Source organism: Colletotrichum chrysophilum (assembly GCF_026319265.1).
Source record: "Colletotrichum chrysophilum strain AFK26 chromosome Unknown scaffold_79, whole genome shotgun sequence".
Taxonomy (NCBI): Eukaryota; Fungi; Ascomycota; class Sordariomycetes; order Glomerellales; family Glomerellaceae; genus Colletotrichum; species Colletotrichum chrysophilum.
The window spans coordinates 1-136994 of record NW_026517366.1 but is presented as its reverse complement, the minus strand read 5'-3'; the positions used below and the strand labels follow the sequence as shown (position 1 = coordinate 136994).

The 136994-nt window shown below is 53.3% G+C and overlaps 35 protein-coding genes and 1 non-coding gene across 36 annotated transcripts; 19 read left to right on the top strand and 17 right to left on the bottom strand.

Annotated features, from left to right (window-relative positions):
* Positions 1-2402: 2402 nt before the first annotated feature.
* COL26b_008781 (uncharacterized protein) lies at positions 2403-2751 on the bottom strand (the record flags this gene model as incomplete). The annotated part of the gene is made up of 2 exons (XM_053181529.1): positions 2403-2422; positions 2508-2751. 2 exons carry the CDS (start codon positions 2749-2751, stop codon positions 2403-2405), a joined length of 264 nt encoding a protein of 87 aa, XP_053034540.1.
* Positions 2752-7287: 4536 nt separating this feature from the next.
* Positions 7288-8349, bottom strand: COL26b_008780 (uncharacterized protein; the record flags this gene model as incomplete). The annotated part of the gene is made up of 1 exon (XM_053181528.1): positions 7288-8349. One exon carries the CDS (start codon positions 8347-8349, stop codon positions 7288-7290), a length of 1062 nt encoding a protein of 353 aa, XP_053034539.1.
* A 1232-nt stretch (positions 8350-9581) lies between these two features.
* On the bottom strand, positions 9582-10685 carry COL26b_008779 (uncharacterized protein; the record flags this gene model as incomplete). The annotated part of the gene is made up of 3 exons (XM_053181527.1): positions 9582-10244; positions 10298-10364; positions 10414-10685. 3 exons carry the CDS (start codon positions 10683-10685, stop codon positions 9582-9584), a joined length of 1002 nt encoding a protein of 333 aa, XP_053034538.1.
* A 1104-nt stretch (positions 10686-11789) lies between these two features.
* Positions 11790-12913, bottom strand: COL26b_008778 (uncharacterized protein; the record flags this gene model as incomplete). Its single annotated transcript, XM_053181526.1, has 3 exons — positions 11790-12446; positions 12493-12559; positions 12639-12913. 3 exons carry the CDS (start codon positions 12911-12913, stop codon positions 11790-11792), a joined length of 999 nt encoding a protein of 332 aa, XP_053034537.1.
* A 1372-nt stretch (positions 12914-14285) lies between these two features.
* On the bottom strand, positions 14286-15251 carry COL26b_008777 (uncharacterized protein; the record flags this gene model as incomplete). Its single annotated transcript, XM_053181525.1, has 2 exons — positions 14286-14312; positions 14436-15251. The coding sequence occupies 2 exons, from the start codon at positions 15249-15251 to the stop codon at positions 14286-14288; spliced, it is 843 nt and encodes a 280-aa protein (XP_053034536.1).
* A 1211-nt stretch (positions 15252-16462) lies between these two features.
* Positions 16463-17602, top strand: COL26b_008776 (uncharacterized protein; the record flags this gene model as incomplete). The annotated part of the gene is made up of 1 exon (XM_053181524.1): positions 16463-17602. One exon carries the CDS (start codon positions 16463-16465, stop codon positions 17600-17602), a length of 1140 nt encoding a protein of 379 aa, XP_053034535.1.
* Positions 17603-22207: 4605 nt separating this feature from the next.
* On the top strand, positions 22208-23106 carry COL26b_008775 (uncharacterized protein; the record flags this gene model as incomplete). Its single annotated transcript, XM_053181523.1, has 2 exons — positions 22208-22930; positions 23053-23106. The coding sequence occupies 2 exons, from the start codon at positions 22208-22210 to the stop codon at positions 23104-23106; spliced, it is 777 nt and encodes a 258-aa protein (XP_053034534.1).
* A 2335-nt stretch (positions 23107-25441) lies between these two features.
* On the top strand, positions 25442-25523 carry COL26b_008774. The gene has a single exon. It is a non-coding gene; the product is annotated as a tRNA-Ser (tRNA).
* Positions 25524-31912: 6389 nt separating this feature from the next.
* Positions 31913-32889, bottom strand: COL26b_008773 (uncharacterized protein; the record flags this gene model as incomplete). The annotated part of the gene is made up of 2 exons (XM_053181522.1): positions 31913-32201; positions 32276-32889. The coding sequence occupies 2 exons, from the start codon at positions 32887-32889 to the stop codon at positions 31913-31915; spliced, it is 903 nt and encodes a 300-aa protein (XP_053034533.1).
* Positions 32890-33803: 914 nt separating this feature from the next.
* COL26b_008772 (uncharacterized protein) lies at positions 33804-35151 on the top strand (the record flags this gene model as incomplete). The annotated part of the gene is made up of 2 exons (XM_053181521.1): positions 33804-33992; positions 34051-35151. 2 exons carry the CDS (start codon positions 33804-33806, stop codon positions 35149-35151), a joined length of 1290 nt encoding a protein of 429 aa, XP_053034532.1.
* A 1226-nt stretch (positions 35152-36377) lies between these two features.
* COL26b_008771 (uncharacterized protein) lies at positions 36378-36953 on the top strand (the record flags this gene model as incomplete). The annotated part of the gene is made up of 1 exon (XM_053181520.1): positions 36378-36953. The coding sequence occupies one exon, from the start codon at positions 36378-36380 to the stop codon at positions 36951-36953; it is 576 nt and encodes a 191-aa protein (XP_053034531.1).
* Positions 36954-37212: 259 nt separating this feature from the next.
* On the bottom strand, positions 37213-38205 carry COL26b_008770 (uncharacterized protein; the record flags this gene model as incomplete). The annotated part of the gene is made up of 2 exons (XM_053181519.1): positions 37213-37624; positions 37739-38205. The coding sequence occupies 2 exons, from the start codon at positions 38203-38205 to the stop codon at positions 37213-37215; spliced, it is 879 nt and encodes a 292-aa protein (XP_053034530.1).
* A 3289-nt stretch (positions 38206-41494) lies between these two features.
* Positions 41495-43909, top strand: COL26b_008769 (uncharacterized protein; the record flags this gene model as incomplete). Its single annotated transcript, XM_053181518.1, has 1 exon — positions 41495-43909. One exon carries the CDS (start codon positions 41495-41497, stop codon positions 43907-43909), a length of 2415 nt encoding a protein of 804 aa, XP_053034529.1.
* A 946-nt stretch (positions 43910-44855) lies between these two features.
* COL26b_008768 (uncharacterized protein) lies at positions 44856-45528 on the bottom strand (the record flags this gene model as incomplete). The annotated part of the gene is made up of 2 exons (XM_053181517.1): positions 44856-45181; positions 45240-45528. 2 exons carry the CDS (start codon positions 45526-45528, stop codon positions 44856-44858), a joined length of 615 nt encoding a protein of 204 aa, XP_053034528.1.
* A 2492-nt stretch (positions 45529-48020) lies between these two features.
* Positions 48021-48716, bottom strand: COL26b_008767 (uncharacterized protein; the record flags this gene model as incomplete). The annotated part of the gene is made up of 4 exons (XM_053181516.1): positions 48021-48172; positions 48227-48427; positions 48480-48545; positions 48599-48716. The coding sequence occupies 4 exons, from the start codon at positions 48714-48716 to the stop codon at positions 48021-48023; spliced, it is 537 nt and encodes a 178-aa protein (XP_053034527.1).
* A 1283-nt stretch (positions 48717-49999) lies between these two features.
* Positions 50000-50401, top strand: COL26b_008766 (uncharacterized protein; the record flags this gene model as incomplete). The annotated part of the gene is made up of 3 exons (XM_053181515.1): positions 50000-50034; positions 50087-50222; positions 50279-50401. 3 exons carry the CDS (start codon positions 50000-50002, stop codon positions 50399-50401), a joined length of 294 nt encoding a protein of 97 aa, XP_053034526.1.
* Positions 50402-52289: 1888 nt separating this feature from the next.
* On the top strand, positions 52290-53291 carry COL26b_008765 (uncharacterized protein; the record flags this gene model as incomplete). The annotated part of the gene is made up of 1 exon (XM_053181514.1): positions 52290-53291. The coding sequence occupies one exon, from the start codon at positions 52290-52292 to the stop codon at positions 53289-53291; it is 1002 nt and encodes a 333-aa protein (XP_053034525.1).
* Positions 53292-56279: 2988 nt separating this feature from the next.
* COL26b_008764 (uncharacterized protein) lies at positions 56280-56845 on the top strand (the record flags this gene model as incomplete). The annotated part of the gene is made up of 2 exons (XM_053181513.1): positions 56280-56482; positions 56533-56845. 2 exons carry the CDS (start codon positions 56280-56282, stop codon positions 56843-56845), a joined length of 516 nt encoding a protein of 171 aa, XP_053034524.1.
* A 477-nt stretch (positions 56846-57322) lies between these two features.
* On the bottom strand, positions 57323-58588 carry COL26b_008763 (uncharacterized protein; the record flags this gene model as incomplete). The annotated part of the gene is made up of 1 exon (XM_053181512.1): positions 57323-58588. The coding sequence occupies one exon, from the start codon at positions 58586-58588 to the stop codon at positions 57323-57325; it is 1266 nt and encodes a 421-aa protein (XP_053034523.1).
* Positions 58589-59408: 820 nt separating this feature from the next.
* Positions 59409-61223, top strand: COL26b_008762 (uncharacterized protein; the record flags this gene model as incomplete). Its single annotated transcript, XM_053181511.1, has 4 exons — positions 59409-59773; positions 59834-59984; positions 60040-60937; positions 60994-61223. 4 exons carry the CDS (start codon positions 59409-59411, stop codon positions 61221-61223), a joined length of 1644 nt encoding a protein of 547 aa, XP_053034522.1.
* Positions 61224-61485: 262 nt separating this feature from the next.
* COL26b_008761 (uncharacterized protein) lies at positions 61486-63341 on the bottom strand (the record flags this gene model as incomplete). Its single annotated transcript, XM_053181510.1, has 6 exons — positions 61486-61781; positions 61835-61894; positions 61958-62318; positions 62375-62758; positions 62830-63099; positions 63186-63341. The coding sequence occupies 6 exons, from the start codon at positions 63339-63341 to the stop codon at positions 61486-61488; spliced, it is 1527 nt and encodes a 508-aa protein (XP_053034521.1).
* A 5363-nt stretch (positions 63342-68704) lies between these two features.
* Positions 68705-70497, bottom strand: COL26b_008760 (uncharacterized protein; the record flags this gene model as incomplete). Its single annotated transcript, XM_053181509.1, has 2 exons — positions 68705-68859; positions 68961-70497. 2 exons carry the CDS (start codon positions 70495-70497, stop codon positions 68705-68707), a joined length of 1692 nt encoding a protein of 563 aa, XP_053034520.1.
* Positions 70498-71377: 880 nt separating this feature from the next.
* On the bottom strand, positions 71378-76388 carry COL26b_008759 (uncharacterized protein; the record flags this gene model as incomplete). The annotated part of the gene is made up of 7 exons (XM_053181508.1): positions 71378-71828; positions 71854-71976; positions 72072-72142; positions 72190-72269; positions 72320-74813; positions 74867-76216; positions 76308-76388. 7 exons carry the CDS (start codon positions 76386-76388, stop codon positions 71378-71380), a joined length of 4650 nt encoding a protein of 1549 aa, XP_053034519.1.
* Positions 76389-80260: 3872 nt separating this feature from the next.
* On the top strand, positions 80261-82109 carry COL26b_008758 (uncharacterized protein; the record flags this gene model as incomplete). The annotated part of the gene is made up of 2 exons (XM_053181507.1): positions 80261-81676; positions 81879-82109. 2 exons carry the CDS (start codon positions 80261-80263, stop codon positions 82107-82109), a joined length of 1647 nt encoding a protein of 548 aa, XP_053034518.1.
* A 1798-nt stretch (positions 82110-83907) lies between these two features.
* On the top strand, positions 83908-85440 carry COL26b_008757 (uncharacterized protein; the record flags this gene model as incomplete). Its single annotated transcript, XM_053181506.1, has 3 exons — positions 83908-84157; positions 84258-84633; positions 84687-85440. 3 exons carry the CDS (start codon positions 83908-83910, stop codon positions 85438-85440), a joined length of 1380 nt encoding a protein of 459 aa, XP_053034517.1.
* Positions 85441-86524: 1084 nt separating this feature from the next.
* On the top strand, positions 86525-87572 carry COL26b_008756 (uncharacterized protein; the record flags this gene model as incomplete). The annotated part of the gene is made up of 3 exons (XM_053181505.1): positions 86525-86554; positions 86623-87051; positions 87120-87572. 3 exons carry the CDS (start codon positions 86525-86527, stop codon positions 87570-87572), a joined length of 912 nt encoding a protein of 303 aa, XP_053034516.1.
* A 528-nt stretch (positions 87573-88100) lies between these two features.
* Positions 88101-89548, top strand: COL26b_008755 (uncharacterized protein; the record flags this gene model as incomplete). The annotated part of the gene is made up of 4 exons (XM_053181504.1): positions 88101-88248; positions 88323-88525; positions 88598-88670; positions 88728-89548. The coding sequence occupies 4 exons, from the start codon at positions 88101-88103 to the stop codon at positions 89546-89548; spliced, it is 1245 nt and encodes a 414-aa protein (XP_053034515.1).
* A 2945-nt stretch (positions 89549-92493) lies between these two features.
* COL26b_008754 (uncharacterized protein) lies at positions 92494-93815 on the top strand (the record flags this gene model as incomplete). The annotated part of the gene is made up of 4 exons (XM_053181503.1): positions 92494-92743; positions 92805-93128; positions 93181-93396; positions 93457-93815. 4 exons carry the CDS (start codon positions 92494-92496, stop codon positions 93813-93815), a joined length of 1149 nt encoding a protein of 382 aa, XP_053034514.1.
* A 3254-nt stretch (positions 93816-97069) lies between these two features.
* Positions 97070-97679, bottom strand: COL26b_008753 (uncharacterized protein; the record flags this gene model as incomplete). Its single annotated transcript, XM_053181502.1, has 3 exons — positions 97070-97221; positions 97287-97349; positions 97565-97679. 3 exons carry the CDS (start codon positions 97677-97679, stop codon positions 97070-97072), a joined length of 330 nt encoding a protein of 109 aa, XP_053034513.1.
* Positions 97680-99209: 1530 nt separating this feature from the next.
* Positions 99210-101243, bottom strand: COL26b_008752 (uncharacterized protein; the record flags this gene model as incomplete). Its single annotated transcript, XM_053181501.1, has 2 exons — positions 99210-101108; positions 101172-101243. The coding sequence occupies 2 exons, from the start codon at positions 101241-101243 to the stop codon at positions 99210-99212; spliced, it is 1971 nt and encodes a 656-aa protein (XP_053034512.1).
* Positions 101244-108504: 7261 nt separating this feature from the next.
* On the bottom strand, positions 108505-109227 carry COL26b_008751 (uncharacterized protein; the record flags this gene model as incomplete). The annotated part of the gene is made up of 2 exons (XM_053181500.1): positions 108505-109045; positions 109097-109227. The coding sequence occupies 2 exons, from the start codon at positions 109225-109227 to the stop codon at positions 108505-108507; spliced, it is 672 nt and encodes a 223-aa protein (XP_053034511.1).
* Positions 109228-113704: 4477 nt separating this feature from the next.
* COL26b_008750 (uncharacterized protein) lies at positions 113705-115368 on the top strand (the record flags this gene model as incomplete). Its single annotated transcript, XM_053181499.1, has 2 exons — positions 113705-114394; positions 114451-115368. The coding sequence occupies 2 exons, from the start codon at positions 113705-113707 to the stop codon at positions 115366-115368; spliced, it is 1608 nt and encodes a 535-aa protein (XP_053034510.1).
* Positions 115369-120797: 5429 nt separating this feature from the next.
* COL26b_008749 (uncharacterized protein) lies at positions 120798-122804 on the bottom strand (the record flags this gene model as incomplete). The annotated part of the gene is made up of 2 exons (XM_053181498.1): positions 120798-121427; positions 121479-122804. The coding sequence occupies 2 exons, from the start codon at positions 122802-122804 to the stop codon at positions 120798-120800; spliced, it is 1956 nt and encodes a 651-aa protein (XP_053034509.1).
* A 6114-nt stretch (positions 122805-128918) lies between these two features.
* Positions 128919-130710, top strand: COL26b_008748 (uncharacterized protein; the record flags this gene model as incomplete). The annotated part of the gene is made up of 2 exons (XM_053181497.1): positions 128919-129336; positions 129455-130710. The coding sequence occupies 2 exons, from the start codon at positions 128919-128921 to the stop codon at positions 130708-130710; spliced, it is 1674 nt and encodes a 557-aa protein (XP_053034508.1).
* Positions 130711-132375: 1665 nt separating this feature from the next.
* COL26b_008747 (uncharacterized protein) lies at positions 132376-133236 on the top strand (the record flags this gene model as incomplete). The annotated part of the gene is made up of 2 exons (XM_053181496.1): positions 132376-132606; positions 132748-133236. 2 exons carry the CDS (start codon positions 132376-132378, stop codon positions 133234-133236), a joined length of 720 nt encoding a protein of 239 aa, XP_053034507.1.
* Positions 133237-134521: 1285 nt separating this feature from the next.
* On the top strand, positions 134522-134983 carry COL26b_008746 (uncharacterized protein; the record flags this gene model as incomplete). The annotated part of the gene is made up of 1 exon (XM_053181495.1): positions 134522-134983. The coding sequence occupies one exon, from the start codon at positions 134522-134524 to the stop codon at positions 134981-134983; it is 462 nt and encodes a 153-aa protein (XP_053034506.1).
* Between the last annotated feature and the right edge of the window lie 2011 nt (positions 134984-136994).

Here is a 136994-nt window from a genome sequence, read left to right as displayed (position 1 = left end):
AGAAAGCCCATCCTTCCTTTTTGACAAAAGCTTAGGTTTGTGGGACATTCGTTATGTAGGAGGAAAAAATACGTAAGTCGTTCGTGCAGTAGATTGTGGCTTTCATGTCTGACAGGCACAGCTTCGTCAGCAAAGTCTCACAGGCGGAAGTTGAAGAAAAACCCCCCATTTCTAAAGGGGGTGTGATTGCCGATCCTATGGGGTTCGGGAAAACACTCACTGTGATCTCGCTTGTTGCCGCAGCCTTGGAGCAGAGACTCGAAATTAGATCGGTGGCTGAATCTTCACCTACGAGACCAACGCTCGTTGTAGTACCATTGTCTTGTAAGTACTGCAGCATGTGGGCGTTCCTTTGCAGATGACACCACTAAACATGCTCACAGTGCTGGACGTTTGGGAAGATGAGTTGAAGAAGTGGGTCACGACTACGTGGTATTGCCTTTCAACCGGCTAAAGCTCTACAGACATGTCCGACCAGGATCAATCAAGTGGCTTCGCCACCATTCGAAAAGTTGTCTGAAAACGGTACATGATTTGGAAACCACGGATCTCATCTTGACTACTTATGATACTGTCACGTCCGAGTGGAGACAATCGATGTCGCAAGCGTCTCAGCAGTCAATCTTGCTATCCACCTTTTGGGAGAGATTGATTGTCGATGAAGGTGAAGCCCTTATCGCAGGTTCAATTACGTGACAAACCTGAGCGGTTCTCTGTACATTAAGAAGAGAATGCTAATCTGGGGACTTAGCACACATTATTCGCAATCCAACATCGCAGAGAACTAGAGCGGTATGCTCGTTGAACGCGAATTCCAGATGGGCCATGTCTGGAACTCCTATCCAGAATGGCTTGCAAGATCTTGCGACGGTCCTCAAGTTCCTGAGAGTATATCCATACTCAGACCCAGCAATTTTCAGGACTGATATAACGTCACTGTGGAAGTCTGGCAATGGTGAGGAGGCCATTCAAAGGCTGAAGCTTCTCATAAGATCATTGTTTTTACGTCGACCAAAATCAACCCTTCAACTCCCCGCGCGGCACGATCTCCGTTTCGAATTGGACTTTCGGCCAGAGGAGAGAGCTTACTACGACACTTGTAGAGAAAAAGCTCGCGAAGAGATTGAAACCGCGCTTGGAAGTGGTGATCCTACATCAAATGCAAGAGTAAACGCGCTGACAAGGATAGAGATGCTACGCGGGATTTGCAACCTAGGAGTCCTCTATGAAGAGACGTCTAGCAAAACTGAAAGTGAATGGGCTGTTATGTCTCAGGAGGTCTTTGATTTTCAAAGAGAATTGGGTGCGGTCATATGCATACACTGCGACACCCAAACACTTGAAAGCGAAGGAGCTTTTGGAGACATCCAATCTTCTTCCTATCTGTCAAAGTGTCTCCGCTTCGTTTGTTCCGATTGCTCAGAGAAGATTGCCGCACAGCGAGGCTGTGTTACCTGCGGATGTGAAGAAGATCATTCTTGCCCAGTGGAACCGGTCTACGTCGACATCAAAACAAAGCATTTGGCAACGACACGCTTCTCCCCAACCAAGTTCAACGGCAGGTTTCCTACCAAGATCCAAGCTTTAGTCTTAGACATCGAAAAGCTTGGCCCGGATTCTAAATGGTGGGCGCAAATTACGAGTCTTAGGCTATGTAACTAACATAACGAAAGTGTCATTTTTTCGACGTGGAGAAGTATCCTAGATCTAGTGCAAACGGCGCTTGAGCAACGCGGAGTTCGAAGCACTAGATACGATGGAAAAGTTCCAGTGGAAGAAAGATATATGGTGTTGGAGAGGTTCCGCAAGGATCCATCTGTGCGAGCCATAGTACTCACTCTTTCATGCGGTGCTGTTGGGTACGTTGAAGTTCATCTCGGTTCACAGAGGATACGGGGTGAGCCGACGACTGACAGTTGTTGACCTTGTTCAGCTTGAATTTGACGATAGCGAGCCGAGCTTATATTTTGGAGCCGCATTGGTATGCAGAGTTGTCTACGGGACGGCGCTTCTCAAACTGACACGTTGCAGGAACCCAACACTTGAAGACCAAGCTCTCGCCAGAATTCACCGCATGGGACAGCATCGTGAAGTAACTACCATTAGACTTTATGTAAAAAACACATACGAAGAAGTGGGTTTCTCCCAGTCCCCTATAACAATATAACATATCGCTGACAATTCTGGCGCTCTGCTCATAGAGTGTGATGAGACTTCAGAAGTCCAAACGACTCCTTGCGGACCTTCTTCTATCAAAAGAGACCGCTTCCACTAACCAAACTAGTCTGAAAAGCTTGGAGGTGAGTCCTCACTATCGCGGCACATGCAAGACAACCGATAATAATTGGCTTCGAGACTTTGCGCTCTCTCATATAGGGAAACGGATGTAGCGTAGGTGGCTTTCATCTGGCGGGCTTTGTATCTATTCACCGTAGTCAGCGTCGGCTTAGAGAAGCATCTGGCAAGTGCATTACCCTCGCTTCATTTCAAGTAGCACTGCAGGGCACATCTGTCGCTACCCCAGTAGTTGGCGACGTGAACAAACTTGCCGCCCTCGTTTCTTCCGGCTCTAGCGCAAGGCAAATCGCAGTCTGAGTCCTTGTACGGGTCCTTGCCGCCGTTGAAGTCGTTGCAGTTGTGCCATGCGGCGACGCTGAGCTTCTCGTACTTGCAAAGCGGGTTCTCGCTGATCAGCTCCAAGCCTTGGACGGCAGCGATGCCAGCGGCGAAAATGATAGTGGTGAACTTCATGGCGATTGCTGGTTGAAGGAGTTGTAGTCCGATGATAGGCGAATATTTCCATCTACGAAGAAGTCGGGGAATAAAAGTCGACTTTATAAAGCATTCAGCGGCGTCTCAGATCGACCTGGCTGGTACGCAGTATTGTGGGAGTTCACCGCTGGTAATAGACTACGAACGTTGATCAACACGCCTCTACCCGTCGATCAAACTCAAATAAAGTAAACCGGGATCCAATGACAAAGATGCTGGCATTTTGTCGCGAAGCCTCGTCCTGATAGGGACAAGACAGGGATCACACGAGTCGTTAATAATATCCCGAGTGGAACTCCATAGCGCATGGAGCCAATTGCCCCGTCGAGCACGATATACATCAGCTTGGCTCTCCCGCATGCCGATATAGAAAGCAGAAATAACGTGGTCCGACTAATAATAACATCAGGCGGTGGCAGACAGGAGGTTGTGTACATGTAGGATACGAAGGAGCACACGGGACCCGCTGTCGTTCAACTTTGGGTTTGCAATCGAAGAAAGCCCTTTAACGGAACCCGAAAGAAAAAGAAAAAGGGCCAAATCAGGACCCTACACATTACAAAAATTGGAAATGATTCGAAGCTCTGAGGGTTTGCTGTGCTGGACCAGCTCGTCAAATGGGTGGCCTTTTTTCTCAAACGATTGGATGGGTAGGGAAAAAGGCACATGAAATATATCAGAGGACTTCATCAACGTTTCAAGTTAGCAATCCAGGCCACCCTTCAGGACTTCTAGACACCAACATGAGTCGTTTGCGCGACTTGTGTTCACTGAATGAATGTCTCGAGGACATGGACCCATCATTGCGGGGCCGATCCGAAGCGGGCTGAACATAAGAGTGCCTCCCTCCCCCACCCCCATCCAGACCATAAACCAGACAAAAATCACCATTTTAGTGGGAATGTGCGGTGTCCGCCATTTCCCAAAGACTGACGCCGGGACTAAAAATCTCCTGCAGCTGAGCACCGTCGTCCAAGCCGCAATAGGATGACAGCCTGAGGTTGGGTTCTACCTGCAAGGTTTGATGATGGCTTTTCACCGTAGCTCCCGGTATGCTACACTTGACATTCAATTGCGAGAGTGTCTCAGAGGCAGAAAAAAGCCAATTGTCACTTTTATTGAGCGAGCGTATCAAGTTCAAGAATGTCCCCATGGTCCAAATCCACGCCTGATACTAGGCTTTGAAGACACTTACTACCAAACTCACAAATGGCGTGGTACCTGTTCACTGCTTGGTGAAACCACTCCAAATCTGTTGCTTCGACGTTTGCGATAGACTTCATATTGCTGACGCCGACAGCAAGTAAACAAATAAGTCCAACGTTAGGCCCGCAGATCTTTTGCAACTGACGTCCCAGTTTAACTTGTTGTCTCAACTCAGCGCGGGTGCGTTGGTTGGTTGGCAGGCCTTTGCACTGCAGAATTCGGTCATAGTCGGCGCTGTCGACTCTCTGTCTTGCGGTTTCCATTCTCCTACGCTCAAGCATCTCTGCTATCTTGAAAAGTCCATAGAATTTGCATATTTTTATGTATCCGGCACCATGCTCGCAGTTGTCAACGAAGGTGCTAATTGTAGAGACAGACCGGTAGACGTTGTCGCCCTCGGAGCTAAGATCGCAGAGCCCTGTCTGTAGACTGTCCAATTGGCCTCGTGAAGCAGCAACTTCCACCAATTTGCGTAACGTCTCCTTACTCGTAATCTTCTGTAGCAAAGACTCCGCGGCACTTTTAAATGTTTCCGGTCCGTTGCCACGACGGTCGCGATCGGCCACTGCCTTTGATTGACGTTGGCTGCACGTTATTGAATCCATTCGATCAGTCTCGACGGTCTTTCGGCTTTGTTTGGACCGATTAAATAGGTCTGACGAGCTAGAATCCTGTTGCCGGGACTTGGAAACTTGACTCGATTTCTCGGATGTCTCATGGAACGTAAATTGTTCCCTGTCTTCCTCATCCATGAAGGCCGGCTCCACTGACAATTGACTTTCGAGTTCGACTGCTTGTGTGATGCAGATCATGGCCCTGTCTAGAAGCTCTCTGGACCTCGGATGAAGACTTTCCAAAGTCTCGAGCTCCGTTCTGAGTGTCGATAGAACGTCTGGTGCAATCATTTGAAAGCCTCTCGGGTCAGTCGATTTAGTCGGAAGGGAATGTTCGTCTTGCACATGTTGCAGAAGGTCTGTCGTCCTTAACGAGCAGAATAGACAGAATAAAAGCCCGTGCTCGTGCTCCAAGTGATTGCGCAAGTCCTCCAATTTCATCTGTTGTTGGCGGCATATGTCGCATGCAGGATGGTCTTCTTCATGGTCTTCAAGAGCGTCTTCGTCAGGTTCTGAGGCACCACAAACAGTGCAAACGACCCAGTTGTGCGTGAATCGCAAATGTGGCTGCATTCGTTCGTCTGGTAGATGAATTCCACATTCTGGACATCGACTCATTTTGTGTTTGTCGAAGACGTGCCTCATGTCGAAGGATGTTTCGCACGGGCAAAATGAGCACGTACGTATCTCGTGAGTACCGGTAAGATGATCGTGAAGTAGCCCTTTCTCCAAGTAAATTGTTTCACAGAAGACGCATTGATCCCAGGCGTGGTAAGGAGAAGAGGTAATGTGCGACCATAATTCTTCGATGGGCGTTTCCGAACCCCATGTTTCGCATTCGAGACACCACGACAGACCATGTGAAGACCGAAGGTGATCTAACAGACCACAGTGAAAGATGATCTCATCACAGGCATGGCATACCGAGTGTGGATGAGTCGTGATGGTATGAAAGACAGGATTATCGCTGTGACAGTCATCACACCAGTGCAGATGATGCTTGGCCTCTATATGGCCTGTGATGGCATCCACCTGTAAGCCATGACAAAAAGGGCAGTTGTGGTACTTGCTCAGGTGATCCCCATCTTTCTGTGGGTTGAGGATCTTCTTGCAAAGCTGACAAGGTCGGAAGCCGTGGACTTGGACGCAATGGTTCTCAAGACTATCCAGCGCAAGTCTGCTACCACATACGTCGCACATTGTCTCCCCATGCTCTTTGAGATGATCATTCAAATCTCTGACAAGCATGACCATGTTGCAGATGTCGCATTGCTCAAAGTCCACTGGAAGGGGACGGACAATCGCAAAGAAGGGAGGTTTGCTAGGGAAGAATGTTCGCGGGAACTTGCTGAAGTGACTCTGCGCTGTGAGCTGAGACTCGCCATCCATCAGACATTCTTTGGCCTGCTCCAGGTGGTAAATTTGAGGCCAACGATTACGTGCGACCCCATTCTGCTGTCTTTTATCAGGGTGAACTGCCAGCGCGGACCTTCTATAAGCCAGTTGGATGTCTCGGCTCTCAAACGGACACTGATCTGGGTCAAGCCCAAGAGCGTCAAAGGGACTGAAAAGCATTTTCTGCTTGCTCGAGTTTTAGTTTCTCAACTTTGATACTCTTGGTGTCTTCTTACCTGGCTGATTGAATCTCAGTTGCGAACACTACAGTTAAGGTTACGACTGACTCGAGAACTTCTAGCCTTTGTTGCACTTCTAGGGAATGGAGCCTTGAGTAACTCAAGCAGCAAAGTTCTGCATGCCATTTCTGTGATTATAAGAGTTTCGAATTCTCCAAGAACTATGTAGGTCTAAGGGAAGCCAAAGAACATAAAAGTACTAGGTACTTGGAGTTATGCTTCTCAACTTCCTCAGTTCTCAACCCGGCCGGGCCCGGGCAGGAAACCGAGTCGGCAACTCAAGCACGGGCCACAACAGCTCTTTCAACCCTTGTGGCCCGTGCATATCTTGAATTGGTTCTTAGTTCCAGCCCGAGAATCAACATGACTGGATCCACGTCGTTTCCAAGAACTCGTGGTGTGGATCGGTACTTGAGTGATGATACCTGCATGGCATTTTAGAAATATGGTCCAAAAGTCCTTGGCTCAAGTGTGCGGGCGCAAGCGAACCATACATCAAGGAGCACGAAGGTCGGATTTGCCCCATTAACAACGTGGCCGACGCCGATTGAGGCGTAAATGCCTCTCTTGTTCGAAAGTGGTGTGAGTGCCGAGGTCTGTGTTCGAAGGTGTAAGCTTCACCGTTCTGGAGCAAATTCTCATTTTCGGCGGGGAATAGCGGCATACCACCAGCAGAACCGTCATTCGAACCCTGTAATGACGCCTTGCGTCTCGTGAAAGTACAGAAAGCATGTTTCGATTGTGGACTTGCCCAATGAAGGAAAGACTTGACGGAGGTCCGTCGGGTCCGAACAGGGTGCTGGGTAAGGGTGTAAGCTTCGGCGACGTCGCCGAGCAAGGAGATGGCTGTGCAGTCTTTACTTACACTTCTTTCATCACAATTTTCACACCTCGTGATATCGACGCTCAACAGGTTTTGGATGCGAGGTTCAAAATGCAGCATTTCAAATCAAAAGCCTTGTGTCGTAGAACGAGTTCCAAAGCATGAATATTGGTCTGGCGAACAGTTCGGAACTTTGGCCTGAGTCTCCATATGCTATGGGATTTACCATATTGTTCCCCTAAATCATGTTAGGAAAGGCTCCCAAAGCAGCTTGCCCACCCGTATGTACAAACAGCACATTTTCTCCTCCAGCAAACTCCCCCAATTTGGCCTTGTCAAGAATCGCACCCAAAGCGCGCCCAGAGTAGATTGGATCCGCGACAATTCCCTCCGTCCGACCCAACAGTCTAACAGCTTCAGCTGTCGACTCACTCCAGCCCGAATGAGTACCGGCGTTGTATCTAGTGTCCAGCACAACATCTTCAGGCTTCACAACTCCATCCGCAAGTCCAATGAGCCGAGCACTTCTCTGAGCAATTTCGAGGATTGAAGCTTCAAGTACGCCGGCCGGCTTGTTGTACGTGTCGATACCAATGACCTTGCGCTCGCGAGTCTTCTTGGCAGGTTCGTTGGAGGAGGAAGACTGCAGGCGATCCGCGAGCTTGAAACCGGCGAGCATACCACCGAGCGTCCCACCCGAAGCGACAGGAACGACCACAAAGTCAAAGAAGACGCCAAGGTTCTGCTCTTGCTCCACCACTTCGAAAGCCCAACGTGCAAAGCCCAAGCCACCGTATAGATGAGATGAGGCACCAGAAGAGATGATGTACGGTTTTTGACCATTGGAACGAAGGCTAGCGGCGGCCTCCTCGAGAGTGATGCCTGGCGCAGTGTACTCTGCTCCAAGGATTTTGTTCACCTGCACGTTGCCGCTCACATCGTATGCCTCAGGGTTGGGATTCGGTGGGTTCTGGGGCACCAACACTGTTTTGAGACCCAGGCGGTTCGCAACGGCAACCACTTGTCGCATGTGATTGCTCTGCACCCCGCCAGTGGTGACGATGGTGTCGCATCCGTCATTCAAAGCAGAAGGAAACACGTACTCCAGCTTTCGGACCTTGTTGCCTCCCAATCCAATCCCAGATGAGCAGTCTTCCCGCTTAATCCAGGTTTGAACTGGAGCGGGGCTGCGTTTTTCAACATGCTTGGACAGGCGCGGCAAGAGATGAAGAGGAGACGGGTGATCAAAGAGAAGAGGCACGCGCTCGAAAGACGCCAATGGCTCAGGCAAGTGGACCATGTTGAAGATTGCTATGAAGAAAACTTGGAATGAATTTTGAGGATTTGGCTAATAGTCAAGAGACATGCGAGGAGGAACCTGAATCCAGAAAACGAGAAATGGAAGTCCAAGATATTCCTTCGTTGTCCCATCAAATCACTCTCGGGTTACCAATTGCAGTATACGACGTACCCTTTCGTCGACGTTTCTTCGACGCCCTTCTTTTGTCATCTGCTCCATGTCAAATGCATCGTAGCATGCAGATGACGAGATTGCCTCAACCTATGGCGCTGCGGATGATATGATTCAGGTTTGTGAGCGATCTTTTCTGACCTAGGCTCAGGCCGGTTACATTCGGCCTTGTGAAGCATCTGCCGACTTCTCTCGCCGTCTTGGTACTGCTCGGCCATTGACTCTTATCCCACATGACTTGCATCAGGCGTGTCCGCAGTCGATCAAGGAGAGCTTCGGCTTTCGTCCCGGCTCCGACGGGCTGAAGTCGTCAAGGGTTCGTGTCAGATTCAACATAGGTAGGGCAAAGTGTGGTGCGGGAGATCCGGCTTACCACCCCCGGAGTCGCTTGTCTGCGATTCATGACACTGCGTTGTCTGTCACCCACGGGTTCTGGCCTGAAAGAGTAATAGTTTCGATGGGGATCACACGAATCTGGCATAATCAGCAAGGAGCTCAAGACACTAGCTCCATGCGAGCGCAAACCTTAATTTTTCTTCAGACTCTAGGCCGCTCCATGCACCGACGTGCAGATATCACATTTGATCGTGGGACGCTGAGGCTCCTCATCTGTCCTACCCTTGGACCCCAATGACCCCGGAACTAACGTGGTAACCGTAGTGGGAGCTTATTTCCACATGATGCCTTTGCTAGCCGAACTGCGTAACGGTTCGGGCCGTTGAAACTAGAATGTGAGGGCTTCCTGCACAACCCCCTCCTGCTCTTGGCGATTCAAATGGAGTCAGAGTGGGAAAATTACATGCAGTTTGTTTCAGCCAAGACGCAACTACTATGCTGGAACAACTGAGAACTCTTGTGAGACTACACACAGCCCCACCTTTTCTTCAACAGGATCAATGTTTTGCCCATTATTTGAAAGTGACTCCGAAGAATTTCCCGAATGATGTGAATTGATTACTCTCGCTCAAATTCGTGAGGATACACAAAGGGCATATTCAGTCAATGATGATACTTCCAACTAAGATAGTGACAAGGGAAGATTTGGCTTCTGCAAGGAGACATCAGATAGCCACTCCAAGATCCCTTTCCATTCCTCCAGTGGCAACAGAGTCCAAGCGCTGCTCCTGCAGAGTCTTGTTGAAGCTCTGGTACTTGCTGAGAAACCATTCCTCTGCCGTGACCGACTGCCCGTTTATGCCTTGAAAGACGACACTGTCGCCAGCCCGTAAGAAGTAGGCTGTAGAGTACCTATCCTGAGACATCTTGTTACCGTGGGGCAGCACACGATGCATCGCCGACCGGAATCGTCGCTTGGACATGAAACGAAGCGTGTCGGCCACGTTGATAATAGCATGTCCTGGCTTTGGGGCCACGTACTCCCAATCATTAGTCGTGGGCGAAACAACCTGGAGGCCAGGCTGTTCATTGAAGAGAAGGGTGAAAGACCCGACGTCAGTGTGGGCATTGTGGCCCCGAGCAGTCTTGTCCTGGAGCGCATCACTGACGGGATGATGCAAAAAGAAGAGCGTGCTCTTGGAAGGAATATCGTCCGGGTGATACTCCTCGAAACGCTCTTTTCCCTCTAGGCCCACTGCATCGGAGAGGCGCGTAAGCAACGTCTTCAACACGAAGTGGGCCGAGAGTTGGAACGTTTTGAACAGGTCAAAGTTTTCTGCCACCACGCCAGGGAGATGGCTATGGTTAAGCAGATGAACACGGCTGATCTGCTTCATAATTAGTGTCTGCTATTAGGACAAAGCTCTCATTTGGAACGTACCCTCAAAGCTTCAAAACCATCGCGTGTATTCTCGTTAACACCAGACTGCACGCCAGGTGGTTTGTAACTTGAATCGTCAACATTTATCAGATAACTCGCAAAAGAAGCGGCCATACCCATGAGCGTCAGAGATGGTCTCGGTTCTCAGCTTTTCCTCCAACGGCTGGTTAAACCATTGCTTCATGATCTGACCGGAAGACTCATAGTTCTTGAGCATGGAGCCAGATTCCCAGTCTCGGAGATCAAGGTAAAAGAAGCCATGATTCTCGCATGCGGACAGCAAGGTCGAAAGTGACTTTTCATCCTTGTTCACAAGAGAACGAAAGTTCAGCGTGTGGAGATTGGCTTGCTCCAGGCCGGAGTTGTTGTCGAGAGTTACAGCAGGCATGATGCTTGTTTGTAAGATACGGATAATTGGAATTGAATTGGTTGAACGTGCGATCAGAGGATTGTGTGAAGATGGCGTTATGTATGCGTGAGTCTATTTACCCTTCAAGAGTTTAAATATCAGGTCTAAACAAACGCCAACTTAGGTTAGATAATTAAAATTTGTGACAAAGCTGCACTATTTGGTTGGCGATTCGGCGATTTGGTCAGTGTGTATGAGTCTGAAGACGTCAAGAATTTCGCGAGTCATGATCGTCCTTCACGTCAAGGTGGGATGCAACCGCCAACCTCAACGTAACTCAAAGTGATTCTTACCATGAGTTGCTCAAGCAATGTAACACTTCGGTTTCTCGGCGTACGATGACAAATCCATGATCTTCTGAGTGTATGTTCGTTTCTTTTGTGATCTGTAGTTACGTACGTCTAATACTTGGCAACATGGGGTTGCTCCTACCCTGAAGTTGATCGAGCCCAACAAGGCGCGCAATTATGATCCCGCAACAAAACAAGATATTCAGCCGCCAAGTAGAAGGTTGTATCAGCGGCTATGCAACTAAATATCTCGGGGTACAATGTAACTATGCGCAACCTCGTCTGATCATTGCGTAATTAATGCTTGGCCTGTCCTTTCGGAGGTTGTATCGATCCCGGGATTCAAACTGCATCAACTCGATCGAGATTAGGCAAAAGTCTTGACAACCCATCGTAGGGTCGCATCAGTGTGGCGATCTCATATCCTTGACTATGGTATTTTCTTCTGCTGACTTCCATATTTCCATGGTGCCGCCATTGCCGCGTACAATGGCAACGCCAAATCGTCTCGTGAGACATTGAATCCCGCCTGCGGCAAAGAAACCTTATGCAGGCGAGAACACTTGCATAACACATTTCCAAACTCAATTATTCAAACTGCAATTCACCAATCCGAGTTAACCATTACTTGATGATGAAAATTGTGCCAGTGGCTTACGATTGTCATTACTAGCGAGGAATTGCAAGATGGGAGAAGGAGTGTGTTTATTTCTGCGCAGATAGGTAATGACTGACTATCAAATCAAATGTGCGTTGCAATGCCAGATCCCAAACAACCCAGCAGTGATGTAGTTTAGAACGATGCCCTAAGCTCCTGTGCCATTCCGCCAGACAGAACAGTCTGCTGTTTTTGGATAGCATGAGGCAACTCGTACATCTCATACTTCTTCAGATACCACTGCTTTGCATCTGACTCTTCTTCATTGCTGTCCTTGAACTCAGTCGAGTCCATGGCCCGCAAGAAGTAGGAAATAGAGTAGCGATCCTCGTTCTGCACCCCTCCCAATGGCAGTACACGGTGTAGGGCCGAACGAAACCGCTTTCTGGAAAGAAAGCGGAGTGTGTCCCCGACGTTGACAATAGCGTGTCCGGGTCGCGGCTCGACATACGTCCAGGCCTCATCAGACGGAGAAAACACCTGTAGGCCCCACTGCGGCGCAAACAAGAGAGTGAGAGTACCGATATCCGTGTGCATGTTCTGTCCAACGTTCTTGATGTCTTGACTTCCAGGGGGGTAGTGAAGGAAGTAAAGAGTGCTCTTGGATCGGCTGTCATCACGATGACTGGTGTCCAAACGAGCCTCACCCTTCAGCTCCAAGCCATCAGAGAGACAGTCAAGCAGGAGCTTGAGGATGAAATGACAAGAAGCAGTGAATTGATCGAAAAGCCTGAGGTTGTCTTGAACAACCGAAGCAAGGGCCCAGCGGCCAGTTAACTCGTGTCGTCCGATCTAACAAGTCAGTCACACGTTCCCCTTTTCTTCTGCGAATACGTACCTTAAGGGCCTCAAACCCATCATGGTGTCCCTCAACGGAACCTGACTGGTTGCCCAAGGCCTTGAATCTGATTTCAGTTAGTCGATGCTGTCCATGGTCTTCTATGGAGTCTCGTAGAGGCTTGTCTGGAATCGGGAACAACTCACCCATGGGCAAGAGACACTGTGGGAGTCTTGAGCTTGACCTCAGTTGACTGCGAGAACCAGCTCTTGGTGACTTCGTCTATCTCCTTCAAGTCTTTCCAGAACTTCTCAGAACCGGTTGCTTGAAGGTCTAGGTAGAAGAAACCGTCTGTTTCACAAGCTTTGATCAAAGCTTCCAGGGAGTCATGGTCCTTGTCGAAGAGGCTTTCGAACTTGATAGTGCGCAAGTCGGCCTTGGGGACATCCCTGTACAACTCTGAGATTGAGGAAGAGCTCATTTTGACGCAAATTGGGTAATTGATTTGAGAAAGATTTTGAATGGAGTTGGGTTTCTGTGACGGATATCCCTTACTCCGGAGGAATCCCTTCATATATGTGCCAGTCTGAGGCGCGTAACTTGGCCAAGATTTCTTGGGAGCATCAAGGGGCATTGACGACTCCTGTCAACTATGGCAGTCAATCACAAAGTCTTCCATTCAGGACTTCAGCACTTGTGAACTTGAGTTGCCGTGTTCTGAGAACGCACAATGTCTACCGAGGCAACTCGACCGATCCTAGTTGCATTGGCACTGGGAACGACCTTTGAATGACTCGATGTCTGTATGCAATACAACATCACTTTTGGCGACATTGCCCACCGGCATTCTTTGGCGGCGAGAATAAAATCTCCAGGGGTCGAATCTTGTACGCGTAACTCTCACGATTTTCAGAGGTCGTAATAACCCCTGCTCATACCGCCACAGGTGCATATGGGCCGGGCCGCCGAATGCAACCATAACTTCAGGGGTTTTGTCCGCCCACCACCTCCCCAGCCCTGCTCTTCAGCACCCGAAATTTGCCAAGGGCATTTGCCAAGGGTAATGTAAATCGAGGGTTTCAATGGGGATCTGCCCGGAAGCTCGGCGCCAATCTCGTCGCAACCCGAGCAACATATGGCTCAATCTTCGTTCTCCCTCTCCTGCGGATGAGACCTTACATCCGGAGGTATGATCCTTGCCAATGAGTAGCAGGTCCTACTGGTTGTATCAATGGCCTCATGCTCATAACCGCTTATGCGCTGATCTTCAGTGAGGTGCCCATGTTTGGACTGAGCTCGGCGGAGGAGTATCTCCTGGGCGCATTAGCCGCCGCAGGCAGAGAAAAGCGACATGGAAACACGGATCACGAGTAAGGACAACCTTTCGCAATGCAATGGCTAGATTATGTAGATTCAACTAGGTTTGATGCGTTTGTGCTTCTATTTGTGTAAGTGAGGCAAAGAGATGGCGCCATTCGAGATTGCAACTGCGAGCAGAACCAAGGTCCCTCCCATGAGAGCAGATCCCCCAAAGACTTGCGCGTACAGGAAGTCGCCATTGCCCCTCTCAATGAGTGCACCAGCCAGGGGAGGACCTGTCAGACAAGCAACGGAAACCACAGTAAACACCATTCCTGTTCTCATACCCATTTTCTTCAAGTCCGTTGTCAACCCGGAGCAGGCCGCTGGAAAAACGCTTTGAACACCTCCAGCGAAAGATCCATAGATGATGCAGAACGCAAATAGCCGGCCCTCTGAGTTGACTGAAACCCAGCAATAGAGTAGGAGCCCCGAGAAAAACGTGGTCAGAATTAACGTTCTCATTGGTCCAATAAACTTGTCCGACAGCACAGCTAGAAGTATGCGTGCTGGTATACCGACTGCATTCATAACAAGCAGAAGTGTTAACGAGGTCGTGGAGGAGACACCAATCACCGTTCGGCCGTACGTGGGGACCTGCAAGATGTTAGATTCCTGGTTAGATGCCGGGAGAGTGCACTTACGTAGTAGAACGCGAAGAAGATTGCCCAGAAGCTGAGAAACATTCCAACGCAGAACAACGCGTAAGGAAGTTCTTTGAAACTTGACCATTCAACAATTGGTCCCAGTTTTCTTGGTGGCAGTCTCGTTCGAGCCAAAGCGAGAATGATGACTGTGTTGAACAGCATCACGAATCCCATGACCCTGACCGTCCAGCCAAATCCAATCTTGGGCAGTAGTTGTTGGGCAATCAGTGGAAAGAATATTCCACCACTGCCAGCACCTGAAGCGTTTATGGCAATAGCCATCGATCGTCTCTTGACGAAGTACGTCGCCAGAAGCGCAATCGTTGGGCAGAACGTCATTCCATCGCCAAGCCCTGTGCAGATTCCTTGGGCGAGAAATAACTGCCAGTACTTTGTCGACAACGACGTCATGAATACTCCAAGAAGCTGAAGGAAGAGTCCGGCCACTATAACCTTTCGGTAGTGCCCAGCGTCGGTCGCGCGTCCTGAGAAGGTGCCGACGAAAAAGATGAGGAAGATTTGAACAGAGCCGACCCAGGAGATTGCGGACGGAGAAACTCCTAAAGCAGAGACGTAGTAAGACTGGAAGAATCCAAAGGAATTGATGTATCCCCAGGAGTTGAACATGACCAGATGAGCGACAACAGTTTGAGACCACGCCTGGAAGCCTCCGTCTGGAGGAGGCCCCGGGTCGGACGCGTCGTGCTGTGCCGCATCATCGTGGCTTTCGGTGCTGTTGCTGTCGGGAATCGAGCTTGACAGGCTGTTGTCCACTTGTTGGGGAGGCTTTTCGTTTGCGGTAGCGGCGGTCATCTTTACGGTTGTCCAAAGACTCAGATATTACAGAAAGAATCGATAACTATTGCTAGACACATTGTCTGGAGCCGAACATCCAGAGAGCCAAAGTCGTGAAATACAGAGGTTCCCCTGACGGGCGGCTCCGATCGAGGAAACTGCATTGGGAACTCAAAGGGCGCGATATTGACATGTTGCCACGGCCACTTCCAAGACCGCGTATACCCAAGTTTCCCCACCGGATGCAACTCAAGACATACAACGCACTGCCAACAAACAAAGCACCATTTGTAAGCTGGTCTCGCTTCGATTGCGACAACAAAAAATGTGATTGCGCCATAGCTGAATCCTAGACAGATCGGCCGGCAGAAGCAATTCGGGTCCGCGACAATTGGAGCGAGTCATGTCAATACGCAATGCAATGAAACTCTCCTTTTGTTCATCACGACCACCATCTACCAACCCCTGAACGGACATCGGACCTAGTACTGTCCATGGATGCACACGTTTCAATTAGGCCTTGTAACTCAATTGAGTCTTGCGTCTGAGTTGGGAATGTAGTAGAGAGTTCCGGCGTCCCGAGCATGTAGTGCATCGATGCAAGAGTTGTCACACTCTTAGAAGGGGCATGTTGCGAGTTGCGCTTACTGTACAGGACTAAGTCTTGGCTGCGCTGTAACCCTATTGGATCTCTGTTGTGACAAGAAGCGACGAAATATACTCTGTCGCTTGGCAATTCACTCCGTCGACGTTTCTGGATGATGCAACCGCTGCTGTATGAAATGGTTGGGTCCATGAATTCTGCTTCTCTATGACATTCTACTTGAGATCGAGTATATGTATTTGACTCCATCATCACCTGAAGGTCAACACCACAAAGCAGAACGTAGTTGTCATACGCATTCTTAATCATATATTTTTTTCCACTTGTCAAGCCTTCATATCAACTCCCCAGATTGAAGATGGCTGTCACATCTTCCAATGGTGCCTCAAGCTCAGATGCACAGCCCGTTCCATCTTGGATCTTGCTGAGCAACCTGGCGGTTGCATCTCTCGAAAAGTCACATCAGCATACCACTCATTCAGGCGTACGAGTCTACGGGCAGGGCACAGCTCTGACTTCCGGCGCATACACCTGGCTGGATGGCGATGCTTCCCCCAGACACTTTCACGAGTGGGCCACTTCCATAGAAGTCAAAGGCGATCTCGTTCGGTTTCAAACGGCAGCCATGAACAACCCACCTCTGTATGCCGTACAAAACACTACCACTCGGGCATGGGCTGTTGGCAGCAACCCGTTCATTTTGAATGTTGCGCGCTCGCAGTGGGGGATGCCTATTGGCTTTGTCAATCCCACTGTGATCAACCGCGACAGCACTACGAGTTTTCAAGGAGTATCTCAACTGCCTCCGCACACCTATTTCGAACTCAAGAGAGATGAAAATGGGTGGCTTTTGAGCACGCAAGAGCGCAGAGACCCTCTGTTCTCTGCCTTGAGCCCCAGAATCACGGACTACGACGAAGCAGGTTCCGCTTTTGTCTCCGCCGTGCAGAAGGCAGTCTCTGAGATCACCGAGTCCGACAAGGAGGTTGCCTCTCTCCTCTCGGGAGGTATCGACTCGGGCGCGGTCACTACATTTGCTGTTCGCGCCGGCCTCAAGGTGACGGCCTATAGTGCCGGATCGCCCTGGGGAAATGAGCATGAAGAAGCCCAAGAGCTGGCGGATTTTCTGGGCATCCCACTCGTCCGCCTTGAGCTATCAGCGAAAGATCTTCTCGATGCGGTTCCCGAGACCATGCGAGCCTTGGGTACCGCAGAGAGAGAGCGAGTGGATATCCAGATAACCTTGACGGCCTTGATGCGCAGCGGTCTCATCAAGGAGAAGCACATCCTCACTGGCTACGGCAACGATCTCATGCTGATTGGTTTGCCACCCGACTCTACCGACGCCGACGTGTTGATTCGAGACATCATCACCGAGGTTGACCTTGCGCGTCACAGCGGCGAGTTCCAGGACTTTGTCGCCGGAACGTGGGGAAAGAAGCTCTCTCATGTGTACTGGCATCAGGACGTGATTCAGACAGCTCTGGATATTCACCCGTCTTGTAAGGTTCATGGTGGCCGTGAGAAGGCGTTCTTCAGAGCTGCGATGGAACAGTTCATACCAAAGACTGCTGCTTGGCGCAAGAAGATCGGTATTCATGTCGGGGGTGGCATGCAGGGTGGCCTGGACGCTTTGTTTGGGGGGCTGGATGGGAAGGTTGAGGTGTATAACAGAATCTTCCGCGCACTTTCTGGTCAGACTCTGGCTGATCCGTTTGGTTCTATCGACCATCTGGCTCCTACATCGGAGGAATCCGGAAAATGAGTCTAGAGAGATCAAAGACTTGCATTCAGCTAAAGATAGTAAGATAGAAAATTAGAATATTGTGCAGTGGTCAAGATACTTGAAATTTCGAGCTTCCAAGTTTTGTGAGTCTGTTCCGTAGTGTCATTTCAGTAGGTTGCATAATTACTGCCCGTTGAAGCTTAAAGTTTCGGGGAAATAATAGAACGGCAAAAGCGCCAAGCCCGCTGCTTTTATGACTCACTGATCTATCCAGAAAATAAGCATTTGGCCTCTTCATATTCGAATAATTCTTTTACTTGGCGAATTCTGCCCTTTGTGAACAACACCCTCTTGAGTTGAAAACACGCCAGCCTGGTTGAGATTGGGTATCATCAACTTATGTGTTGAACCTCAAGGTAGCGGCTCGGCGGCGCAAAGTAAAATAGATTTTGCAAACAGATCGACATATTCTCCGATCTGTTCTTAAGTCTAGGCAATATCTTAGAGTTTGGGCAGGGCTGGTAAAACATCCCACGCGGGCCGTCGTGATGGGGGCATCTGCCAAGACGGCTTGAGTGGGCAGTTCCGCAATGATGGAGTCACCCGCAGAAATCACGGATGACTCCGAAAGTTAGATCTAAGAGCCTTTCCACTCGAACATAGGAACTAGTTGGTAGTCAAGTTAAGGTTATCAAATTCCTCCGATATCATTACCAAGCGGCTAGTCTACTATGCAGTATGAGCGATAGTTTATCTCTTAGAGGAGTACTTTTACCTGGGATTGGAGCTATCAACAACGAAGCACGGCCGACGGATGCAGTGCAATATCTATTCGTAGGAAAAGACGATGAATCAGAAGTATGATGCTCTGATTCTAGTTAGCTTCGCTCATTTTTCATGTTAAACTCATGAATCCAGACGTTGCGATAAGACCAGAAATGAAATCCTTTGATGATTCTTCTAGCTAACCGGGTATAGAACTCCTGGCCTAAGGGTTAATACAATCTTCTGTTGATATTATGATTTCTTCCCCAATATCTATGGCGGAGGTAATTTGTACTGTTATCATCGCCGTCTTCGTCGTCCCCGTTAGTTTAGTCACCCCTCATATTAACCCCGTAACCCCATCATCATCCCATTTGTCGTCCATGCCTTTTACGAATACCAAAATTCTCCAGGAACGGGGTTGGTCTCTCCAAAAATGACTCCATGTACACGCATAGAATGCGCTGTACGTTTGTGTAAGGATATAAGCCTAACACGATCATTAAACACATAAGGTACTCCACCTCAATTCCAACTCAACACCGCGAAGTTCGCAACTAGGTAGGGAGGTGACTATGGAGATTCATGTTGAGAGATGTGCCTGAGACTAACAAAAACGGTCAATTTACACCCTTAAAATCATCTAGCAAAGTACTTTACCCTTTGAGAAGGTTGAGATAGCTTCAGTTAAATACCCCCTCCCTTGGCTCTCTGGATAAGTCGCCCGGCAATTAAGGTCTCCATATTCCTGGTCAGAACATCGATGTGAAAGCCCGTAACACGCACAGCAGTTGCCGCCGAAAGGATTGGCTTACGGCCGAAGCCACTCAGCCTTCCCCTTGGTGGGGTGGCAGCTGCAGAAGCGATGTCAGAGAGATGGTGTTTGGTTCGGGTGACGCGGCGGCTACAAGACGGGGCTGAACTTGCAGCCAGTGAGAAAGACACGGTCCCGAACCCCGCATGTCATTCGGTGTCTGCGGCGTTGAGCGGTTTGGATATAGTAGGGGCTGCAGATGAGACGATGGTCTGCGGCAGGGTGAATACGGATCCGCTAGGGCGTTGTGTGGCTGGTGTCCAGCAACATGTCGTGTCACCTGCTCAATGCCGGACACGAAAACTGAAATCTCAGAAATCTTTTTATCAGTTTGCAGGTTGAATTTCTCTTAAAAATATGAAGATGTGCAATGAGCGACACGATGGGCAGAAAAAGCTTCTTTGGAGCTAAGCTTTTGGCAGTCAGTGCTCTTCCTTGACAGTTAATAAAGATGGCTTGGCCTTGGCCGTCTTGGCGAGAGGATCTCAACAACGACAACTTCACCCGATGACTCTGATCCCGCCAGTGAATCTTATAAAAAAAAATGTATTGATGATAAGAAAAGGTGCCGATCTGAAGGAAAAAAGAAAGGCATTGTCTATTTCAAATGTTGGTCATGATTGGCCTAATTAGACGGCAAGCACTGGTTCATCTGCACACGCCCGCTATCAACTAAAACATCTCCATTTGGGTCAACATCGAATTCGACTTTGTTGTATTCTGAATGTTCTCATTTTTCCACGTCTTCCATTCTCTCGGCCTGCCCGAAGACCAAACTTTACATATCGCCGAATGTCTGCGGGCTGTATCTTCCGGCTACTCATTGCCGACCACCGAAAAATTATGGAAATCCTCATGGCGTCATTCACCCCTTAGTACTCGGCCGATATGATCGGCCGGCAGCCGATTTGCGCGGATCAGAAAATCTTTTACCGGGGGCGGCGAGCATTTCCATTTATTTGTTCAAGAAGGATCCATCTTCATCCCATGAATTTTAAAAGCCTTTCATCTCCCACACTCTCCGTCGCATAAACCGCTGGAGCCTGCCCTCCTCCCCATGATTCATCTCTTCCCCTCCTTCCTGATTTTCCTCGCTTCCCCCTTCTCACCTGAAGGTAAAAGATTAAAGAGGCCCAATCTTACGGCTCAGGAGGGAGGCTGACTAGGACCACTAGGGGGCCGCGCTACGGTCGCAGGGTTTAGCGCCCTTGACCCTGCCGAGGATCCACGTTGTGGGCATGGGGGTGAGTTTCAATGTGTTCAGTTGATGATCGGACGAAAAGGGGAACTTGGAAGAATGAACAAACGAGAATTTGAGAGGCTGCCTGCGCACTCACTCACTCACCTTGTCCAACCACCAGCCAGCGAGGAGCTCACCGACACGATCGGGCCTGGACCTGGAAGGCCATGTTCCCAACCTGCATGCCATAACTGGGACGAAAAAGTCGAGAACCGCTGGAGATGTGCGTTTTTATGACGCGCGGTATTCCTGGTCAACAGCCAACGAAACGGAAGCCAGCGGAGTCTGCCCCAGGCGAAGTCCGGTCTGGAATTGATGATTGATGGGGCGCTGAGCGTCGGCAGATTCGTCGAGAGGCTGAAGAGGCGCAATTGTGGGAGTCGATCACAGATGGAACGAGGTTGCAGCACGGAAGGATCTCGTTCTATCTGAGATGCCGTCCGGCTTGTACATGCGCGTCTTTGGAACCGGGTAGATTACTCATTCGGCAGTACGGGTGAATTTGTATCGCCGGTAACCAGGACGGCGCCCGGTCTGGAAGCCGCATACGATGTGGTCGCCCGTTGCAGTCGACTGGTCACAGCAAACGGTGCCTGGGCAAGCCAGCGGGTACGAATAAGCGACTCACGTCACTCCTGAATGTGCGTCCCAAGGGAGAAACTTCTTGAAACAGACGATTACGGCAACCCAAATTTCCAGATGATGAACGTGGATGCAACAAACATGATCTGTCACCCGCACTGGCAGCATCTTCCCTTCAACGTCCGACCGACCATTTACTTCCGTCAAGGAGTTCCCAGGCGTCAAATCTCCATCGCAAGGTCATCGAAGATGAGAAAGCCGAGGACCGACGATGGGATGGAGTAAGAAGTAGGCTCAGCCGGCACGATGGGGACTTGGAGACGGACGAGGCAGCGCGAAAAGGATGTGTTGGTGGGGGTCACTCGGCGGAGCCGCCTGAAAGATGCGTGATGGTACCGTTTCAGCGACCCCAGTCAGGAGCAGGACGGGCAGGGATCATATCATGACGGACGCCTCGTGGGCGTCTGCGCAGGGACACCGACCAAAGACGGGCAAGACTCGGTCCAACAGGAGCCCACCTAGCCTCACTCAAATTAAACAAATGGGCGACTACAGCCAAAGACGGGAGCCCTGTCCGCGCCTGGGCCAATCGCTGGTATTCCCTCGGTCGGATGGTGTCCGGGGTTGTTGGTCTGCCATGTCCAATGTTCCAGGACCACGGATGGATCGCATCTGCGCGAGTCTGGGAGCAATTGGGGTGTCTGAGTCTCCAGAACTTCTTGGAAGGCTGTTGGACCACGCGGTGAGCAGCCCCTCGAGGGTGTGTGCCTGTCTTTCTTCTTTCGTGCCTGGTCAAGCGCTGGCCTGGGCTTTCCGTCCCTCGTCCGCTCCTCTCTATGAGTTCCTATCCCCTGAAAGCTTTTATCGCTACAGGCCGTCACGAATAGATTGGATCCCGATCCCTGGCTGGGTCCGGACTGGGCCGCCCATGACACCAGCGCAGTGACGACGACCGCTCGCATAGGGGTGCGATGGGTTTGCTCACCATCCATCCGTATAAGATCCTACTCATGCCACACCGGTTTTCTGCTCGTCTTTCTATCTGAACTCTGCGTCTCATTCCATCCGGTCAAATTCCATTCACGTTCATTCTTTCACACTCTCTTTACAGCTGTGCTAGCCACAAGCCACTCTTTTTGAGCTTTTTACAACATCGCAAGACAAATCCCAGTCTCTCACTCCCTTTTTTGAAACAACAGCAACCTTCCTTTCGTCGAATTCATCAACACCGAAATCTTTCAAGATGCAGTCCAAGATCGTCACCGTTCTCTCTTTCGTCGCCGCCGTCTCGGCTCACGGCAAGGTCACCTCGCCCACTCCCCGTGTCGCTGGTGATGCCTTCAAGGAGGCTTGCGGCACCACCATGTGGAACACCGAGCAGTCCGACCCGTACGGCAACATCCAGGGCCTCGCCCAGCAGGCCGGCAGCAGCCTCGACGCCTCCAAGTGCGAGCTCGCCCTCTGCAAGGGTTACAAGTTCGCCGACAACACCAACGTCCAGAGCTACTCCCCTGGTGAGACCGTCGACTTCAAGGTTGAGATCCGCGCTCCCCACACCGGAGTTGCCAACGTCTCCGTCGTCGACACCACCTCCAACTCCGTCATTGGCGAGCCCCTGATCTCCTTCACCAACTACGCCTCCACCAAGACCGGTGTCGCTGCCAACAACACCGCCTTCTCCGTCACTCTCCCTGACTCCCTCCCCTCCAACTGCGGCACCGCCGGCAACTGCGTTCTCCAGTGGTGGTGGGACTCTGCTGAGGCCGGCCAGACCTACATGTCTTGCGTCGACTTCACCTCCGGCTCCGGCTCTTCTGGCTCTACCACCCCCGCTGCTTCCGCGGCTCCCACCACCCTCGCCACCGTTGCTACTCCCAGCGCCACCCCCTCCACCCCGGCCTCTGGCAACTCTGGTGCCTCTGACGAGTCCGCTGCCACCCCCAGCGCCACTCCTTCCGCCCCTGCCGTAAGTCATTCCAATCCTTTAACGTCCCATATGTGCGAGGCTCTGCTCTTAGAGTTCGGATTGAAACCGTTAAGAAAGTTCAAAAGAGTTCGTTGTGCTGACCACGAAACCTTGACAAACAGTCCTCCTGCAACAAGCGCCGCAGCTCGAAGCGGGCTCTTCGCAAGCGCTTCTAAACAGGAAAATAGAGTTTAGAGAGACGTCGGAGTCGCATCTGATACCCGGTCAGCCTTGAGACGAGATGACTTGGAAACCAGACCTGAAAGTTTCAAAAAGGGCTTGACCCCGCAATCTGGGATTTGCAATGTTCTTGTACAAAGTTCATACCATTCAATGTTCAATACTTATTCTTCGCCCAATACTTGACTGCCACCTTCTGTCTACACACCGTAACGATGTGAGGCGTGACGTGAAACGTGATGTTCCGGTACATGAAGATCTTGGCTTATGCGGGGAATTTTGGACGAAAGGCACTCTCCGAGCAGCCCAACGGCCTCGCGAATGCTCGTATCCTTCGTCTGAAGGCAAGGCCTTAGAAGGCGGTCCTATTGCGCAATTTGTCAGCTGAACATAATCATCACGCAATGTGCCTCGTCGAGAATAACATCCCATCTTCCATCCCACCACCATTGTTCACTACACGTGTAGGAACTGAACCTTAGCAACTCATCAGATTGTCCAATGCACGACACCAAGTCCGAACTACTCTAGTCGTCGTCTCTTTTCTCAACGACGTCGTTAACGGCAGCTAAGCCAGAAGAGTCCGTCTCTTATGTTGTTCAGCTAACATCCTAGGATCGGCTCATCCACCCGTGAAGCGAACGATCATTTATCCACAAAGGCTGCAAATGTCTTCGCCAGTTGTAACCTCAGAGCCCAAGCAGACCCCTCCACCCCTGTAGCGATCCGTCAGCGCCCGGTGCTACGCTCACCAACTGCGTCGCATTCGTCAATCCGAGTCCTCCACCAAAAGTTCATAGCGATTGATGGCGGCTCATAGCGGTGGCGGCGGATACGGCGGGAACGGAAGCAATTGCTGTCTCCGGTGCGCGCACCTTGAGCCCGTCACTGCGTCGTCCGAAACGAAACAACATCGGAGACTGCGGCGACGCAACCTTCCAAAGACCGGACGGCAGGCATCCCCTCGCTCCACATCCAGGCACAGCAGCGGCCGCCGATGCCGCAGGATAATCAGGACAGCCAACAGCGGCGTCCTTTGCAAACGCCGCGGGATCTGAATGGACTCGCTCATCGGCGTCCGGTCGTCGTCCCTTCATCTGCCCGTCGCGCCGAGTCAGCTGGCCCAGCCCTACAACATGGACTTTGGGCTGACGGACGTTTTTTTGCAACCGGATCACCCGACACCCGCCTGGGCGGCGCACACGGGCGAGCTTACTTCGTCTGGAGGCAACGCCGCGATAACATCGGACGGTAGATCGGAAGCTGCGGACGACGGATTAAGATCGCAGTTATTCGCCATCCATTTCAGCCGGGAGGCTGTTGAGACCTGGCAACTCCATTTGAACCAGAAGTCGGCGCCTTTCTCAAGAAACGAAACGGAAACATCTTCTTAAGACGCCCTGGCTCATATCGCCGGCGGGATAGAGCATGAGTCAATATCACCGAACAGCGATGACAAAGTTTGCCACAAGAAACACCAGCTTGACGCTGTGAGCGCCAACGTTGCCCCTTCTGAACTTAACGTCGAGCAACTCGCCCGCCTAACCGTCGGCACCAAATCTCTAGCGACAGGGTCAAACTTCCCAGCCTGGAAGAACGAATACGCGGTTGTCGGCAGAGTCTGCCTGCCTCTTCATTATGACGATCTTGAATAAGTTGTATTCACGGTACCTGAAAAGAGTGTGTCGCGGGTCTGAACCATGGATCGGATCAAAAACCCGAGAGTCTGGACAAGAAACCCGGACGTCGATCAATCACGACATGGATCAACCGGCATTACTGCTTGTACTCCCGTGTCAACGACGACATTCTGTGACCTATGCGGACAAGTCATCTTTAGAAACATGCAGACGCACCCCGGCCGCTCGTTAGTCACCAGCAGGAAAGGAGTACATGCAGGTGCGTGAGCCCTCGACGCTACGAATTGCGTTCATCCTTCATCTGCCGCAGAAGTTGTTGCAGCATACGAGAGCATTAATGACGGCCGTTGACGTGCTATACCAAGATTGATTTGGTACATCTTACTCTCAAGCCCATCTCTGCGAAAGGTAACTTGGTGAAGCCCAGGACAAGGAACGTGTTCAATTCCCTTCCTATTCTCTAACATCTCAAGACCCTTTGACCGGCCTGGATTACCAATTATGCACAGGAAAACGAATTCCGGCTGTGTGTCTCACAGGTTTGCCTCATCGTTCGCCGGTTTCCGTCGGGCAGAATGGCGAAAACTGGTAGCGGCGAGTCGGAGGGCCCCCGCTCTATGGATCTTGACGGCAATCTGGCCAACTGTTTACCATCTCCACCCCTGGATGCATTAAGCAACAGGGATCTTCTGGCGTTGTGGCAGAGTGGTCTAATGCGCAAGACTAGAAATCTTGTTCCTTCGGGAGCGTCTGTTCGAATCAGGCCAACGTCGAATTCCTTTTGTAGCTTCGTCGAAGAGCAATCGAATTTGTGGCAAGGATACTTTTTGTAATGATCTTTTGCACCCCAATCGTCCCTCAAGTTTCAAGATTCTAGACAGATTGAAAAGCCGAACGTAGGTGCCTGTCTCTATGTATGAAAATCTGAGTTCCTCTAAGGAAGGAATTCTTCAGTGACGGCCGGCACCTTCGCCGTAAGCCCGCATTTCGTCGTGACTTTGGAAAACTTGGCCAGTTAACTTACCGAATATTCATTCCTTCGGTGAGACATGTTTTCTGGAGACGCTGTACTTCTGATGGTATTTACTGGTTGTTAGTACAATTGACTAAGACATGGCTTGTCTTCAAGTCAGAAGGGTGATTGTAAATTCCTGAGCCTGCCACAACATGGCAACCTGCCAACACAATGTCTCTCAAATACGGACAAACGAAGATTTAAGCTCGTAGTATACCCACTAGCTTGGTTCGCGAATCTGGGTTCAAGATCAAAGTTTTCTTAGCGCATGCTTCAGCTCGTTGCATTACAAGCGATGGTATCAGCCGTGGCTTTTGCAGCATGCATTCTAAGCCTTCCGTTCGCGCATGCCACCGACGACGGTGTATATCAAGGTACGTTCAGTCCGGGTTTTGAGGGAGTGTGTACTAGTAAACTTGAATTATTGATCCTGTTTCCGAAAAGACAATGGGCTCAAGCGGCACTCCGGTAATGCCTTCCACTCAAGCCATGTGCCGATGTTCAAGCGTCAAGCTACGGCCGGTGTCGAGTCTCCTGTGCCCGTCTTGCAATTCGTCTTGACCATCATGGACTTCACTAGCTCCGTTCCTCCAGCCACTATTTCGGAAACATTTCCATCGGTGTCTTCGCGCAACACGATTATCTCTTCGCCAAACTCCTTCCCATCAGTGGCTTCTCCGACCACCAGTTCGGGGATACCTACACCGATGGTTTGGAGCAGCAATGCTGTCACTCCATCAATATCTTCAGCGGCTACTAGTCGTCCATCTCAGCTGAGTCCGGAAACTGGTGTAGCCACTGCATCTCCTCAAACCCCCAGTTCTACAACGAGCAACCCAGGACAGCCATCATTCCAGACATCCAACGCCAACTCACAGACCCCTGTGGCATCGATATCTTCGACGCAGCCCTCATCTGATCCAAGCACACCATCCTCAGTCGTAACGAGCTCCAGATCATCAAGTCCATTGTTTTCGAACACCTCGACGGTTGCTTCTACAAGAATTGTAGACTCACAAACAAGTGCTCAGCCTCAAAGCTTCACATCAACCTCCACGTTGGGCATTGGATCCCTGAGCTTGAGCACAACCCCGACTACGCAGAACTCGGTGAATACATTCACAATCACCAGTTCTACTGCGCCATCGTCTGCTAAAACACCGACCACCAGCTCGACGGCATTTCCTTCTGAATCTTCCGGTACTTCATTTACTACAAGAACTTCACAAATCACAAATACAGGCAGTGAAACAGGAAGTAACACAGGCATTACTACAGAGTCCACCAGTTTGAATATCGCTACGAGAACATCGTCAACACAGACATCCATGACTAGTCCAACATCACTTCCCACAGCAAATCCATCAACATCTTCCACGATAGGATCCTCCCTGGCCGCTTCGTCAGCTGATAGCTCCACAAGTGAGCCTAGTACGGTCACTAGTAGTAGTGCGAGCGGCTCTTCTTCAACTTCCACCAGAACCAACAGTGGTCTGTCCTCAACCAGTACCAGTACTGCCTCGCACACCACGGCTACCAGCGTTGTCTCGTCCACATCAAGCACCCAGAGCAAACCATCCTCCAGCACTAGCGGCATGTCAACGAGCACCAGCAGCATATCAAGCAGCTCTGGAACCAGTACCACATCGACACAGTCAAGTACTACAACCTCTAGTTCGACCACGGGTATGTCCTTCTCCAAAGCACGCCTTTCAGGTTGAAGACAAGCTAACACGCGCAGCTCCTACTTCCACTATAATACCCGCCCAAAACGTATGCCTCAAAGTGACGAGCCCAGCGTCTCTACAGGGTTACAAAGTGACTCTTGGCACGAATCGCTTTGTTCTGAAAGCCGGGAATGACGCCACACCAGCTGCATTGTTCGACATAAACCTCACCACTGGCCAGGTCTTTGAGAGTACCGGCCAAACAGTTGCTCTAGCTGCGCCTTTCGCCATGGATACGAGGCCCCTGAATGGGTTTTCACCAGCTCAGGTCGCTGCACTTACGTTGGCTCCTCTAACTTGCCAAACGAGCTCTTCCGGCCTTGTTTCTGGTGCAACGCTTGCCTGCTCAGCAACCGGCAATGATGGGCAGAATGCCGCAACATACACCAGGTTCTTCTATATCACAACGGATGCCAATGGTACGATTCGAATGGCCATCGCTAGCCGAGTCTTCACCGCCACGCAAGTGGAGTTTACACTAGCGCCATATTCTGGGGTTGATTGTACTTGATTTCCGAGCAGGGGAGGCTTTCGGGACACAACAGTGACCACCGAAGGATCGGGGCGTCCATGGCCAGCCATATAACTGCAACAGGGCTGTAATAGCGTTCATTTATCCTCGTTCTCTGTTGTTTGGAAACCACATATAACATATGCTACTGTGTCACTGGATTCAAGTTGCTCCCTTGATAAACGAGTCTCATAAAACAAGTGTCAAACACAGAGAGCTATGTGGATCAGGAGGCCAAAAAGTCCGACATGGGACAGAATTCTAAAGAAAAGCGCTGAAAGAAAAAAGGCTGGCACTTGCTCCTATCCGGTATCTTCGAAAGAATAAATTGTAGGGGCTTTGCACGTTTACTTTGTGAAGTTATTTAGCTTCCCTTCTTTCGTATCTGTGATTGAAAATAGAATGGGAGAATGCAAGTTCTTAGGTAAAAGAGCCCCTCTGAATCTTTTTGACCATGTCTTTGCGACTTCCAAGCTAGACTTATGTAGTCCCTACTGAATACACTTGATACATTGTTCTGTCAGACTTGCATGAGATGCGGGTGCGCTCAACCATCTCTACGCGCTTGCAATGCCCAGATGTCGTTGAGAACACAGCCGACGTTATATTCTTACCCCATACTCCCATGATAGTCTTCACGAGGGTATCAAGCAGTCGTGTCAGTGCTCTGGGAGTTTCTCTTGCCTTCTGAGCAGACTGAGCCCTCGCCCTAAGTCTTTATCCCACGCTTGAAGGATCTTTTGTGTCCCTGAACATTTATACCAAGGCCCAACTACATCCTTTTCTTCCACTTCCACTTTATTGCAATTACAAATCTCCCTCTCCCCCTCACCTCCATATTCCATCTTCCACTAAACTTTGCATCACCAGCCTTCGGCTCATCAGACATATGCAGCGTCAACAACGGAATCACGTCGTCATCAACTTCGTAAGTAGCCCGGCTATTTTCCTTCCCGAATCTTCCCTCGCGCGATGATGATACTTTCTCATTCCAAATCCGAGGCTGCGTTAGCGGTCGGTGCGGACCTTCCATCATACGACTGACCTTCCGCTTTCTCTCCCACGATCTGATTTTCACCCCAAAAGAGTTCTTTCCACTGACGATCTTGAGGTTTTAGGATCGATCTCGTCCTCGCTCACGTCGACCGAGTGCTCTTGCTTCTTCGACCAACCTTTCGACAACCGCGCCCTCAAAACCAGATTTGTTGACCGCCACCTATCACATCATCGTAGCGTTGCAAAACGGCTCGGCTTAGATGCCAGCACGATCGCCATGGTATGTACCTTCTCCTGCTCAACACTGGGATCGCCGATTGCTGTAGTGATGACATCGTCGAGTACTGGTGGTCTGATCTATGCTTGGGAGGGCAGGATGATTGATCCCCCTCGTGTCTGAACAGCGCTTTCCTCTTTCATACAATTCCCATGGACATTTCTCTCGAACTCTGGCTAACCAGGAAGTGCCATGTCACAGATTCTTACCATCATCTACCGCCTGTGGCAGGTCCTTTGGTCGCTCCTGCCAACCAGTACCACCCCGGCTCAAATGCGAGAAATGCTACCTCCCGACAGCTATTTGCACCGTAAGCACGCTTGTTCTTCTTGAGCTTTTACCATGACGATTCTGTCATGATGACAACCCGGCAGTGGTGCCCTGAAACCTGCTTGGAAAGCAGGATGATTACAATTTCCGGTGTCTGAACAGTCACGCTTGCCCCGACCAACAGTCCTACCATCTAGATCTCTGCATCGTCTGACCATTTTAACAGAGAAAGTCTTCTGGATGCCATCGGGGCTGATCCTCATCGTCGAAGGCTGCCGTTTCGCCGATGAGCCCTTGATACCGCGACGTCTCAGGCGAGTTCGAGGGCTCCATCCCATCACGCGTCGCGCCGTAAGCCAGCTGCCATGGTGAGGTTGACTCCAGAAGCGTAATGTTGCACTCAAAAAGGCACAGGTTGCCGGATTTGCAACAGGCAAGTTCCCATTTCTCATTGTTCCCATTCCTGCCAAGCCTCTGTTGTGATGACAAACTTCTCGCGATGCTGATCGCTGGTGCGAAGCGACCATGATTTCTTTTTAAATTGTTCTGAAACCCTCCATCTCCCCTTCAGTTTGCCAATTGAAACTTCTAAGAATGCTGGACTAACATTCATCTTTACAGGTCACAATGCCATGTTCGTCTGCAAACTCCGCCTTCCGGTGTAAGGAGTACCTTTTACAACACTCTACCGCTTAGACAGTTGAGAGGTCGCGATGTGGGGCCCTGGATAAAAGAATATCATGGGTGGCTTGGGGGCTTGGCCAATCGTGCCCTCAGCACGTGCGCGGTATATAACACGCGCCTAGCCGGATTGAGTCTCGAAAAATTTCGGCAACCTCCCTTCTGCATCACCACCAAAATTTGGTCGCAAGAGCTGTCATGAGGCTCTCTCAGCGAAAGACCTGAGGAGCGGCCGGCAAGCTTGGTTTTCGCATGGAAGCGATGCATCTACTCGTTCGACACGAGCTGTCATACTAATTGCAGCATCTCTGGCACCAACCATGTGGAAGGAACAGAGAACGCGTCGAGCCTCGGCCGTTTCACGCGATGGCATCGCGGACCAGGTAAGCCAACTTCCCTTCCCGTTTCTCACTTCACCTTCCTGCCTCGCGTGATGTTTTCTCAAATTTAATTAGACGTCGAGATCCAGCCTACATCTGGATCTTTGAGATCAAAACCTAGAGCCTGACACCTGGCCTCAACTCTCATTTGAATGAATTGTCGCACTCGTGTCGAATATAAACTGACATGACCATTCACAGGACCGTTGTCTTTATGAGCAGCCAGGCAGAGTACAGCCAGACTGCGGGTGCGGAGGATATTTCGAAGCAGAACAGATCAATTGACTTCAATTATCAACCCGATTTTGTTCGCTTGTGCTCCATGGTGTTGCGAAATGAGTGTTACCCACGAGAGACGGTCATCACTGTGCCAATCTCATTCATGCTCCCGTTGCACAGATGTGAACCACGCCGTCAACGATCGAAGCACACGCATCTTAGAAATGCTTGCCACTTCACTGCAACGTCGAAAAAGTCTGGATCCTGTAGGAGTCGAAGTTCCACATGAAGAGGACGATCCTTTGTCGAGGTGTCCCTGCAGAGGCTGTTGAGGGACCCATGATGCATCTTGAGCTTTGGCTTCTGGCATGAGCCCTGTGCGTTCTCGGCTTGAGCGATGGACCCTTGGTTTCGCCTTGATAGCCGTTTGCTGGATTATTCGAATTCATCATCTGCTGTTCTACGTCCCCGCCTCCCCGGTATCACAGACGAAGCTAACAACATCTTCGAACAGGTCCTCTGTCCACCCCATCTCTCCGCCAGGGACTACCCCGCGATCCATTTCCCCGAACGGAGCACCGCGCCATCCGCGACTGGGCCATCTTACCTTCAACATCAGATGACGGCGTGCACTGATGCATCGCCAAGTCGAGACCTGCGGTGACGGCGCGGGGTCGAGTCTTGTTCGTCAGCATCCACATGGGACCACATTCTTGCCGTCATCAACCCCACGGTCCCCACCTCCGCTGAACCATCCCCCGCGGGGTAGGCGATCGCGAGCGACGCAGTCGAGACCGAAACGCCGGCGTGAGCTGTGGATAGTCTCTCCGTTCTAGACAGGTCTGCGTGACGCAGCAGTATCTGGTGCCCAGGAGCCGTTCTTGTCATGATCCAGTCATGAACACAGTGCTGTTAGATCGCTCCGCAATGCACAGCCAACACAGATGGACAATATCCTGGCAAGCACGCCGTGATCAAATGTTCTAGACCTGTGTTTACAAGCTACGTCCTACTTGTCAGCGTCTCCTCTCCGACTCGTCTCGAGCAAGGCTCGACATGCACCAGCATCTCTGTCCATCGTCTAGTTCAGGGATGCCGCGCCCAGACCCAACTGTAGTAAAACCCAAACTTGACCCCATTCTCCTCAACATCACGACGGATCTCCTCTTGCAGCCTGTCAATGTCCTTCTCAGACTGCATCGTCTCCAGCCCGCCGTCCTCGAGCACGCAGAGCATCACCGGCCGGACCAGCTCTTTGGAGATCTTGAGCATCGGCTCGCGCAGCATGTCCCTGGTGCCGAAGGAGTTGAAAATCTTCTCGTCCACGTCCACAAACCCTGCGTCTTGGACGACGAGCGGCAGACGGGCGGGCATGCTGCATGATAGTTAGTCAAACCGACAGAATTATGGCATCCCAGAACCGAGGGAGATGTTCAGAGGACAACTTACAAAGGATCTCGTCCGACCTTCATGGACCACAACGTCCCAATCCTCATCCACTCGTCAAAAGCCTTGCTGGGCGGAATAACCCTCCACACAGAATCCCCCACCTCCTCCCAGTGCAAATAGCCACCCGGCCTCAGTAACGCATACAAATGCTTCGCCACAACTGCCCAGTCATCCTTCTTCATCCCCAACGATATTAGTCTCACGTGCACCATGTCAAACGTCCCGTGCATCTCCTTCGGAAACGGTTTCAGCGCGTTGTGCTGCATCATCGTCATGTTCTTCGGCAGCTCCGACGCGGGCGGGAACTTGGTCGTGTCCATATCGATGCCGCGCAGCTCCGCCGTCGAGGGCAGCTGCGCCGCCATGTCGCGCAGCCAGATGCCCGTGCCGGTCGCGAGCTCGGCGACCCGCGGCGCCGGGAGCTGGCGCAGGTGCGCGAGGATCTGCGGCGGGCAGAGGCCGCCGCAGAGAGGCAGCCAGATCTTGTGGTGGTTGTACTCGAGGCGCGCGCGCTCTTTGGCGACGTCGCCGCGGTTGAGGACGTAGATGCTGTCGTCGTCGGGGTTCCAGCGTTTAAGGCCGGAGTCGAAGTGCGGGCGGGAAACGGCGGCCATGTTTGCTTTGGTTTGGTTTCTATGTAGTTGCCAGTGTTACGTTTGCGCACCTTCGCCCGGGGAGTAAGCCTGCCTCTAGACTGAACTTATAATCGCTCACTCTGCCGGGCTCGCCCCGAAGCTGTCACCTCTCGGCGAGATTGAGTTGGAAGCTGATGAAGTCTCGCCCAATCCCACCCAGGATCACTTATCAATTCCGGGCTTCAACAGCTCCTTTGCCTTTCGGCATTCTCTCCCCAAGCTCACTATTGGCGGGAGCTGTCCGCCAAGATGGGATCTAGATTTAGGAGAGTTCAGCTCAAACCCGCTTCATATGGCTCGTGAGCCCGACGGATCCGACAGTCTGGCGGGCTGGGAACTCTGATTCTGATTGAGTTTTGAGACGCGGGAAACGTCCGGAGCTAAGGTGGGGGTTCCGGAGCGTGGGCGCCCGGTCGGGGCGGTCTAAAGCGGCCTGGTGGGGTCCGGAAGACGACCGGAGCTTGATGGCCTCGGAAGTCAGCCGCAGCTTGACGTGCCTTGGAGTCCTTCACGTGGATGGCTTTTGGGTGCCCGTGAAAACGGCGGGATTGGCATCGTCTGCCAAGGACCTAAGTCAGTTGATATTTGAAATGGACGAATCATGGGGCCCGATATTTGGGAAGCTGTTTCTTTGTGTCGTCAAGCTCGTAATGAGGTTGGCGGTGGCTTGGGCAAAACATTCCGAAGCCGGCTCCATGCCAGATTGGGCTCCCGATCAAGTTCTTTGGGATAGGTCTCTGGGTCCAGACCAGCTTATCTAGCCATGATGACCTGCTTCAATAAATACAGAACCCCTCGTCTCATACAAATGTTTCCATGCTGACCACCAGCTTTCCACCGAGTGTTTGCAAGAAACGAATAGTTCGGTGTCAAGGAGTCGGATAGAAATCACCATGCCCATTGTTGGAGAACATGCATTCTCGCGGGCCAAGAATTACGCCTACCCCGAGGCCTTGATCGACTGCATCAACCAGGGAGACAATGTGACCTACAACATCGACGCCAATGACTTCGACTGCAGCTACTTTGGCTTCTGCAGTTGTCCGCGGATGACGGCTGAGCCAGACATCGCCGGCCGGGGGGTAAGTCCTCAAATCCCTTGCACGCATCTCTTCTCCACTGACCCCCATCGCGCACCAGGTCATCTTCGCTTTCGTTTTCACAGCCTTCGTGACCCTCTTAACAACAATATTCTGCCTCGTAATCGGCCGCACGAACGAGGAGCGCCAGACAATGAACCCGCTCGACCGCTTCTTCCGAAAACACGTCTCTGCCCCCGCGCGCAACCTCATGCACCGGCTGCACATGAACCCAGACCTGCAGGCCCTCGTCGCCTACGACCTCGTCAACACGCTGAGCGACCTGCAGCTCGTCACCGGCATGGCCATCCTCGTGGCCGGGATGAAGCAGCTCTTCGAGGGGACGATATCCACGTACCACTTCATGATCGTCACCGACCTCGCGTGGTTCTGCTCGAACACGCACCTCTTCTCGCTGCTCGTCATCACGAGCATGCGCGACAGCGTCAAGCGCACGCATCCGGAGCGCTACAACGAGCAGAACATGGTCCTGCCGCGGCGGATGGCGAGGGCGTTGAGAATCTTCTTCATGGCCACCACGGTTGTGCTGCTGCTCTACGCTCTGTACGTTGGTGGTTACGCCGAAATATACGAGCCCGGCCAGTTCCGCTGTCCCATGAAGTGCTCGCTGGGGCTACCCAAGGGCGGCGACCCGGCGAACCTCATGATCGTCAACATGGTGATGATGGGATACTTCTACGGCGTCAGGATCTTCATGAGCTCGCGCACGGGGCGTATCTTCTGGATGGACCACGTGCGGAGCCGGCTCATCGACAACCAGACCCAGCAGTTCAACATACTGCAGCCCGAGGCGGTCTTCGTCGCGCGGTGGACGGAGAACACGGCGTGGCGGTGGTGCAAGGCGGCGTTCCGCGGGGTGTGGTACTTCTTCGCGTCCGAGGTCGAGACGATCGTCGGGCTGATGGCGTACTTCAGCTTCGGGATCCAGGCCGTGGTCGACGACCGGCGCATCGGGCACTCGGAGATGGAGCAGGACGAGAAGGACGAGGAGAACAGCCTGATGTTCAGCCAGCTGGTGCCCATCTTCCTGCTGATCATCCCCTTCATGGGGCTGTTTGAGTCGTACGCGCGACACTCGGTGGCAGACAGAGAACGGCGGTCGAAAGAGCTGGACGAGCTTGGTGCGTCGGACGGACTTTGACATGGGGGCACGGGTTGTTTGGATGGGGGGCAGCAAGAATGACGTATGAACAAAAGCAATTTCGGGTGCAGAAACTCTCAAGATACCAGCAAAGAAATGGAAAGGGCATTACACATTTAAGCCGAACATCGGATGAGAAGACAGTTTTGAGTTGGGCGACATGGAAGCATGTGCTTCGCTCAATAATGCGAGTGCGGCGCAAGGCGCGGTTCGGTTCATCGCGAGTCCCCTTCTCGTGCAGGGATGATGACGAAGACGCAAACGAAGAAGAATGGGTTGCCTCTTCCCGAGGTGACGGTCCTGTCGAAACATTTGACACATCGACCGCCATCAAAGACCATCATGCATGCATCGTCAAAAGGAAAGGCCCGCGGCCACAGACATCCCCCAACGATGACCTGGATCTGCCAATGATCGGTAGCCCAACGCCAAGAGAAGGCCTGTCAAGCCGCTCCTACAGGGCTCGGATTGCTGCCATTTGAGCCCTCCTTGGCCCGTCGACATGCGGGAGTGTCTGAACCCCTTCCCCCCTAACGCAAGGCATTTGCGGGAGCCCAATGAACAGGCTCAGTCAATCAGTTTGCTCTCTTAGCCTATGCCGCTAGCACCCCCGTCATCACGCTCTCGGCATAGCGGTGGCTGAGCGAAGGGGGCGCTCTCCCGTGAGATTTCGACTAGCTCTGCGGGTGATTTGAGTGATGTGATTTTGAAACGATGCCAACGGGTGGTGAGCCACCGCCATGAACAATTCAAGAGGAATAGCAGGATGATTCTCTTCACCATCTGGAACAACATCATGCGGGCTTCTTAGGCAGCCACATTAAGCGAAGCCAGGGGGCGGCAAGCCGGGGGAAGACAAACGAGAAACATGGAGCTCGCCCCACGATGTAAGCCCACGAGCTTGTTTGGCACCCATGTTTCTCCCCTCGACATAGGATGGTGAGAAAACTCCCGAGGTCCCAACAACACGGGTGCATGCTGCATTCTACACTCTCAGACCTCGCCGCATTGAGGACGCATTCCTCCATCATCGAGCGACCCGTCGTCATCAACGCCTTCACCCGTGCTTGCACAGGACACCCGCCCGGGACATAATAAGCCAGGCTCAACCTGTCCCACTGCCCCTGTCACCATCTCCGCTCTCCATCAATACAAGAGATACCCATCTCACACAAGCCAAACTACACCACATCACACTCAACCTACCCCCTCTTCAACTACACACTATGCGTTACTCAATCCTCTTCGCCGCGGCCGGCGCCTCAGCTGCCTCGCTGGAGATTATGACGGCCCCTAACGCCGAGCACATCGGCTCCCCCGTCCGCCGCGACCTCGCCTCCTGCAACTCCGTTGCCACGGCCGTCCTCCCGCGCATCACCGACGCGGCCCCCACTCTCCCCGTCGACGTCGCCAACTACCTCGCCTTGTCGGCCTCCGTGACGGATCCGTGCTCCGACCCGACCATCACGGGCTCCATTGGCTCCGCCTACTCGACCTACGCCAAGTCCTTCACCTCGTGGAAGGACGCGCATATGAGCGACTTCCGCGCCGTCTGGCAGGCCTGCAGCGACGTCCAGGGCGTCGCGACCGTGTTGCCGCTTGGTACAGGCCAGTGCAGCTCGCTGGTTGCGGAGATTACCAGCGCTGGGCCGGTGAACCCTGGCGGCGGCAGTGGAGGTGGACTTGGCAATGGAAATGGAGATGGAGGTGGTAGGTCTGGCAACGCGGCTGGCCCGAGGGAGACGGGAGCTGTTATGGCTGCTGCGGCCGTGGCTGGCTTTGTCGTTGCTGCGATCAATTAAGCATATATGGTGGATTAGGTATGGATACATGATGGACATGGGCATGGACGACATTATACCAGCACAGGCGTTATGAATAATTATTATGGACTAATACGACTACTCGTTTCTGAATACATGTTGTCTCATCTACACTGCCTCAATGAAAGTTGTACGGTCATGGTCCCATGTTATGTTTAGAGATGGTATCAAAGTTAGCCTGACATGGCCAACACATTATCATTACTCCCAAATATCTACAAGAACACTTCCTTCACCCTCACTGCAAGATGGCAAAATTCCACCCCTCCTTCGCGCTATGCGAACTCTGCAAATTCCGCTTCAACCAACACCTCAGCTCCATCGTTCCCTCGCCCGTCGTCACATTCCCCCAGCCGGCGCCGGTGCACTGCGCCGTCTTGGAGCAGATGTCCATGCACTCGCCCATGCTGCTGGCCAGCATGTTGGACATGTCGATGGCCTCGTTGTCGCCCGAGTAGTCGACGCCGCAGACGCGCAGGAACCGCTTGTCCGAGCCGACGGGGCTGTAGAACGTGTTGGCGGCATCGGGGCACAAGGCGTTGGGGCCGGAGGTTGCGGTTGGTGATGACGATGAAGTAGAAGACGTCTTGGTTGAAGTGGCGGGCGTCGTTGATACGCTTGACGCCGCGGAGGGAGATGATGCTGTTGGGCTGGATAGAGGTGTGGTCGGGGACGCGGCGGCAACGCCAGTCGTTGGTGTAGGTGTCGCAGAACTAATACACAGTCAGTACATCCATCTTCATCATCCATCAAAAAGGTCATACCTTGTCCGCGCCGCGCTCTCATCCGACTGATTCGCCTTCGACGCACCCAACCCCACGCCAACACCGACTCCAACACCTACGCCGAGCACCACGAGGATGATCAGGCAAACAAGCAGCCAGAAAACCCACATCCTCAGCCCGCAGCACTTGCGGTTCCTCCTATCCTGCCCGCGCGCGGCCCGCCTCTCCTGGTCGTATAGGCTCAGCCCGCGCTGGCGGCCGCCGCCCTTCTCGCTCGGCGGCGGGGTGCCCTCGCGGTAAAAGGTGTACTCCTCGTTGCCTCCCGGCGTCGGGTCGTCGCCGGCCCAGTACACAGACGGGATCGAGGCCTTGCCGAAGATGGAGCCCTTGCCGCTCCGGACGGTGGGCGCTTTGCGGGGCGACGGGACGATGCGCTTGGCCTTGATGTCGCGGGGGACGACGGGGACGGGCTCGTCGGGCGGCGGAGGGAAATTGAACCCGTTCATCTTTTCTTTTGTTGGTTGATTCTGTTCCAGCACTTGGGCAGCAATCGAAATAATCCTTCAAACTCTCTTTTTGGGCGTGTGTTTTGCTGGCGTCCCAGCTGGCTGGGAAATCTTGGGTTTCTTCTTTCGCTATGCCAAACGTTCCAGCGCCACCATCATCTCGGTCCTCCCGGGATAACACGGAAAGCAATCCCTCCTTCCTTTCTTCGTTAAGCCTCTGTCTCTTCGTTGATGCCTAACCAGAGCGTGTAAGACAGTTGATTTTGTGAAAAATAAGCGAGCGTGTGTTGTGTGAGTGCGACGTGGTTGTTCGCGTTGCTACCAAGCGAGTGCCGATCGTATTTGCGAAATCGTAATTTGGGGGCGGGATACAGATGGACAGGTGTTTGGGGCCAGGCGCAGCAATGCGATTGCGCGCGTTCGCTGGGACTCTGCCGCGATACCTTTACAAACCAATAGTCTGCTGTCCCGTTCAACGTTCAGAAAACCAGTCCCCGGAGCGAAACGAGTGACGCCGGTGATGGGAAACGAACGACTGAATGAGTGAACGAATGGAAGGGGAATGAATGAATGGATGGGATTGCGGGGTGTGGGAGGCAGTAAAGCAAACGAAAAAGAGTGGACAGCGACTCGGACAGAGAGGGAGCACTGAGAGAGAGTTTCAACCGCAACCCATGATCCCTTCTCCGTTCGGAACTCTCTTCCTGGCGTGGCCGTCTCCCCCCTCGTCCCCTGGGGCCCTTCTTGTGTCATAACAGAGGGTTTTAAGACTCGTAGAGTGCTGAAAGTGGTGGTGCCCCTGTTGTGATAATTTCCCGCGCCTGGGGGATGATGTGACGGACTAAGCCGCTTTGGCACGTCCAAGCAATCGGCACCATGGAACGGCGTTGGGGGGTTCCGCAGGGATCATGTTAGCAATGCGACTCTCTGAAGCCTGAAGGGGAAACTCTGGGTGAAGGATCCTTTGGTTGGTTTTGCTGTGCTTGTGTTCAGGATGGAGCGGTTGGAGCAGAAAAAAGACAGTTGGTTGGATGTTTCTTTCTCCAATTGATGTTCAACGGGGATCGACACTGATGACCCAAGACATGGAAGATCTGATTGTCTGTTTGCCATATTTCTTCCCGCCCCCCTCAACTGACGAGACAGATCTGGGCTTAAACAAGCGTGGCTCACCTGAAGAGATGCGATGTCACTCGACCAAACAAAAACCACCCAACCAACCAATTCGCTACCGAAGAGGCAGACTCCCCCTGGAACGATACGTTCGGCGGGATTTTTTCCACGATAAGAAAGGTCCCATCTCCCGCTGACGAAAAAAAAGGGTCTTAGCGCAAGGGTTGAGAAACTAGAGCAGCAGCCCGTTGCAGTCAACACAACGACGGCGCATGTGCGGCAAGCCACCCAGCCATTGGATTTGGGGGGGACGCCTCCGAGATTGAGAAAGGTGACGCTGGAGCGCGACGCGAAGGAATCGCCCTTTCGCGCAGGCGAGGGTTTGGGGTCTGTTGGCGCCGGAGGTTTTGCCATCTGCTCCCCCTTCATCCTGGCCTTCTGTACGGAGAATCTTCTTACGGATCCAGGCCCCCGAACAATTGGCGAGTCCATTTCCCTTTCCCGTCGTCGCACGGGATGGGCCTTGCTGTGCATCCGGTCCAGACCCCAGTAGCGTTCTCCTTGGCCTTGCAACTGTGCGATTGCTGTGTCTGTGGGCATGTGAATGAGTGAGTGGAAGTGTGAGTGTGAGTGTTAATGATGCGCTTCGATCGCTTCCGCCTTCCCACCAACGGCTGCAGCGCTACACGTCGCACACAGATCCCGCGCCCGCCGCGCAACGCAACACAACGCAACGCAACGCACACTGGGCGGTGGAAAGGGTGGCGTTGCAAGCAAGAGCCTCACAGATATTGGTTGGCCGAGTCACTTGATCCAGGCTGCGGCAGGGTAAGGTGAGAAAGGAGCAGCGACCAAGGAACCAAACAATCGAGTCAGTATGGGAGGAGTAGGTTTTGGGGGAGCAAGTGCTTTTTAAGTGAGGGAGGTAGGGAATTACGCTGCGGCGTGGGTGTTTATGTTTGTGGCTAAGAAAAGATGGTCAAACCAGGCCAGCGCCTCGAGTTTACGACTCAGTGAGTGGGAACGTTCATCTCAACTTTTCGTCCCAACGGTGTCCCTGCGAACGAAGTGCGCGAAAGAGATGAGCAGCCCAACCTGCCACACGTTCCTGGAGCTGTCCTGAGTCCTGGCGGGATTCCCGCGTCCTCGGGGCTGTCTTGTCTGTGTGTGTTCGAGCTAAGAGAGGCAGAGAAATTTGAAAATTCTGACCCTGCTCAAGGCTAGAACACGGGAAGGAAAAAACAAGGAAAAACAACAACATCACCTTCCGTATTGGCGCCCGATAATCAAACTGTCAAAGCCCAAAGCAGCCATTCTCTCTCATTTGGCATTGCATTCCAAGGCCAGAGCCCTTGTCAATTGGGAGAGAAGAAAAAAAGCCCAGGCCAGCGGAGGGCAGAAAAGAATTCCCCGACGCAGGCCACGGCAGGCTGCAGGAAAGGAAGAAACATGCCAACGCGGGCGGCGCGCAAAACACGGTACAACCTTCCAGAAGGAAAACATCATCTGCCGGGCATAAACAAGAGAAACAAGCAGGTCTTTTTTCCCACGGGAAATGAGAGAAGCTGGACGGACGGGGGTGCATCGTTTACTCGTGTCGTCGCATCCAGGGAACATCTTTGCAAAAGGCCATCAAGTTCGTGCTGCCCATGCTTGCCCTCTTCCCTTCCCGCGGCCCGCCACCGGTTCCAGGCTGATCGCTGCGAGTCGGGCGTAAAGTGGTGTGGATCGTCTCCACGGATGACCCGGCATTCCGTCCATCGGGCACCAATTAAGCCAGCTCGAGGCCAGTCTGCTCGCCTTCCTGCGCATCCCTTGGGGATTGACGTCTTGCCTTTAAACATGACCGACGTCCCGGATGCGGATAGAGGTTGCATGCACTCCCGCAAGACCTTTCCTTGCTTTGTTGTTGTGGTTTGGCATTGGATTGCATTTTTCGGCGGTTTTCTTTTATTGTTGTGTTGATTGATTAAACGGCCTGTCCTTACCGTCTTCATTCACCTCGTCCCACACTGCACCACCCACCCACCCATCCAGAAAAAGAAGAAGTGTTTGAAGCCATCGTCACTTTGCAGCTCCCAAAGAAGAAGTCCGTTGTGGGGTTGCGAAGGGAATCAAAGTGTTACTCGACCTGAATCTGCGACTGCTGCGACTCTGAGCCGCGCTGCACTGCAACATGTCCTCCACCCGGAGCTTACGGCCCCACCCGCCGAAGGGCGCCGACAAAAAGGCCCCGCCCTTGGAGCCGACCTTCGCCGCGCCGAAGCCCGTCCGCCCTGCAAAGAGCCTGCTGCAGGCGCCGGTACCACAGTGGACCGACCGCCCGAGCCCGCCCGGCTACACCAGCTTTCCGCCACCACCAAGCCCGGCACCGGCCTCCGCTAAGGGAGGCTCACCAGCGCCGCGGGGATCGGCCACAGGGTCTTCTGCAGGAAACAACGGCACCCGCTCGAACCTCCGCAGTCCGGGGCCGAACGCGTTGACGAGCTTCCCTCCGCCGCCCCCGACACCGCCGCAGACCGATGAACCGAGCTACTTTCCTAAGGGCGCCGTTGCACCGGCCCCATCCAGCCAGCTGAAGAAGTCTACTTCCGCCTCTGCCACCTCGACTACATCAAAGACCAAGAGCCAGACCACCGTGTCCCAGACAGAGCTGCGTCCAGGCCACTTCGACATTGACAACCTCAAAGAAACCCTCCAAAACCTCCGCTTCGCACCCTCGCCCATGCTGTCTACCATCTACTCCGTCCCGTCCACCCCCCGAGAGGAGGTCTCCACCCCCGACTTCACCGCCAGCACCACGTCCTGCTTCACCCCTCCCTCAACCAACCCAACCCCGGAACCAGTCGTCCTCACTCCCCGCGCACTCCCTCCCCAGGAACCGCTCACCTCGCCAAGCCGTCCCCGCGCAAACTCCCGCAGAGCCACCCCTCCCAGCCGGAAGCGCGGCCGCGGCGTCGTCGCCTGCATCGACACCCCCGTTACCTTCCCCTCCACATGGTACACCCACCCGACCGCCCCCGACTTCCCCATCTGCTCCCGCTGCTACGAGGACCACCTCCTCGGCACCCGCTTCGAGAACGACTTCCGCGGCAAGCTCTGCGAGGACAAGAAGCCTCGCGCGTGCCGCTTCAGCAAGCCCCGCGTCAAGGACCACCTCCTCCAGCAGGCCCTCATCACCGGCCGCATCGACGACCTCACCGCCTACCTCCGCCTCCGCAGCGCCCTCCCCGACTGCCGCGGCACCGCCGGCGTCCCCGGCTCCGAGGGCACCAAGTGGCTCCGCCCCAAGAACAACGCCGTCCCTAACATGGTCGTCTGCCGCGCCTGCTACGAAGACCACATCCAGCCCTTCCGCTGCGCCGCCAACTTCGAACCCGCCTCGTCCCAGCCCGCCTCCGACGTCTGGGCCTGCGATCTCGCCATCCCCTACATCCGCAACATCTACAAGACCAAAGCCGCAGAGGCCCACGACTGGAAGGGCTTCACCGCCGCCGCATCCTCTCGCATGGCCATCACCCCCTGCGCCAAGCGCCAGAAGGTCGCCGTCGGCTCCCGCGAGTGGTTCACCCCCTCCACCGGCAGCATGAAGGGCGTCCTCATCTGCGCCGCCTGCTACCACGACCACGTCCTGCTCTCCGGCGAAGAACACCGCTGGCGGCCCGCCGGCGACAACCTCGCCTCCCGCTACGGCAGCATGGTCCACTGCACCCTCGGCCACTTCAACATCGGCATCGCCATGTCCCGCGCCCAGGAGACCCGCGACTTCGCCATCTTCTGGAAGGCCCTCGACACCGCCGTCCACGCCGACTTCTGCTCCCCGGCCGGCATCCGCGACGGGACCTGGTACACCTTCCCCTCGCACCCGCCGTCCTTCTCCATCTGCGCCGCCTGCGTGGCCACCGTCGCGGAGCCCCTCGGCCTCGCCGCCTCGCTCGTGCCCACGTGCGGCGTCGCCCCGGGCACGACGCACCTCTGCGCACTCAACCCGGCCGCCTCCCCGCGCTTCGCGGCCTACCTCGCCAAGCTCCTCGAGGGCTTCTTCATCGCCGACACGCGCCCGCTCGAGACGTATGCCCTCGAGTTCGCGAGCCTGCCGCTCTGCCCTCGCGACGAGGACGCCCAGAACCGGCGCTGGTACGGCTGGAAGGAGTGCACCATCTGCCCGGCGTGCTACCACGAGTTCGCGCGCGGGACCGCGCTTGCGCCGCGCATGCAGCTGAAGGGGGAGACCGCGCCCGTGAGTCTGATGTGCGAGATGTACTCGCCGCGCATGCGTGCGCTCTACGTGGACGCTTGCGCGAAGGGGGACCCGGCGGAGTTGCTGAAGGCGTCGAGGAAGAGGAGGGAGGTGTATGTCGAGACGGTGCCTGTGATTCGGGAGGCGATCGACGAGGCGCAGATGGCGCTGGGTAGACGGCGGTTGTCGAATGTTGCGGGCTCGCCGACGGGTATTGTACATGATATCTCGATCAAGGGTGCGTTTTCAGGTGCGAGTCAGCAGCCTGCATCACTTGCGGCTGGGTTGGTTTCTGGGTCGAAGGCGCTTATTATTGAAAAGCTGGAGAAGAGATGGAGGGAGGTTGAATGAGGCGTTAGTAGGACTGTTACTGTTTTTCATTTGTAGTTTGTGTTTGCAGAGATACCACTTTTCGAACATTATACCTTTAAATAGAACAAAACTTTACTTTGGCATTTGGCTTGTCTCATCTTGCGATATCATAGTTCAAGATTGTGAGGAATATGGGCTATGATCAACGCGTGTACGCTGCAGAAGTGTCTTTTTGACAACTACCGACTATCCTCGTCGCCGTCGTGGCCGTTATTTTTCAACCTTCGGCACCCCAGGCGGCGTCTTTCCATCGTCGTGGAACCCCCTGGCGCACCCATTGCATTTATCCTCGCCAAAGAAGACCTTGGCCGTGCACCCGCAGAAGCAGCCGCAGAGCTTTGGTGTGGTGCCTACTTGAGATTTCATGTCGTTCATTTCGCGGCCTGAGAGCGTTCGCGAGCGTAATAAGTTGGCGCTGGGGTTGGGGCGCATAAGAGAAAGTTGACGAGCTTTGTAGGTGATGAAGTGAAATTGGACGTTATCGATGATGTGCAAGAGTCGCTCGACTGCTAAACAACAACCTCTTTTATATAATTTTTGTTTTCTAGATCTATTTGCGATTCACTGCAGGAGGACCGAGACATCGATCATGAGGTTATCGCTCGGTGAATAGATGATGGATCAAATGTCGGCATTGACTCAGCCGAGAAGACAGCACCGAGACCTCGGGTGGTAAACCGCACGAGAGAGACATCGATTTACCCGAGACATACTCAAAAATTGATTCAAAAATTCGTTATTATTCCTCAGTGAACCGAGGAACAACCCCTGGTGAATCACCGAAACCATGTAAAATCATCAGAAGCGACAGTAAGTGCTAAGGTATCATCATAGCGCCACAACCCTAAAACCCCCCAGAAAAAGAAAGAATCTTTCAAATACATATCATCGTGAAGAACAAGTAACTCATGACAAAACCCCCCATTTACAAAAGCAGGGCACCAACGGCAGCGGCACCAATCAGACCAAGGCCCTTAGGAGAGACAACGCCCGCGGCGTTCGGGGTCTGCGTGGCGCTGCTGGAACCGCCGTTGGTGGTGGTGGGGCTGCTGTTGCTGTTGCCGCTGCCGCTGCCGGACGACGTCGGCGAGGATCCACTGCCACCGGCGGCGCCGGGCGTGATGGTGGTCGTCAGCTGCGAAGAAGCAGTGGGCCGGGTGGCCGTGACGGAGGGAGTGGTTGAGGCGTAGGACGCGGTGGAGGTGTACGTCGTGCTGGCGAAGCCGCAGGTCCTCAGAATGTCGTTGATGTCTATGATGTTCGTGTGAGGAGTCACTTTCTAAGGTTCAAAGACAGTGAAGTAATTTACCATCGAGATCGTCGCGGTCGGTGACGTTCTGGTCCATGCAGCTCGCGCAGAGGGCGGCGTAGGACGAGACGTTGATGCTGGAGTTGGTGCAGACGCACTGCGCCTCGAGGCGGTCCTCGGTCAGGTCGTCGGTGACCTGGTCGTCGTCGACCTCGCAGGTGCGGCCGAGCTCGTAGATGGGGTTGCAGACGGCGCGGCACTGGCTGGGAATGTCATCGCTGTCGAGCTGGAGGTCGGCCTGGACGAAGGCGGCGGCGACGAGGGAGAGGGCGACGTGGGAGAAGTGCATCTTGGCGGTGTTTGTTGGTGGTGCTGGGTGAGACCTTTGGTGTGTGGATGTGTGTAAGTGAGGCTTGCTTGAGACTATGAGACTGATGATGATGAGGGAAAACCAACCAGCAAGGGGCGGGATGATGCTTGATATATAACCTTATCCAAATTCTCCTATGAAGCCTTCTCGAAACACAAACACAGGGGGGAAAGAAGGAAATCAAACAACACAGGCGGCAGAGCAATGTCTCGGGCAGCGACCGCCGCGCATCGTCACTTGGAGGCTTGGGTCTTGGTTGGTTTCTTGGCGTCGACGGTCTCCATCTTGGCCCATCCAGCGCCCTCCCACTCAAAATTGCAGCTATTCAAAAGTGGAGTTCCGATGAGCAAAGCCAAGAAACGCTCACAGATGCCCCAGCCTCAATCGACGACTCAGCATCCCGGCTGTGGTATACTAGGTAATGATTCTGTTGTACCGGTAGTTCTCGCTGCGTGAAAGTGAAACCCACTGTAGAGAGTGTTGTTATTCAGTAGAGAGTGCAATTACCTAAGATAAACACTGCCTATGTGCTCCCGTCAACCTTGTTGGGCCATGTTGCGGATGCCCCGAATTTCGCGTTTCTTTTCAAGCTTGTTGCTGCCCACCCGAGAGCCCCGAATCCCCAGGAAAGCTTAATGCGATACACTGGACCCCCAGTTGTCCCCTTGCGGCAGCGATAGACATTACTGACACAGAGTGATCGGTATGTAGAGAACGGATACTGTCTTTTACAGTGTAGCACCCGTCTTTACAGCGCAGCACTTTGCGGAGGACCAAAGAGGGAATGTGTCGCGTGCCACAGTCGGCAGCATTGTTTTCGCGGAGATGACCGGAACCTGAGCGCTCATGGCTGGGTAATGCCGGCTGGGTGCCGGACAGGACCCCGGAGGGCTGACAGGAGGCGCCAAGACATTTTACATACTCTCTATTACAACGATACAAGATGGTCGGAAAATAGAATCGTTCCTTGCTGTCACCTGGTAGACGGCAAATGCCCAGATGCAGGAACACGCGTCCGCGACAATCGCGTCGCCGTAAACGAACGGAAGACAGCAGAGCAGCTCCAGCAATCCATCATGAAGAAACATGTTTTGCGCCTGTCATCCAACCCAAAAAAACTTAGGTTCAGCCCATCACTTGAGACGACAACCACTCGCCGCCGGCATATCCCCGCCAAGACCAGCAGAGCCACGGCGAACACGCATCTCTCTCGCCGTGGCCCAATCTCACAGCGGCCTCAGTGTCCGCCACGCACCGCCCGGAAAAAAAGATCTGATTGTGAGCTGTCCATGTTTCACACTGTCCTCTTGGCGCATGGCCGCGGAGATGGAGCAAGCCCCAACATTCTCTCGACTCTCGTTCGCTGTGCTGCGGAAAGCTTGGGTAGGGTGCTTCCCTGGGCGAGGGGTTTGTACCCTGTGCCACCGGATGACGCCGGCCTACGGATGATCGACACCGCGTCCTGTCCCCGGGGGCTTTTGGCAAATCAACGCAGCGGCTTGTTGCAGCGGATAGAGAATGTTCTTTCCAGGCGTTGCAATTGACTGGATTCTCCCGTTGCCCCTCCCCAAAATCACCCACAGCCTAGGGAGGCTGGAGAACAGCGTCGCAGCGGGGCGGGCAGGCGGACCTTTTTGTTGTGCCTCTTCTCCTCAGCTGGACCGGGTATGTGAAGCTTGACAGGAGGTGCGGATGCTAAATTTAGGACCTTCAACATGCACTTTATGTCTTGGCACGCTGAAATTTGCACCAACATGTGGATGACACTGCAAATAACACTCAACGAGTTGACTTTCGGCAGGCAATGAAGAAGCTGCGACATTTCTTTTGTTTTTATCTTGTCATCTAGTGGAGATTGAAAGAGGCGTGGAAACTTCTCCAAGTTCCAAAGAGCCTCGTGAGATTCGTCGATCGTGGTGCTGCAGGTCTGCTGATCTTCCCCGCCAGTCCACGCAACGCGCCAAGATGCTAGTCATCGCCTCGCCAGAAGCATTTTCGTTGTACGCGCAATGTGACCTGCGTTCAGATTTTGAGTGAACTATTCTTGGCAAATTGACCACTGTTTGGCTGTTTGACATTACTTTCAGCCTCGCGAACGTGGCTGTGATATCTTTCCCCTCGATAAATGGATCTTTAGAGCTTTTAATGATGGAAGATTCATTGCCTATGAAAAAGAGAAAGCCAGAACTAAGAGTTTGCTTTGACCTTTGACTCATGCACTTGTGGAGGTCACCTGTACTGCTCCCATATGTGAAGTACCATCCAATAACTACTATTGGCGCAAACGACTTCCTTGAATCAACTTGAACTACCAAGAGCCCTCGTTTACATGTACCAACTCAAATGAGTGACTTCAAAGCAGTGTATCTTATGCTGAGGTACGTCGGACCGAGCGTGTGAGTTGCTATGGATACAAAAAGATGTTGAGCTACTGTCTCCAGGCACCCACGAACCCAGCAGGTACGACCAGTTTAAGGGTACCAGAAGAAAGCCCAGGCATCACCGGGCTCGAACTCGCCGCCGGTATCCTGGGCAAAGTAGGTAGTTCCAAGCGTCCACAAATGAGGAAGGACCGCAAAGGCCGCGTGCTTGTTGGAAACTCCAGCAGTGGGCGCAGGAACACCTAATATATTGTTAGTCAAGTAGTTATAATCGAGCCATTAGAACGGGGACATACCGGGGAAAGCGGCATCGACCATGATGTTGATGCGATTCTGGAGGTCAACCCAGGCCTGCATGATGTAGGCGTGCCCAGCGATGGTGATGGCCTGCGCAAAGGGGCGCGCGGCGGTGTGGAACTTGGGGTAGAAGTTGGCGCTGAAGCGCGCGTTGGGGGTCAGGCCGCGGGTCTCAAGCTCAGAGTCGCGCTTGTCAACGGCTTTCAGATGTGTTAGCGATATTGCTGTGTGGAAGGAGAGGGCTGAGCTTACCGGCGTTGTCATCGAAGTGAATGGTAGTGCCAACAGACTCCTCGACGGCGTACTCGCGGGCAGGAACTACTGATTCTCAGCTCTGTTCATGTCTACAGGATATTGCAGATCCAACTTACGGGACTGGACATCGGTGATCTCTCTGGCGTTATTCTGGCTGCTGGGCTCCGTTGGGAGAGCAGCGGCGTGGCCTCCGAGGAGAGCCACAATAGTGACGAGGGCTGAAGTAGGCTTCATGGTGACAGGAAAGAGTGAATTTGGGTAGGAAAAGATTGACTCAAGCTGTTGGTCTGTTGGTATGCTGTGGATGAAGAAAGAAATGCTCAGTGTCGTGGGTTCCTCGCAGCTTTATAGTTCCAAGTCTTCAACCATTCTAACCATACTTTTCGCAATATTGAGCGAAGTTCTTCCGCATCTCCAACAGCTAGATTCGAAATTCTGCCTTTGGGCTTCATGAAGATGAAGGCAATATCCCCAAAATCTCGTGTTGGCATTCTGCCTCATTTCTCCAGGCGACAGTTTCCAACTTGGGCCGTTAGGTTGAAGTTTGCGATGCTATTCAGAACGGCCATTCTCCGCGTGATACGGAGATGTCGTTCGAGACTCTGCGGAAGTGACGGACGTAGTCTTGCGCAGTGCCAGAAGGTGGCCGGTGAGTTTTTCGGCTAACTAGTTGAAGGATAGGATAACACTTCAAGCTTTGCAATAGTTCGAGATTTGAACTCAGCGAGATTTTGAACTAATGAGATTTTCGCAGTATCGGTGAAGAAATATCCTTTGGCAAAGGGACCGTCAGTGCTGGAGAGTCCACTTAGTTCATCCTAATGTTATGCCGCAAGGCGGGCGCTCACAATCTGATACCAAACTCAATCGTATTTCATCATTCTGCCCACAAGAGTCAGAAATCCCATATTTCTGAGGCATGTAAGTGAGTCGATTGGGCGGAATATGAGTTCCGCAACTGGCGGAGGCAATCAGCCCGACGAAAAGTAGCACATGGGCACCTTGACCACCGGCTCGATCGGCCGGCGAACACCTGAGTCGCTAGTCGCAAAGTCAAGCTTTCTGTCATCATTTATCTTGCTTTAGGCAACCCGATTTTAAGCTTTCCTGAGTTCCACCAATCTTTCTGGAACGTCTGTGTGAAGTTCGTCCAGACTAGGAAACTTCCTATTTTGACGACGTAGAATCAGCTTCAATCATCGCGGGTATCTCATCTCGGCCTCGTTACTAGTGGAAAGTATCAACTATTTACTGCTCAATAGCAATATCAAGACGGATGTGACGGATGTGAAAGAAGGACTTGTCCGAAGATGTTGGTTTCGAGATGAAGGCCAGTGGTATGATTGATGAAATAGGAAAGTCATCAATTTTCATCAATCATGATGAACAGACCTGGGTTCTCTATAAAGCCACGAGGGCCATCGAGCCTTCTTGTTATGAACCGCTGAATACAGAGCACTTCAGATTCTTCTTCTCGCCACTGAATAACCATCGTTCATCAGTTTGCAATCTCAACCATGAAGCTCATTACATCAATCACTCTCGCCATCTTGTAAGACCACATCACCGCAATGAAGACTACACACTCGCTAACCATTTAAAAGGGCTCCAAGCGCTGTCTCGGCTTACATGTGCAACTGCTTCAACAGAGAGAGACCCAACATTCAGGTCGCTCTGCAGTTCTGCGAGCCGGGCTCTGGCACGACTCGCTGCTGGGACAAGGCTACCAATAGCCAAGCGGTTGGTGACAACCATGCAGGCACCTTGACCTGACCAGACTCTGACGCCTTTAACAGTGTATCTTGAACAAGCCCATCACCCAGGCGGACTGCGACGCCCATTACTCTCCCAAAGGAGATTGGATTGCCAGCTGCCAGCACTGGACTGGTGGCTGCCCTAAGGGTATGACCCAGATGTGAGATGCCTCATTGATGACTTTCAACATCTCTGAACAAGCATCATAGGAGGTGAGGAGTTAGAGATTGAGTTGCTAGGGACTGTGCTCATTATCTGTTTGAACATTGACAAATAACGATTGATACTTATCCGTCGACTGCGGACTTCAGTCTGTAGAAGTGTGACTACCATTATGATCGCCGATCACCGTGGATGAGATGAAGTAGTCTTCCACGAGTATAGACAAAGAGTAGACTTTTGATACTACACCGCCTCATGCATGCCAAAGATTGGACATGATCTCGACGACTATGTCTATGAAGGGAAACCCCCACGCATGTTCACGTGAGCAAACCTTCCTGCGGCCGAGGACCGTCTCGGCCACCGATGAACCCCGAGAACCGCTGCGCAGTGCCTTGTTCCTGACTGCCCAGACAGCAGCAAGGAAGATGGCTTGTCTGACTAGGAGGGCCGCCTACATATTCTAAAGGTCAATCAGAAGACGGGGCAAAGGTCATGTGGTGGGAGGAGGGGTGTTTGCGTCGGCCGGTGGCGACGGACACGCACAGGATGGCGCGGGATGCAGTGGCCGGGGGTGGAACGCCGAGCCCGGCCTTCTGGGCCGTGATTTGCGGGTTTCGGCACCTTCAACAGCCAATGTGTACCCCTGTTCGGTGCCTGTACTACGGCAGATCGCGAGAACCCGCTCCTTGAGCTTATGTATTGCTTCTCAGACTTGGAGAGAGCAAAGACGTACGGAGGAACAGATGACAACCCAAATTCAATGATTCGCTGGCTGATCTTGTGGAGTGGTAAATCAAAATCTCCCTTGGAGCCCGGGCGCTGGAAAAAGCGTGGGGGTCGCAGTCCGGGGAAGTTAGGCTACTGTGGGCCGTTCACCGCATTGAACAAAGCACAGTCGTGCTAGGCTCAAGACTACTGAAACTAAAATCAACCAAATAATGTCGGAGTGGCATTGTTTGTGCCAATCATTTGGTCCAACCAAGCTTCGTTTGGTGGCTTGTCTTGTCTTGCTGACGGGCCTGAGCGTTGGATGAATCCCGCGGCTCCGAAATGTCTTCCCCGACCGGCGGTCAAGCCGGTCATCTATTCATTTCCTCAGCTACCAGAGTTTGGAAAGGATTGATCATCTCGGGCGCTGACATTGAAAGCCCAGCTGGCAGCAAGTTGTCCTATGTCTCTTGGAGAAGCCATTTGGATAGATTGGCGCTCGACAAGCACCACTTACATCGGACTAGTTTGCTTGACGCCCGGGACAAGTATCCCCGAAGGTACCACAAGCCAGTTCTCTCACAGACGATCTCTCCCCCTCGTGATGTCGTACCATGCGCAAATCGCCATGCAATCAACTCACCGCACACCTGGTACCCTTCCACACCATCCCGCTTGTGCATCCACGATCCACGCATCCAACCACTTGGTCGAATGCGGCAGGACAAGGCGTGGATGAGTAGCCACCCCCACGCCGCGGCGCTGCCGCCCAGCCGTGCGTTGCGCCAAGTTTGGCAAAGCCGCATGTCGAACATCATGGGATCCCTGGCCATAGCTTGCACCATTGTGTTTATTCCTTAAACAGGATTCTTGTGACCCCGGCTCTGAGTCTTGATTCGTCGCTGGCAGTCCCTAGGTGCTGGTTGAAGACGTACCTCAACTAACGACACGCTTCACTTGCCGTACATCACCTTATGTCCGCTTGCTGTCCCCCTGAAGACTCATCTTGTACAGATTTCTCGACCATAAAGGCCGAATCCCCCAGACTTGTGTCTGCCTGGTTGGGCTGTGGTCAGCAACCTCAAAGTCTTGCCCGCCCACGAAGCTCGTCCACATAGAGAGATACTGTCTCATCATCAAGCTCACATCATACTTATCACGAGAATGTCAACAGAAACAATGGCCACGCCCCCAACTACAACATCATCCTACGGGGCGCCCAAGGCGCTGAGCGCCAGGCTTCCCGACGGCGTCTACGTGCCAACCCTGGCATTCTTCACTGACACCGAGGAGGTCGACACCAACACCCTCGAGCGTCACCTCGTCCGGCTCATCAACGCCGGTGTGGCAGGCATCGTGGTCCACGGCTCCAACGGCGAAGCCGTCCACCTCACACGCGAGGAGCGCAGCTCCATGATCCGCTGCGCCGCCGACACCATCCACCAAGAAGGCCACGACGTCAAGATCCCGCTCGTCGCCGGCTGCGGCGCCCAATCTACCCGCGAGACCCTCCAGCTCTGCAAAGACGCACACAAAAGCGGCGCAACCCATGCGCTCGCGCTGCCGCCCAGCTACTACGGCACCCTCCTCGACGACGACAAGATCGTCCAGCACTTCTACGACGTCGCAGACGCGTCGCCGATCCCGCTGCTCATCTACAACTTCCCCGCCGCCGCCTCCGGCCGCGACCTGTCTTCAGACGTCATCGTCCGCATCGCGCAGCACCCCAACGTGGTCGGCGTCAAGCTCACCTGCGGAAACACGGGCAAGCTCGCGCGCGTGGCGGACGACGCGCCGGAAGGGTTCTTCGTTGCGGGCGGCAGCGCGGACTTCATCCTGCAGGGCCAGGTCGTGGGCGCCAACGGGACGATCGCGGGGCTGGCCAACATCGCGCCGCGGGCGTGCGCGCGCGTCATGGAGCTCGCGGCGGCCGGCCGGCTCGCCGAGGCGCGGCGGCTGCAGGCAGTCGTGGCGAAGGGGGACTGGGTGGCCATCCAGACGGGGTTTGTGGGTGTCAAGGCGGCGATCGGGCACTTTGAGCAGTATGGGGGCGCGCCGCGGAAGCCCTGCGTCAGGCCCTCAGATCAGGAGGTGAAGGGGATTGCGGAGGGGCTGAGCGAGCTGCGAAGAGTTGAGGCGGAACTGGAGGAGGAGGCGGCGAGGGCGGATGCCGCGCGGTGATTGATGGGTTGGGTTTCTACGGCTGACGTATCTCATAGCGTCGGGTTTAGAGATTGCCGCGCGCGGGATGGCATGATGAGCGAGGGCTGTGAGAGGAAGGGAGGCGAAAAGTGACAGCTGAGATGTGGTAGATGAAAGGTTGTCTTGCATGGAAATGGTTGCATGGCGTGGAGATGGGTTCATGGATTTGATGGGCCATTGGAGAGAGTGGAGGGGGAATCCGGATTGAAGGGAGAACTGCTTGATTGCGACATGAAGGAGGGGTGCTTGGGCATCGGGCAACGATGTGGCCAAGGTCGTCATACCGGACGTGACAGCAAGGAAAAATGGAGGGATTGTTGAAAGGACGGATTCTATGCATCGTATTCACGGAAAAAACCCCAAGACCAGCTGGACTGGCTTGCGGTTTCTACGATTGGCTAAGGTATGAGTTTTCATGATGGGTACAGAGCTGGGCCCGACCATCAGCTTCATATTCAGGCTGGCTGAAGGTTGTGAAAGTGGAGTGGGAAATGCATCTATCTTCTCATTACATAGGACCAACGCCAAGCATACCTTCAAACCTATGAATGGATGACCGCCGTCCGCCGGCCATGTCTACCCAAGCACCCGTGGATGGCTCGGTAGCCTTGTTGAAGCTCTTGAGTGCGAATGGAAGATCTTGAGAAAACAGCCACCAAGCCCCCCACGTCGCCGGTCTCCTCGACGAACTGATGCGGCATCAGTGTTGCCGTGTACTCCCATATGTGATCATCAGGTAGTCTGTAATACCATAATCGCCAGTTGTAGTGTGCTGCCTCCGAGGTCAAAGTACATCCCGCGCAGACTCGTTGAATGTTGGCTGCCTGGGCCGATCAGCGGCCAAAAGAGTAAAGCTGGACAGATTTGGTCGCTGTGAATACATCTCTACATGCATTGGGGTTGAATCGCCACTTTGTCTAGATGAAATACCACGTCAGGATCCGAGGAGGGGTGATCACTTGTGGGATCTTTCTAGAAGATGACAGACATAGATAGGCTCAACAGGGCACGTTTATCCACAGAAGATCAGCAGCAATGGGCGTCGTGGCACACTGTCAAACCCCGGACCCCAGATGACGATCACTAAAGTCAAACCCCGGCGGCCGGAGGCCTGAAATATGGCATACTGGATGCAGGGCTCGCTCATGCAGTGAGGAAAGTGTAGGAGACTATTCGTACCAATCTCAGGCTTTGCTTTACGTGATGGAGGCCACACCACTACAAGCTGATCCGTTGACGTGGTATGGGCTTTGCGGTAGCCGCACCTATGAGCCCTGCAGCTTGGGGATCAAGACGTAAAGATCAACGGCTGTGGGGGATTGTGATCCCCCAAATGCACCCCGCATTCACTGCCCGGAGGATTTTGCCGTTTTCCAACAGGGCTCTAGAATAATGTAGTTCTTGGTCGGAAGCGACAGCATGTGAAAGTCCTGCACGAAAAGTCATTGAAATGACTATTGGATTCATGATCTTGCCAGCGGCCAATCAGGAGAATGTGAAGCCTTCATAGTAGTCGAACAATTTGCGCAGTCTAGCGAACAGCATTGTGCGCTGTTCACCGAGCTGTCTACAGTTCAGATAGTTTTCTTACAGACTCAAAACCATGCTGCACGAAACTCGGACATTAGAGCATTAAAAAGTCGGATTCACCGAATGTAACCAATTCTTACCCAAATAAAAGCTAAGACCAGTTTGTTGTTATCTTGCCCGGGTAAAGCAGATGTTGAAGGGTAGAGCATACACGAGCGTTCGCCTATTAGTAGCGCTCTTTTGCGATTTCTGCTATGAAAACTTCCAGCGCCTAACAAGGGTGACTAAGCGCTGTGAATGAGTCCCTAACAAGTTCATGCCGACAAACTCCTCACCTACAGACTACCTGTTTCCACGCACACGATGTCAGCCGTGTCGAGATGCCATCCGAGCCCGCAAAGAGAATATCGTGGGTTGGACTCCCGCTAAGGTCGCCTGAGACAAATCGCTGACACAGTTTCAGTTGCAAGAGATGCCAGTACCGAAAGGTGCCTGATGATCCTGGGATTGCTTTCAGGGGCCGATCTCGCTGACTTCGGCTAGTTGAAATGCTCCCGCACTGAGCCATGCCAGAATTGCGCCACCGCAAAGCAGACATGCGAATACCGCGAGATCGACCGTAAAAGACGGCCCGCTACGCATGAGTACGTTGTCAGTTTGGAGAACCGAGTGGCTTCACTCGAATCATTCATCCGCAGCTTGCAGACAGCACCGGAGAAGGAGCGAGACGAGATGTTGCGGACAGTATCGTTCGGGGATCACCTGCAGGCTGGCGGCTCTCGTACAGTTGAAAACCCTCAGGTGACTCAACGCACATCAGAAGATGAAGGTCGGCGCAGTACCGCACACCTCCAGGTCGACCTCGAGGGCTCGCTGATCTATCACGGGGCGACAAGCATCTATCGAGCCAACGCGTATCGCCCAACGACCAGCAATACACTCGGTGCTTTCTCATCACATTCGTCACCGAACCTTGTATCCGAATCGACTTTCGAACATGTCGCAGAGCACTTCGGCATCAGCCTTCAAGACGAGCTAGTTTCAGACGCATTGCTCCAGTTCTTCAAGTGGCAGTACCCTCATTTCATGTTCATCTACCGCGAGGCATTCCTCAGGGATCATTTCGGCGAGAGATCCAACTGCAAATACTGGTCCTCGGCACTGCTTTTGTCTATATGTGCGCTGGGAACGTTGATGTCACCAGATAAACGACACCGTCAAGCAAGCGAGCAGTTCTTTTCCGCGGCCGAGAGCATCCTCATCGTTTCCGGCTTCACTAAGCCATCAATCGTCACGGTACAAGGCTTTCTATGTCTAGCGTTTTATGAGATAGGAAGAGGGAACCTCTCCAAAGGGTGGGGTTTCTCAGGTGAGCCCAGGTATGCCGCATCAGCCCGACCACTGGTGAGTTGACGTCATGTAGGAATTGCTTTCCGGATGGCGCAAGACCTCGGCTTCCAGAGAGACCCAAAGCACTGGATCTCTCATGATTCTTCACTAGTTACGGAGGAAGACATGGAGATTCGCAGACGCATATTCTGGGGATGTTACACGTCCGACAAACTCATCAGCTTGATTCTCGGGAGGCCGGTGTACCTCTTCTACGACGATGCTGAGGTCGAAACGACCGAGAGACTTCCGTAAGACATAACAATGGAGGGGTGAATACTGAAATACTAACATCGTTTAGAGACTTTCCAGAAATGGCGCCGTGGCTTCCCGCCGGCGTTGCCGCCTACGACGGCCGCTTCGCTGATATCAACCCACTACCGCTTGTGCCCTGCTTCAAGGAACAAATCCGCCTTTCCAAGATCATTGAGAAGATGTTGTCGAAGCTCTTCTCAACGAGATCAAACTTGGAAGGTCTTGGGAGGCAGGCATGTCTCGACAGCCTCAACTTTGAGCTGTGCAGCTGGTATGAAGCCTTGCCAGAGTGCGCGAAATGGAACAAGTGGGAACCTCCAAGCACTCCTTTGATTCCGAGTGTAGCTGCACTCCAGTGAGTTCCCCTGCTTTCCAATAGCTATCCAATTGTATCGATCACTCACGAAATCCGCTTCAGTTTGCTGTTTCACAGTGTGCGGATTGCTCTCAACTTTGATCACGCGGCGTCGGGTCACAGCGGAGCCATGATCGACAACGCACGCAAAGACTGCGTCTCTTCCGCGCAGGATATTACACATATTTCACGGAAATATCGGAGCCAATACGGACTGCTACACAGCCCGCTGATCATGATCTATGCGGTCATGCAAGCGGCTAGAACTCTGACATTGTTTGGCACGGCTGAGGAGGCACAGTACCTGGTTCATTCCTTGGATGAATGTTGTGCTGCTTGGGACTTGGCCGAGCAGGCTAGGAATAAGTTGACACAGATATAAGACTGATAGGTTGCCATTGGCTCACCAACACAGAGAACTTTGTTATCGTGAAAGAAGGATATTGCAATCCAAATCAATCCCAATCTGTCTAGACGTTTCTTACATAGGAAGGCTTGACTCGACGCCAGTCTTTAGTACGCTAATAAGCTTCTTGACATCTGACGAATTATTGTAGAAGCCAAATGACACTCTAATACCCAGACGGTACGGTGTGACAAGTACTCCATGATCCTTCAGCAGCTCCATCCACCGCGGGTCATGCAGATCGAGAATGTAGAGGTGAGGCGCGTGCTCCTTCCGGCTGGTAGGCCCGACAACCTTGATGCCAATATCCTTGCATCCTTCACGCAAAACATCTCCGAGGCTGTAGAGATGTTCTTGAACGCGCCCGGGGCCCATGGAATCGAGGTAAAACGTCAAGAACGCCTTGGCAGATGCCGCGGCAACCAAACTCAAGTTCAAGTGCTCGTACCGGCGGGCCGTGGGGTGGTACACCAGAGACTCGCTGGGAACCAGCAAGTCAGCGCGGACGTTGCTCACAGCTCCATATCCGACAATCGGCGGCGTCGGATCCATCCCTGTGATTACCGCTGGATCAACGTAGAACGCGGCGAAGCCAGTGGGGTTGTTGAGGCCCTTGTGCAGACTAAACGCCGCTGCGGAAACGCCCAAAACGTTGACGTCGACTTCAGCGAAGCCAACCTGCTGCGTCAGGTCGGCGAGGACGTGAATGCCGCGAGGCCTGTAGGCCTTGCAGATGTCGGCGACGTCGTTCCACTGGCCGCTGTGGAACATGATGGAGCTGATGCCAATAGCGCGGGTGCGCTCGTCCACGTACGGAGCGAAAGTCGCCGCATTCGCCGCAGTGACCTTACCGCTCCTCTCTGCCTCGGGTATCGTGGGCACCTGTCTGATTTCGAGGCCGGCGGTGCGCAGGGCCATCCAGCCGTACACATGGTTCGGGTGCTCCGAGTCGAGCACGACGACATTGTCGCCCGAGGTGAACTTGAGACTGCGGGCGAAGGAGTTCAGGCCCTCGGTGGTGTCGCGGGTGAAGGCGATGGAGGAGGGGTCGGCGTTGATGTAGCGGCCGACCAATTCGCGGGTCTCCTCGACGGCAGATTGCCATTGGGGCTTGGGGTGGGCGGAGTAGAGGCCCTCAGAAGAGAATTTGGTGATGGCGCCGTGGATGATGAGGTTTGAGGGGGGTTGATAGGAGGCGTTGAGGTATGTGATCTTGTCGTCTGCTACCAAGGGCACCAGGGACCGGAAGGTAGAGAAGTCGGCCTCCGTTGAGGGGGTTTGGAGGGACTTGGCCAACACCGGAACATCATCCGTGTGGTTGTCAACTGCACTTGGAGACATGTTGAGGAAAATAGAAGAGGGGTGAAGGGGGTTCTCTGCGATGTTTCGGGATCTGGTGTCTTCTGCTCAGTTGGTCTCCTACCCTGGGCTTCAATGTCGGCTTCATCTCTCCTTTATCAGTTTCGTGTCCTCCTATATCGGCGAAACTACACGCACTACTTCGGAAAACACGAAGCATCATCATGCAGATACCCCGCGCGTGATGTTTCGCCGTTCTGGCTTACGCAGGAAATGGAGGCTCAAGTCCGTTGTTGGTGATGTTGTATCATCCAGGGCGCGCCCAAGTCAGAAGTAGGTCGTGCCTGGACTGATAGACGCTGATTTAGACACTTTTATCTAAGAGAGATGACTTGATACGCGCAGGATGATCAGACTAGCTTTGAATATTTCCCGGCTGCCACTGCATTCAACTAAATGCATCTGATGTTGTGACAGGGATATCCAGATCAACTGCGATACTGGAGACGGACTTTGACCTCCATTTGCGGGTCCGGGGTTGATAAGAACTCGCTGCCCCGCATGTTGGCGCGCAGCTCGTCCCATCATGGCTGAGTCTTAGTCTCGTGGCCTATCTTCACGGTGGAGACCGAGACTTCCCCGGATTTTGTCTCCGACGCGTTGGGCCATTGATCATTCCCTAGCTATCAACGTCTTTGGACCTCAGAACGAGATAAGCCAGATAGTATGAAAGTTCGCATCGACTCGACTCTGCATGGATTGTGTATAAGAACCACGGCCAGGGCATGACAGCGTCCAAGTCTTCAGACACTGTCTTTTCCATGTCACGTTCTTTTTCCATCTTCTTTTTGGCATCTTCATCATGAGCTCAGACAACGTCGCCAAGTTTGGCAAGAGCGCCAATGATGCTGAGCAAGACCCGTCGAACCTGAAGACTTCAATGTCCAATGCGGAAGGCTCCTCTGCGGAGACGGGCCAACTGAAAAGGGAGTTCAAAGAGCGGCATGTCTCCATGATTGCGGTCGCTGGCGCCATCGGCACCGGCCTCATCATTGGCTCTGGAACCGGTCTCGTCAGGGGCGGGCCCGCAAGTCTGCTGATTGCGTATACCATCATTGGAGCCGTGGTCTTCTTCATCATGACGGCCGTTGGCGAAATGGCGACGATGCTGCCCTCTGACAAGGGATTTGCTGGGTACGCTACCCGATTTGTTGATCCAGCTCTTGGGTAAGTCATCTCTGGTATAGTATCTACATGCGTTATGAACGGACTTTGATGCGTGGCTAGGTACGCAACGGGATGGAACTACTTTTTGAAATACGCCATAGTTCTACCGAACAACCTCACAGCGGCTGGCATCATCATTCAATACTGGCGACCCGATCTCAACGTTGCAATCTTCGTGACGACTTTTACTGTCGCAATCATTGCGGTCAATGTGGGTTCTTCTTGATTTTGATCTTTCTTCAAAGCCAATCTGACATGAGCTCTAGGTCCTCCATGTGTCCTTCTTTGGCGAAGCGGAATTCTGGATGTCAACAGTCAAACTACTGGTCATAATCATGCTCGTCCTCACCTGCTTCATCATCTCAATGGGCGGCCAACCTTCCGGCGAAGTAATCGGCTTTAAATACTGGCACAACCCGGGCGCCTTCGGATCCTACCTCGTCGAAGGTCCCACAGGTCGCTTCCTCGGCTTCTGGGCGGCCATGGTCCAGGCCTGCTTCGCGTACACTGGCACCGAAGTAGTCGGCGTCGCTTTCGGCGAGGCTCCTAACCCGCGAAAGACCATCCGCAAAGCCGTTCGCCAAACACTCTGGCGCATCGTCTTCTTCTACATCATTGGCGCCCTCGTGTTGGGCATGTCTGTCCCGTATACCAACGACCTGCTCATCGGCGGCACGAAGAAGAGCACCGGCGCGGCTGCGAGTCCTTTCGTGATCGCGGTGCAGCTCGCCAACATCCCCGTTTTTCCTCACGTCGTCAACGGGTGTCTGCTCATCTTCGTCATTAGTGCGGCCAATTCGGATATCTACATCGGATCCCGCACCCTGTATGGACTTGCTCGCGACGGTCAGGCGCCTAGGATCTTCACCAAGACGACAGGAGCTGGAGTTCCCATCATTGGTGTTGCGGCCACGAGCGTCTTTGCCGCGCTTGCGTACATGAACGCGGCCAAGAGCTCGTCCCAAGTATTCGGATATCTCGTCAGCTTGGTGACTGTCTTCGGCACTTTGAACTGGGTCAGCGTTCTTGTAAGCTACATCCAGTTTACGAGGGGCATGCAGGCCCAGGGCATTCCCCGAAGCATCATGCCTTACCGAGGACCGCTGCAGCCCTATGGTTCTTATGCTGCTCTCCTCATAACGGTCCTCGTTGTCTTCTTCAATGGTAAGTGAGCTCTCTCGACCTGTGAAATGTGTATCAAGCTGACGCGAATCTGCCAGGATACAATGCCTTCATCCCGAAGTTTACTGTGTCAACCTTCATGACGTCTTACATCGGAATCGCCATATACGTTGTGAACATCATCAGCTACAAGCTGTACGCGAAGACCCAAAGGGTCAGTCTCGGCACAATGGACCTGCACAGCAACAGGCTTGAGGATGACGGGGCCAAGTATCCGAGCACATTAGAAAAGGCTGCTTCGTGGGTGATGCAAGTCACAAAGCGGTAACGAAACATGAAGGACCTATATGTAAATATTGTGATATTAAAGGACTTTTCTGTCAATTACACCGGGAATCATCGCATGGAGTGGTATCATTATGCGCTTCTGAATACACGCTTCCCTTAACCAAAAATGACGATTCAAGCCTGACACCAAGGCGCTCGGGTATCCATAACGCGGACATGTGTCTCGGCTCAATAATCGAGTTGATGTCCGGCTCTTTTGCTTGCATCCATCCCCAGTCTCCAAACTTTGCGTAGGTTCATGTCTAGGCGACCGTCTTCTCGCCCTTCACGGCAACACCCTCAGACGGGATATCGCTGTCGTGGGCATTTTCAACACTCTCGCCCTTCTTGAGGCCGAGCTGGCGTGTGTCGTAGCCGTTCGCCTCCAGGTAGGCGCGGAAGCGGGCGTCCTCGAGGGCAATGGTGTCTTGGCCGATGTGGGGCAAGCAGAAGAGGGCGAGGGCAGCAGACAGGACGCAGAGAGACGAGGAGACCCAGAAGGGGTACTGCGCAGTAGCGACCGCATTGTCGCCGGCAGCGGCCTGGATGTATGGAAAGACTGTTGCCCATGTCAGTACAAATATGAATGGTCATTTTCTTCAAATGACTCACCCCAAGTGCCCACGAAGGCGCCGATCTTGCCAATAGCAGCGGCAATGCCATAGTACTTGCCTATTCAGCTGTCAGTATGTCTTGATCAAGTATTTGCGCCGCCTTTGCTTCGGGATGTCTTACCGCGAATGCCAGTCGCACAGGTCTTGGCCGCCAGGAGACCAATGTTGTTACCGGGGCCGAACTCTCCAAGAGCCAGGAATACACCATACACGACAACGAATCCGCCGACCATGCCGGGCTGGGACAGGTTGAAGTAGTCACCAGCCATGATGAAACCGACGATAGCCTGGAGGAAGACGCCCAAAGCGAGGGCGTATCGGGGGCCGAGCCAGTCTGAGGCAGGGGCACCGAGCATCGTGCCGGGGATATAGAACAGGTTGATCACAGTGTTCCAGCCGAAGACGGTCGTGAGCGGGGCCGTGTCGCCGTAGATATTGCTCAGGATGGTGGATGAGTAGATGCCGAAAGAGTAGGCGGAGAACTACATTGCGTCACGTCAGCTTCAGCCTATCTCCTCATGCTCATTTGTGCACTCACATCGTAGATGAACCAGATCAAGCTAACAACAAACAGGCGCCAGCCGTAGAAGCGGAGGGAGAGGAGGTACGGCGTCTTGGCGTGACGCATCGAGTTCTTCTGGAATTCTTCGTTCTCCTTGACGAAAATACGGAGGACGAACAGGAAGATGGGGAAAACTACACCGATGCCCAAGCTGGTGCGCCAGATGGTGCTGTAGTGGCCGTTGTGGCACGCAGCTGCGACGACGTACGGAACGAATGCGCCGATGACGAAGCCCCAGTCAATCATCGAGTTTGTGAAGAGAATGAAGAACATGTTGCGCTTGCCGGACTTGAGCTCTCCAGTCGACTCAGCGGCACCGACACTGCCAGCCGGGTACTCGCCTCCGATACCGATTCCGACCTACCAAGCGCACGTTAGACGGGGTTTGCGAAAGACGGCGGGGGTCGCAGTTGCGATGCGCGAGAACTTACGAAGAATCGCCACGCTGCCAGGATGTTGAACATGCCTATGTCGTCGCCCTTGTAGTAGGATCCGGCAGCGAGCGCAGTAAAAACGACGAGGATGATGGTAGACACGAGCAGCGAGTTCGTGCGCGACCAGTGGTCCGCTAGCCAGCCGAATGCGAGCTGTCCGACGACTGTGCCGGCGAAAGCAATGTCGCCGACGTACTTCTTCGCGTTCGAGTTCTTGTACAGGTCGCCATACTGGAGCGCGAGAACCGTCGTCACGGAGCCAATAACCTGTCGCATCCAAACGACGTCAATTACGTTGTTCCAATTACTCACGAACTGTGCGCGACACATATGCGACGGGGTGGAGTGCTCACGTTGTTAATGTAGCCGTCGGAAAACAGACCGGCGCCGCATGCGATGACGGGCACGATCGCCTCGCGGAATGGCTTGCGCGGGGTGGTGTCCTGGGCGACAACCTCCTGCGCCCTGAGCTCGGACTCGGAGGGCTCCTTCTTCAGGAAACCCAGCATTGTGTCGACAGGACAATTCTCGTCGCGATTGGCGTTTCGAGGAAGGTCGGCAGCGAAGCAGGTCTCTGTTCGTCGCTGGCGAGATCACCGGTGATCAAGGCAAGACAAGCACCAGTTTGGGGCAGAGACAGGATGACGAAGTCGCCTGGGGCGAGGCAGAAGGGGAGAGGAAGAGGCGCCAGACACGAAGCGGGACTCCCAAATACCTTATATATCGGACGATCACAAGCCCATTGGAAGAAACACAGCCAAAAAGTTCGATCTACGCAGCTGTCGGGTGCGACGCTAGAGCCAACGTGCATGCTGCATGCCTCCCTCCACCAACGAACCATCCAAAAGAGCTCCATCCCGAAAGGCGAAGGGCGTTTCCCCCGACGAGACGGGGCCGCTCGCGGCCGGCGGCCCTATGAGAAGCGGGAAAGCCGCGCGTGGCCCTTGTTCCCCCGCTGCAACATTATCGATGGGGTCACCGAACGGGTGGCTTACACCGATACCACGGGGCCTTACGAGTGGTTCGCTTTGCGAAATGGGGACTCCACAGCTGGGTTCTGTTCGAGTCGTGTTGGTGCTTCTGCGCCGGTTGGTGATAAGCCCGGAAATGCGGCATGAGGGGGGTGGTGTTCCGGTCTTGGTCGACTCTTGGGCAGACAGAAAGACGGGGGCAGGATGTGATAGGATCAGGTTTGGTGCGGGTACACGTGTAGAACGTTAGTCCTTCTCTGTCATGCGACCTGATTGTGCAGTAGTTCAATGGTCTCTCTCATTTGGAGCTGGCTTTGGATACTTGCTCTGAGTGGTGTCCAATGGAAAATGTTTCGCCAATAGAGACAGCTCTTCTGAAAACAAATGACGTTCGAAGCATCCCTGAGAACCAGGCTAAGCTTTTTAGTATTTCTGGGCAGGGCGCGCCGCGCCGGGAGCCTTTGCTCGGCGCGGGCTTCGAGTCGTGCAGGGCTGGTGTACAAGGTACAAACACCACCACTCAACCGAGGATAAGTCGAGTGCGGGGGCCTGAAGCTCATGGAAGATTCTCTTCACATCGAACTTTCTTGGCGATTGCTCAAGTGTTATCTGACCTCGGCGATTTGGACAGAAGGATTGTGTCGAGTTCTGTTCGGTCGTAATGTTAGGAGAGAGAAACAATATTTTGACCCCAACTGCTCGTTTCTACAGGGTGCCACAAACAATAACAAGTACCTGGATGAACCATCATGCGCAAGTCACGCATTCCCTTGCCTAACCCAGCGACCGCAACAGACGCAAGGCAGCGGCTGAAGTGTAACCTACCCTGCAGGATCGGCAGGGACGGCATTCTGAGTTTTTCAAGTCGCAACCTCTGTGAAATGATAGGACCAATGAAAGTTTTTGAAAACATCACAATGCCAGACAATCCCATCATCCATGTTGATGTCGTCCGATGACCTGGTTCACCCACGTCGACCTGTGGAGCAGCCGAGGGAGCTAGATCGCCGGGGAGGCGCACCCGGGCGGGTGTCATCAGCTCTTGCGGCTCAAAATCCTGCATGAGAGCACGTGGGAATGAATTGGAATGTGCCGTATTGAGTAGAATGGATTGCGCGAACTGAGTGTTCGTTCCGTGATTTTGCATCACCGGGCCGGGGTTGTCGGGGCCAATGAGCGGCCGTCCGCAGCCCACGTGGGCGCCGGAGTGGACTTGTTGGCCCGAAAAGTTCGGCCTTCAGTTCCGGCCCGCAGCTTGCTACAATACATACGAGCTCGCTGAAACGTGCTGCTGGATATCAAGCTTTTCTGTTTATGAAGACAAAATCATTCTCTAGCTTGAATGATTAGCGGTAAGCTTCTAATTGTACAGGTATCTTCGATGGAATGTGTATTACAGCTAGTACATGTGCCCTTCTAGTACCTCGTCCACGTCCAAGTCCTCAACACTAGGCACCTCTCTCTCCCGATATCGACTATACCACTCTAGCAACTCCGGGATCGTTACAGTCGTCCGGGCCATAAGCCATGTACCGCCAAGCCCATGGCTTAACTTCCCCATCGGGCCGGTTTCTTCGGCAGTAAACTATGTAGAAGAAGCTCTCAACACCGTGCCCAGATTCCCATCCAGCAGCAACTGCCCAACAGCCGTCAACTGTCAGCTCGTGAGGTGTCTTGACGGTGGTATCGATCGATTCATCCGTCTCAGGGCCCGCACCGGTCCAGAACATGGCCTGATACGTCCACTTGGTCTCTCCCATCCCGGGGCCAGTCAATGCACCCACGTACTCCGCAAGAATGCGAAGCTTCGGAGGAGCGCTGATGCTCTCGCGAACTTCCTCAAGACACTTTGTTTTCAGAGCGTGCTCCAGACGGGAGAAATACAAATCTCGCTCATCGCTGGTCGGAAGAGACCACCCGCAACCGTCAAGATCGCAAAGCGGTGCGAGTTCATCGAACTTCGTGAGTATATCTTCTGGACTCGATATCAAAGTCCGGGCATCGGTCCGACCCAGGACGCTCGCAAAACAGTCTATTCTCATGTCTTCAGCTACAACTCCCCAATCTTCCAGATCCAGCTCAGCCTGCGTGGCAACTTGAACTAGATACTTGGGTCAGTCTGACTTCACGAAGACTGTTCTTGATGTCCACACACCGTAGACTTCAAGGGCGCGGCGATTGCGTTCGGCTATGTATGTACGATACGCATCAACTGCAGCCTTGACCTCATCACGCGTTGAGTACATTTTCGGGACGACGTAGTGAAAACAATTTTACCCTGACGAAGAGGCACGAAGGTTTCCCCAAACGCATAGAATAATAGGATGATAATTGATTGGTATTGACGCAGCGGATTCAGGTGCGATCAGGCGCGCTTGGCAATGATGGGTTGCTTTGGTGAGGGGAACGTGATGAGTTGAGATTGAATCTCCTAGATTTTAAATGGGTCTCTTTCCGGTTTCTTGCATAAAGGGGCTACTGTAACTGCAATAGAGGGAGAAAACCAACTGACTACAATGTCCTGTTGGTCGTGGTTCCGTGGTTCAAGGTCAGGCAGTTAAGTTAGTACCTAATTTTGTTAAATTGTTTCTATTGACACCGCCTACTGAGAGGCATTTCAGGTTTCTCTACATCGTACGAGAGAAAAACAAGGCGATTTTATCGCTCGTGGGTAGCACCTCGCAGTTTCACCGCCAACATTGGTAACTTGATGCCAAAATTGACTATACTGGGGGAAGACTCATTTGACGCTTGATCCGAGATGAAGCACTCCACCTCACGATGATTTGGACCTAGGCTCACGCATGCACGTTTGACGAGATGGGCGTTGAGAGAAGACCCGAAGTGGGTGTAGAGGTGTGGGATCACCACCTGACTTATGCTTTTCAGTGCTCTGATGCATATAGCTAATGCAGAAACTTGGGATAACTGTAGAGATGGGGTCAGATTCACTGCAGTTTTAACCCTCCTGGAGCTCCCAGAAATACCCCATAATGATTGTATCCTATTGGTTAAATCAGAGCTGCCTTATCCTTTTTAGAGCTCTGATGCAGATAGCTAATGCAGAGACTGGGATTAGGTCGGAAGGGGGGTAGGTTCACTGCAATCTTAACCTCCCAAGAGGGGACTGATATGTTTCCGTACACCATTGTACCCTATGTAACCTGGAAATATGCGGTAAGTATCTTGCTGGCAACGAAGCCATCGTCAACGAGGCTGACAACAACAAGAGTATGGCGAGTTGGCGTCGGCGCGGGCATTTATTCCGGACCCTTGGGCACGTATACTGCGAAGCTACTGGACCGGGCACTGACTGAGTTGCTACTGTGAAAGCTCCTACTGGCTGGGCTCAAAACTTCCTCAACATACGCGGTAAATATAACGAAAACATCCTATGGATGATGTCTCGGATATATGACCAGATCGTGACACATGTCCAAGATTCCCTCGACTCAGGGTCAGCCACCGCAATTTTGAAATACTCAGAAAGTGTCAACATATGTTTTGATTTGGCACTCCTAGAGCGCTTAGATATACGGTATGGGTGCACATAATAGCTAGGTTTTCAATGTCTTTGGCTTGTGCTGAACTTGACGGCTTGGAGCCTGAAAAGCCCTGCGCGTATTTCTAGTATGCATACACCCTGGGAAGGAGGCTTCCGTGATAATCACCAAGTGCTTCACATTCAAACATGGTGTGATAATATTGTCGAGACGACTAAGGTCCAACGCGTGGGGGACCAAGGTTTTCTCCACAAGGAGCCTCGGTAATAAATGAGTAAGATCAGTTCAAAACCAGTCAACTATTACATTCTAGGGAAGCCCACAATGGGTTGGATACACGCATTCTCAGGAGGCCTGGCAGATCCCCGCCATGCATCAGTTGGCTTTCGTTTCTCAAAAGGAGACATGCATGCTCCAGTGGCTGGGCGGTTGAACTGCGGGCAAACGGTTCTTGGTCGACTTCACTGCAATTTTAAGCCCTCCAGAGGGAGTCAATACATACTCCATTTGACACCATGCAGGAGTACGCCAAGATATCTGCCAGCACAGCGATGGTATCCATCCTATTGGCTTCAACGACCCTTTGGTTTTGTTACCCAGTTCTTTTAGTGGAGTTTTGCTGTCTGGGCGGATACTTCTGGCTAACCGGGCGGGCGTACGACGACGACAACAACGACGACGACGATAATAATAGGGACAGAGAGAGGGATAGGAATAGCGACGAAAATAATAAAAGTTAATCGAGATAAAATCAACTATAAGAGCTAATATAGGTAGTTATCCGCCCGGTTAGCTAGAAGTATCCGCCCGGATAGCAAGACTCTTTTAGTGTTCTAGAAAGATCAACGACCCGATAGCATCCGCCTGTTTTTCCGAGATGGAGACCTTCACAGCAATTTTAACCCACTCCAAGGGGACCAATAGCTACGTTCAATACCACCACCGCCAAGACAAGAGTTGTGCCGCGGGCGCGAAGGCCTCCTGACGCTTTTCTGGTATCCCAAATGCCTATGTGGGTAATGCATCTCTTAACATGATTCAAGTTAGAATACGGTGCGGTTAGGATAAGTATTAAGTTCGAATTCAAAAGCCTAAGCATCATTAATGAAGACCTAAGGCATGTAAGACCAATAGTCCTCCCTTGCGCAAAACTACCAGGAGTAGGCTTTTTTACTCACTTGAAACTAAGCCATTGGTGTTAATGTATGTTGCCATTGTTACTTGACTTAAACAGATATTCGCTTCATCATCATCTCTATTCACCCTACCCTTCTGGGGATCAATCATAGACAACCGCCCTCAAGACGGTATCGCATTCACCCTCAGATTGAAAAAGCCTTAGATGCCTCCCTAGATGTCTGAACCAGATTCAACCACAACTATCCTCCTACAGGCGGTTTAAACCTCTGCAGCATCAAAGTTGCGGATCAAATCATAATAAAACCTCAAAATCTCCATGTGCGCAGAAATCTGGATCCTCTCATCAATCGTATGCGCATTCACCGTAGCCCCGTTGCGAATGGGCACGAAGCGGTACACATTAGGCGTCAGGTCTACACAAGTACCGCATGTCAGCAAAGTCTTCTCGCAGCTCAAAACCTCGGAGGCCCTCCAAACCAAGATTAGAAGGAAGAAGGCAAGAAATCAGACTTACTCAGATAATGTCTCGTATCAGTGTTACCAGTCATCAGCTCCCCTACCGGCACAACCTTGCCCCCATCAAACGCAAACGAGCTCTGCAGCGTTCCCGAGAACAAATCCCAAATCGGGCCCTTGGTTGGCGACACCGGCGCCACGAGCGTCTTCTGCGAGGAGCTCAGGACCAAGGTGCCGTTGTAGTCGACCTCGTACTTAACCTCCACACCACCATTCTCCATACCAACGGAGCCCGCAAGATCTCTCTTCTGTGCAGCAGCGTACTTCTCGTACCCCTCGTCGCCCTCGAACGCCACAATCTTGACGCCGTACTTCTCCGCAATCCCGGAAATGTACGAGACGACGTTGTGCTGGATCTCAGGGATGCTGTTCTGCGGCGCGACGCGGTAGTTCACGCCAACCTTGACAACCTCCGGCATGGCGTTGATCTTCTGCCCGGCCTGGAAGTAGTCCACGCTCTGCGAGGTCTGCAGGCGGTAGTGCGTCGGGCGGTCGATCTCAACCAACGTCTCCGCAAGCGCCTGCAGATCACCCTCTTGGAGGAGCTTCGTGATCTCGGGCTGCGCGTCGGGGGAGTACCGCGCCTGGCAGACCATGTGCTCGTACAGCGGCGACTTTGTCGTCAGCTCGGGAGAGTACGGGTGCGCCTCGAGCGCGACGACCATCTCCGAGACGATGCCGATGCCTGTGTGCGGGAAGGGAACCGAGGAGTGGCCGCCGGTGACGTGCAGCTCGAGCCAGATGTCGACGTGGCCCTTTTCCATGACGGCGGGGAGGGCGTAGAGCGTCTTGGAGTCGAGCTGCTGCAGGCCCATGCCGCCCTCGTCGAGGATCAGCGCCATGCTGTTGTTGCCCCATTTCTGCTCGAGGTGCTTGGCAATGTGGCCTGCACCGCGCTGGCCGGAGCACTCCTCGTCGAAGCCCGAGGCGAGGATGATTGTGCGCTTAGGGACCCAGTCCGGGTTCGCAAGGAGGGTTTCGAGCGCCGAGAGGAGGGCTGTGAAGGAGTTCTTGTCGTCTGAGACGCCGCGGCCCCACATCCACTCGCCGTCAAAGTGCGCGGCGAACGGGGGATAGGTCCATGTCGAGGCGTCGGCGACGGGGACGACGTCCTGGTGGGCGGCGAGGAGGAGAGGCTTGAGGTCAGGAGAGGAGCCCGGGATGGTATAGACGAGGCCGAAAGTGTTTACTTTGACGAGTTCGGAGCGCGCGTGGACCGCTGGGTAGGTCTTGCGCATGACATCGTGGAGTTCGTAGAACACTTTCCAGCGCGGGTCGGTGTCAAAGTCGCCGAGATCGTCGTAGCAGATTGACGGGACGCGGACGAGAGCTGCATGGCGGGAGACTTGCTTGAGGATGGCGGCTTCGGAGGTGAAGAGCTCCTTTGCGGAAGGAAGACCGTCGGAGGGTGAGATCGGGGGCGGGAGATCGCAAGTGAAGGAGGAAGCTGAGGGGCTGGTGAGAGGATGTTGGTCGGAGGAGGCGACGACGGCCGCTGCCGCGGATAAGATGCTGACGAGGGTGTTGGAACGCATCGTGAAGCTGTTGTGGTCAACCGAAGGTGCTCCAACTCAATGCACTCAACTCCGGCTTTAAAATTGTCACCTTTCTTCGGCCCAAATCACGGAATAGAAGAAAGAGAACACAACCCCTCGCGGGAAGAGGTGTAGGAACGTCATTTTGTAAGCAGTCACACACAGAGATCCCTGTGTTGCGTGATAGCCACCTCCATGCATCCTTCACCATTGACCAGTCAGTTTCTCAAGAGCTTCCCCATCCCCCGCTCGCCGAGATAGGAGCTCTTTCACCAGCGTGCAATCATTGTGGGGTTTCAACAGATAACGGCATAGAACCCCAGTATTTGCCGATATCCATGTTTCGGAGTCGGAGTCCACCCGACCGGTGCCGATACGGACATGTGGGCGAGTCAACGCCGCGGGCAACTTGCGACCTGCCTAATCAGAGAGCGGAGGCTGCCATTGGGTGTCGGGTATTTGAGGTGGGGGTTCACGAATCTATCGGCAATTCTGTCATCATGAATTCTGTAGGATCGAATGCTACACGCAGGTCAGTCGGTGAACTGCTGTGTTAACGCATGAGAAGATGTCGACGGTGTTTGGCTATTTTTCATTGACTCGCTTAGAGGTCTGGACAAAGTTAATTGACACCGGGGCCGTTCCGTGGACCGGATGCCGCAGGTACCGGAGTCAAGCCAAGACACGGGACCGGGGTATGGTTCACGCAGCATTTGAAAGGCAGACTGAATAAGAAATGAAGATGTAAATATGCAATGACTACATGGCACCCGCTTATCGGTATGCTCTGGGTATGTGCTAAGTGAGATTTTCTGAGATTATCCAAGGCGTTTCCATGCCACTATTACTCCATTAAGATTGAATGAGATTATGCCAACAATTAGGCAGTCTGCGTAACCACGGGGCCGCCGGTTGTCGGGAGTGCAACCGGCGTTGAAAGAGCGTACAAATCAAACATCTTGGCCCCACCGCAGTAGTTGGCGGTGTTTGTTGTGGTCGTGACGGTACCGTCGGTGGTGAAGGTACTAACACTGCCATAGCAGTAATTCTTGCAGGCCTTGGTCCCGACAAGGGAGGTGACAACGCCGCCCTGGAAGTCGAGACTCGAGCCGCCGTAGCACTCGTGGTGGTACTCCAAGAACAGGTACGGTAGCTTGGTTGTCGGTGTTGGGGCCTTACTATACACCGAGTTGGCGTGAGCGATGCAAAGCTCAGGCGTAACGCTCTGGTTGGCAAACAGCAGAGGAAGCGCGTGTCCGGTAGGCCGGTCCCTGAAGCAGCCAACATAGTAGTACCCGTCGGTTGCCGTGGCTGAGGCCGACGACGTCGAGCTACCACTTGACGAGGGGGAACTACTTGTGGTTGTTGATGCCGGCACAGATGGCACGAGGGAGCTGGATGGCGCTACAGACGATGATGAGATCGCCGAGCTGCTTGATGACGGGCTGGGACTCGCGGCGGACGATCGCGAGCTGAGAACTGCGGAGCTCGAAGAGGTGACAATTGAACTGGCGCCAACAGAGGCAGAGCTGGAACCGACTGAGGATGATTGAATAGTCGAGGCACTGGAGGACAAGGATGACTGCTCACCAGCAGCAGAAAGCTTGAAAAGACCAAGGCGGCTGGTTCCTCCGCAGTACTCAGACTATTCACCGTTAGAAGACATCTTGCGGCGGGGGAAAGTAGACTTACCTGGTTGCCGCGACAGAGCATATCGCACTCCTTCAGCGGAGCCGGGACCGATCCCGCGTTGGTTGCACTTCCGCACCAGCCTGATATCATTGTTAGAAAACGTCTAGTAAGCACGAGACACGAAACCTACACTCTTGGGCGTACTCAACACCCATGTACTGGAAGTTGCCCTTGGCGCAGAAGGCGGCGCAAGCCTTGGTTGTCATATCTGCCGAGCCGAAGGAAGCCCCTGACAAAGCGCGTCCGTTGACGCCTTCGGTCTGGCATCCCAGGAACTCGTAGTCGCCTGCTCGTGCAGCGTGCTGGGGTTGAGACGGTGCTTGGTTGGGGATTGTGTTGTTGTAAACCGAAAGGCGGAAGCCGGCACCACACAGACCGACGGAGGAACCCGCACAAGGCGAAGAACATTCGGCTTCTGAGGTTGACATCTTGGCAGCTTGCGCATCCCAGCCGCAGTAACATTCGCGGCCGTACTCGACACCAAAGTAGTTAAAAGCTCCACCACCTGGCGCACCAGTACTGCAGAATGCAGCGCACTTGGCCAAGCTCATATCGTCTGACGCAGAAGACGCCCCTTGGAAGAGTCTCTCGCCGTCAACAAGGTCTTTGAAGCACCCAGCGTATTGCCATTGTCCGCCGATGATAGCAGGCATCTGAGGATTGAGGGGTGACGCGACAAATGTTGCAGATGGGGTCGCACTGCTCGAAGTCGTGGAAGTGGGGGTGATTGTCGAGACGAAAGCCGTGCTGCTTGAGCTTGAGGCACCAGATGAAGCACTAGACGCCAAAGACGACGAAGTCGCAGTTGAGCTGGAAACACCGCTGCTCGCAGATGCTGCAGAGCTAGTGACAGCCGAGGAGGATGCCACAGAGGACGCCGGAGGGACGCTGCTAGCCGACGATGCTCTAGTGGAGGATCTCGTTGATGCTGGCAGAGATGAGCTAGAGCTGGGGTTCTTGAGGGACTGGTAGAAACCAGCTATGTCGAATGCTGTGATATCGGCGTACAAGCTCATGTGCCCGTTGTCGCCACCACATGCCTGAGTGTCATCTCCAGTGCAATCGAAAGTGCACAGATTGAGGGACTCGTCCTCGTACGTAGAGGGGTTCTTAATGCTGGAACCGCACCAACACTCTTGGTGGTACTGGACACCAGATAGGGCAAAACCTCTGTCGTTGCAGATCCCCTGGCACTGCTGCAGCGTGTTCGTTTTTTGCTGAGCAGCAGTGTTGACAGAGTTCTGAAGATTGCGGCCCAAATTGGTGGTATCCTTGAAGCATCCGACATATTGGTATTTGGCAGTGCCGTTGGAAAGAAGAGGCCCGACCTGCTTGCTGACAACTGTGCCTTCGAACACAATGTCGTGACGACCCGAAACTTCGCCGGTGGTTGAGTTAAGACCATCAGTGCTGAGTGTCCACGTGGCACGTAAAGCCTGGGCAGGGTGGTTCGGCTGAACAGGCGCGGCATGAATGCCAACGCTTCCAATGGAGCAGCTACCGCCGACAACTTGCGTTCCCTCAGTGAGCTCATTATTAGGGTTCAAGGCGAAGAGCTGCGAGGTGGCGGGAGGCTTGGAAATGGTGATCGTCAGAGGGGCATCGCCCTTGTTGCAGACCCTGATTTGCTTGTCGACAAGGCCTCCTGCAACCACGTTTCCGTATGAGACAGTGTAGTTTGACAGCACAGTCCAGCCACCGGAGCCATTAGAAACCTCGAACGAAACTGCAGGCGGGTCGTTGACGGAAGCACTCAAAGTGAGCACAGCAGTCCCTCCGTTAGACCAGATGGTGATCTTTGACAAGTATGATCCAGGCGTCTCCCTCAAGAAGCGCAAGGCGACAGTCAGGCTCTTTCCGGACTCAAGAGTGGAACCAACTGTCGGGAAGTTTGTAGATGAGAAACCAGAGCCAAGCCCGCCATCACTGGTAAAGTTGGCGTAGTCGCTAGTGTTCGTCTGCCAGGCGAAGCCGGTGAATGTCAAGGTGCCGTTACCAACATTTTGAATGAGAGCAGATCCCGTGAGGCCGTCTGGGGCGTCACGGAGGACCAATCTACCGAAAGCAACATCCGATGGTGTGGCACTCAGAAAGGCGCCCTGCTTGACAACAGTGCCTTGGACAGACACTAGCACACTAGTAGCGTACTCGGCAGGAGGGCTGATGGAGAGCGTGACGGCGCTAGAAAGCACTCCAGGCACAATCGGGACGGCCGGGTTGGAGAGGTCCCAAGTGACGTTCAAGGAGAAAGATGCTCCTGCAGCGACCGCACCCTGGGGTAGAGTTGAATTGGAGCAAGTGAAAGTCGGGTCCGCAGCGGTGCAACCATTGACCTTGGTAAGAGCGACGTTGGCTTTGCAGTTGACAGTCACGCTGGCAGTGGAACCAGCTTCGAGAGACCCAAAGTCCACTGGGCTGGTGCAGTTGACAGCAGGGTTGACGGGAGATCCCAGCGCCACAAGCCTGTTGTTGTTGACGTTCATGAACACACGACCATCACCAAAGACCGGACGCTGGAACTTGTTGCTACCTTGGGTGGAAGGCAGAGTGATGGGAACCATGATGCCGTCCTGAGGAACGGCACGGAAAGCTTGGAGACCGACGTTGACATCTGCAACCCAGACCTGCCAGGTGTTAATCAAAGTCAGTGGACGTGAGCGGGTGAGGGGGATCTTACAATGCCAGTGCCAGGCTTGCCGTTGTCTGATGTAATGGTCATTTGTCCGACACCAACGCGACCAGCTCCGACGAAGGAAGCTGATTTGCCGGCAAGGGTGAATTGAGGCGCACCCTTCGCGTCGAAGCCAAGCTTATACGCAACAAGCGGGCCACCGACAGTGGTCGCGTAGATGTAACCGCCTTCGCCAGGGTAGCTGCCGAATCCGCCGTACAATGAAAAGCCAAGCTCAATTGTCTGGATGATACCATCGCCGCCGTCAGCCGCCTGTCGAAAACCGCCGAGATTGTCGGCGTTCATGATGTAGGCTCTGCCCTTCTTTCCAGCCGTAACGCACATGCGGTTGACGCCGGTGCCCTTGAAAACGGTTGGATCCAGGACGGTAAGTCCCGAAGAGCCGACATCGCGGTCACCGGCATCGAGACCAACGTAGTCATATGGCTGAAAGTAGTCAATCAGACTCAGCTTTCCGGTCGAAGCTACCTCCATCTTTACCGTGCACTCGTCGAGGGTGGACATGTAGACTCTGCCACTGGCGGGAACATTTCCGTTGGCATGTCCCTGACCGTTGCCTGCCACGAAATAGACGTTGTTGCCGATGACGGGCAAACCCATGCCACTCTGCCAAATACCTGCCTTGCCTCCCGTTTCGTTTGCGAGATCAATTGGTTGCGGCTTCGGAGCTCCAGGAGCGGCTTCCGTGGCCCACATGCTTACCGGGCCCACGCCGGGTGTCTTGCTGACAGAGACGAGATAGCCAGTGTAGTTCCAGCGACCGCAGTGAGAGCCGAATGCGGCAACGATGTGGCCGTTGAGCTCGGCCAGAGAGGGACGCTGCAGGGCCACACCACCAACGAAGTACTTGGCTGGGTCGTTATCGGCATTGATACCGTCAATCAGGACGGGGAATCTGTCGACGTCTTCGAGCGAGGGAATACGAATCGCGTACATCTTGTAGACACCGTTGGCTGTGCCGGAAGTGGTCCCATCTCGATAGCCCTTGGAGAAGACGTACATGATGCTTGTCGCGGGATCGATGATGGGGGTACCGGTGATGCCAACCCAGTTCGGGATGTCGCCGCAGTTGCTGTCGGCAGCGGAGAAGGGGGCCTGGAGAGTCCTCTGCTTCAGAATGTTTCCGGTCTTGCTGTCGAAGATACGAATGATGTTCATCTCGGAGGCGGTGATGACGAGTTCGGTGCCCCCCTCGGGTGTGTAAACCAACGGCTTGGCCAACCAGAACTCCTTGCTGTCAGGAGAAGTGAAAGTCCATAAGTTTCTGAAGCTTGAAGAACCGGCAACGTTTGGGTCAAGGTTGTGGTTGGGGAGATAGCCCGATTGAGGCAAATCCTGCAATAGTATGTCGTCAGTCCACATCCCATCGTAGTCGGTACAACTCAAACACAGAACTTGTGACTTCGGAGGAGGGACCAGAACTTACAGCATCACGGTATGAATCGGTGGAGGCCAGCGAAGCAACCAGTGCTGGCAACGAAGCCAGCACTCCGATGGACAACCTCATCCTGGCAGACTGAGAAGGGAAAGAAAGAGGGACGAAATGTCTGCCTGGACACAGAAGAAAACCCAAGAGATGACTTGAGGAAGTAAAGAGAGTGTGGCACTTGAGAAGGACATGATGAGGATCTGGGATCGCGCGAGATAATAAACAAAACCCATGATGGCCAAGATTGTGAGCCAAGAGCATGGCACCCCTCAACACGCCAGATGGGGCACAGCCGCGGCCCTTCCGTCGCGGCCGACATCGACCTAGCCCATGGGTCGAACTAGAGCTTTTCCATCGAAGCTAGGCGTAGGCGCAGAACATGCGCTTCATGCACGACCAAAGTGTTTGCTCGCATGGTTTTGGCGAGCTGGCAGTCGTGCGTGTGGAGGAAGGTTGTGAAGGGATGGTGCGCACGCCCAGGCTTGTTTGATTAGGGCGAGATATTGAAGACGCCCGAGACAATCCAGGGAAGGCGGGAAAGGCATGCCGAGCGTGAAAGCAGGGGAGCTTCTTCTCTCAGCTCTGGCACAGTATGTAGACCACAGGTCAGGGTCGGAGAGAATCGTCCAAAACAGCAACGAGCACAGGCGTAAGCCCAAAGCCCAGCGGAGCGAAGTCAAGAACCGGGAGCCGAGTGTTGTGCACCCGTAGCAAGGGAGGGACTGTGCCCTTGGGAGTTGGCGAGACATGGGGCATCCAGGCTGGCGGATGGAAGCCATGCGACGAGCCAGGGATGATGCACTGGTGGTGTGCTTCAACAAGCAAGGCGAAGCTGGCAGGCTGCCCAATGATTAGCCCAATGGTCCATCACAAGGCGCATCTCATTCATGGAATGCCCGGAATGCGTGGCTGCACGGAGCCGGGGGCCGGAGGCCACGATAGATGTGATTCAATTGCTTTGTTGTCTTAGCCGGCCAAGTATCTCTCCGACGCCCGGCAACTAGTCGCCACGAGTAGATTGGGTTGACATTGTTTGCCAGGCATGTTGGATCTGGGCAGGACGAGATCTGCCGTGGGGTGGGCACGTCGAAGACATGCAGAAGAAACAAAGTCGATTGAAGGGGCTCCGAAAAACGAAGCCAACACTAAGGTACGGACGGGAGGGTGGAACAAGCTCCGATGCGCAGGGAATGCAGCTTGGGGAAGAGATTGGGGGCGTCGGGCGCTAGTCTTGATGGAGTCAGGTGTTTACTTAAGCGAGCAGCATCACCTGCAGGCAAGCCCGTCTTCACTCTGCACGGAAGGAGCGCTCCAGCACTCGGGTGCACCTTCCTGTACCTGCACCTGCACCTGCCTGCTGCACGATGCAAGGGCGGAAGGCACACGGAAGGTGGGCTCGACCGGAGGCAGCTCGCCGCTAAAGCACGCAAAAAATACGGTTGAAAATATGGTTGTGTTAGCGGTCGTTCGCTGCACCGGGCCCTCCTGGCATTAATCCAAATCAGAGAATGATGACGTTGGAAAGACAGGGGTGTAAGCTGTGGACTATCGATGCCATCGATGCTTGCAAACCCCACTATTGCATTCTGCGACCGAGGTCAGGTGCCATCGTGATCTGGCTAAGCAAGATGGCAGGAGGGCAAGCACCTTCAGCTCGCCACTGCCATGTTCGAGGTGTGCTCTTTCCATCCTCGTTGAGTCTGGGGCGTCCCTTCCGTCGTTCTGTAGGTAGCCCTTCCATACGCAGAAGGGGCGGGGTGGCGGCCGTACCTGCGTCGCGACTGCAGAGGCAAGTGCCTGTCGGTTTCCTCTTTCCCCTCCCTCTTGCTGAATTGAGTGATGACAGCCTCCCTCCGTCTCCTTCTCCTTTGGCATGCTTCTCCTCCATCATGCATCTCGCCGCAGTCGACGAGAACAAACCGCATCCTTCCGTCTCCAGATGATGATCATCCTCACCACCCCTACTTATATTCGATGCCGATATTACCGGTGCTCCCTCTGCTCGACGCCAAGCTGAGGGACGCTTGCTTTTGAACATGTTCCACCACGACACGAGGATCGCGATAGATCCCAAACATTGGACTCACCACGCCGCATGGCCGAATTGCGATAACCTGCTCTCGTACGACTGCTTACTTGGCTCTCGCGTCCTCCGCCTCAACGCACCACACCTCCCTGTCTCCAAAGTCGATTTGGGCATTTGGGCCCAAGGCACGGCACGGCCGATTCGCTCCCTGCGTCTGGTGCCTGAGCTGCTGCAGTGCAAGGACAACTTGCACCAGACACCGGTCATCCCATCACTTCGTCCAAACCAGCTCGTCGGGTCTCCTGTCATCCCATCTCTTCAGTCTTCCCTTGGCAATCGTCCACCACCATCACCGCCCGCGGTTTCCTCACACGTCTTCTTTGTTCGCCTTGCCCGAATTCATCTTCAAGAGCCTCGAGAACTACCAACTGTTGGTTGGCCCCCACGATGAAAAAACAGATCGGCAATCAAACTCAGGCCACGGACCAACGATGCAGCATGTTGGGCACGGCGCGCCTGGGTAGCCGCCACTCTCACACTTGATGGCGGTCGCGATGCCGATTCTAGACCATCTCTCTCTCTGGAGTCTGAGCACCATGGACAAAAACAAAGCTTCCCTCGTCATCGAGAGAGGGACTGCGTCATGATTAAACCTGGCCGAATTCTCTGTTTCCCTTGATTGCATCCCACGTGCACTCAACGAGGAAGACGTTGAGTGGCATGCTTTGCTTCAGCCCCCAAGATCCACAGCTCCGCCCTTGTCGGTCTCGAAGTCCGTTTTGGTAGGGATTGACCTGACCAACGTTCCTGTCCATTGGAGGCTTTTTGCATCGACAAACATCCGTCAGTAAGCTGCTGTTGGTTTGCGAAAGAAGGGAAAGTTTTCTATTCGGAAACGCTAGCTAAGCACCTAAAAATAGGAGATGACGGGAAACGTTCCATCTGCCGGTACCCTAAAAAACTCTTCCCGTCGGCCTTCAGGTCTACCAGTCTAGCGCAATGCGCCGGTTGCCATCGATTCAGCGGCGTCTCTGCCCTTTTCATCATTGTTTTGTCGGCTATGGTTCCATGACATACAACGTTAGCCCTTGTCCTCTATGGCTGCGCTTTTGCCAGTTCCGATTTGGTTCTTCGATGGCTAACACAGGATCAGCTTGTGCCCGCACCACATCCACCTGTCGAACCGCCGACGCGTCCATCGCCGAGAATCAGCTCCGTGTGAGACGCGGGGGCCATCGGGAATTATCAGGACCCTGGTTCGTCGCCGTCTTCACTCTTCAGGCGTTGCAGATTTCTCTAGGAGAGAGACAGTGGATCGAACCACCTGTGTGCTCTCTCAGCGCCAGTCAATAGAGCCTCGTGAGCATCTGCAACGCCAGCATATCCCCGCAAAAAGACGTTCGGCGGACCCGCGAGTCAGGGGGATCCGCATAGAAAAGACCCCTTTTTGCAGTAGAATACGAGCAGGCTGAGGACTAGCGTCCTCGGCAATGCAGTCAATGCCTTGGATCCACTGGTCATGTTCAGAAAAGGATGGAAGTTCTTCGTCTGCTGCATTGGTTACGATCAGTCTTGCCCCCATCATCTTCGACGACCACATTATTGAGGGGCTTGCAGCGACTGTCACTGATGCGCTGAAGAAGAAGCGCTGTCGCTCACCTTTGTTGCCTGTCTCGGGAATCGTAAACGAGGTCAGGAAGGTGCGGTGATGCTGGCACGCCTTGGCCTCGTAGGGCTGCTGGTCAGCTGCGCCTCTGGTGCCTATGTTCAATGGCAAACGTGCGACGAAGTCTCATCCAGAAACGATCCTTTCGCCCCTACGAGCCTCGATGCGAAGTTAAGACAACTAGATGACGGAGATGAGCGACTATCATTTCGGGTAGGGCGATGGATCGAAGAAGAAGAATACGAGGAAATCGCCCGAATGATGCCCACAGCGGCTCTAGAAATCCAGATGCTGGGACGATCATCAGCCTTCAGCGCAAAGACTAGTACGACATGCGCGAAGCTCAACTTTGCCAAAGGCTGGAAGTCGACCATGCGAAACCCGGCGAGTCTGTACGTCAACTTCGAAACCGATATTGGCCGTCTGCCTCCATTGTCGACATTCCATGCGACGCTGCATCTGCAGAGCAACGACTCCGAAGACATCAGCTGCCGACAAGCAAACATAACTCCTACGCTCGATCCGACCACGATATCTGCAATTGGCTACACGACATGGGGCGTTTTCCTCTTCGTGTTTCTTGTCGGTGTCTTGCGCTCCGTCTACAGTGCCCCAGTGACGCTCGACGAGGAACAGCGTTCCATACGGACGGTCCTTCCGAACGTCGGCGATTGCTTGCAGTACATCCAATTTGTCTTCCTGACTGGTGGGCTCAGCCTCCGGTATCCCGGCTTCTACCAGCCTGTGGTCAGCAACTTGAATTGGTTCTCGCTTTTCGTGGTTGGGCCTGTTACACACGGGGTGACTTATGACAAAGTCCAGGATGGAATCTACGTCATGAATGGCACGTATGGCGGTACATTTGGTCTGGAGTTGATGACCCAAATTGCAGGTGCTCCTATGACGATGGATACCTGGATCAATATGGTTGTTCTCATGGTGATTGTTGCTCTCGGCTGCGCCGTGGTGATCGAGGTCGTGTGGCTCGTGAACCGTCACCGAAATTCCGATGGCGAGGTTTCTGAATCAACTGTCGGCTTGCGACACACTTTCAGCCGTGTCCTTCGAATCATACTGTCCTACTTCATGTTGCCCTTGGCGGCCCTCTCCTTTTATCAGCTGGATCACGCTTCGTTCTTGCCAGCATACCATACGTCACTCGCAGTGGCGCTCATTGTTGCCATGATGGGCGCGTTTATTTGGCTTCTCCGTCAAATTCCTACGCACAGTCTTGGCGTCTTGATATTCGACAGCACGAAGCGGTATAGACGGATCGCGCCTACTGAGGACTTCCGACGACATGACGAGACCTTCATTCTCATCCTATTCGTTCTGGTTTTCGTCCGTGGCGCGGCCATCGGCGGGTTGCAGATCTCGGGCCCGGCGCAGCTGGCCGTCCTTGGCTCATGCGAACTTCTGCTCTTAGCGAGTATTGCTGGGTTCCAGGCCTATTCTACCTTTTCCATTGGCGCGATTGCGGCAACCATGCGCCTCTGCAGCTTAATATTCATGGTGTCGTTCCTGCCGGACCTTGCGGGACACGAGACGAAAAGCGCCATCGGCTACTTGCTTCTGGCACTGCATACCGGCATGCTTCTATTGGGCTTCTTTGTCCCGGCGGTCTGCGACCTTGTTGCGCTGTGCAAGACGTGGTGGAAGGCTCCAAGGCCTGATGTACGTTGTCTGTCTACTTTTGCAATCTATCATCTGACAATATATAGGTATATGGACTCCGACAGCTTAGACGTCGTCAGGTATCGAGAACAAACCTTTCTACAATGTACGACGCCGACAGCTCCTACGGGTTGCCCTCTGAGCACGACGCATTCGGGGAACCTGCTGCTGGCTACCTTCACCCAACGTACCGCCCTGATAGTCCCAGCACATTGCGTCTGAATTCATCAACTACATCAAGTCGATACTATCGCCCTCCTCGCTCACCATCGCGTGGGACGTCCATCTCTTCTTCCGATTACTATCGAAGATCCGAAAGCATTGCGTCGCCAGCTTCGTCTGCTTACCCACCATCGAGAAGCACATCCGCATCCGCCACCCTGGCAGAGAAGCGATCCATCCAGCGTTCCGAGTCCATCATGTCGCCGGGTAGGCTATCAGAGGAATCAACACAAGAAGAGGATTCGGCCATTGAGCCTCAGACATCATCGACTAAGGCCGATGGAAGGCCACTTGGTCCACGATGGAGCGACTACTCGTTCCGCGAAGCCGACCTATACTACGGCGCCCCTAGACCGGCGCCCGCCACACGAGCATCTGAAGAAATTCCCCGCCCTCCTGCTCCCAAGCCATCACTTCGATCTACTTCTGGTATTTGGGCCAAGTTCACTGGCCAGCCAAGTATAGAGCACGGATTTCAGGTCGTGAGACCGCCTCGACCTGAGCAGGGCTTTGTTGTTGTCAGACCTAACAGGCCAAGCAACCTCAGCAGTAGCTCAAGCTCGAGCGATGGAGAGACGAGATGATGTTAATCGTATGAGGCGGCACACGAGAATCGTTGTTTACACAGACGGTTGACGTGACGTCAGTTTCCTAATATCCTGGGACAATGCATCGGAAGGGGCGCAACAGAGCAGAATAGCTCCAGATGAAATTCAGTACATATTTATATTTCAGCCGATAACCATATTAATCAGGCGTCTGCATCAATTTACCTACTTGCGCATCAGTGAGGATCTGCACGTCTCAATCCAAGGTTATCTATGGCTGCTAGGCAGTGCTAAACTTGCTGGAAGCAAGATGCGAATTCAACAACATCACTACTGATGGATGAGCTGAACTTACATGCACGTCTTGTCAAACGAACTTCGTCCGATCACCTCAATCCTTCTAACCCAATTTGGGATAAAATATCCAGCTGGGGCCATGATGTCGTGTCAGCCCATTTTTGGCAGGTTGTCAAGCAGCTGTGGCCATGGCATCCTGGGGCTCCATCTCAGTGGCGACCGGCGCGCGCGCGGCAGATCAGCATGGATGTGGACTGCCTAAACAGGCGCGGTCCCCGGCGACGGGGGTCCCATTGTTTTTGATGATCCTTCCCGCGGCTGTCCTGAGATGGAGATGCAGTGCGGAATGATGCCGGAACGCATTTGCTGATGAGAGTGGGCGATTAAGATGAGTCTCTGAACATCTGTGGGCTGTGCTGAAAACGTTGACGTGCTGAACTTTGGATTCTTAATTTTTAGGATGACTTCGACCTCTCTCAACGAAGTGCAATGAACCCTTTGGACTCTTTTCATCGCTTCCAACATCGAGCCAACCCAGATCAGATCTGCCGCGGCTTGCGGATTCCATCGGGGGTCCCGATCTCAGCAATCAACATGGAAGGTTGCACTCGACGACCCTCCCGTCGACAGGGAATCGCCCATAAGAGAATCGGCTCACCCAATCCCCATCTCATCAGCCCATCCATCGACTGAAAAAAATTCACAGCAATACCAAGACTTGGCTGGGGCCCAATTCCGTTTCCCCACAACCCGTTGATGTTTTGTTGGTGTGAAAGGGGGCCAGGCCAGGGACCACTGGGAAATCTTTCGACAACGCCATTTCTGCTTAAGTGAGCGCAGAAAACCGAAGCAACAGCGATCGCTCTCGGAAGTATTTTGCCAATGCCGAACGCGTTTTCCGATCTCTCTTGTGTCTCTCTGTTCCACTCCATGCATGCCAATCCTACCTAATCCTCAACACTGGCTCCCCTTTCAATCACTTAAACTTTTTTCACCTTTCACTTTGATCCTTCGCGCGTCCCTTGTGTCTCAGCACCCTCTTTTTGGCGCTTTTATCGCGGCTATTGCGACTGCGACTCTTCGGAACCAGCAGCAGCATACACAAACAAGGTTTCGGCGCTTGTTGCTCTAAGTCAGACCCGGCTCGGATGACCTGGCCCGGCAATGTCTTCGGTGCCGAATGAGAGCCCGAACGGCCAGAATGAGAAGGACGCCGCCGCCGCCGCCGCCACGGCACAAGATGCCTCCGTTGTCGTCGCTGACAACGGCAGCACCAACGACAGCCCGCCGACGTCGTCTTCACAAACTTCACCACCAGCAGAAAAGCCCGCGGCCCCTGCTGGGCCGCCAAACGGTGGTCTGCAGGCATGGCTCCACATTCTCGGGTCGTTTCTGTTGTACTTCAACACATGGGGTAAGTCTGGGATGGACGGCCGCGATGCAACACCATCGTGAGCCGGCGGGCGCGTGTGCGCCTTCACAATGGATGAGCTCTGGCTAACACACCTGCCCAGGTCTGATATCCAGCTTCGGCGCCTTTCAGGCGTACTACGCGTCTGATATCTTGCGCGACAACACCGCGTTCCAGATCTCGACCATTGGCTCTCTACAGAACTTCCTGATGGTCTTTCTGGGCTTCATCATCGGACCCATCTTCGACCTCGGCTACTCGCGCTACCTGCTCATCATCGGCTCGCTGCTCGTCCTCGTCGGACTCATTCTGCAAGCCTTCTGCCAGAATCTGTGGCAGTTCCTTCTCTGCCAGGGCCTCATCATCGGCATCGGGACAGGCTGCCTCTCCACCCTCGGCGTCGCCCTTCCCTCGCAATGGTTCTCGACAAGACTGCCCCTCGCCAACGGCATCGCGGCCAACGGTAGCGGCGTAGGAGGGTAAGCATCGCCATCCCCTTCCCACAAACCGCCTCAGCTAACAAACCTCTCAGTCTCGTCCTGCCCGCCCTCTTTCGCGCGATGCAGCCCAAGATAGGCTTCCGCTGGACCGTCCTCGTCTTCGCCCTCATCTCCCTCGTGACCCTCGGCATCTCCCTCCTCGTCATCAAGACCTCCTCCCTCAAGACGCCGCCCGCCCGCCGCCCCTGGAACGACCGCTCCGTCTTCCGCGACGCGCCCTTCCTCCTCTTCCTCGGCGCCTGCTGCCTCCTCTTCCTCGGCATGTACACCCCCTACGTCTACGTGCAATCCTACGCTCTCGACAACGCCCTCTCCTCCCCGGACGTCGCCCTCTACCTCCTCTCCATCCTCAACGGCGCCTCCATCGTCGGCCGCATCGTGCCGAATTTCATCGTGCCCTACACCGGCATCCTCAACATGATCTGCGCCGCCGTCTTCGTCATGTCCATCGCCGCGTTCTGCTTCGCCGCGACGGACAGCCAGGGCAGCTTGATCGCGGTCACGGTCGTGTACGGCTTCTTCGCGGGCACGTTCTTCGCGCTGCAGCCGACGACGTTTGTGCGGCTCACGGCCGACAAGAGCTACATGGGCACGCGGTTCGGTATGGCCTTCACGGTCATGTCGGTGGCCATCTTGTTCGGGTCGCCCATTGCGGGCGCGCTGTCGAGGTCGCATGGGTATCTGAGCGGGTGGATCTGGAGCGGGTGCTGTCTGGCGGCGAGCGGGGTCACGATATTTGTTGCGAGGGGGGTTTCGGGCGGGTGGAAGGTGAATAAGGTGGTTTGAGTTGGCTTTTGTTTGTCTAGTGTAATATCAAATTTCTGACGGGTGTTGGATTTAGTATATGCCTAACTTGTGAGGATTCGAGAATGAATTCAGCTACACATGCACCTTCGATAACGGTCAGCCCAAATCCTCCCTTCGGCCATGTCTATCTCTGGCTTCGTGGATGAACAAACTGCCGGAAACGAAACCGAAGCCCACCTTCCAAAAAGTTGAGTTGCCCGAGATCCATCCATCACCAGCCTCGCCCACGCCCAGAGATAGAGACGCATAAGGCCACAATGTAGGAAGGAGGCTATACCAATACCAAACACCGAAGCTACCTACCGAAGGCTACCTGGTCATATCCGCGATTACCCGGAGATCGATCTGCTTTCGGGCCGTGACAAGGGCCCCTGCCGCAGCCCGGCAGTTTTAACCAAGCAAGGCACGCCAACAACACAGCCCGGAACAGGCTCGGAACAATACCGTTCGATTCGATTTGGGATGTGACGACAGACCTGCCTCTGATGGTGCCTGTGGGGGCGCGGGCCATGCATAGCATCTTATCAGAGGGCATTGAAGGGGGCGGGTACGCCGTTCGGTGGGAGCCGCCGCTACCCTGACTCATCCCAAGGCTCCGCAAGGTGTAACCCGGCCTGCGTTTCTTCAGCAGCTTCGATATCCCACTCTAAGTTCTGGCTGATCTTTTGCCGGGGGAGGCATCCGTACCCGCGCTGCATGGAGCCAGGTTTTGCCTAGATACGCAGAATGAAGCTTGTAACGGCCGTGTAAGGTTGCACTGGCAGGGCTACCCGTCAAGCTTGATGGATGATGGCGCAAAGTTTCTAGAATATGGCGGGGGATGGTGGGAGGGATGTACTGTGTAGGTATGTTCCTGCCCCTCCCCTTTCCTTGTCGTCGTCGACTGCCGGGGAGGGAGTATATAAGGCGACCAGTCGAGGAACTTGAAGTGCGAGGAGGTCGCGTTCTCGGGAAGCTTGTTGTGACTTACACGTTCTGAATATCTATTGAAGAGGTCTTTTTATTACATTGAACTTGAATCTTTAAGGTGACATTCAAACCAGTATTTTCATTCTTGTGAAAGATGTCGATCAAGACAGTCGCCGTCGTTGGTGTAAGCCAGACCCTCCCCCTCCCCCCTCTACCCCTCCGCTTCAACGCACTCACACCCGCCTCCCACAGGCTTCAGGCCTCGTCGGCCTCCGCGTCGTAAAGTCCCTCCAGGACCACGGCTTCACCGTCACAGCCATCTCGCGCACCTCCTCAACAGCAACTTTCCCCGCAGGCGTCGCCGTCCGCAAAGCCGACCTCTCCTCGGTCGAGTCGCTGACCGCCGCGCTCGCGGGCCAGGACGCCGTCGTCTCGGCCATCTCGACCGTCGCGGCCGTCGTCAAGGGCGCGCAGGACCCGCTTGTCGACGCCGCCGTCGCGGCCGGCGTGAAGCGCTTCATCCCGTCCGAGTACGGCCTCAACACGCGCAACCTCAAGGGCGAGATCCTCGGCGACTGGCTGATTGCCAAGACCGAGGCGGTGGACTACCTGATTGAGAAGGCGAAGGCGCACGAGGGGCTCACGTGGACTGGGATTGGCACGAGTCTGTTCTTTGACTGGGTGAGTAATCCTCCTTTGCTGGCTTTGAGGGACGAGCTGGGCGGGATGTGCTGACGGTGGACGGGCAGAGCATCACCCGCGGCATCTACGGCATCGACCTCGCGAACAAGAGCATCGACATCTTCGACTCGGGCAACCAGAAGGTGTCGACGACGTCGCTGGTCTTCCTGGCCGAGGGGATCGCGGCCGTGCTGAAGCACCCCGATGAGACGGCCAACCAGTACATCAACATCATCGAGTTCGACGTCACGCAGAACCAGCTGCTCAAGCTGTTCGAGGAGGAGACCGGCGCCAAGTGGACGGTGAACCACAAGACCGCCGACGAGGTCAACGAGGAGGGCAAGAGAAAGCTGGCTGCCGGCGGACGGTTCCCGTTTGAGGAGTTCCTGATCAAGTACCACTTCGCTGACGTGCCCGGCCACTCTATCCCGGAAGAGGGCAAGGCGAATAAGGTGCTGGAGCTGCCGCAGAGCGACCTGAGGGAATTCGTGAAGGGATACATTAAGGAGAACAGCAAGTAAGAATGAGAAGTAAAAGTGACATAGTGAGTTAGCGAAATATCAACAGGTTAAAAGTCGGTCAAACATCGAATGCATTGGTGATGACTGAGTGCAAGTTAAAATCTACTTCATGCTTCAAAACGGGCTTTGAGGTGTGGGTATTGGCAGTACATGTATGATTGTTGAGCACTAACAGACCGTTATCGTCAAGTGGGGCGACGTTCACCATGATTTCTCGCGCCAAGCCAAATCCATCGAGCAGTTTGAGTCCATCTTGTGAATTGGCGTGAGCAGGCTGCCGCTGCTGCCTAACCGCGATTTAGTTTCCTCTTTAGAAACAGATCACGTGGGGTATTGGTCTTGTCATCTACCAAATGTCTACGTTCTCCAACGACATAAGTAGTGCCGTCGCAGATTGGTGGTTGACACAGATCCAGCATCTCATTCGCGCACACTCTCACGTTATCTCACCTTCCTCGGGGGGCTTGTCTATACCTTTCATCATCCAGCAACTCGTTCATCACGCTCTCTGTTGGGCCGAATCCTACCATGGCGGACACTGCTCCCAAAGTTGCCGAAGAGGAACGCCGCGAGGCGCCGGAGTCAGTCGAGAAAAAGGCGAGACTGCTGGCCGAGAGAATTAGGAAGAGCAAGCACTTCATTGCGTTTACTGGAGCCGGAATCTCCACGTCCGCTGGTCAGTCGATGATTGATGCGGTTCTATGGCGGAACAGCATCCCCCAAACGCCTTCTAACGAGACTTCCATGTAGGAATACCGGACTTCAGAGGCCCTGAGGGCGCGTGGACGCTCAGAGCTCAAGGGAGACAGCGGGTGGGGAAGACGACGAGCACACTACAAGCCATTCCGACGCCCACTCATATGGCTCTGGTTGAGCTGCAGAATCGCGGGCTGTTGAAGTACCTCGTCAGTCAGAACTGTGACGGGCTGCATAGGAGAAGCGGCATGTTGCCGGTAAGTTGCCTCATAACAAATGTGAATTTGCAACAACAATCACTTTGGACTGCTAAACAACGTCTGTAACAGGAGCGCATCTCTGAGCTGCATGGCAACAGCAACAGGGAGTACTGCAAAGATTGCGATAAAGAGTATCTGCGCGGTACAAAACCTTTCATCTCATAAACACCTTCTTAACCGCGTGGCTAATTATTCTCAGACTTCCGAGCTGTGTCCACATTCGAAAAGTCCATTCACGACCACCGCACCGGACGCAAGTGCGCGAGATGCGGCGGCGTCCTCCTCGACACCATCATCAACTTTGGTGAAAATCTCTGGGAGGAGCCTCTGTCACGTGCGCGAGAGAATGCAAGAAAGGCAGACCTATGTCTTGCTTTGGGATCATCTCTGACCGTCAGCCCTGCAAACGAGATCCCGGAAACAGTCGGGAGGAAGAAGAGCAGCCGAACTGCTGCCGGTGGACAGCTTGCAATCTGCAACCTCCAGAGCACGCCGATAGACGAGCTGGCGCAGCTGCGGGTGTGGTCCACGACGGACGACCTCATGGTCCGAGTGATGAAGAATCTCGATGTACCAATCCCGGTGTTCATACTCCGCCGCCGGCTGTTGATAGAATTCCAGACAATCGGGGACGGAAGGCACCAGATTACCGCCTGCGGTGTTGATGTTGACGGGACGCCGGTGACGTTTCTACAATCGGTCAAGCTCGCGTACAACAGGCGCGTTGTACGATCCGAGCCCTTTGTGATCAACTTCCGTGGCGACATTGAGGTAGGCACAAAGTTCGAGCTTGAGCTTGAGTTCATGGGCCACTATGCAGAGCCGAACTTGATGGTCACGTACGACTACACGGGCAAGATGGATGAAAAGGTCCTGCAACTGCTTGAGTACAATCCGGCTACTGGGGAATGGAGGACGAGTAGGCTGGTTGAGGACGCAGCAGCTGATGTTCAGCAAGGGGGTGCTGATGATGCTGGGGCATATGAGGACCACTCAATTATTGATCTTACATCAGACTGACGATGTTTCCCAGCGAGTCGGGATAGATGGACGGCATTCAGAATTGAGCTTGTATGTAGAGGCGCCACGCATATCATGTTCTTCTAGGCGATGAGTCCGGTTTGGCCTTGAGGCAGATCGTCAAATTTCGCTGCTAGCTTTTGCGTTGCTTTTACTGAAAAAGTATTGTAGAATTGTGTGGGATTACCCCAATGTTATCTGTTTCCATTGTGGCCCTGGGGATACACTCTGCTCAAGGTCTGATAAACTGAGTTGCCCCAGACCCCGCCGCTCCGGAGGATGATGCCTGTTGTCTAAGAGCATGACGTTGTAGAATATCCAGGAGTTATCCTTAGAGTCACGCTCGATATCTTCTGATAGCAATATGACCTCAAAGACATTCTCCAAGTCACTTCCAGTCATCTCTTCCAAACCCTCCATCCGAAGACTTCCACGAGAAATTCCGTCTTTGCCAATAAAATCGCTCTCTCCGCTGATGAAATCAGGGACGCTGACCCGGAAATACACCGCCAAGGTCCAAAATTGCAGGACAGGGTATGATGTAGATTCGTTGGACAGACCAGTGTCTGTGATTTGCCCGGGCTTCTTGATGTCAATGCCAAACGGCTTCGGAAACTTCGGTTCGTAGCGATCGCACCCTGAAATCGGTGCCCGGGAATAGAACCCATCGGCTTTGTAGTGGTTCGACAATTTTCGGACTGCACCCGATGTCTCTCTTTTGTACCACGAGATCCAGTGTCGAGTCTCGTTCCAGGTGTAGCCACGCATAGGTTCCCTCCAGGTGGGGGGCTCTAATGTTATCTGATCATGCCAACCAGCCCAGGTCCAACTTGGAAACGCACTCCGACGACGTGAAAGACCTCCTCCAGAAGCACTTCTGAACAGCATGAAGCGCTCCAGCCGCCCTGCTGGAAGTCCTTCCACAATTTCTTGACCCAACTTGTCTTCGACACGCCGATTTATGCCTGCCAAGGCCCGGATAGTATCGCAAGGGTCGGAAAGTACTCGTGTAGTATAATGCTCAAGTATGCAAGCGTAGTCGCGGAGGGGGTTAAGAAGTTCCATTGCCAGCTTCAGGTTTTTAGGCGCGGATAGCGTGTCGCCATGTGCAGCCAAAATAGGATTGTGCGCTTGATCGATGCAAAACTCAGAGACGTCGGTGCGACGGCATCGAAAGAAGACTTCGTTTTCAAAGAAGTATAGGGCTCTGTGACTGAGGGAGGATTCCTGGAATCTTTGCACTATCTGTTAGTCCCGGGATGGTTCATGAAGATTTGAGTTACTCACGTCCATCCCCTGGTCTGGTAGACAGTGGAATCCATCATGCCATCCAAATCCATGAAAACAGTCATAGAGATATTTGGCTGTATCACCGTGGCCTCTCTTGGCACCCGACTACCTCCGCTAAATCCGGGGAGCCCAGAGTTGGCAGTGTGCCCAGATGCAGCCACTGCCGTCAGCCAGGATCGCTCGAATATGTTGTCCATCACACTGATGCCCTGAAGCAAGTCCTCTGGGTCGTCTTGTATTAGACAAAAGGCGTCAACCCAGATATATCGAATGTTCAACCGCCGAGCAAGTTCGATAGTGTCTCTGATTGTCTCCGGAATCCGGAGTAACGGTTCCAAGGCTTTCTGCTTCAGGAACCGTGGAAGGTTTGCTCTTGTCATTCTGAAAGTGGAAACGCCGCCCCAGACATAGCTCAGGGCTATATAGGGCCGGATGTCGATAACCTCCACCAGACAAGGGTCATGTACATCGATCAAACGCAAGACTTCCAGCCCCAGATATGCTTCTGAGAATGATTTCGTCTCCTGCCCGCAAGTGGAGGCATGACCTGTCTCACAAGAAGAAATCCACTGACTGATGCGTTCAAAGTCGATGAACCGCTCGATTTTCGGCCGAAGCAAGACCCTTCCTTGGAATGTTTCAAGACTTTCCTCATTTCCCCCGGCGAAGCAAATGATGCATCTGCGACTGCCGTAAACGTAGAATGCACCGCTGGCGGCTGGTCCCAGATCTTCTGACCAACATGTGAACACCTCCTGCCACTCATCGTTGAGGGCCGGGATTAACTCCAGTTGTACGGCCTGCGTTACTACATGGAAAAATGGGCAGTCGCTGGCAGTAATGCGCATGAGATTTCCCATTGGAAAGGACGCCAAGCGGTCCAAAAGAGGTTGCTTGCGGGCCAAACTTCGGAAGGGAATGTCCCTGCAGTATGTGCACAGCGGCTGCATTGTAAGATCCGGTGAGCCAATGTTGAATCGTTCAAGACTCGCTCACATTGGCTCGCAAGACCATGATAATGGAGAAAAGGTTTTCAAATTCACTCCGCTATTCGGTTGTGTAGTGATTGGACGGCATACCTAGCGTGTCTATCGTCGGCCAATCGCAAACGTGGATTATGAACTTGAATGCGCTTAGATAGAGTCACAAAAATGTTTGGTACAAGCTAAGCCGATAAAACTGATGAAGAAACTATTGGATTTTGCAGCTATCCTCTTAGCAATTGATACAGAGCATACACATGTCGAAGTTAACTAGCACATAAGGAACAGGTCAAAAGCATACATGCAACAACTTATGACTGACATGGACAACTCAAGGGCATCGCAACTTATCCCCGAAAAAGCTCCGGTCCGTTGCGGATACCCCAAACTGACAGCGATCATCAGACGACGATCATAACCAATGAGGGTAATTGTGAGCCAATTTCAAGTCGCCAGAGCCGTTACATTTTAGCTTTCGGCCCCTCATCCCGGCACCACTGCCGCTGAAGATACGTGGCTAGAGCGGGGCGTCGGACGAGTAAGCCACGGAGGCCATCTCCGACGACGCCAGATTGTCAACTCCATAAAGCTGAACGCTGGTGAACTCTCAATTGCGAATGAGAAATCTTTTTTGAAAAGCTGTATCGAAAGCATTGTTGTTGAGTCGAGGTCATGGGAATCCCCACGGAGCTAGTCGGCAGTCTCCCCCGGCCGGGGGCGTTGCAAAAGACATACGCGGACTACGACGCTGGAAAGATCTTCAAAGGTAAACTGGAGAAGGCCCAGGATGCGGCGGTTAAAGACTCCATCGATCGCTTGAGACAGACTGGCGAGACCTTCGTTAGCGACGGCGAACAAAGAGCAAGCTCTTTCGCGACGTACCCAATCACGGATACGCTGAACGGAACAGGTCTTGCTGAAGGTCAGGAAATCACTCACCTCTCCAACAGCCTCATGTAAAGACTTCAACTGAACTTTACTAGGACTTGCTGGTGATGGTCAATTGTTCGCCTACTTTGACGACGGCCACCACCGCCAGCTTCCCCGCCTCACACAGGGTCCGTTCAGGTACAAGACCTATGCGTACGAGAACTTCCAAAAGTCACAGGCATTTTCCGGGGGCCATGAAATGAAGAGTGCTGTCATTGCACCGAGCTTGCTTTACCTCTTGTATCCTCTGAAAGGCGATATTGAAGGGTACAACAGGGAGCAGTTCACTCATGATCTGGTGAGGGAGTGTGAGAAGGACATTCGGGGATGTTTTGCAGCTGGGTCCAAGAGAGTCTCAATCGACTTCACAGAGGGCCGTAAGTAAATTGGTTACTTTTTGTGTGAAATGAGGCGCTAATAGTGACTCAGGATTGGCGGCGAAGAAGGACCCTAGAAACCCCTGGACAAATGAGGATCTGCTTCAAACGTTCGTGGACATTATCAATCAAGTCCTCGACAAATTCACTGCCGAAGAGCGGGCAAACATTGGGCTTCACACTTGCCCCGGTGGTGACTGCGACTCTGTCCACTCTGCTGACGTGCCGTATCATTCACTTCTTCCCTCACTTTTCAAGATCAACGCAGGTTTGTGACTTCATGCCTCAAGTACTCGAGCATCATCATACTTCATACTGACAAACAAAGGATACTTCCTGATACAACTATCCACTGAGAAGGACAAGCCAACAGTTTGGAAGGAAATTGGGCAGAATATTCGCAAGGATGCCGACGGCGTGAAACAGGTTGCCTTCATCGGCGTCACAAACCCGCTAGACCCTCGAGTTGAGACTGCGGAGGAAATTGCGGATGATTTGTGCGAAGCAGCGAAGTACATCCCGGTTGACCAGCTTGGTGCCACGGATGATTGTGGCTTCAGCCCGTTCAGTATCGACCTTAAGCCAAATTACATCAAGGGCCCGGACTTCGCGAGGGACATTGCCTTCGAGAAGATTGCGAATAGGGTCAAGGGGGCGAAGATTGCTTCCGAGAGACTGGGTATCTAGAACAATATCGCGTGATGGACTGAATGCCCACACAACATCGAGCTTATCACTTTCTTATCTCTGAGGCCTTTACCTTCTGAAATACCGTAATGTCGACACTCAAACAACGTGCCAATGATGTAGGACATAAGCATGTGCGCGTAAAAAGGGCAGCACTACTCCAACTAGGTACATACGGACAATTTGCACAGACGCCCGGTCACTCGGGTCTCTGCTCCGGAAAGCACAGCATTGTGATCCGTCACCTTCGATATATTACCCAAGGAACATACGAGGGATTTCGATGTTGTAGAAAACATCTAAGTTGACGTTGTTGTTGTAACATGTGTGGCGTTTTGTCTCCGTGGAGGCGACAATAAAAGATGCCTCAGGGAAGTTTGCCGAGTGTACTAAAAGCAGAACAATTTTGCTTTCATAAACCTTTGGTCCCGCGCTTGAATCCTCTTTATATCTTCTTGCACTACGAGGCCCGAGAAACTTCAGACAACGAGCTTTTTAGACCCTGTCGAGATCCAAAGTAAAATCAATGACTGATGGCGAATCTATTGTTTTTGATGTTCTTTGGTGTAAACTAATGAAGGCAGCTTGCAGCAAAACATTGATCACAGCACGAGATCCCGCCAAGTGCCTGCCATTCGTAGCCCATGAGTCATACGGAGACGAATAGCCTCCAGACGACGACGATGTCGGATGCTGGAAGTTTAAGATGATATCTCACATATTGAAGTGTGTCTTGAATATCCGTATGTGTGCAAAGCTGTGTAGCCGCCGAGATACTCTAGGCATGAATACCTTTTGGACGCCCATGGTGTCACGGAAAGCGTTGGATCGCAATTGCGAGATGTATGAGAAGCTTCAAATAATACAGGCTTATATATGGCCTTCAATGAACACTCCATAAAGAATGGCAAGCGAAGCAGGTTGAACAGAGCACAAAGTTCTTCAGGCAGGAATCTCCGCAGCACAGTTGCACCACTTGCCGATAGCGGATATCTTATCCGCTACAGAGCCCAGGGGAAGTGCAGCTCCGAGTAGTGCCAAGATCCCAGAGCACCAAACAAAACTTGTCTATATTTAAACAATCGAAAGGGATTCACTGGGAAACAAGCCCAAAATCAAAGTTGGGTGAGATTCGCACTACAAAGCAAGAGGAAAGACAAACTGCACCCGTCGTTCATGTGTGTGCGTCACAGCCAGAATGACGAACTCGAGTCACACAAGCTTAGACCTCTTCGTCACAGGCTTCGTGGTATTACAACTCAATACCTTAGAAGATTTGCGGAGCAGAGATGCGAGTACGTTGGTGTCGGAATCCAACGAGTTCAAACGGGTTCGGTAAACCCTTGACGATGGTCAATCGTTGAGTTGACATCCAAGGTTCAGCTAAAATTTCACTGGATGTATCTGCTATGAGGTCTGAGATCCCACGACACATCGGCTTTTTTATCTATTTGAAAAGATCCAAGGTTACATTGTCGGTCTGTGACTACTTACAGCCACTGCATTAAGTATACCTTTATTGCGTGTAGATTGCAATGCGTCTAAGTACTCATCTGCTACATTCAATACCGAATTAGAAAACAGTCAGAAGTTCTCTACGTAGTTGAAGCGTTGAAGCCAAACCCTGGTGCGGAGGATATGCTGAAGACATCTGAGATGAACATGAATGCTGTTAAAAAGACAGGACTACTGGACACTGGATGTTTGAAGTCAAACCCTTCAGACCAGAGTGTCTGGATTAACCAGGCGGGGAAGGGTAGTGGGGCGAGTATTTCGACTATTCCCTGGAACTTCATAGATGTCCGACACCACATTTGTGCGTTGTCAATGTGTCTGATATTTGAAACAACAAAGGTTTATACAGCTTATACCGGTACTCATTTAGCCGCTATGAAGGTGAACGTTTGCGATCAAGTACGGAAGCCCGCTAGCCGCATTTTAGGTCACCAAGTCTAGATAGAAGACTTCTGAGCAGCATTTCCTGCTGTGAGACCAAATATGTCCCCATCCGGAGAAGCTGACTCAAAGTTAAACACGCAATGGCAACCGCAATCAAGTGACTAAGGTGTCTGCAGCAAACCGCCACCGAACAATCTTGTGCCCATCTCCCTTGCCCTTAGGGTGTTTAAGAGAATACAGGCAAAAGGATGAGGCTTACCAAAGACGAAAAATTAACAGCATGACCGGTCTACTAAGGTTCTCATTTCAAATCCCAAGTCGGAGGTCCATGTTTATTGGTATGGCCATATTTGCTTCCTCATGCCTACTTCAATTCCTCGGACGTCATTGCGCTGAGAATTCTAATCGGTGCCGATCCTCGAAGGCCTTATTTAGAGGATCACTGAGTTGGCAAAACACAAAGCTTAAAATGTGCCTCCAGTCGGCAGTTTACCAAGCAAACATTGTCGAGATGACGGCGAGGCCCTCTGGGTGATGAAGTAACGTTCGTGATAGCGGAGCTGAGATTGCTATATATTGCAGAGACATTTGGGAAATGTGTTTTGAACGCCACAATGCAAGGATTCCCCAGAAGCCTTGCTTCCCTAGCTATGGATGGCTCGATATTCTCACTGAAATCTTTGCAACGCGGACGATGACAAGTGATTTAATCATCTGGCGAAAGCTTCACTAACATCCGGATCCTCTATGTCTCTTCGGCTTCATCTTATTCTGTATCAGAACGCAGAAACAGTAGCATAGGACGAATACTGCAAATATTCTCGCATCCTGCCGTGAGGATATGAGCTTCAGATTCCAGGTTACCGTTCAACTACCACGCGCTAGCCTCAGTGAAGTCCCGACAAGTATTTAAAGCTCGGGAAGGTAAGTTGCCTCGGAGCGCACAATGTCACTCCATAATTCCTCTTGTCATCACGGATGAGCTCAATGAAAAAAATGACACGAAGCACAGGCTCTGAAAGATCACCAAACATTAAGGCCTAGTCATAGCGGCTTCCAACGCCGCAATGTATTCATCTGTATAACCTATGCCTCATCATATCCCGACGACAGAGAGAGCCAACGGTCCTCGTCCTGACTGCCAAGAAGAGGTTTATCGTGCCTGACCGCCGATGTAGCTCTGTGCCCCTGGGAGAGAAGAAGAGTTAGCATGAGATCACACTCCGGATCCGTCATCGATAAAGACTCATCGGGCTTAAAACAAAGCCACAATAATGACAGAACAGCGAATTGAACATATATATCGAAAATTGACTCACCACCTGGAGCTGTCCAGCCTTGGAAGTCATGGTGCCTCAAGCCTCCTCTGTGGCCGAGTAGTACTCTGACTCACTCGGAGCACTGGTGCTGCCCTTGTCGTCGTCGTCGGTGTAGAGGGTCGTCTCACCCGAAACGTTGCGCGAGGCGGTGCGGTGGTCTGTGTAAGTCTTGAGCACCATCTGGGTCGCTATATTAATTTCAGTCAGCATCAACCCCTGAATGCCCTGTAATCTTGTGAGGGCAACGACGCACCTGCGACCAGAGCGGCGAGGTGGTCCATGTACTGCTTCTTGGTGCTAGCTATCTTCTGAAGCACTGTAACATCCAAAGGTATTAGCCGTGCTTCCAACTTCGACGCCCATTCTAAGAATGCAGTGTGGGAGGGTAAGGTATCAGAGTAGCTTTATAGATCACATGAGTCAAGCCGGGGCAGCAACTCATCAGACCTCTTCTATCTCTTGTGTTTCTCATCATGTACCATTCGACCTGGGAACCAAGCAAGGGCGATCTCGAAGATGGGCGGTACTCACGCTGCTGGTTGCCGGGAGGGGCGGCAGCCTCCATAAGCCGGAGCGTCTCGATCCGGTTAACGTAGTGGGTGCACCAGTCGAGGGTTTCGTCGATGAAGAGAAAGATGTCGGCCATTTTGGAGCTTGGTACGGTAAATTGGAGAGGATGGGTGGTCTGCGAAGATGAAGTGGTCAGGGGCTTTGCTATCAAGGGTATATAAATGACGGGGGAGTGAAAGCAAAAAGAATATTCAGAATTTGAGGTTCTTCTCTTCGCTTGTGTGCCTACTCAGGGACGAGCAGTCTCGTAAGGGCCAGCAAATCTCAGGAGCAAGACAACCTACCCAATGGGTCTGGAGGCAAGAGAGATGAATTAAAAATGAAGCGAGACGTACCTGAACGAGAATAATCTCAAAGCAAGCGGGAAGGACAACATTCGAAGCCGGAAAAGCGAGGCAAGCGTAGCTGAAACTGTGAGGGTCCGTAGGGTCGAGAAGCCAAAGCAACCGTCTATTCTTCAGGAGCAAACTCGTTCCACACCAAGGCATTGAAAAACGACAACAACCGGCAAAATCCACGACGCGCTCTCTGCGTAAAACGGTGCCCTTTCCGCGCGCTGTGGAGCCAGACGAACGGTGGGAGGGAAAAAGCAGTCGAGCAAAGCAAGACCGGTTTCCGGGCGTGTTGTATCTGTGGGGAGGCGCTTGAACTGACCTGCGTTGGCGAGGGAGAGGTGGGAGGTCAGAGACGGGGGAGAGGGCTGGGGAGTGGGGAGGAAGAGGTCGAGGAGGGACATTGACAAGGTGCGACGGGTTGCGATGCAGCTGGTCACGTGGAAGGCAGGTTGTCGAGGACGATGTGATGGAGGAGCAGCTGAGGAAGATGCTTTTGCGGGGACTTGGAGGTGATGGCAGAGTACGTAATGCTGGTTGCTTTGCTTCGTTCTTGGCCACTTGATATTTTTGAGCTCGCAGTCAAAGGGGGCCGTGGAAGGAAGCAGTAGCATCTGCTGGAAGGAGCTGGTCAAATGTAAACAAAGCAGTTTTTTATCGTCGAGAAGAATCATCGCTAAAAGGGAAGCATGGCGATCTAGTACTCACCAGGATCTTTGAATCTCTTGCCCCGCGTTGGTAGTGCTGGAACAGGCAAGTCTCGGAGCCGTGGAGTCGGCTTTCGCCCCAATCCAGCGACGGTGCCTTCCCGGACCCTCCGGGCTGGGAGACTCTCATTCCGCCTCTTCCACCAGTTTGAGAAGGGAAGGCACCCAGACACAAGGAATGATTGCATTTAAACTTCCAAACCAAGATGACATAATGTAGTAGTGTTCACATGACGTTCGAACAACCCATTTTGTTGAGCATGTAACCTCTGAAGCATAGCAGACGCTCTTACATCATCAGAGGTCGGAGAATTTAACATCAGTTGAGTACATCACAAGAACTCAGGGTCAGGGGCAATGGGTGTTGTCTAAGCTACTTCGTTTTATTGAATAATATGATGCGACGTGATATGAACATTTGCTCCATATCCGATATCCACATCTTGTCGTCTGAACATTATTTTCATAGAATTATACATTAAATACAACGCTGAATGTCGGTCATGATATGGGCGAGGTGGCCCGGGTGTCCTTTTTCCATCCACACATCCACAAACATTACTCGCATCAAAGAAGGGCAGCAATGACGATACCGGCAGCGGCAGCGACCACACCGGAGCCGAGACGGCCGGCGGCGTTGGTGACCTGGACCGGAGGGGTGGTGGTCTTGCTAGGGCTAGGAGCGGGTGTGGTCTGAGCCGGGGGAGTGGTGACGGCCGGAGGAGGGGCGGGAGGGTTGCTAGCAGGAGGGGCAGGGCTGCTGGCCGGGGGAGCAGGTGTGCCAGCGGGAGGAGGGGTAGTTCCGGCGGGAGGAGGAGTACCAGCAGGAGGAGGAGGCGGAGGAGTTCCGGCGGGAGGAGGAGTGCCGGCAGGGGGAGGGGGAGGAGTACCGGCAGGAGGAGTACCTGCGGGTGGGGGCACAGGAGAGCTCGCCGGTGGAGCAGGAGGAGCGGGAGGCTGGCTGCTCGGAGCGGGCTTGACGGTGCTGAAGGTGTGAGGAGGAACGCTCTCGGTGACCGGGCAGATGGTGGTTGACACAGGGATCGTCTCGGTGGTGACGTGAGTCTCGCCAGGGCAGTTGGGAGTTCCAGGAGGGCACTTGGTGATGGTGTGGACCTGGGTAGTGTAGACAGTCGACGTAGTCCACGTTGTCGGGGGAGGGGGAGGGGAAGCAGGCGTGGAAGTCTCAGTCACGGGGCAGATGGTGGTCGAGACGGGGACGGTGACCGTCGTGATGGTGCCGGGGCAGTGGGGGACGTGAGGTGGGCACTTGGTGATGGTCTCGACGTGGGTGGTGTAGATGGTCGAGGTGGTCAACTTGTCGGTAGTCTTTGTGTGGTGGGGCTTGCTCGTGGTGTTGGCCCAAGGGGTGGTCGTGGGAGGAGTGTAGGTAGGGACGGTGTGAGAGTGGTGGCTCTTGGTGCTGTGTCCCTTGGTGCTGCTGACCTCGGTGGAGGACTCGCAATCGGTAGAGGTAGAGGGGGTGTAGACGGGCTTCGAGCTGCTTACAGCAGTCGAAGTAGTGTCGCAGTCCTCAGTGGAGGTGGTGGTTGGGGTATGGACGGGCTTCGTGCTGGTGATGAAGGTTGTGGTGGTGCAACTCTCAGTGGACGTGGTCGTCGTGGTGCAGTCCTCAGTGGAGACGGTCGTGGAATTATAAGACTTGCTGGTGCTCCAGGTCTTTGTAGTCCAGGTGCTGTGACCCTTGGTGCTGCTCACTGCCGTAGAGGTGGTGCAGTCCTCGGATGAGGTTGTTGTCGGGGTGTGGACCGGCTTGGTGCTGCTCACGAAGGTGGAAGTGGTGTCACAATCCTCGGAAGAAGTCGTGGGAGTATGGACGGGCTTCGTGGAGCTGACCTCAGTGGAGGTAGTGCAGTCCTCTGTCGAAGTGGTGGTAGGAGTGTGAACAGGCTTGGTGCTGCTGACGGCGGTCGTCGAAGTCGTGCAGTCCTCGCTGGAAGTGGTCGGGGTGTGGACGGGCTTCGAGCTGCTCACCTCGGAAGAAGTCGTGGGAGTGTGAACGGGCTTGCTGCTGCTAACAGCGGTCGAAGAAGTGGTATCACAGTCCGAGGTGGAGGACGAGCTGTGGACGTAGGTGCTGCTGACCGGCGTCGTGGAGGTGGTGCAGTCCTCAGAGGAAGTGCTGGTGGAGTGCTCCTTGGTGCTGCTCGGAGTAGGAGTAGGAGTAGGCGTGGGGGTGACATAGACGCTGGTTGAGGTGGTGATGACGGGGGTGCTGGAGGTCGCGGGAGCGGAAGAGGTAGTGGCCGGGACGGTGTTGGTGATGCTGTAGGTAATGCAAGAGCACGCCGAGGAGACAGCCTTGATGTCACCGCCACAGTTGTTGAAGTCAGTTGGGATGGCTGACGGAGCAGTGGTGGTGCCGTGCAGGAAGTCGACGCAGAAGGTCTTGGCCTCCTCCTCAAAGCGTTGGTCGATCAGGTTGCGATAGCAGCCATCGTGCTCCTGGATTGTGTTAGTGGGTGTCACTGGATACGGAGGTCCTCACGTGACGGGGGAGAGACATACGCAAAAGGGGTACTCCCAAGCGTTGACGGACGCCAGGGCCATGGCGCCCAGTCCCACGTAGAGGCCGCGCATCTTGAGTTGGTTTCGGGTGTTGTTGGAAGCGAATGACGGTGACTCTGAAAGTCTACCAGTTGAAAGCGAAAGTAGTATTGCCAAAAGGCTTGAAGCGACCGTGGGTGAGGAGGAAAGGGGGCAAGAACCAGAGTGCCGGAGCAGCGATGCGGCCTTTATGAGAAGTCATGACTCCGGGGTGAGGTGGATGGGATGGGCCAAGTCGGGGTTGCGGCGGGCGGAAGCGATCCCATGCTTGATGCACCCATGGCCCCTTCATCCGCTCCATCCACGGTGACGGAGAGGCTAAGAATACGAGCTTGGTGCTGGAGCCGCAGTCGCCTCGTGGTTGATGTCCCGTTGCCCATGGACCCAGCCAGCTGTGCAGCCTAACCCAGCCATCCATTGATATACATGCATGCAGAATTAGGGTAGGGCACCTTGGGTTGCAGGCTGGGCCGCTGCATCATGGCATTGGTGGTGGAGGTAGGCGATGGTGGGTGTGGTGATGTTGCTTAGCTTCGGACCACTCACACCACAACGGCGGCACCTCATCGGCCAGTCGACGGGCAGCAGTCGGCCCTTGGAGTACATGGTGAGTTGGCGATGGCGCGCTCCATCAGCTCGTACCGAGGGCTAGCGTGATGGGCTGTCATGGCCGCCATGGAGACGGGACAGACGGCGGAAGACGGGTTGGGATGGGCTGGTTGCTGTTAGTGATCTCACCGGTGGAGACAGACGTGAAGGGGGATAGAGGCCGTACTTTGGATTGTAACGATGGGTCGACGCTAGAAGTGCGGAGGATCTTCAAGTGAGGAGTTGGGGTCCTCTTTTCACGAGTCTATTGAAGGTGGCCCTGGTGGTTTTTCTCGTGTTGCTGCGATGATTGGACTGATGTTTCGACGTTTCTTGACGGATGGTGGCGCCGGGTGTTGCTAGGTCCGTAGAAGCTCCCACCGATGCGGGCCCGTAAGGATGAGTCTAAGTTTCTTTCAATGTGTCCGGCCGTTTCTTTCTTTTCGCCGGGCTTCTTCCCTCTGCATGAATGAATGGGTTTGCACGTTGAGAAAAAAAATCGGAAAGAGCCTAGAAGACCAGATGCCTCCTTCCCCCTGCCTTTGGGCGTTCCTTAGCGTGGTTTAGCCAGGGGTTGCCCAGCCGTCGAATGACAGTGACGGTCCAGCAGAGCCAATAAGCGGCAGCCAGAATCAGATTTAGGCAGGTGGATGTGAGCGGGCAGTTGCTGCCTCGCTGGGCAAATGCTACTGCAACTGCAACTGCAACTGCCCTGCACCTTCTTCCACTGTGGAGAGTGGGAACATTCGGCTAAGGCGGAAGGGACGAACGAGGTGACGGGGTGACGGTCCTTCCTGACAGCCATCGCGATCCTGTATCTCTCTGCACTTGTGGAAGGAACCTCTTGCCTTCCCTCTGCCTCTCCTTCTACTACCAGCTGCTGTCTCGCTGCCTCTTGCCGTGTATGAAAGGGTACGTACATGCAAGCGCAGATACCTACCTGAGTACGTATCGTCAAATTTTCTCTCTCTCCAATGGGAGCCGCAGGAATTACCGCTGGTGATGTGGGTGAGAGGCAGGCGCTCCTTTGAAGGTTCCTGCCCAGCCTTCGTACGTCTTCTCTCAAGCTTCCATCTCCACGGCCGACTTTCTCTGCTGACGGCTTTCCTTCAATCTGACTTTGCACGACCACCAAGACTGACAAGATTCCATCATATCGTACCCAACGAACGCCTGGTTCGATGCCAAGTCATCCTTCCCGTTTTGCAGAAACGGTGCTGACGAACGGGCAACGACCACCGCCAGCACCAATGGTTCGCCCAGTCAGCGAATGTCTACCATCATCCTTCAACACCATCAGGTGGCAGACGGCCTTCACCTCCGCCGCTAACACCAACCTGGACACGACAAAGACACACTCGCTTGCCTAAGAAAAGAAACAGAGCTTGAGGCTTTTTGGCACCCCTGTCGACCCATCTTCCCGTCGCCTGCTTTTCCTGTTCTAATCCAACCTGCAGCTCGCCGCCGCTTAGCTTCTCTTCCCCTCACGATGCATGATGCTGTCGCTGCCCGCCTCATCCCAGCAAGGCAGCAAGCTTGCGCGAGAAAAAGATCCCTTCGTACAGGGAAATGATGACCTACACCAATGAGGTAATGCCTGCGGATTTCCGCACACCCTCTCGATCCCTCACCAACCACCGGAACGCTTCACCACACAGTCGGCTCTCGCTGATTTCCCACACGCGGATTCTATCGGACTCACATCGTCGGCCACTTTTGCTGCTGGTCTGCCACGCTGACTCATGAGGCCAACGCAGAACGCGACATGGCCGCATCGTCACATCGTCGTTTGATCTAAATCTCACGATGGATACGAGTACCGCTACGCCCCCCCGCCGGGGGCCGCGGCCGCGGGGTTTCCGCCCCATCGGAGGGCCTCACGTCGCATTGGCGCTGACCTTGTTATTGTGGGCGCGAAAACAAGCTTCTTGACCTTAGACACACTGTCCCACGCAGATCAACCGAGACAATTGTCACCGACTCTGACTACAGAATTCTGCACAGGACTGGGTGATTTTGACCTTTTACGTCAGATCGTTGTCCGATCTTACCCATGCCACGGGTATCCATCCAGTTTTGAGATAAACGGCTCGCGCCTGGTGTTTTCAGCAATAACATTCTGATCTGAGCGCATCATCGAGGACTTTCATCAAATGCTTTACGAGCTCCGGTGCAGCGTTCGATCAAAAGATGCACGTGAGAAACCCTCATGTTATCCGTCAACACAACCCTTGCTAGCTATCGCCTGCAGAGTCTGACCTGATTACCCGAGTGGTCAGCTTGAGTGGCAGCTGGGCGAACAAGCCACTCCCACGCGCCGCCACCCCTCGCAACGTTGCTTCTCGCGCCCGACCACAGTGATGCGATGGGCGGTCCAAGACAACAACCATCGCTCTCAAACACCATCTCATCGCAAGAAGCTTCTGCCAGAAGCTGGCATCTTCTACGACATCAAGCATATTCAAAACTCTGATCTTCTTAGTCCCCCATCCAGTTCATCCCGCCGTCTCTTCTGGAGGTCTTGCCTTCCGTCCTCTACACCACCAACCCGGGCTCGCCGGCAAATACGAGGCACAGCTGGGAAGCGACTCCTTCACGACAGCCATTGGTCAACAAAACCGGCCATGACGGCTAACTCGCGCCGAGGATCTTCTTCCTCGGATTGACTTTTCAATTGGCGACCAGAACAGCGCCGTCCAAGTCAGACCACGCGCTTGGGATTAGCACATGACGTCAAAACCACTTATCCGCTGCCCCGTCCCCGCTTCACTGCGGTCTTTTCGCCAGGTCGGCTTGGGTTCCGGGGCCTGTTGTCCCTGACCCAAGTCGGCCAATGATCGCCGAACCTTTCCATAGCAGGATCTTTCCCACGGCACGCTTGTGAGGGCAGATAAACAAACAGACGGTGCGTTCCTTAGCACGACCCGACTGTTTGGGCTCCACAAGGCTAGTCAACCGCCTTTCTTTGTTCGCCCTCATAGGCGATTTTCTTATCTGATTCGTGTTGAGCTAGTCAAATTTTGCTCGTTGTCTAGGCGTCGTGCGATACGATACTCCAAGCCTGAGCCCCAAGAGAAGGGTCTTGGATCGTGGTTTCGCATGAACTGATCCATCGCCCACCATTTGCAATGTCGAAGCCAGTGATATAAAACCTTGCTATCAAAACATACAGAGAGCGCTCACAAGCGGACATATGAATCTGCCGAAGAAGTTGTAGCGGTCGATACCGATGTCCACTCACGCAAGCGTCACACTGCTGGATGCAGATGATATCAACCGAAGTCGCTGCTCCACTCCCAAGCAGTCATTTGTAATCCGCATCTTCTCATGTTTTTTCCCTTCCGAATACCCCAGAACTGCCAAGTGCCAATAAATCCTCAGCTGAAGGACTATGAATGTTCAAAATATGTCGATAGTCCTGGTTGACAACCGGCTCATGTTCTAAAAGCTTTCAAACCAAGACCATAGACACACTACCACACACATTGTCTACACCACCTCTGTACTCGAAGGTATATGCCATCTCGATTATATTTAATGAAAAACCCTCATACGTGATCTGAAATGCTTTTGCTTTCCCCTATCAACAAGGTCCTTGGTTTTTCAAGTGATTCTACTATTTATAGCATGCTCTGCCTGTTCTGGAACTTCAAACAACAAATCCAGTTTGTTCTCTTCACAACGGCTGTTCCCTTTGAACCAAATAATCGAAGTCTTGACAAGGCGAGGGAACCAATAATTCCCAGAAGTCGCGACTGAGATACAGCTGTGAGTCGACATGTCTGGTGGCGGTGTCCGTTAGGGCCACCACCTCGAGCGTATTCAGATTATTAGGTTCGCAGTCCTGGACTGCTTTCATATAACCTTCACAAAGGGCTGACACATAACATGGTCATCTATCATTTTGCCCAGGCCGATCATCGTTCTTAATAGAGCGACATCACTACATGTATCAACAGCGAGACCATTTGCTGCACAAGATGACAGTCAGTGCTAATTGGAGTTTATATACGTCCCGGTCGCCTTGAAGAAGTCCCTAATGCTTTTACAGAGATGGAGTTGCGGCTGGAGGACAGCTGGTACGATTCATTGTACTGAAGAACTGGAATATGATGACTACCTATGTCGGGTAAATGGTATTTAAACGACTGCGATGTCTTCGCTTTGCTATGAGATAAAGAATTTAGCGTGGAGAGCAGTATTTCAATTAGTTGATGGTCGGTGATCCCTTTCATATTGGACCCAGAGATGGCGGTAGTATGATGATGGGGGTGCGCCACAGGCATGATGACACACAAGCTTCACATCGCCCCAGTCCGTCGTCCTCTCCAGCGGCTACACGTATAATATCCACGAGGATTCAAAAGTTGTTTCATTACCTCATCATACGTTTGATCTGTATCTCCTGCTGTTGTAATATGCTCTTCTTCCATGGATCAACTCGGCAGAAGCATCATTCGATTGAAGGACGGCGGCCACCATGCAAATATTGTGGTTTGCCACAAGACCATCTCGGCATCCCTCTACTTTATACTTGCAATTTTGCCTGTACTCCAACCTGACGGCTTGTAGTCTGCGCTATCTTCATCGATGTTGCTTGAATCATCGGGTTCCTTTTGACGTTATTGTAGCAGTACAGAAAGAGCTTCTATTTAAGTAGACTGAATCACTCATTGATAGAAAGCAAGATGAATGGTCTGGATTCCTTGGTTCAAGCGTGAAGACTATGAAGGGTTGATCTGTGAAATTTGGCACGAATTCGGATAACAGATTTACATGAGACCAGGCACATTCAACTGAGGGCTTTTGGCTGTTGTCTGTCACAAGGATCCCCGGATAATCCTGAGCGAATACGCACCGAATGGGGAAAATGCTTCGCAGGCCGACAGCGTGTATTTTCTGGACGAAGTTAAAGCGCAATCGTCTGGTTCGTTGTGAACTTGACTTATTCCCGTCTTATGGTTGTAAGCTGGAAAAGACAGCTGGGGCCATTTGCTTGCTCAAAAGCATACCTCTCCGTCACACCTTTTTAAGTTCCTCGCCCACGTTCTGCGCGATCCCACTGGAAAAGCCATGGACACATCTCCAAGCTTTCAGCGTGCACCCACGCGTCAACATAAAGCTATCGGATGAATAAAAATGTGTGAGGCTCCATAATTGTATATGAACGTCGCGTCGTCTTTTAGGAACGATCCAGGCACTGCTGCGACAATGTGGCCAAGGACCTCAAAGTGTGAATTGAGAATATGAAAGCTCGCTGGAGCCAGACTGGCGGTGCTCCCTGTATTCTCTGAGTTATTGCATAGGTCAATACGCATGATTCTCCCCGGGCAACGGAGGGCGAGCCGGGAGGCATCAAGACTTACTGGACATAACAGGTTGAGTCTATGTCTGAGCTGACTAGCACTTGGCTGTATGGCAACGTTGATGCAATAACCTGAAGAATCATCTCGTTGTCGAAGAAGCTGATTTCCGTTCTCATGGAAGACAAAAGACATGGGACCGCAGTGGCATGTTTTAGATATTGCATCATTTCCCGCCGTCAATTATAAAAGATTAAGCTGAGTTCATTTCTGATACATTAGTGCGATGTGCCTGTGTGCGCTTGCGGGGGGGCCCAGCAGCAATGCATCGCTGGTTGTAACAATCTCTCACCTTGAGTTGTGCAATCTGTTCTGAACTTCGCCTGGCTTTCTTCTATCTGCAGCTTATCCCTTCAGCTTGACTCCACTTGGATGGAAGCCTGCAATTTATGATGTCGGTAGTCATCTTCTTGCTGATGAAATGACAGAATAATCAGAGAACGAAGAGAGAAAACTTTCATGACTGTAATTGATCTGCGAATTGGCTCGTCGTGGAGGCTTTATGCCACGCATACCCTGCGAGTCGAGTACAAAGGAGGGTAAGCGATCATTGTCTCTCGATTCACCTGCGAACATGATTGGCTCTCCACCAAGGGCCATCTACAAACTGCTGATTTATACCAATAGGTGTGTGTTTCAGGCCTTATCAAGACTTTTTCATGACACATCGGTTGAGATGCGCGCAGCTCGAGAGGTTTCGTCTTCAACGTCACGGAGCGTATAAAGCTACAGGTATAAAATTGGCAACATTAGAAAGGAAGACATTGCTAAGAACCTGTGGGCAGTCTGTACCTTTGATTCTTGATCGACGCAGTGTGCACATATTCCCCACGAGAACCATTACTTGCAGTTCAGCAGCGAATATCACCGCCAAACTGAGGCTTCGAGTGACTCCCTCAGTCTTCCCTGCTATCTCCTGTTCATTCATCCTCGTTTTACCCAGGGAAATGAAATTATAGAGACGTAATGTTTAGCACTTCAAAAATCTCTCGTGCCATTGAGAAATTCACCTATTGAGCCTTGGTGGGTAGGGGCTTTCACAATGAATACTTCGGATTATTGTCTTGAGAAAGAGGTGAAATGAAAGCTACCAGTTGGTTTGAATATTGGCCTTTTGAAAGGCAGAAGTTTCAAGTACGGTCAACCATGTCTTGAATTATTTGCAGCTAAGAGCGTTTTACTACTTGCTGGGTTTTCCAATCAGAACTTGCTGCGTCGAGAATTTTGCTTGTCAGATACGACCCTCCATTTCTCACACGTCAACAATTGGCATACGAAGTCGATTCCCTCCGCACTAAAATCCTCCATGACGCTTCTCGGTTCGAATAAGCAGACCCTTAATCTTAGCCGTTGGTCCAGATGTTCAATCCCGTCTTGATGCCTCCTTCTGGAGGAAGCCCCGCATGAGTAGTTCTGTCATCAAGCTTTCCCGAGTTATCCCAGCTCTTCCAGAATAATGCATTCCCCGCCACAGCTTTAACAGTCAGGGCTTCGTTGTTGTCGCACTCAACATAATTGCACCAGCTTTTATCCTCCAGAGTCCAGTTGATGTTGAGGTTCGGAAACTGCGTGCCGCACTTCTCGCAAGTAGCCTCTACAATGGCGAAGATGGTTGTCAGCCGATGTGTCGTTGAGCCGTTGTGGTAATCGTCAAGGGGATCCAGGTGAGGGTTGAAGTGCTGCCCAGCGCTGTATCGAGTCAGCTGAAGAGACTCATGCATGTTCTCAGGCGTGTAACCCTGGATTTCCGACGCGCGCTTGATTATCCGCCGGACGATGGGGTCTTCGTCCGGGAGAAATGCGGTGCTGCTGGTTCGGTCCGAGTCGTATAGGTTCGAATTCTCCGCGTCTACGTAAACTGCCGACCGTTCAAATAGAGGCTGTCTGTAGACGTGATCAGATATGTGAGCGACAACTGATACGGACGCTACCTACCCCAGTTGCAGCAAATGGTTCCTCTCGGCCCATGAGAGGAAGCCTACGACGTATATGATCAGAGGGTCATAACTCAGAATCCGGATGGAGTAGGTCTTCGGCAGCGGCTGGATAGCCAGTACCGAAGACATATGAGGAGACACCCGCGGCCATAAAAGGACAATCGCTGGGATCAGTGTCCCAAAGAACAATAGACGGTTCCAAGAAAAGAGATTCGCCATTTTGTACGTGTTATGGGCCAAAAAGGCTTAACCAGCGACACCACGTCCTGACAAAGGAATGAAAGCCCGAGGGACGCTGACAATGCAGGCACTTTGCGGGGGTTCTTCAAGGATATCACAGGCTGATGCTGCTAACTTTCGGTCCGGTAGCCCATTTTAACAGCGGAGACCGACCATTGGGGTGGGTAAACACCGAAAATCAAAGTTTGAGGGGGAAAACAAAAGATATTGGCCGGCGGGATCTGCTGATTAACAGTGTCGGCTTTCTCCATTCAGTTACGTTAGCGCTGCCATCTTGGCCCCCAGGATCAGATGAATCTTGATAAATACCCATGCCGTCACGGTGCGGCAATGGCATTGCACTCGCTCATTAGAAGTCGCACCCACGGCAAGAGTAAAACAGTTCTCCTGCTATATCACGGCTGATCGACGAACCAACCATGAAGATCATCTTGAGGTAGATTGGCAGCACTCATCTCAGGCGAACAGCGTTGCACGGCTGATCTTTCCGATACGTGTTATGTCAGTGCGGATATCCATTTCGTTTGGCCTCATCACGCCACTCCCCCTTGGCCAGCTCAGGTCCCGGGAAACTTTAATATGCGCCGACTAGAAGGTGCAAAGTTCTGGCCTGGCGTCTGTGCGTCTGGGGTTTGTACAGGACAAGTTCGGACCTGCATTTACTTCCGGTGGGATATCAAGATCTTGCCAAAAACCAGGCTTGGTGCAACATGCGCGGAAGCCGTGGACACTGGCGCGCCAGTTGCCAAATTCGATGTGTCTGCATGATACTGCGATGAGGTTGAGGTTAGATTGATGTGGAGGTTGCCACGGCTATGAGGATCGCCCCAACACGACCCGGACCGTCCCAAACTTGTTGGAAAGCTTCAACGGGAGCGTCTCCCATAAACACACTCGGGCGGGGGATCTACATTGAGACCCTGAAAGTCAAGGAGAAGTTTGCTTCGAGATTACTGATTAGCTGGGCTGGATCCATGCCATTTTCAGGTTAAAGTTGGCGACGGCTGTCTGGAGATACCCCTGGCGATTCATCTCTGAACTCTGTTGGGTGACGGACCGAGCTCCTCTCACGAAAGGATAGCCTGGAGAATAACTCCCAGAAGGGCTGCGATGGAAATTATTGCCGGCAGCTAGATCTTGGTGTCTTGATCCCTGGGTGAATCCTTGGCAGATCCGCGGGATGTTGCACGAGGTGGGAGTTTTTCTGCATCATATCCGATGTTTATACTACGCATGGACTACCAGACTAGATTGTTGGTATAATTACTACTCTTGAAGTGTAAGACTGTTGACGACAACATTCTCGGCGAAAGAGCCCAGACCCAAATGAGAACGTCGTGATCGTGGTATCCGATTGCATGTTATCCAGGTGTTCCAAGCGGTGAACAACGATGTGAAACATCATCGGCAGGCCTTGCCAATTTTCATGTCGGTTCATTTGAGCTGGGTTGACAAGCTAGGTCTCGGTATTTCTAGCAAAGGATGACTCAAGATTCAACCACCCCTCCGCCTGGACGAATTGAAAATGACCTGGGTCTGATGATTGCGCGTTTTATCAACTTTCGAGCTCCTCCAAGAAGCTTGGGTCTCGGGGCAATCCGACTTGGCTTCGTCTGACAGGCAGGCTCTGAACTATGACCAGTTGCCGGCTACCGATAGGAGTGTAGGATGCGATACTCATGGACGGTAGTTCCTTTGGTGTACGGCCTAGAACGCTCATAGACACCTTTACGCACAGCTTTTAAGCTTATCCTTGCCTGCATACTCAAATAGTGTCGCCTGATGGATCTGATGTCGTCGGAGGCGTTCATATGCAAGGCTGGATCGGTCCGAAGTACACCTGATGATAAGAATATTCAGCTAGTATCATTTAAGTCTCCGTGATCTCCCCGGAAGTCCGTCAGAGAGTCCATCCCCATTTCTCCAGTTTCGATCTCATTTTAGATTATACTCTATTAACAACATATCAACATGAAATTTGAAGTTGCCTTCGTCTTGTTCCTAGGTGCCATCGCCCAAGCGGTCCCTCGGGCGATAGTGGTTAGTGAGGGCAACACCTATTTACGGGACCTTGAGGTAAGACCGATGACGTCCTGTTTAACTACGTGTATCTGTGAGACTGTAATAACTCTTATCATAAACTTCAGATAAAGGACGAAATTGCCGCTGGCACGGAGAGCTCAGCTCCTGAATGGGTCGCTCGACCTAAAGGAGTGAAAATACCTCCATCCGGCCCCAGTAAGAAGCACAATTGAGGTATGTGGATACTACAGCGCCCAATCCCTTACTATATACTGAAGTTCTTTGAACGCAGATTCCGTTCTTTTCATTCGACGTAACGAGAGATGAACGACTAAGGACTCTGATTTCACTCAACATTCATTTTAAGCATCGGAATCGCTAGGTATTTATCGACAGGAAATTGCCAGTCCAAGCCGTCACCTTGCTTCTCGAACCCCGAACCTCAGACAAGACCAAACTCCATACTTTGGTCTTACTACCCATCGGCCAAAATCTAGGGTGGGACAATGAAGATGAGTTCTCGGGCTTGTGTTGATGGGGGACGGTGTTTGGGAAGAGTTGCGGCAGTGTCTGTCTCGTCGGCGCGAACTTCCCTCTCCAAAGGAGATGGATATTGCTGCTGATGAGACTCCATTTCATCACAGTCATTCTCACATAAACGAGCTTGGTCCTCCCACCATTCGTTTGGGTTCAATGATGACAGCTCAACTCTTGTGCACGGAAGCCCTTCTGCTCGACACAGTCAGACGATAAAGTGCACAAAAAATCAAATGAGAACTATATCCATGCTTCTTAGCTACGATGATTCCATATTCGGCATTCTAAAGAAAACCGTCAACTGGCATCATGTTACATGTCGTCGGCCAGAAGGGTCAAAACCCCCTCGGCAACAAGTGGGGCCATACAGATTCAGAAGCGCAGTTGCAGGACCAAGAAGGAGACGGCACTCTGTCACTAGAACATATTCCAATAATGGTTGATGTGCTCCATTCTCCGGGGATCAACTCGGTTGCCGTGGTTCGCAACTCTAGGGCGTTGCCGGAAGGCGTGTTCGGAAGTTGTAGTCACAACAGAGACCGCGAGATGATTTCCGACTGGTTTATCCGCTCAGGTCGAATTAAACCCCCCTTCTCCGAACCAGATGAGACGACATGGAACCGTTTCCAACCAAGACGCCACAGCGCCATGGGTAGATTGCAAGGGCTTCCCATCTCTTTCACATGCGTCAGCAAATGCATCAAAAAGGCTCATCAACCTTTCGCTTGGAAGCACCAATTTTCTCTCTTGTGGCCAAGCAACGTTCATCTTTTCCAATAAGCGAGAAAGGCAGAAGGAAAATGAGGTTTGCCTCAAACGGATGACAGTTCGCTTGAGCTTGGGCATTTTTCGGATCCGCGTCTTGCCTTGGTGAAACGAAACACCTACCAGACCACTTCCCGGTGGGCGCTCGGCCGAGCGGGGGTGAGGAGGTCGACACCAAAACCGCTTGAGGTCCAGCCGCATCTTTCTATCCTTGAAACATTATTCTAGCAAGAAAACCGACAAAATGGAAAGGTCCAAGAGCACATGCGCCCCAAGATAGACTTAGTCCTGTCACACGATGACAGGGTGCACGGATGGATCAGCAATCTGCAGCGTGTGTCATGATATTTCCAGTCTGAAGAACTGATGTCTTGGATGTCGTGCCTGGCGGACCTGTCCGCCCGGATCCGAACCCCAACATCTCCGCTGCAGGCCAGCCATCAACCGTACATGAGAGTTTTGCGCGATTATTTCTTGCCTGTTTCGAACAAATTTAGAAAGAGACTACAAAGGGAAGCAGAAAATCATGAATCACATCAGGACTACGCCGTCCAATTGCGGAGGAAGATCGCCCGCACCGACATTCTCATGCGCATCCAGTGGTCCTCGGACGCGTGTGCTCGAGCCGACGGGACGGACACTACCCGTCACGTAATGGCCTACCTGCGACAGAAGAGCACAGCTATTAGGGAGACAAACTGCCTACTTGCTAATTTAGCCCCAGTACGTATGGCATGCATGGCATGACGGGCACTCGATCCCAGATTTGGTCCGTGTCATTACATGTCATGTTAGATTTTCGCCAAGGCCCTCTCGACCTTCACCGGCTCTTAATAACCCCTCCCCTCGAGGTCGACAAGCTCGAAAGCTTGCTCGAGTCAGCTCCTGAATGGCAGGGACTGCCCTTCAAATATCTTGAGTGTTCAGCCCATATTCCAGTACTAACCATCCCGCTGGAACCCGTCCTTCTCGTTTCGTTTCTGCCAAACGCAACAACACTTCTGCTGCTTATTTCCAGACCACAGCTGGCATCTTGAAAATAATGGTTTACACAGGGAAGCCCTCCGGGGGGTGCAAGCTGTGCAGGATAAGGAAGGTGAAATGCGACGAGGCGAAGCCATTTTGCCAAAGATGCACCAAGTCGAAACGCCACTGTCCCGGCTACGGCGCCGTTGTCCGCGACCAGAGCAAGTCGGCCGACAAGCTCAAGAAGATGAGGTCCGGGAGCTCCGACAGCAACAGTGCTATCGATCCATCAATACCGATCAAGAGCGTTGAAGTGGATGACTGGTACTTGGATACGACGGCCATTACCACAAGGAGAGGTTCTACACCAAACTTCAGATTGGGCGACAAGCAAGGCGACCTGATGAGTGTGTTTGAGAAGGTACCAGGAGGGTTGATGGACTCGTTGGATGAACAAGCTTCATGTCTTTTCTTGTCTGAATTCGTCAATGTGCCCTTAACACCGACTGCACGCGGGTATTACGCCTTTTTACCACGATTCCTAGGCAGCGGGACGGTATCGGTATGCCTTTCGCAGGCGTTCAAGGCCACATCCATGGCGGCGTTAGCTATGAGGCAATCGAAGGGTATGAGAGGTACAGCACTGCTGCGCGCTCAGGAGCATCACATCAAAGCATTGAGGGCGGTCGGGCAGGCTATCGCGGACCCCAAGGAGATGAGAAGCGATCAGACGTTGGGCGCCGTGATTATGCTGGCATTCTATGAGGTAACCGCTTGTCCGTGTCTCGAAGGTGAACGTCACTAACTTCTCAATCTGAATAGACATTGATGTCCCAAGACTCTATGAAAGAGTACATCAGTCATCTCAAGGGCGCCGCACGTATCGTGCAGATGCGCGGGCAGCAGTGCCTGGAAACAGTTGAAGGGAAAGAACTCTTTGCAATGACGAGGAACCAATGCCTCTCCGTGTCGAACATATTCAAAGAGGCTGAGATGTCCAGTTACTCGTGGCTTCTTTACAACGAAGCCATTCAGCAGAGCAACAAGCCGACTGTTGACATCAGTCTCATGGCCAGTCAGATTCAGCAGGCTGTCGACGGCATCATTGCCAAGGCCAGCTCACCGAGTCCCGAAGCGATTGAGAAAATGATGGAGCTGGTTGTAAAGGCACGACGATTGGAGGCAGAGTTTCGCAAAATCAACGACAACAACCCGAGTCCTACGTGGAAGGTCGAGACGGCGGAATACGTGTTCGACCGAACCGACGAAGAGCTCGATACGGAACCGACCTTCGAGGGACAAGTGTACAAGTTCTTCAACCTTCCGATGGCCGTGTTGCACCTCGTCACTTGGTGCACTCATCTCAATTTGATCACGACCATGATGCGAGCATCTTCATGGCTCGCCTCGGCTGAGAAGGAAATGTTCGAGGACGATGACGAGTATGATGAGCTAAATCGGATAGCCACCACCCGGGTTGAGGATATTGTTGGGGCAGTTCCGTACTTCTGCAGTTGGAACGGGTACGGAGTGATCGTTTCACAGTTTCCTTGTGGTACCACCAAGCCTGATGATCCTCTCAAGGGAGAGGCTGGGCTCATCGTTATGTGGCCGGTGGCCATGGCGATGAAGAGCGAATGGGCAACAGCACGACAGAGACGATACCTCAGAGGAAGGCTCCGGTACATCGCAGACGTGTCCGGCATCAACCAGGCGCGGTTCTTTGTCAACGAAGTTTAATCAGTTTTCTTTTGGCCGGGATGCATCATTTGGGTTGGCATTTGGGTTGTTTTTCAGGGGCGCTAGACGAGATACCACTCAGCAAACGGCGCTGGGGTGACGGCTAATGTGAGCTTACGATCTCGAGTTCGACGGTCACGAGTGTTACATGATTTAATGGACCATTTGCGGTTAGGATAATTCATACAATTGACGAGCGCATACCCACCAAACGTGCCTACTCATCCATGAAGACATCGCCAAATCGACGTCAGTTTCAGCGCAATCATCACGCAGGCGATTCCAAATGTGACGTCTACATATTCCGACATTCGCACTCGCATTGGCTGGGCTTTTCATACGCCATGCAGTTTCTGACAGCTGCATCAAGACATAAATTTAGCATCTTCGCCCAGAACGACGAAGTCTGCATTCTGCAGTGTCCAGGCTTTCGCTGTCGGCGTTAGGACGTCCTGCAATACCTAGTCCCCCTTGGGCTAGCCGGCTTGGTCGATAGTTTCATCCCATCATCCCCCGAACCAGCTTGCGTTTCGGCCGTTCATTAGCTGCAGGGCTCCGAGGCTGTCCAAACTGTGATAGATTCTGACTGAAAGGGGTCGGCAGCTCGTGAGTTGTGGCTGTGCAACGATGCTGCTGACAGCATTACGGCTGCGGGAAGAGGGTACCTTGGTTTTCCGGATGTGATTAACGTGTTTATTTTCTTACCACGGGCAAAATGATGATATTCAATCGGTTTCGAACAGCTATTTGGATGCATACGTAGCGTTCCTGCTTTCGAAATTCCGGGTTTTACAATGTGCGAGAAATTAAACGGATACGAACCACCTCCGGTTTCGCTTTCGCGAAGCAATAGCTTCGGACAGTGAAGCTACGTTATCGTTCAAAGATGCTTCCAGTGGGCATCGATAGAATGCTTAAGTGAGCTGCTTCTACAGTTGTGCCTGCACTTCCATTCCAGACGAACCAAAGCACACCTCATCGTCAGACCACTCTCCCAGCACGGGCCGTTGGAAGGGCGGCACATCGCCGTTCGAGCCCGACGGCGGGTCTTTTCATCCCGCAAAATCCGTGCGGCAGCAAGATCTATGTGACCTGGTAAATCGGAAAATTCATCCGTGGTCTCGTCTCCGGTCTTCAGCTATTCGAAGATGACGAGATCGGGCCTGGTCGCTAAGGAGAGATGCTTTCAGGAAGTCGCATGGTTTGCCAGGGATACTAAGCGAGGCAATGCTAATTCAACCTATATGCGATCTGATGTATATCACCCACAAATGGCAGCCTGGCTTGAACTTGTGACGTGATCTGATCCGAACGTCGGCTAGGACGTGGAGCGAACGCGATAGCGAGGAGCACCCCAGGAGTGAATATCAACATTCTCGATGATTTCAACTTAGTGACATCGTCATTGAGATGCACGAAGAAGTATTTTACCCGACGTCTTGGAACCCGCGCTCAAGGCGCGGCCGGCGGGATATGCACAGATGGTTTCCAGCATTTTGCCAAGGGCTTTTGTTTGCGCCGAAGAGTTGCGATGAGCATTGCTTGGCTCTGAACCACCGAAACATGCTCGGATGCCGCTTGCGTTCGCAGAAGAATCCCGAGATTCTCACAAACAGTTTATTTGAAATGTTTTGTGAAGATTGGATATATCATATCTCTCAGAGTCAAACGTGAGTCCTTCCATTACGGTACATAGGGCTTTGTCATGGTGGCATTCGTCGTCTTCGTTTGGAGATAATGATACAGACGTTGTAAAGCGCTTCGTACTATCAATTGATGCGTCTGGAGGAATAACATGCAGAGGTCGAAAATGGTCGGTTTATTAAGCTCTGGCTGTTTAGAGCGAGTTTGACGCAGTCTTGGATAACATTTCGCTGCTAGCGCTCGGGGTACATATCTCAGCTTCAGCCTCTGTCATTCACCTGCACCTTCATAATGACCCGTGATGATACTGATCATGCGCTGTGGTTCTCGAAAAGGTTCGAGAAGTTGCACTGAGGAAAGAAGACGAAGTTCACGATGATATTAGACGGATCACGCCCGAGATGCGACACATAATAATCTACGTTTACTCAAGGCAATGCTTCCCTATATCATGTTCTATGAGATATTCTGTGCATTTGAGACATTTCTTGAATTCAATTTAAGTCAGACGATTGTTATTTGATCCGTCGTTGAATTAGCGAAGAGTGATTCAAGAACTTCTTTGTCTTCCCGGCCCCATACGTCAAAACACCCAAACCGCTCATATTTGCCTTTTTCCTCCAGCGACTCAACCAAGACTAGATACGAGGACCACCTTGCAAAGTCTAGATCTTGGCAGAACACATTGGAGAGCTCATGAGGAATTGACCTGGCGATATTCAAAGCTTGAACCTCAGCTTCCAACATGTCTACCTCGGCTTCTTGCTTGCGTCTGGATATTTCCGTGGGCTTGCTTACGCCAATGACTCTCCATCATCCAGTTTGAAGTCTTTTGTTCCAAGAAGAAACACCAAGACGTTAGTCAAGTTGTAGCCGCGCCTCCTAGTCAGTCCGGCAACGTCGTCAGGCTCAAATTCGATAGACCAGCGATAGCCATGCTTCTCTAGAGATAAAAAGCAGATATCCTGGACCGTTCCATCTTCGTATATGCCTTGCGCAGAATCGAAGTCTAGTCCACCCACCATGTGACCATGTAAGGTGATAGATCCAGAGCACAGTTGACCCGTAGGTTCGTCTGGGATGACAGGCACCGTTTGAGCTTCGATGACGTTAGCATAAGATACGAATGGTGTGCTCGGACGACAGGTGAGATAGGAGATTGGTCCTCTCAAGTGTGCCCAACTCCAAGTCGGAGCGACATAAGCCCCAGATTCAATCCAATCTCCTTGCCTGTTGCGCGCCTTCAGCACGGCCATCCAGGCTTCCATGTCTTCCGTGCTTGTATCTCCTATATTTTCAACGTTTCTTCGATTAGTAGCTTTCATGAAAGCTTCCAGATCTGATGGTGACGGGGGCTTCCACGCCAGCTGAGCCACCAAGTCTCCTCTCCAGAGTCCGGCGAGGTACTCGTCCGGATCAGCGTCTGAAGCTTGAGCCATCAAACGGTGGAATCTATCCACAAGGCCTCGAAGAGCCGGCATTTTATCCGACTCATGTGCTAACGATCGCTTTGCGTATGCCCTAACAATAAGACGCCACTTGTCGTAGATGCTTTGCATGTCTTGTTCACGCCCCAGCGATAGTTCTCGTTTGGATGGACCAGATTCTCGACGGCACTCACACTCCGTAAGGGTATCGCACTCCCATGCCATTTCGTCACTAGTGAAATGCAGCACGCGTCGGCTCATCAGTCTTTCCTGCATCGTCCACCTTCTCGAATCGATGGGTTGGCTCAAGTCCAGCGAGCGGCTCGACACCGTGGAGTGAAATTGCGGCTTGATGAGCACCATCGGGGTGGCATCTCCGTCGGGGTCGCTGTAGGTACGATAATCAAGCTTCGACAGCGCTTGATCAGTTTGGAAGAGACCCTGAGTTGCAGAGTTGCTTGCATCAGCACTGAGAGTGAGAGTAGCACCAGAGTAGACAGCACACATGAGCGCCGCTTCATGGGCCCAGTCTTCCGCAGAGTCCTGTATGATACAAAGACGGTCTACCCAAAGATACCGCAGATCGAGTTTCTTAGCTGCATGAATTGCATCTCGGATTGTCTTCGGCAGGCTTTGAATTTTGATGCCTTCGAGATGAGAGTGGTAATTCTTTGTCGTGGTAATGAGTCCAGGTGCCCCGGAACCCCAGCAATAGCTGAGAGCCGCGTACTCACCGCTCTCATCTTGGGCTTCTCGGAGGAAACTCGGTCTTGATCAGGCCCATGAAGGTCGATTACTCGTGTTGGCAAGAGAGCTGGCCAAGGTATGTTGCACGTTGTATGCCGTTCGCGGCAGTTATCTAGCCACTTCTTTGCCAGAAGCAGCGCCTCATCTGAACCTGAACTAGGTTGGACCTTTGCAAGGCTCGCGGGTTTGAATCTCTGCTCATCTGAAGTGAGGGGGTTGATGCCCATCTCATGAGACCATTCTTGGTCAAGTTGTCAGTCAATTCGGCAGCACTTCCCATGTCAAGATAGACCTTACCCATTGGCGGCCCGACCTGCAGCTCTCGTTCCATGTTGCCAACATTCTGGCTTTTCCTGGTGAACTGTTCCCCTTGAAGCTCAAAGCCGCTTTCCTCTGTACCAACGTCCACAACGACTGCAATTTCCAACCAACTCGACCACGGCTGTCTCACCCGAATGGTTACTCTTGTATCTTCATCCGGGGGCCACTGAATGTCGTCCAAGGGATGTTGTAGCAGGGCAGTCCACACAAACGAGCAGAAGCCACAGGCCCTAGCTTCCCCGACCCGCTTGAGAGTCGCGCCCGATGCCGAATACTCTCTGTATGGACCCCGGAAGTTGTCGCCTGGGTGCAACTCGAGCGGTGTCACCCCCTTACAAACCGCACATATTGTCGGCAAGATCTGAACTAATCGATGGTCTTGGTTATGAGCGATTCCTTGACCTAGAAGCACGATACATTCTGAGCAGAAGTCGATTTGTTCCGAGACGCAGTCCAGACAGGAGTATCGAGGTCCAGAAATTCTATCGTCCTCGTTGTCTGTGGCGGGACACGTTGGATTGTCGCAGCAGGCGTCGTCGTGTCTCAACGGATCTAAAACAAGGCGATCCTCGAGGCCATTTGTGAGTTGATAGACTGGGTTCGTTATCCCGTCGGGGATGTCATCGAGTCGTTTTAATGGCCTTTCGCAGAAGAGTAGGATGTGCGACTTTTCAATAATGGGTAAGATATCCATGATGATGATGTAAACCCTTTACGCTATGTGAGGCGCATTTGAATTGACCGGTTTCAATCCTGATGTGGAAAGCAGCACCACTTCATGTGTTTTCTTGCAGCACGAGCTTCAGGCTCCAGCATTTCGAGCGACTGAGAATTAGGCATCTGGTTGGTGGTTCCGCTTACGTTGTGTAGCGCCCTAGCATAGCCCACCAACTGAACCCATGCTATGCAAGGGTCATTCACAATGGAATATCACGTTTTTTGAGGCACCATGGTCGAGACCGTAAGCACCAGCGAAATGTCTACACAATCTGGAGCCTATGCTTCACTGTACTTTACCACCGAAATTTAACCCAGTTTCTTTGAATGCGGTCATGTCAACCTTATGGTGGAAATGGAGACCTCAGTTGCGTCATCTTCCATTAGGTATTATATCGATTCGCGCCCATCGCGGTCAAGTCACCTTTTCTACAAGCAGCACCACTAATCCTGACAACTTCGTGACGATGTTTTCTGTCCCCATGAATGGATATCCTCCTTGGTTTTGATTGTGGGCATAAGTGCGCTGCATTTGCCCCTTTCCTACGTCTCCTTCTTCCTAGAGCATGTTATCTAGTAACCGTAGCCACCACCGCCACCACCACCGGTGGACGGGGGAGAAGAGTTGCCTTTGGGAGGTGCACCACCGCCGCCACCGCCGCCGCCGCCGCCATACAGTCCACCGGGTGAGTTACCCTTGGGAGGGGCAGATGGACCATTGCCGCCCGGGGGAGAGTTGCCCTTCGGAGGAGCAGATGGGCCGTTGCCTGTCGGGGGAGAGTTGTCCTTCGGAGGCGCACCGCCCCCACCGTACTGTCCACCGGGTGCATTGCCCTTGGGCGGGGCGGCCGGACCGTTGCCTTTCGGCGCAGCAGGGGCGTTGCCTTTAGGCGGGGAAGACGGACCGTTTCCGTACTGCCCGCCAGGAGCACCACCCTTCGGCGTAGGAGGAGCAGGACTGTTGCCTGATGCTCCGGGGCCTGATGGACGCGGGGGAGGTCCGATGGGCTTGCCTCCTCTAATCTCATCGGGAATGTTGGGGACTGGACCCTTGCTGGCGACCCAAGTGTCGACGTTGCCCTGGTCGGAGGCAGTGAAACCGGACGGAGCCCAGCGTGCGGGAAGTGACTTTGTGCATTCCGTCAAGTCGTTGATGTTGTAAACGCCCAGAAGAGAAAGACGGACGTATTCGTGAGCGTAGGCCTGATGCAAAGTTAGGACGTCCATGAGAGAAGTATCAGCAGATGAACTTACCGCGTTCCACGCAGCTTGGCCACCAGGACCGGCGAAAGCAGCGAACTGGGCGCTTGTGCTAGGGTACTTGGATAGTGCAACGTCGCTGTTGAACTTGAACACGCGCGGAGGAGCGTTACCGATGGTTTCGGAGTAGAACTTGACATCCCACACACCAGGGGTGCTGTCCTGGGGGTCGCCAGAACGCGAAGGGTCGACAAAGCGTTGTTGACTGGTCGTGTGCGCACCAATGAGCGAAATGAGGCCGTACGAGCTGATAGTTTTGTTGTTGAAAAGATCGATTAGGGCATCAGCTGGGCTGTTGACGTCGGGAAGGAGGTTGGGAGGAGCAGCAACTGATGAATCCTTTCGTCCAATAAAGGTCCTGACGCGAGGACCTAGGGGACACACAACGGTAGCAGCGTTTGCGGAGAACTGGATGAGATCCGCCATGCTGATTCCGTATTGCTTGTACTTATTGTACCATGTCTTGGTTTGCTCGATGATTTCTTCCAAACCCTTGTTCTCGACGCGGGTTGCTTCAGAAGAGGACAACACAATCGAGCCGTCAGCGCCACCGAGGTTGCCGGTTCCCTTAGACCAACCAGCAGCATCGTGGAAACCAAGGCGAATCGCTGCGCGAGCGAAGTCGGTGCAACGGCCAGATTCACCTCTGAAAGTGGTTGCGAGGTCGTCAGCGATGTACTTCCAGATGCAGCAGGTGTCGGCAGCGCAAGCTGGTGTATCTTTGGCTGGGAGTGCGCCATTGTTGGGAGCAGGAGGACTACCGGCTCCTGGAGCTGACGGCTTGCCACCGGGAGTAGAAGGACTACCGCCTGGAGCAGGCGGCTTGCCTCCTGCAGGGGCCGGAGGAGCACCGCCATATGACCCACCTCCCGGGACCGAAGGTGGGGCGCCACCGGGAGCAGGAGGCTTGCCACCGCCAGGAGCTGGAGGAGCGCGACCTCCGGAAGCTGGAGGCGGACCACCTCCACCAGAGGGAGGAGCGCCGCCTCCACCACCTCCAGAAGGCGCACCACCTCCGCCGCCGCCACCACCCCCGTAACCGTAGTCTCTGGGATGGACAGGAGCGGATCTCTTCTTGCCGGAAGGGTAAGCCTCGTCGCTCTCGGCATTGCCGGCACCAGACAGGAGCTGCTTGATGTTCTTGCCAACGGGCGTGAGCTTCGAGTCGTCGAGCGTCGCGAGATCGCCAATGATCTCGGTCGACTTGCCGCCGCTGGAACTGCCCTGGCGGGCCGCAATCTCGGCGAAGGTGTTCTTCATGCCGGGGTAGCCCAAGACGGGAGCTGCCACGAGGGCTGCGGTGAGGATGGAAACGCGCATGATGAGACGGCGAGACCAGCTGGCGGATTATTAAGCAACGAACGTGTGATTAAAAGCGAAGGTGTAAGAGAGAGAACTTCTCTTGGGTATTATGAACGAATGTAGAGAGACGCAAGCTCGAAGCCGATGTGATCTGAAGAGAACCAAGACTCATGATTGCGGGAGTTGCTGGTCCCTTATATGTTGAGTTGTAGTTCGGAGGACTTCACCTTTCAGACCCGATCGCAAGATGCGAAACCGCTCCGTCTCCTCAAAATTGAGCTGGGGAGCCGTGAACCGGTGCTAACATCGAATTGCTTCAAAAGGTCCTGAAGCACGTTGACGCCGGCCTTGACCATGGCGCCGGTGTGGTGGTCGACTAGTTGCACTACGGCTACATTGAGCCGGACGCAATCCTGGAATCCCGGGTATCGGATGCGATCTTGCTCAGCCTCGCCTTTTGGGTAATACGTGAAACTCGATCGGGCTCGTGGCTGCTAGCTACCGTGGTCTCGTAGTCTGCGGGGCGTCGTCGAGAACCGTGGGTGGCTTGCACCAACCTATGGAAAGCTTGACATTGTCATGCTTGTGTATGCGTCGGTTCTTTGGTCTTCAGACCATCTTGTAGCTTATGTATTGACTGGCCATAGCATCGGCAATTGTAACTGAATCTTCTGGCCTTGATGAGGTGTTGAGCTGCTCAGATACTCGTGCATGATGCGTGACACCTGCCATTGAAGCTCACATCACGTCTGCGCACCTGCCAACCCCATCCGAGTGACTGAATGACTGTTGACAGACATCCCCAGACTTGCCATGAAAATAGACATGCGCCTAGAAAGGTTCCGGACTAGCAGATCGATGAAGAAAAGGGGCAACCGTCTTAGCGCAATGAACCGTTCGCACATTAGCCGTTTGTGGCTGATCCGATGTTCTGTTTAATACGAATTGGCTTTGCCTAGTAGCAAAACGCCCAGATTAATTCGAATTCACCTGAAACAAGATGGTCATCAGCGAAGACGCCATAGGCCTAGGTAAACAGCGCTAATAAGCTTGTTTCTTTCCAAGAGCTCTTGACGTTGGAATAACACATCGCGGTGGAATAACTACGACTGCATCCTGACGTGTGCAATTCGTGATTTCCTGGATTGAATGTTCACAGCTATACCCGGATGTCATAAGAGACTTTAGTGCCATAGAACATTGTGGGGTCACCTTTCCGACCGAGGAAAATACCAGACAATGCGCGACCTGCAAACTATACGAGGGGCATATACAATCTGCGACTTCATACCAGAAACAAGTAGTGAAACTCGTGAATCTCGTATTACCCCAGGTATTCCCAAGCTACTGTGCGACTCGAGGACTTGTCCGTCCTAAAGGAAATGTTCGTGCTCCAGCAGCTGCGAGCGACGGTCGTCTGCCGGCTCGTTACCGAAACTGTTCGGCCAACAGACCAGCAAACCGTCCGTTGAGGTTCGGCATGTCACGCATGTAGCAACGTTCTGCGTCGTCGACCGTCAGAACGAGCCTCAAACTCTCTGCGCAGATGCCTTCTCCACGGCATCAGCGACGATCGCCGCGCCCGCAGCTGTCACGATTTGTTTCCGAGCAGGCTGCAACCCCATGCCGCCGTGTCTGACTTCTGCTGCCGACGGAACACAGATCCGGTTTCGTTTCGGCGATATTTTTGGGATCGCGGCCGTCGTTCGGCATGCCACCCATGACAAGGACCTTAGTCAGGTAATCCCCTCATCATGACTAAACCACATACCTTTCCACGTCGTGCCTACTTAGTTGCCTTGACGAGTTAGACCGGTTCCTGATTCGCACAAGCAATCCCGGCCAACGTGAGAGTTCACCTAGCTTGGGCTATAAACACAGTTGATGATTCACAATGCGGGGAGTTGTTGAGCTGTTGTTTTCTAGTTGCTTGAGTGTATGTGTATGGAAAGGTAGTAGTTCTCACCACGGCCTGTGGTTTTGGGGAGGGTATCAAATTATGCTGGCTGGCGGCTGTCTTTTGTCTATTACATGCAAACGCTCATACGCCGACATGTCCTTCCTCGCTTCTCCATGCAGTCTATGAAGCAGACGCTTGTCACTGATATGTGAGGCCGAGCAGGATATTATGGGTGCAAAGGCTGTGTGCCTGCGGAAGGCGTGAGACCATGATAGGCCATTGTATTACGGTGGTTTGGTGTCCTGCACCTGGCGTCGTAGAGTCGGCGAACCCGTACTGCGTCGAACCTGCAGTGCAGCTTCGAGTGAGCTCGGGTGTTGAGTGGAGTGAACTTGTGTCGATGTCCATTATCTGTACCCTGATGGAGCGTTGTCAGATATCTGGCTAGGTTAAATATGAGACGGTTGTGTCGGACTTACATTGACCCTCGCTGTAGTTCTTCATTTCCTGTTGATCCAGTAGATGAAGCCCCCAACCCCAAAGATGCACGTCGCAGCTATCACCGTGTTAGTCTGCATCATAGGAGACCCGACAGAGTGTCACGTCGACTTACCAACTGCTAACGTCTCGAGCACCGTGTGATCAACACTCCTCTTCATCAACATCGTTCCAACCTCAACAGCTCCCTCCTGGAGGAGCCTCGCATCGATGACGGGCATGGCGGCTTGTGAGAAGAAGAAAACGTAATAATACTGTTCAACGATGGACAAGAAAAGAACTGGCCGGGTATGTAATGTCGATCACCGGGATCAAGAAATGATGGGTTGGCGTTTTGTTCCTCCGTGGACGACACTAAAAACAGATCAAGAGCCGCCTCGTCTTACACGGGAGAGCAGCAGCGCGGCATCCATACATATAAAAAACCACAAAAGCAAGTCTTGGGGAACCATCGAAATTGGGGCCCCCCGGTTCCGCCATCACCCCGGTCACAATCATAACCTGTGTCTGTCTAGGTCCCCCGAGGTCTCCGCCCCGTCGCAACAAATGAACTGCGCAATCACCTTATCGTGGGGACCACCGCGCCGTCCGCCTCAGCGTCCCGGGGGATATGCTGTCGAGGAAAGGCAAGGCAAGGCAAGGCCAAGGAACCACCCCTTTCCCCCTCCCCCTCCCTTAGCATGAAGCGCGCGTCTGGGTTCGCACAAAACTGCCGTTGGGGTGGCCGTCTTCGACACGCGTGGGCTTGGGAATGGGCTCATGTCATCTCATTTCGGGTTTCAGTAGGGGGCAGCTCATGCAAGGTCCCACGTTATCTTGGCTTTTGCCCAAATACCACGAACGGGGAGATAGGTAGTTGTGTGGCCATGGGCAAATCACCAATTAGAGCCCCCCCCCCCCCCCCCCCCGTTCCGCAACTTTTTGGATGTGGTCTGGGTTCCTGGGTCCCGGTACCCATTGAGTAAGGTAAAAGAAAAAAGGTGTGGTTTCGGCGCCGCGTTCCTTAAAACGGGCTGGACCCGACCGGGGTGCGCAATTTGATGGATGGGTTTGGGCGGGCGGTTTCTGTTACCGTACGGAACACCGCCACATACGACGACGAGTTTTGAAGCAAGTCGACGCGGCCGATTTACGGATCTGCGAACGACTCGGCTGATGATGGAAATCATAAAAGATACTCTGGATTCTTTTTGGTTCTGCGAGGTTTGAACTTTGAGCAGGCCCGGCTGTGTGGTTCGCCATTTGCATATGCAGTGTTGGTCTGTGATGCGCAGTGTGATATGTTGCTGCCGCCGCTTTCGTCCTGTCCAACATCCCACCTCACGCCCATCCTATCCTCTTCACAAGCCTGAAAAATCACCAGACATACCTGGCTTCGTGCTCCCATCGGCATCACTTCAGAATGTCACAAAACCGCGTGGTCCTGCCGCGAGTCCTGCGGCGGAAGCACATCACCTCGGTGGGGGGATCTCACCACCAGCGCACCCAACGACCCGTTTCAGCCTCCTGAAACAAGGAGGATCTGCGGGTAAAAAGGTCGCATGAACCCCTACTTTACAGCACGCTTAGTGGACGTCTTCCCCCCTGAGCCCTGGCGCATCTGCCCATAATGCCACAACCCGGCGACACGGGGACATTTATTAGACGACGACGACTGCCTACCAAGTACCAGACGCAGACGCCGCTTGCTGTCTCGTCGGGACACATGCGTGTGAGTATGTGCGGCGCTTTCAAACTGGTTCCGCAATCCACATGCCTTATTGTTTAAAAACCGGGCTTGTGGTTGGAAACACGTGGGGGTGGAAGGGGGCCTTTTTCTCCCTTCTCTTACTTTGGTGTTGGTGGTGTGTGTGACTTGGTTGTCGGAGAATATGCATGTCTTGTGCCAGACGACTGGATAACGTCGTCACCCATCTCGAACGAAAAAAAAAAAAAAGCCAAGATGAACAAGCCCGAAAGGCAAAATGGATCTTGGCAGCTGCCCACCACCACTACCGTCCCTTTTCCCCGTGACAGGCTTCGCGACAGCTTGGCTGCGTGGCTTTGGCCTTGGCCGTGGTCTTTTCTTCTTCAAAGCTGCCATTCAGAGTTTAGATGATCAAACCTGGTGTCAGCAATTTTCGAGGCTTGGAGGCTGAACAGCGTAAGTTGCTACCCTTCTGGCAGATTCGGGCGGTAAATTGGAGGGTCCACTGGGTAAGAGTGCCCAGGGAATTCTAGATCTGGCTGTTGAATTTCAAAAGTGGCGCTGGTGTGTGTTCCTTGTCCGGGTTCCACCGCTGACTCCGGCTTCCGGTGTGGAAGTCGCTGAAGATGACTGGAATTAATTATCAGAGGGCTTGGCTTTGCTAGAGTACTTAAATGTCTCGGTTCTCGCTGCTGCAGGGCCGATGCTAGGTGTTGCAAGCCATGGAGGACCTTCCTGGGGATGGCACGGTTACCATGCCGCGTCGTCTGGTTACACGCATCTCAGATTTCGTACTCCCTACTTCGGAGTCCGTGGTGTTCATCAGCCGGTGACTTGGTAGGCGCCGTGAGTGTGAATACAAACTTTCCAGATGTTGATGACTGAAATTTGAAGATCGAATCTGCCGTCGTCGAATTCTCCGTTGTCTCCGTGCTCCGGTATGTCACAGAATCGCTCCCATGGTTGCCAAAACCACCATGGCTCATATTTCACAGGATAGACGGAAGGATCTGGGTTGACCGTTGAAATCTGAAGCCCAATCCCCCAGAATCCTCCAAAGTCATGGCCCGAGTGACTAAGGCATACTCTATCCCAACGACGGCCTCTCTTGGTCCTCCCGCCTCGGACCGTATTCAACTCTTTCTTCCCGTTCTCCATCGCCTTCCAAGCCATGTCCCTGAACTTGTTCGTCGATGCCCTCTTTTTACACATAAGCGTGGCTTTCAAGCATGACAACGCAGTTACACGAGACCACGGCATAGTGCAGAAGCCAGCCGAGACTTGCATTACCGCCTCTCTTGGCGACGAAGAGAGTGGGCGGGGATGGCTGGACCGCGGGCCGCCGCCCCACACACTCACCCGCATCTTGAGATCTCGGGATCCCGTATCGCCCCGGTTGCATATCGAGGCAACAAGAAAAAGAAAGCAACGACGCATCTTGCAGCAGTCGCATGTTCTAGTCCAGCCTTGTTGACGTGTCCTCGCATCAAGCCTCTGCTAGCATTTTCGCGCCGGCGTGGGTGCATGCCTCCTCCGCATGTGACCCATGTGGGGTTAGCTTTTCCAGAGACACACATCCGACATCAAGATGGTGCTAAAAGGCAGTCTAACACCCGCATAGCTGCATTGCCAACACTCCTCTATGCCGTTCGCCTTCCGGCTCTGATAAACCACGAGTCCATCTCATTTTCAACCATTCGCCTTTGCCACTAGATATTTATGAAGGCAGGCGACCCTCTTTGCAGCGAACATTGGGAGGGGAACTTCATGCGGGAAAACGGGATCCTCGATTTCCCCGAACCCGTGTTATTCGTCTGAGCCTGATGTTTTTTCCGCGACGCATCAAAGCCGAAAGAAGAATCGCGTTTTGTCACAGGCCAAGAAGCGTCTGAGCACCATCGCCCTTCTACACACCTGTGGGTGGGAGACTGTCGCCTCCCCGGGAAACCCGGCCTAATTGAATGAAAAGAGAGGAGATCCAGATACAGAAACAGAGCAGTCCAGGAAATCCCAAGGAAGCGAATCTGCATCTCTCATTGACGCGAAAATGAAGCCTTGGAGGATATCAGCCCTCCTCACAGCCCTTTCGGCGTTATCCACGACAGCAACATCAGCGGAACGATGCGCCCCGGAAACGTTCGCCCTCCCGCAGCAGCCCCTCCCGAACGCTGTCCTGGTGAGGGTCCTCGCGACGCCCGTCCGTGGGCTGCGCTTCACGCCCACGTCGCCCGAGGGCCGCGCAGCCATCCCGAGTTCGGGCGTCAGCTTCTGCAACGTCACGGTCGAGTACGTCCACGCGGGGTTCGAGGACCTGACGCGGGTGCAGGTGTGGCTGCCGCTGGCTGGTGCTGGTGAAGGGACAGGCAGTTGGAACGGAAGGTTTGTCGGGGTCGGCGGGGGAGGGTACTCGGCGGGGCAGTTTGGCAGCGAGGCGTTTGGGGCGAGGGTCGCGCAGGGGTATGCGGGTGAGTCTCTTTTCTTATCTGGGTGTTCGGGTTTCCATTCCTATGAATTTGGCATGTCTCTGCGGTTTACACGTGGGTTGGTTTGCGAGGAATGCCGAGGGCTGACTGGAATGCGTAGCCGCCGCGACGGATGCGGGGCACGACACCACGAGCTGGGAAGAGGCGCCGTGGGCGCTGAACGCCGACGGCACGGTCAACTCGCGGCTGCTGGAGAACTACGCGCACGTCGCGGTGCACGACATGACGGTGATCGCCAAAGCGGTCACCACCCAATACTACGGCCGGGCGCCCGCGTACGCGTACTGGGCGGGCTGCTCGACGGGCGGGCGGCAGGGCATCATCGAGGCGCAGCGGTACCCGGAAGACTACGACGGGATCCTGTCGGGCGCACCGGCGGTCAACCAGCCGAGCCTGATCGTGAGCACGTACTGGCCGCAGTTCGTGATGAACCGGATGGGCGTGTACCCGCACGTGTGCGAGATGGTGCTCATGACGCAGTTCGCGGTGGAGGCGTGCGATGAGATTGACGGGGTGAAGGATAATGTGATTGCGGACCCGGATAAGTGCGACTTTGACCCGGCGAGCGTGGTTGGGCGGGAGCTGGACTGTGGTGGCGGGAGGGTAATGGAGATGTCGGCGGCGGCGGCGGAGATTGCGCGGGAGATTTGGAGAGGGCCGCACGACGAAGATGGGAAGCCGCTGTGGCTGGAGAAGGGGTACCCGATCGGAGCGCCGTTTACGGGGCGGTTCGGGCTCGGGAACGTGAACTGCAGCGTGCCGGGGGCGCCGTGTACGGGGCACCCGTTCCGGATGTCGGTGGAGTGGATCCGGAACCTGGTGCACAAGGACCCCGGGTACGACGTGGCGGGGATGAACTACGCGGAGCTGGAGGCGGCGTACGCGCAGAGCCGGCGGGAGTACGAGGTGCTGATCGGGGCGAACGACCCGGACCTGAGCGGGTTCAAGCGGCGCGGGGGCAAGATGATTAGCTGGCACGGACTGGCGGACGAGTGCGTGACGATGCGGACGTCGCGGGACTACTACGACAAGGTGCTCAAGAGGGACGGCCGGGCGGGGCGGTACTACCGGCACTTTGAGGCGCCCGGGGTGTATCACTGCTACGGGCTCAACGGGACGTTTTACCCGCTCAAGGGGCTGGAGACGCTGCGAGCGTGGGTGGAGGAGGGGGCGTTTCCCGAGGTGCTGGATGGGTTTAGGCTGAGCGGGGGCAACGAGAGCGAGGCGCCGACGAGGCCTTTGTGTGCGTACCCAGCGGCGGCGAAGTTCAAGGGGGGCGATCCGGCGAAGAGGGAGTCGTGGGGTTGCGAGAGGAAGGGCGGGTGGTATAGCACTTGGGGGCGGGATGAGTTGTAGAAGGACACGGGGAGACGTTAGAAGTGGATATAATTCATTATCAAAAGTAGTTACATCGCATAATACATATTGGTTTAGATGAGGTCCTGAACTATGTGTTAATTAGCTGGTAGAGAGTATGACCGAATAATGCTCCCCGAGGAGACTACAGTTGCAAAGAAAAGAGGGATTAAACTTCTGATAGCGCCAGCGGAATTGCCGTAGCGCAACGTGATAGTGCCGTGGCTTGGGCTGAAGGGCCACGTCTTTTCTGAGGCTAGTTGCGAGTCACCAAGACTCCTCCAGCTACGAGTATCACATTTGACATTTGCCGGTGACAAACAGCAACAGCAAAACATGCAATTGCTACAGCCACAATCAGGTGAAGTTGACAAACGGGAAACAGCATCGGGGAATGAAAAGACGGGAAGCAGCAGGTGGAGCCTTTCCTCCGGAATTCGCTCCGCCAATGGCACCCGTCGAGAGAAGGAGCATCCCCGCCGGTTAGCCGTTATCTTGCCTTGGGCTGCTTGGGCGGGGCTTGGCTTAACCCGAAGCGGAGAATCAGGGTCTCAAGCGAAGGGCGCTAGTTCGTGATTACATAAGCTCCGGGCCACCTGCAACTGCCCGAACCTGCAGAAAAACGTGACTCTGAAGGAGGATTCGCTCCACTGGCGGGAAGCCGACGGGCCCCGTTGGCCTCAATCAGAGACACGATTGGACGATTGGGGGTGTCGCCACCTGTGGCTTTCTGTGGTGCCTTCCCACAGTTCACAGTTTTCAGGGTCCAGAGCATGCCGCTCCCCGCTTCTGTGCTGATGTTCGCATTTCCCGTGCCTGCCCTGCCATCCATGGGCAAGTGGGATTCATGGATGCCCATAGCTCCTCCCTCCTGATAGTGGCCTCTGGACCTGCGTGTGCCGTTGCTTCCATTTCTGCCTGCATTTTGGCTGCAGCTGTTGCATTTCTTCGTGGCTTGCTCTAACAGAGGCAATTACCGGCCTGAGTAAGTGGACAGGTCCTTCCTAGCTTTTGAGGCCCGGCCGGTCCCTTCCCTGGCACCTGCCGCCATGTCCGTCATTTTGGCAAAGGAAAAGAACAGGCAGGAAGTCGCCCCCTCCCCCTCGCCCCTCCCCCTCGCCCCTCCCCCTCCTGCCACACACAGAGTTCAGGTACTTTCCCGTTCCCGTTCCCAGCCCGTTTAAAGAAAAGAGCGCTCGCTCGAAGAAACCTCGATCTCGATCTCCTGCTTCACGTCCGAAGATCGAGCACCACTCCCACTCACCCTCCACCGGCCGCATTCAATCTCTGGCCACCGTGTGCGCCTGTGCAGCACCCCAAGAAAACCGCCGAGAGGGCCGCTGCATCACTTTATTCGTTTGCTTCATTTATCCTCCGGCGCTATCGCCGTCCAACCTCTGATCTGCTGCCGCCGTTCGATCGATCGTCTCGCTCCGCCCACCGCGAGCGGTCGCAGCGTCGCGCAGCGCAGCCCACCCCCCGTGAGTGAGTGACGGACGCCGGGCCTGGCCGCTGCCGGAATCGATCAGATTCAGATACAGACATTTCGACTTTCCCATCATTTCCCCCATCCAATTCTTCAAAATTCCGTCCCACGCCATTACCGTGCGGCCCCACGTGCGAAGCCTCTGCTTTCGACCCGCCCGTGGGCCCCCGGCTCGATTGATGCCTTCCGGCCCCAAGAGTTCACGATCCGCTTCACCCTCGAGATCTGAGTCGTCGCGCAGAGGCCGCGATGCCGCCTCCGCCGCCGCCGCCGGTATCCCCAAACCCAACCCGGCATCATCGGCGGCATCCGGCTCCCGCGACGACCTCAGTAGCGATGGAAAAGCAGACTCTGCCACCCCTCCTCGCCTCTCCTTCAATCACCTGAAGCAGGGCGAGAGCCATCAACGCGTGAGTCCTTTCTACTTCCTGTACTGCTGCCTTATCTGCTTATCATCCTTATCTACCCTGCCCACCTCCACCATCATCCTACAACATCCCCATTTCCCATCAATCCATCAACCCCATTCTAACATTTTAATCATCCCACAGATTCGCCATGGCGCAAAGCAGCTGCTTCGCCTGACGGAAAACTTCGCCGGCTACAATGGCCCCGGCCCCGACGGTGGTTATGACACCACCAACGACCAGGCTCTGCCCAGCGATAGCGACATACGCGCCATGACCAGGCTGTCACATGGCATCGCTCGCGACATCAGCCAGATCATGGCCCTCCGGAAGGATGATCCGGGCCAACACAAGCGAAAGAGCGTGGAGGAGCAGTTCGGCGCAGTCGGCCCTTCCACCAGCCAGGCCGGCATGGCCATGCCCGACTACGCGAGCACCGCCGGCCGCACCAAGAACCGCCGCAAGGTTGAATTCTCGTGCCACAAGTGCCACCGCGTCGATACCCCCGAGTGGCGGCCCGGCCCGGACGGCCCCAGCACCCTCTGCAACGTCTGCGGCTTGATTTACGCAAAGAGAGAGCGCAAGAAAGAAGGTTCCACCATGCCGACCTTTGGTTCTCCCAACTTTTCTTGAATACCCATCGCCCAAGTGGGCGTGTGAGACGTTTGCGGTACGATTTCTTTTTTACATATTGTGATGGCTGCGGGAGGCCTTGTGGATTATGAGATTTACATGTAAGATACCCCCCGCGATGAGGGACCCGAGAGGACCGTTCGTGTGTTCGTTTGTGTTGGAAAAAGGCTTTGCAAAGGGATTTGGGAATGCTGGCGCAATCGGCGCAACTGGGACGACGGAACGTGAATATACCCGACAAGAGCTTGATCTTTCTACCTTCTAATACGAATTTTGTTTGTACCCCAATGTACCACCGCAACGTTACCTGGAGTGGTACGATGCTTGGCGTCCACGCTAAGCTCCTGGACGAACCCCGCCCAGCTCACCACTTCTCGTCGAGATGTGTTGGGGGCCATATTTCGTCCCTTGCCCAACAGCAGAAAGCTCAGCTGAAGCAAGGGCTAAACCGTCCCATGCATGTCTGACTTTCAACGTCAAGTGTCTCTAATATTGTCAAGTACCGTGTTCAGCTGAAAGCTGAGAAGATGCTATTTCGGACACGACAAAGGAAGAGTTGCCCATCCCGCCCGGCGCTAGCTTCGTCCGCCCCTCCCCTCCCGCAGTCGTCGGGTACGAATAAGCATGATGAGGCACAGCTTGCAGATGCCTCCGAGAGCCGCGCCGGAGATGCGGGGAAAGGCGCGGCAGATCTGACCCATCTTGTCAGCCCACTGGGAAGAGAGGAGGGGAAAATCAAGCGCGCCCACAAACGGCAATGCCAATGCTGAGCGGCTCCGCAGCCGACGTTGCATGCAGGCGCAGAATCTCGTATTCCGCTCGTCACGCGGTTATGATGATTTTGGTGATGGCGATCCCACACCGTCATTTTTCATCTACTAAGCCTCGTGTTCGTCCTGAGTGTCGTGACATCGTGGGTGGTTTGTTTGGGGGGGTGGGATTGTCTTGGTTCGGCGATTTTGAGAGGGTGATCGTCTGGATCGCTGGAGACAAGTGGTGTTGTCGGTGTGCGTTGGAGTGATGCTTGTCAGCCTGTTTGGGAAATGTCATGACAGTACGGATCAACCGCTCGTATTTTGTCTTGGGTCTGGGGCTGTAGGGCATATCGCCCGAGGAAGCCGACGATGTCTTGAAGTCTCTTCCGTCGTCATTGCTACCACGATCCAGGTATTTAAGTCAACGGAGCTTTCAACAACCCACCTCTCGTTCTCATCATCATCCTATCAACCTCAATCACCACAGTCTCGAACTCTCAAAATCACCAAACCAACACAAACCACCAAAAATGCAGCTCCCTTCCCTCCTCCTCCCCCTCACCCTCGCCCTCGGCGCCAACGCCCTCGGCCGCGCCGTCGTCGTCAATCGCTGCCCGACCGAAGTCACCCTCTGGTCCGTCGGCGGCTCCGTCTCCGCGGCCAACACGCTCTCCCCCAACGGCGGCTCCTACGGCGAGACCTTCGTGCGGGACGCGACCACCGGCGGCAAGTCGCTCAAAGTCACGAACGCGAGGGACGGGCTGTACACCGGCGCCGCGCAGCTGAATTTCGCGTATAACCTGGACGGGAGCCAGGTGTGGTATGATCTGAGCACGGTGTTCGGGGACGCGTTCGCGGGGAAGAAGATCACGGTCAAGGGGAAGGCTGGGTGTGGCGAGATTGTGTGGGCGGCGGGCACGAATCCGGGGGGCAGCCAGGTGAAGGTTTGTGGGAGCGATGGGGATGTGACGTTGACGCTTTGTGCGGCTTAGATGATGGGTCAGAGGGACTAGATGGACGATGTGAGGGTGGAGGAGATGAAGAATGAGGATTAAGGAGGGATTTGGGAATAGTAATGCATAATGTTTGAATGCTTCGCGAGATGTCTCCTCTAGCTTGGAGTTGTGAAATGAAGAAGCCACCGTCCCGCGCCCCAGATGTCCGAATCGGGCAGGAGCCGGACGGAGATGGACCCGTAGGTGGGGGGCCGGGGCCGGGGCCGGTGCTGTGGTGGAGACGAGAAGCTGTGAAAAGGGAGGAATGTCGATTTAGATCCTTTCCACCGGCAGTCATGGACAGTGAGCCGGCTGTGATATAAATAACACCAAGGCCCCATTAACATGTACTCGTCAAACGAAATTGTCATGGTTAAACAACCCGTTTCTATGCAAGATGGAATACTCTCCAGCAACCAGCTGCGGCGTAGAGGTGATCTTATTGTAAGTCGACATGGTGAGGTTATGTCTTTGGACATTTTTGGCGTGTGCCTTTTGAATAATTGAGAGATGATGAATGGGGATGATCCCAGACGATATGTCAGCCACAACAAGTCAAATTATTAAAACATGCGGCAGGAAAGGTACCTACCTATTGTATGTGCAAACCCATCCCAGCTGTTTAGGCGAAAAAGGCAAAACGCAAGGATTGAATGATGAATGCGTATGCCACGGGTCGACTGACATTTATACCCCAAGGCGTTGCCGAAAGTGATGCGTACTGAGTGCGCAGAGCGGAAGTAGCATTACGTTGCAGCGAATGGCTTTTGGTATTATTTTTTGGATGATTCAGACCTATAAATTGGAACTAATTGATTTATGTGTTACTCGTATACACATAAATATAGGCGTTGTAGGTACCTACTCCATGTGGGATTGAGTAGACACGCTCCGCCGCTGCAGCTGTTCAGACAATAATGTACTATATCGTTATGCTGAGAGATAACTTCTGAAATCCTTTGGATGGCGTCTATTCAATGCTGTATAGACGGGAAAGGACGACACAGGACGATAACCGGTACAGGAGTGTCTATCAGCCATATCGTGATTCCTGCCGGCGCTTAGGAGGACGCCGGGGCGCGCTCGCGGCCAGGTTTGAGAACTTTTCAATGATACCTAATTATTGAAGAGTCTGATTTGCCGTTGATACAAGGCGATGGGAGAGGTGAACTCGTATTTATGTGCCTAACATACAGGGCTACCAAAGTCAGAAACTGCTAAAGGTATAAATAACATAGGAGTATCCCTACTTGTTATGATTCTTTACACAAAACAATGCAGCGAGCACAGGGAGTAGTACTATTAGCTAACAGCATCAAAACGAATTCATTCGCCTTGTGATCTACGCCGATGTCAATGGATCGAGATGACCTCAAGCCTCGTTTACAAATAAGTCATCTGGAATATATACTGACTGGAATAAGTCAAGGCCGACGCCAATGACGGACAGGATGAACTGGGACGTTGATGCATCAAGGCGCATCTCGTTTGCTTAAGAATCATGTGCGTCTGATCATGGTCTAGCGCCTGCGTTTGGCACCTTAGCTTGAAGACCTATGTCGAATACAGACTTTCAAGCGGATTATTGGTTCTGGAAGTTTTCAGAAAAATATTCTGATGCTGTCTTTATAGTAGAGACTACCACGATCGTGTGTTGAAAAGGCTTACGGCTTATGAAGTGCCCTGAATTGAGGTAGTATATCATATAAAGACGCGTCAGTTTTAGTAGAAGTCTTGAAGCAATGGCAATTGTACCACACCTGCGCTTGATACAGCAAGGAAGCCGAATTCAAAGTCTTTCCCCGGCATCCCTGCGCAGAATCAGTCAGTTTTTCTAGAGAGTTTTGCTATCCGGGCTATGTATCTAGCTGTTACGGTCAGCTATCCGACAGTAGGGTCTGCTAACAGAAGTTGGGGATTGACGTTTAAACAGTACACTGGGGTCGTGGTCGTAGGTCGTAGGTCGTAGGCTGTAGTAGATCAAGTCTTCAGAGGCTAAGGTGATCAG